Raw genomic sequence first — 142069 nt, 5'->3', positions numbered from 1 at the left:
CTTTGGCGATATTTGCGATATTTGCGGACATTTCGGGGCCCTTCTTGCCTTCATCTTTTTCTACGTCTTGAATCTTGTTACATTTGTTATTCTTGCGATTTTTGCGATATTTGTTACTCAGTCTTTTCTCTTGGCAAGAAAATGTCTTGTTACTTTTGCGATTTTTGCTATTTCTTCTATACTTTTCTAAAAGCCGTTTTCTTTGCGACAATTGCGAAAATAATTTGCTAGCAAATTCTTGCTAACAAGGTCGATCCTGGACATAACAAATTCTTGCTAACAAGGTCGATCCTGGACATAAGTGCATAACTTATGTGGAGGTGCAGAGGAGTGGGTGGGGAGCGAGAAGACTTGGAGCTTTTAAATCATGACAGAATATTTTGGGCGCCCCTCCTCACCTCTCCCGGCGCCCCCCTCAAACGCGGAACACATTTTTGGTGTCCCCCACCCCCCTTACCCCCCCCCCCCCCCCAAAAAAAAAAAAAAAAAAATCAACGTTGGATATATCTTGTCCCCTATTTCTTGGTAGAAAGTAGTTGTTACCGTTTGTTCTGTGTTCACTTATCTAATTTTCATTAAATTGCGCGAAAAATCTGTACTGAGGGAATCCTACAAAAAAAGTCCACTGATCGAATAGGCAATAAATAGAGGAGCAGATACTACAAAAAATATAAGCAAGGTTAATTTTATGATAAAGGAAATATATCGTGTTTGTAGAATCCAATATTTCGAAAGGTTCAGCCTTTCTTCTTCAGGGTATTACAGAAACATCTCAAGCATGTTAAAAGATCCTAGTCAGCCTCCGCCATTTTCGATGCCATCGAAGTTATTGATATTGCATGATGAAATGAAATCTTATTGCTTTACTGTAAGTTGTGTTCCTGAAGTATGTTTCATTATCTTTAGCAGTTTCACAGTGATTTCGTTAATTTCGACATGCTCCGAATAAAATATATAATAGCCAATAGTGTTACCGTCTTTCTTTCCTTCCTTTTTATTGAAAATTGTTTGTAATTAGTTACGTTTTTGGTCTTAGGTTATACGGAGGGGCCTAATGCCAATCTCCTTTCACCTTTTATAGGGTACCGGTGGGTGTACAAATATAACAAAACAGCGTCACGTAACGTAATCTAGGGTGAAAGTGCAATGTTCATAATTCTTATAGCATGCAGCAGAATGGTTCCTTGTATTCTACTTAAGAATTTCTTTCTTTCTTAAAAAAAAGTGGGAAAGCGTATTTGTATCGATAAAAATGTATAACCAATTGTTCAGCCATTGAACCATTTGTGTTCCGTTAAGTGAACACCAATGTTGTAAGTGAAACACGTAACGTTTGTTTCCATTTCACTAAATAAATATAAAGCATTCAAAAAAACTTGTACTGTGTTTCAGTAAAAGCGAACTTGAAGATGCAAGAGTGGTCAAACAGGTAGTATTTTAATAACTGATTGCCTGCCCAATATTTCGGTTGGACAAAACAAACTTTCATCAGAGGATAGAAAAGTTAAGTGAATATGGAAACAAACGGTTACAAAAGGAATGACTGTAAAAAAACAAAAAAATCCAAGCCATAATGGCAAAACATCGACAACAGCAATAAACAAACAAGAAAAGTATATACAAAAAGACACTATAAAAATCGACACTTGGCCGCACGCGTTATCTTGATCACAATCAGCTGTTTACTTATAATAAAATGGAAGGGTTGGTATGTGTGTGTGTGTGGGCGAAGGCCTGACATAAATTGATGACCCTGTCACTTGGCCGTCCAATGGTTAAATAATTTAACACAGTAACAATTGAGACGAGTATGAAAAGCACGAAAACGAAAAATGAATATTAAGTGGAGGGACGGCACCACGTACACCCTTTCATTACTATTGTTAGATCAGCCTTAGCATCTAACCAAGGGGAATCTTGTCAGTCCAGCCAACGAGTTCAATTCAGTAGACACACAATTGTTGTTCAATGGTTTATTGTATTTTAGAAGTTCGCTCTACAGCTCAGCTACAGCATTCTTTACTGAAAAACTTCTCACGTTGCTTTTCTGTTGGCCGGAGTATGATTGACAACCTACTGTCAAACACTCGTCAACTACTAATGTAGGCTAACGTAAGCCTTCCTATGATTGGTTGGTGTTGGAATTTGTTATAGGTACCTTCCCTTTGTTTGATGAGGAAAATGTACCGTTCTTTCAAGGTTTTCGTTATGTTCTTCGAAATGTCGAACCAAAATAAAGCAACGGGAGAAATATATAAATTACAATGAACATTTGTATCGATCAAAATTACACATTGACAATCATGAGTTTGTAATATACTAGGATGAGGTTTCAAGTAGTGTCCAGCGTTGTCGGTTGCAAAACAACAACTTTCCAAGAAGAAAGGAGGTACTACAAGTCCGCGCCTATTTCCATAAATTACAGAGCACATGTTTACAACTTTCAATTACCCGATTAAAAACTGATACAGTACGTGGTTACAGAATAAAAAATATTGACGTTGATAGTCACACTCAAACGGAAAGATTTAAAAATTATTATTATTATTCAAATAAGTAGAATGAAAACTAACATTAGTAACAAAATATCGGCTGATATAAATCCGGTAAACAACACTAAATATCTTAAACGATAAAAACAGAAGGTGGCCATTTCAAGGCAAATTCTAGCGAAAGGTTGACTTAGGGTCAGATACGATGAATTACGGCTTGACCTTATGTAAACAATGACTCGAATATTCCCATAAATGGAGCACATATTGTATCGCTTCCCAACACCCAACAATTAATAAACCCAAGAAAACCAATGATAAAAAAAAATACAAGTGTGAGTTTCTACGTTATTCGTGTTTTAATTCTTTAACACTAAGCACGTTATTGTGAGATTTCTGAAAGCAATGGACTACTGGGGTGAGTACAGATTAAAAGTTTTTCAAGTCTTGCTTTAGCTGAAAGATGAGATATTTAACCTTTTGTTTTTCAGCAGAGTCAGTCATAAACAGCAGATAAATTGTTTAAGGTTTGTTGTAAGGTAATCTGAGATCCAATTTTCGAATAACACTAACTGATAATTTTGGAGATTCGATTCAAATTTCAAAATATTGATCTTGTTTGCAGCTTAGTTCTTAAAGTTTCGTTCCTATTTAATCATCATTAAAGGAACGGAAAATTACCCATATGCACCACTAACCAGAGGATGCAGCAGTTATTTTAGTTATTTCAGTCCACTGTCTTGATCAGTTGCACTCCTTGAAAAACAAAACAGAAAAGATAAAACGAAGCAACAACAACAAGTGCTGTTAGCCGACCAATTCTTGGCAAAGCGATCAGTTCCACTTATGTCCATAAATGCACTTAATCCTGAATTTAGGTATTTATCAGTAAGGTACACCTTTTTGTCGTTTTCTTATGGCTTCATTTTTGACATAATTTTATGTGTTTAGTAAGAATTTAAGGTTGGGGACACCTTCTGATGTGCATGGATCATACAGTTCACGCATCGCACGACCGTGTATTTCTGGACATCATCAGTTTGACTCAATTGTACCATTAACACTACCTTTGTATTTTAATACACTAATAGGAACAAAGAAATGCGAACAATTTACTACTGACTTAAAGAACATTGTGAGCTCCCATCTCCAGACATTGGTTTACATGAACAAAATCAATGCCATCATCAGAGCTCCCCAAAGAGTAGTGGCAGTACCAGCAATAGCAGCAGAAGCAGTGGTGGTAATGGTGGAAGGAGGAGGCGTGGGTGTAGAGCATGAGGCACCGGAAAGACAATTCAAGCTGCAACTTTTAGCCTCACACTTGTGCAGGCACTTTCCCTGAAGGCAGACTTGATGACATTCCTTTACACTTGAGGAGCAGATCATGTTGCAGCCTCCTTTCATACAGGTTTGCTGACATTCGTCTCCATCACACCTCATGACTGTGTTTTTATCGTTTGCCATCTGGTTGCACGTCTTCACTCCAGAAGAGCAGCTTAAGGTGCTGTCTACACTATTAGAAACTTGCACGCATTTGTCTCCCTCACACTGCATGGTGACGTTTTCAACTTTTGCTTCCTGTGTGCAATTCGTAGCATCGCATGCCATGCTTTGGCATGTGCCATTACTGCACACTTGCTGGCAACGTCCGGCCCTTGCAGTCGATGAGCAACTCATGTTACATCTTCCCTCTGAGGAGGAAGCTTGCTCACACACATCTCTGTCACATTTCATTGAAACACTGGCCCGCTTAACTGACACCTGGGTACAGTTACTTCCTCCGACGGGGCAAATCATGCGACATTCTCCCCGAGAACAAGACTGGGTGCAAGCATCCGCCTCACAAGTCATCTCAGCAGCTGAGATTTGCAAACAGGTTGTCACATTGTTTGGACATGTCTGGCTGCTGCAAGTGCCATCGTCACATGACTGAGTGCATTTGTTGGCATCGCAGGTCAGAGACCCACATGTGGCTCTGCATACCTGCATGCAGCTTTCCGAGGCACGGCATTCAAGGGAGTCGCAGTTGCTTGAATCACAAGATTGCACACAAGTGTCATACGGGGTCGTCAGGCCGCATAACATCTTACAAGGTGATTGGCCGCACGAGTTCTGTGTACACGAGCTGTTGTTTGGCTGATAATCACAGTTGGTTTTGTTGGTGGCAGAGTCGACCAATGTCCCAGTAACGGAAAGGAGGGCGATCGCTAACAGCAGAACCATTGTTGAATCTTTGTTGGAGATGAATCTAACAACAATATCAACAAAAAAATAATTAACAACTATTCACCAAAGTGGAGGTGAATAGTGATGGATCGCGGCGAGGCAAATATCCATCACTTTCACCGTCACTGAGGTGAATAATTGTTTTAGTATATACCACACAACACGCAAGCTGAATAGGAAGTGGACGAAAAAATTACTTTTTTTTTGTGACAATACACCGACAAATGGTGGGAAGTTTTAAAATCTCGCGCGCCGCGCGGTAAGCGAGTTCTTATTGTAGGAAGTTTCGTCTCGCTTTCTTGCGGACAAATAAAACTTCTGGAGGCACTTGTTTAGTTGCTACGTGTCTTTTGTTCGATTTTTGTGTGAAATTTATCCCGTTGTTGAAACCATCCTGCAAAACATTAGATGTTTCATTGTTTACATTGTAATTATAGTGCTCGACAGTTTTCGTAAACAATGCATTGTATTTTTATTTTTCGCCTTAGCCTAAGAGGTTTGAAAGATTATATAACTTACTATGTAATGCCATCAAACCAAACTTTGTTGCCATTTTTGTATTTTTTGTAATAGCCGTCTCTTTTATCTAACTGTTTTCCTCTTAGGTGACCGTGGCAAAACGGGAAGCCATCTTCTCTTCGGCTGCTCGGAGGTGAATAGTACTTGGCTAATCACCTCCGAGCTAGCCAATCAGCGCGCGCAAAAAGCACTATTCTTTTGTGTGTTATATACTAATTCCGATTAATAAAAATGTCTTCAGCCTTTCATATATACGTATGACCGGGTTGTTGACCAAACTTGTTCGGTGAAAATGGCTGGATATTGGCCAAGTTCTTTGTTGCGTTTTTACAGTGGACCGAGACGGTGTCGACAACCGCAAAATGCCAGAAAAATAAATAAATTAATAACATTAATTTAATTATAATAAATAAATAAATAAATAAGTAAATAAATAAATAAATAAATAAATGAATAAATAAATAATTAAAAAGAGGCCAATATCTAGCCATCTTGATCGATGGGAAATTTGCTTGGTCAATATAAATGGATTTGTTATTTGGCTTTACTGTCAAGTTAAAGTACAGGCAGAAAATACAATTAAAAATCTAAAGTAAGGACAGAAATTTTGTACAGTATAAGAGTCATTTGTAATGGATTCAGATAAGCATGTTATAATGGAAAACTGGAAATCGTAAATTAACTCGGCAGTTTATAACGGCTCAAAGGATATTAATTGTCTGCGTTATGTAGGCTACTGATCTGAGTTAGATAAGTGCTCGTTTACCAGTAATAAAGTTGAAATCTCAAAGCATTCCCTTATTGAATAGCGTTAGGAAGACGTCTATATAAGCACAAGTACCCCAAGCTCTATGAGAGATATAGGCTGTGACCTTTGCGTGAGTGTTGTAATTTGAGCGTCACGGCGAGCATTGCGTAACGGCAAAATTATAAGGATTCGTAAGGGAAAAAAGTGATTCCTACTTCAATTTAAAAATATCAACAAATTTTCAATAAAAATATCCCTACCTGAACTCCCTTGTCTGTTGTCCTTTCTCCTACGTGGTTTTTGGAGCGATTGAGCGCAATTTCAGTGAGTTTTAGTTCCATGATTTTTTTTCTATATGGGATATATAGAGAGAAAATCAATGGAACTATATTCATTGAAAATTCGTTGGTATTTTTAAATTGAAGTAGGAATCGTGTTTTCTCATACAAATCCTAATAATTTCGCCGTTACGCAATGCCCGCTGTAATGCTCAAATTACAACACTCACCTATATCTCTCATAGAGCTTGGGGTACCTGTGATTTAAGTCGTGACAAGACGTCTTACTGAAGCTATATCAAATTCCGACAGAAAATACAAACACGTTTGCAAAAAGTTCTAACTATTTAAGATATTGGAGCCTCGGTAAATAAGCCATGACCTAAGTATAACGAGAATTATTCACAATTATAGTTTCCCTTATCCTAACCCTAATCCTCACACCGAGGGCCTACCGGTTCGGGCATAATGGCGTGAGCTTCATTTTACAAAACATGATTAGGCCGATAGCAGACTGATATTAATTGTTCACGTTTTTTACAATGTATGTAGCTCACTGATCTGTTTGGTTAGTGCTCGATCGTTTACCAGTAACAAAGTTAAAATGTCAAAGCAGTTCCCTGACAGGACTGTGCCATGTCCTATGAAGATAATTAACTGTGCGAGTGAAGTTTTTGAGTTTGTAAGTGAAATTACATTCCACAAAAGTGACCCAGTCTTAAGTATCACAGAGGTAAAAGCTGTTTTAGTTTTCAAAGTCGTCATGAAGAAATGCTTTTTACAAATGGTGAAGTTGCTAGTTGAAGCAAACAACTGAATAGAGTTATTCAGCGGAAGATGTCATATACCTTACCTTCTTAGAGGAACTGTAGGCGTGAAATAAATGTTTTAAATAACACTTCGGCTCGGGATGATACTTGTGTTTATCGGATGGCTTTCAAAATATTCTCCAATAGCGTTTCTGCATTTTCTACTGACGTCACAACCCAAATTAACAAAGCGCGCTTGCACATTTCATTACACCGGCTCACAGGCAAGTCTCTTTATACAATGTATGTAGTTTTTTTTTATAGTGCTTGGCACTTCTCTCGAATTTAAAAACAATTCCTCTTAGTCGCAACTGTTGCTTGCGTAACATTTATTTATTTATTTATTTATTTTTTTCTTAATCTTTTAGAGCTTTTATGCGCAGTTGAAATATTTGACACTTGAGTTCTGTTTATCTTCTACAGATCACTATTTCTAACCGCACAAACTGAACCAGCCCCTAATTGGGCTTGGTACCGCAGTTTTTAGAGGTCGTTGGAGCCATACTTCATGCCGCACGAGTCTTGTGTACGCGAGCTGTTGTTTGGCTGATAATCACAGTTGGTTTTGTTGGTGGCAGAGTCGACCAATGTCCCAGTAACGGAAACAAGGGCCATAAGTAACAGCAAAGCCATTGTTAAATATTTGTTGGAGATGAATCTAACAACAATATCAACAACAAAAAATGCCGCTTATTAAAAATGTCTTCAGCCTTCTTTATGTATATATTTATAGCCGGGTTATTGACCAAGCTTTTTCGGTCAAGACGGCTGGATATTTTTCAAGTTCTTTGTTGCGTTTTTACAGTGGACCGGGACGGTGTTGAGCTCCGCAAAAATAACCAGAAAAAAAATTAATAAATAAAATTAGTAAAATAAATAAATAATTAAATAATTAATTAATTAAAAAGAGGCCAATATCTAGTCATCTTTATCGATTGGAAACTTATGCTTGGCCAATATAAATGGATTTGTTATTTGGCTTTACTGTCAAGTTTAAAGTACAGGCAAAAAGCAAAATTAAAAAATTTTAGTAAGAACAGAAATTCTGTACAGTATAAGATTCATTTGTAATAGATTTAGATTAGCATGTAATAAAGGAAAACTGGAAGTCGTAACTTTTTAACTCGGCAGTTTATAACGGCTGAAAGGATATTAATTGTCCGCATTATGTAGCCTACTGATCTGAGTTAGATAAGTGCTCGTTTACCAGAAATAAAGTTGAAATCTCAAAGCATTCTCTTATTGAATAGCGTCAGGAAGACGTCTATATAAGCACAGGTACCCCAAGCTCTATGAGAGATATAGGCTGTGACCTTTGCGCGAGTGTTGCAATTTGAGCGTCACGGCGAGCGTTGCGTAACGGCAAAATTATAAGGATTCGTATGGGGAAAAAGCGATTCCTACTTCAATTTAAAAATATCAACAAATTTTCAATAAAAATATCCCTACCTGAACTCCCTTGTCTGTTGTCCTTTCTCCTACGTGGTTTTTGGAGCGATTGAGCGCAATTTCAGTGCGTTTTAGTGCCATGATTTTCTCTCTCTATGGGATATATAGAGAGAAAATAAATGGAACTATATTTGTTGAAAATTCGTTGGTATTTTTAAATTGAAGTAGGAATCGTTTTTTTTCCCATACAAATCCTTATAATTTCGCCGTTACGCAATGCTCGTCCGAAACGCTCAAATTACAACACTCACAGAAAGGTCACGGCCTATATCTCTCATAGAGCTTGGGGTACCTCTGATATAAGTCGTGACAAGACGTCTTCCTGACGCTATATCAAATTCCGGCAGAAAATACACACATGTTTCCACAAAGTTCTAACTATTTAAGATGTGGGAGCCTCGGTAAATAAGCCATGACCTAAGTATAACGAGAATTATTCTCAATTCTAGTTTCCCTTATCCTAATCCTAATCCTCACACCGAAGGCCTACCGGTTCGGGCATAATGGCGTGAGCTTCATTTTACAAAACATGATTAGGCCGATAGCAGGCTGATATTAATTGTTCACATTTGTAAATAGTATCTTTCTCATCTTTTTCAGTATTTTCATTTATCATTTTCATTACTTTTTCCTTTTATTATTATTATTACTATTTTATTTTGTGACTATTCCTGTAAAGTAGCTGGTTAGCTAAGTGTTTAGTCACGTTAATAAACTTACTTACTTACTTTACTTACTTACATTTTATACAATGTATGTAGCTCACTGATCTGTTTGGTTAGTGCTCGATCGTTTAGCAGTAACAATGTTAAAATGTCAAAGCAGTTCCCTTACAGGACTGTGCCATGTCCTATGAAGATAATTGACTGTGCAAGTGAAGCCTTTGAGTTTGTAAGTGTAATTTCATTCCACAAAAGTGACCCAGTCTTAAGTATCACAGAGGTAAAAGCTGGTTTAGTTTTCAAAGTCGTCATGAAGAAATGCTTTTTGCAAATTGTGAAGTTGCTAGTTGAAGCAAACAAGAATAGAGTTATTCAGTGGAAGATGTCATAAACCTTACCTTCCTAGAGGAACTGTAGGCGTGAAATAAATGTTTTAAATAACACTTCGGCTCGGGATGATACTTGTGTTTATCGGATGGCTTTCAAAATATTCTCCAATAGCGTTTCTGCATTTTCTACTGACGTCACAACCCAAATTAACAAAGCGCGCTTACACATTTCATTATACCGGCTCACAGGCAAGTCTCTTTATACAATGTATGTAGTTTTTTTATAGTGCTTGGCACTTCTCTCGCATTTTCAAAACAATTCCTCTTAGTCGCAACTGTTGCTTGCGTAACATTTATTTATTATTTTCTTAATCTTTTAGAGCTTTTATGCGCAGTTGAAATATTTGACACTTGAGTTCTGTTTATCTTCTACAGATCACTATTTCTAACCGCACAAACTGAACCAGCCCCTAATTGGGCTTGGTACCGCAGTTTTTAGAGGTCGTTGGAGCCATACTTCATGCCGCACGAGTCTTGTGTACGCGAGCTGTTGTTTGGCTGATAATCACAGTTGGTTTTGTTGGTGGCAGAGTCGACCAATGTCCCAGTAACGGAAACGAAGGCCATAAGTAACAGCAAAGCCATTGTTAAATATTTGTTGGAGATGAATCTAACATCAATATCAACAAGATGCCCCTCTAATGGCATTACACGGAATGCTTAATGTAGCCCCAATTATTCCCCATTGTATGTTTCGCAGATATTTAAAAAATATCCTCCCTTGGCCATTGAAATAATTGTCTGAATGGTTTTGCAATAACGTCATGACCCCGCTGAACTGGTCTGGCCTCCTCTAGCTCTAATCCTTCGCGTTGGTCATTCGATCTGTTTTTTAAAGCGGATTTTCTTTGCTGTGAACTCTCCCAATTTCCGCCGTTTCAACTGTCGAGTACTACCTAGAAGTTATTATTTCGATTTACTGCTTGAAAAAGGTTGGTTTTCTCTCTGAAAACGGCAGATCCGGAGTCGTAAATTCAGACATGTGGCCGCCATTGAACGAAAACAACTTTTCCAAATGATGATTTGCTTTGACGTCACACAAGTAGAGATGAGTGGGTCACCTCCCTCGTGATATACGCGCAGATAATGGAGTTTGATTGGGCCGCTTTTGTTCAAGACAATCAAAACAATAGATCCCTTCTGGGAGAGGGAAGAATTTAATCTAGTTTTAATGAATAAATCAAATGATAATTTGACGTCACACAGAAGTGATGAGTGGGTCCCCTCTCTCGTGATATGTGCCTGAAAAATAGATTTTGATTGGGCCGCTTCTGTTTAAGACAATCAGAACAAAATATCCTTACTAGGGGAGGACAGAGTTTAATGCATAAATTAATGTGCACATTTGCGACACCGATGAAAAAAAAGATACCCGACCGAAACCTAGACACGTCATGCCCTACGGGCATTCCGTGTAACAACAAGAAATGCCGCTTATTAAAAATGTCTTCAGCCTTCTTTTTGTATATATTTATAGCCGGGTTATTGACCAAGCTTTTTCGGTCAAGACGGCTGGATATTTTTTAAGTTCTTTGTTGCGTTTTTACAGTGGACCGGGACTGTGTTGAGCTTCGCAAAAATAACCAGAAAAAAAATTAATAAATAAAATTAGTAAAATAAATAAATAATTAAATAAATAAATAACTAAAAAGAGGCCAATATCTAGCCATCTTGATCGACTGGAAATATGCATGGTCAATATAAGTGGATTTGTTATTTGGCTTTACTGTCAAGTTTAAAGCACAGGTAGAAAACAAAATTAAAAAAATTTTAATTTTGTTTAATTTTGTTTTCCTTACTTAAAAGTAAGGGCAGAAATTTTGTACAGTATAAGATTCATTTGGTAATGGATTTGGATTAGCATGTAATAAAGGAAAACTGGAAGTCGTAAATTAACTCGGCAGTTTATAACGGCTGAAAGGATATCAATTGTCCGCATTATGTAGCCTACTGAACTGAGTTAGATAAGTGCTCGTTTACCAGAAACAATTTTAAAAATTCAAAGCATTCCCTTATTGAATAGCGTCAGGAAGACGTCTATATAAGTCGTGACTGAAGACTTCTAACTGACGCTATATCAAATTTCCGGCAGAAAATGCAAACAAGTTTCCGCAAAGTTTCAACTACTTAAGATTTTGGTGGCTCGGTAAATAGGCCATGACCTAAGTATTTCGAGAATTATTCAAAATCATAGTTTCCTTTAAACTTTACAAAATCCTTACACTCAAGGCCTACCGGTTCGAGCATAAAGGCGTAAGCTTCATTGAAAAAAAAAAAAAAAAAAAAACACGATTACTGTGGGGTGCGGCCGATAGCAGATTGATATTAATTGTTCGCATCATGTACAATGTATGTAGCTCACTGATTAGTTTGATCAGTACTCGATCGTTCACCAGTAACAAAGTTAAAATCTCAAAGCAGTTTCCTTACAGGACTGTGCCATGTCCTATGAAGATAATTAACTGTGCGAGCAAAGCCTTTGAGTTTGTAAATTGAAATTACATTCCACAAAAGTGACCTGCGGTAAGTCTGAACAGAGGTAAAAGCTGTTTTAGTTTTCAAAGTCCTTATGAAGAAATACTTTTTGCAAATTGTTAAGTTGCTAGTTAAAATAGACAAGAATAGAGTTATTCAGCAAAAGATCTCATAAACCTTACCTTCCTAGAGGAATACACAGGCGTGAGATAAATGTTTTAAATAACACTTCGGCTCGGGATGATAGTTGTGTTTATCGGATAGCTTTCAAAATATTCTCCAATGGCATTTCTGCATTTTCTACTGACGTCACTACCCAAAATAACAAAGCGCACTTGCACTTCTCATTACACTTGCTCAGTCACAGGCAAGTCCCTTCACGCAATGTAGTTTTTTGATAGTGCCTGGCACTTCTCGCGCATTTTCAAAAGAATTCCTTTTACGTAGTCGCAACTGTTGCGTGTGTAACATTCATTAATTTTTATCTTAATCTTTTAGGGCCTTTATCCGCAGTTGAAATATTTGACACTTGCGTTCTGTTTATCTTCTACAGATCACGATTTCTAACCGCACAAACTGACCAGCTCCTAGTTAGGCTTGGTACCGCAGTTGTTAGAGGTCGTTAGATCACAGAGCCATACTTCATGGGCTCCATTCTTGTAATATATAAGTGTGGCTGGCCTCCCGTCGCACATAACGGGAGGAGTTGCGAACAAATCAAATAGAGGCCAAAACTCGTTTATTCACAGGTCAGGTTACAGCACATGCCGTTACAATCCTGATTCCCGAGATAACAATCTGCGTAACAAAAGAATACTCGCTATAACTAATCTTGAAAACTAGTGTGAAAAATAAACCAAAAAATGTTCCGAACAATACTTCTTGAACTGTTCTTACCGTTTAGGCCGTTTAAAAGGACTGCAAACATCCGATGAACTACGATTACTGCGATTACTGTATAAATATCAAACCACATGTGAACAAAAACAAAATGGCGGGTCGCTCGCCTAAGAAAAACAGACGCGGTAGCTAAGCACTTGCGAAACAAACCGCTGACTGCACAGCGCTGCAGTCACATGGCTCCCCTAATTGTTGCCTAACAATTACTTTACTTAGTACTTAGTGTCCACACTAGACAGTTCAACAAACTAAACGTTCATAAAGACAGTCACTTGTGTCTTCTTCACTTGTCAAAGACACCTCATTGAGTAGTTGGCTCCTCGTAGGGGAATCCCTCGGTCTCCCTGCTGCTTATGTCAACTTCCTCTTCGCCTTCGGAGGGTACCAGTAAAACTAGTTTGTGGATTGGTCTATCCAGGAAAGTAGGAGGTTTTTGTCGTCTGCCCAGGTTGTCAAGCCCTCCATCCGCTTTGACGATTTTAACCTTTCTGACAAATCCGTCCTCACTGGGGAAGACTTGAACGACTCGTGCGAGAGGCCATTGATTACGTGGTCCTTCATCCTCCTTAGACAAGACTACATCTCCAACTGATAAGTTCCTTCTGGGATACATCCACTTGTTCCGCCCCTGCAGACTTTGAAGAAACTCGTGGCGCCATCTGAGCCAAAACTGATCGGCGAGATACTGTACTCTGCGCCACCATTTGCGGGAATACAAATCTGCTCTCTGGAACTTTCCCGGCGGCGGAAGTACAACCTTTGGTTTGAAAGTGAGTAGATGGCTGGGTGTAAGTGGTTCGGGTGCCTCTGGGTCATTCAGGTCATTCGTAGAGAGGGGTCTGGAGTTAACAATACATTCCGCCTCAGTTATAAAGGTTCTAAAGGCTTCATCGTTCAACTGGGTTCCGGCATTTAGAAGTAGCGTCTCCAGTGCACTACGAACAGTACGGATTACCCTCTCCCATGTACCACCCATGTGGCTCGCATGTGGCACGTTCATCCGGTAAGGTATCCACTCACAACCATTTTCCACCAAGTACTCTTGTAGTCTGTTCTGATCCATTTTTCTAAGGCAGCTTTCAGCTCATTCTTTGCTCCCACAAAGTTTGTGCCTTGGCCACAGCGGAGCTGTCTGACTGGACCACGACGATTTAAGAAACGGCTCAGCGCGTTGATGAATGAACTGGTGCTTAACGCCTCTGCTGGCCATGCAGGTGAAAATAACACCGTAACGCTTGACTTCACTTCTCTTCTCCTTGATCAGGAATGGTCCACAGAAATCTACAGCACAGTATGAGAAAGGAGCTGAAGGTTCAACTCGATCCAAAGGCAAGTCGGCCATCTTCTGAAATTACAGGGGCCCACGTACTTTTCTGCAGGTAACGCACTTGGAAATACAATTTGACACTGCGGATGATCCACCAATAATCCAGTAGCCTCTCTGACGCAGCTCATTTTGGGTGATACCTCGCCCCATGTCATTCACTTTGGCATGCCAGAATCGAATCAGCAAGTTTGTAACATGGCTTTTACATGGAAGTACCACGGGATGTTTTGTCGCAAAGGGAAGGTTAGCTCGTCTGATGCGGCCACCAACGCGAACGATACTATCTTCATCAAGAAACGGATCCAAACGATACAAGCAACTAGACTTCTTGATGGCTAGATTTCTTTCTCTTGCAAGCTTTCTATCTGTTTCCTCTCCAACTGTCTTAAGTTTCTTTAGGACTTCAATCTCTTCATGGAACTGTTCACGTTGAACAATCTTTAGAACTTCTCCTTCCGCTTCAAGCAGTTCGGTCAAGGTAACTGACACCTTTGGCAAAGGTCTAATGTTCTCACAACCAGTCTGTGTCGTCCACGTCACTTCTCTACTTGCTAATCTGCTCTTCACTCAAAGACGCAAGGCTAGTACTTTAAGCAGACGCTGCCAGCTTGAAATGTGACACAAACGACTCAACATAGATGATTCAGAAGGTTGGGTAGCTGGACTCTCCGCATGAGATGTGAACACGACAGCTTTCTTCACTTCAGGATCAGACTCAGTTACTTGAAATTCTTCTCTCCTCTCAGGCTGAAAAGTCCCATTCTTCCAAAGGAATGGTGGTCCTGCTAACCAATTGTTTCCTTGAAGCAGTTGTGATGCTGTAAGGCCACGCGAGGCATGATCTGCGGGGTTAACTTCAGTACTGACATACAACCAAGAACTCGGTTTCCTGACATCACGAATTTGCTGCACGCGATTTGCCACGTACACGTGGAACCTTTTAGCTTCATTGTTGACATAACCCAGGACAATTCTACTGTCTGTCCAGAAATGTTCTTTAATGTCCGTGTAGGACAATTCTTCGCGAAGAAACTCACTCATTTTCGCTGAAATAGTAGCGGCTGCCAACTCAAGCCTCGGTACAGTAATTTGTTTCAAAGGAGCCACTCGGGCCTTTCCAATGACGAAAGAACAGTGTGCTTTGTCCTCCACATCAATTAGTCTAACATACAAACACTGTCCATATCCCTCAAGACTGGCATCCGAGAAATGGTGTAACTCGCAGGCTTTAACTCGGCCAAAGTTCTCGGGCTTAAAGCAACGTTGAATTTGCAGCTGGTCAAGAGTCAGAACATCCTGACGCCATTTCTCCCACTGACTACGAAGACTCTCTGGAACTGGGCTGTCCCAATCAAGTTTGTCCCGGCACATTTGCTGTAGAACTTGCTTACCCTTCAAGGTGACAGGGGCAACGAAGCCGCTAGGATCGTAAATTGAACTAACTGTGGCCAGAACATCACGTCGCGTAAAGGGAAGATCACGCAATTCGATGCGAAATTGGAAGCTGTCAGTTTCAATACACCATACAACTCCTAAAGCACGTTCCAAAGGCAATGGATAATTCTTCAAATCCAGCTCTTTCAACTCTTTTGCACGGTCTTCCGAAGGAATCACTTCAAGAACGTCTCTTTTGTTTGACGAGATTTTGTGTAGTCTCAGACCGGCTTTGGCACAGATGCCTTGACTTGCTTTCACCAGGGTAATAGCTTGGTCTGCAGTTGGGACTGACGTTAGTCCATCATCTACATAGAAATCTCCTCTTATGAACTCAGCAGCTTCTTCACCATACTCTTTCTCTCCATCATCTGCCGCCCTCTTGAGACCAAAATTTGCGCAGCCAGGTGAGCTAATAGCACCGAAAAGATGAACCTTCATCCTGTATTCAACAGCTTCATTGGCAGGATCCCCATCTTTCCACCACAAAAAAGGCAGGAGATCTCTGTGTTCCTTTGATACCACAAACTGATGAAACATACTTTTTATATCAGTCATAATGGCTACACTTTCCTGTCTGAATCTGCACAAGATCCCTAACAGGGTGTTCATGAGGTCGGGTCCTTACAGCAAGAAATCGTTAAGAGATACTCCATCATGTTGGGCCGAGCAATCGAACGCTTCTCTGATCTGATTGGGTTTCCTCGGGTGATAAACACAGGTGTGGGGGACGTAGTTTACCATGCCATTCTGGATTCCAAGACGGTCTGGAGGCACCTCTTCAGCACATAGAGCAATCACATCTTTCATGAACAAGCGATAATCTTCCAAGAACTTCGGTTGTCTCTTAAATCTTGCTACAAGCTGGCGCCATCTATTCACAGCTAGTTCACGGTTGAAAGGGACAGACAATTTATCTGACTTTAAGGGAAGCGGCATTTCGTAGTGCCCATCAGGTGTCTTAACAATACCATTTTCAAGGATGTTGAGGAACCTCCTATCTTCGGCTGAATAAGGCTTGGTTTTTGCAGAGCACTCTGCAAAGTCTGACTCTAGAACTTTAAGGATGGTCTGTGGGTTGATAACCTCTTTCACTTTTGTTGTGAAGGCAAAGTGTTCATGGACCTCTGTAGCCACTGCCTTGTTGCACGTCACTTCTTTACTATTGCCATCGCTTGCAGCTTTGCACACCTTGCCAATTATGCCCCATCTCATAAGAGATCGCTGGCCATACGGGTCATCTTCATCTCCCACTAGGACTTCTCCCGCTCTAACGTACTTGGACAGTTATTGCCGATCAGTAAAGAGATTTCTACGCTTGGATTGTACGGCATAAGTTCGTCGGCAATAGGGCGAAGATGGTTCCATTTCCGCGCGACGCTGGCTTTAGGAATCTGTGAGCGACTGGCTGGAATAATATCACGCTTGAACATCATGGGTAGCTTCACAGCATGCTCCCTTCTAAAGTCTAACAATTTAACTCCACAGATACGATTGCTTGGTACATGTACGTTTCGCTCTTGCACTGTCGTAGGGAGTAAGTCAATTCGTGGGCCTTGCAAGTTCAACTTCTCGCACAAACTCTGTGACACGAAACTCACATTAGACTGGTCATCCAGCACCGCGTATTGCAAGATTTCCTTACTGGCTTGGTCAACTTGTCTGACCCATACAGGTACAATCATAGCATGATCTGAACTGCCTTCCTGCTCTGGGATGGTACAAACATTTGTACAGTTCGCAATACTTTCTGCCGGAGTTTTCTGAACATGAAGGCATGAGGGGTGATTACCAGAACAGATACGACATTTAAGTCTGTTCCTACAGGAGGCTACTTGGGGCTGACTACTTGAGGCACATCCAAGACAAAGAAATCTTTTAATAAAAGAAGTCCTTCTTTTCCTTGTGCGGCTTTTCTGCAAACTTCTTACACTCATCTAAGTGATGTTGTTCCTTACAAAACAAACAAACGTCAGTCCTTTTCGGGTCACTTTTGGTGGTTTTCTCTTTCTCGCTCAGGGCATTTACATTCATGTCCTGATCTGATACTTGGGTTCCAAAGGAAATGGCCTCTTCTCCCCTCGGTGATTTTCGGAATGGTGTTCGAGGTCTCACCTCCTTGGTTTTGGACAGCTCCTCAATTTCGGGAATGTTTGCTTTCTCTGCACACTCTTTCACAAATGAAGCAAATTCAGAGAAAGTAGGATAAGCACCATCTCCACGAGAGACCCTACACTGTTGAACCATCCCTCTCCACTTATTCTGAATTTGAAAGGGCAACTTAGTTTTAGAGTCTTAACGTTCTCCTTCGCAAAGTCCAAGACAGCCAGACTAGGAGTGGTCTCTCTGGCGGCAATTATCTTTTGCAGGAAGTCAGAAAGATCTCTCAAACCTTCCGCATCTCTTATGCCAATCTTAGGCCAGTTCTCCAGTTTGTTCATAAAGGCTGTTCCAACTATACGTTGCAGTTACCGTACCTTTCCTTTAACAACGACCTTGCAGATTGATAGGCATCCTCAGTTCCAATTAACATATACTGATCAACAACTTGTTTGGGCTTTCCAGAGATATACTGATGCCGAAAATTTAGTTTAGTCTGAGCGTCCATTGGTTTGGAATCAATAAGAGCACTGAAGGAACTGTTCCATATAGGATACTCTAGAGGGTCTCCACTGAACACTGAGATTGAAATTTTAGGCAGTTGACCAGAGATTGCTTGTTGCCTGTTCACTAAATTCTGTTCCACAGTAGCTGCCACCAACTTACTGCTAGTTTCAACCAGCTTATCCATACATCTTTCTAAAACAACAGAGTGCGGTTGAAAGGGCGTGGCATTTGGACTTAATACACTGTACACTCCATGGTTTACAAGTGGAGAACCAGAAGTGGGTTGGGCCCCATTTATCTGAGTTGAAGAATAGATAGGTTCTTGCTGACCAGGAGAGAGATCACTTTTGCTTGTGATTGGAATTGAATTAAGAAATTTATCCATGTCCTTATCCTTATCCGCTGCGGGGACAGAGTTAAGATCTTGACCTTCAAGCACATCTTCTCTCTCTGATGAAAGGCATACATTAAGCCTTGCTTGATTTTGAGCTAGTTCACGTTGTACTCTTAGTTCCTTCAATTTTCTTTCTTGTTCTAATTTGGTCAACTCAGTTTTCTTGTGTTCTAATACCAGTTTACGTTCTCTCTCTATATAAGCCAGTTTAGCTTTTAAAGCAGCTTCCTCCTTTTGTAATTGAATCCTTTCATCTTCAGCATAACTGATGTAACTCAGTTTTGACTTATGACTTTTCCTGGAAACTCCACTTGGTACTTTAGATGTTTCAGAACTAGAATCGTCCAAGTGCTGTTCAACAAAATCCAGGAATTTAATTTCTGACCTTATGTCACAATCAAAATTCTTCCACTCTCTTTCTAGTTGATCAATGATTCTTTCAATACCTTCCATACTCTCGCCTGGTTTCACAAAAACCTTAATCTCTTCTACCATGTCTTGAAACTCAGAGTACATAACCTGAGCTTCGCTGAATTCTTTCTTAAATTCTACAAGTTTAGCTGACTGACCTCGCTTCAACAGAGTACCTTTCATACGCTTGACCAGATCACATTTCTTGGTTCTCAAGTTGCTTGTCTTTTTAAGTCAACTTGGTACAAGTACCCTTTTTCTGTCGGTGTTCGCTTCCTAGACTCTTCGCTTTCTTCTTCCAGTGCCACCTTGGCCTGGTCTTCGGATCTTGCTTCTTTGGAAGTAGACATGACATCCATATCTTCAAACGATTGTTATTGTGGCTGGCCTCCCGTCGCACATGACGGGAGGAGTTGCGAACAAATCAAATAGAGGCCAAAACTCGTTTATTCACAGGTCAGGTTACAGCACATGCCGTTACAATCCTAATTCCCGCAGATAACAATCTGCGTAACAAAAGAATACTCGCTATAACTAATCTTGAAAACTAGTGTGAAAAATAAACCAAAAAGTGTTCCGAACGATACTTCTTGAACTGTTCTTACCGTTTAGGCCGTTTAAAAGGACAGCAAACATCCGATGAACTACGATTACTGCGATTACTGCATAAATATCAAACTACATTTGAACAAAAACAAAATGGCGGGTCGCTCGCCTTAGAAAAACAGACGCGGTAGCTAAGCACTTGCGAAACAAACCGCTGACTGCACAGCGCTGCAGTCATAAAAAGCCTGAGTTTCTCAACTGCTACAAAACTATGACGATCCGTCGTTGATTAGAAAACAAAAATGTCAAATATTTTGCGCTTGAACGATCGCATTTTGTGGCGTGCAGCCGCGCAAGTATAACTTTGGGAAAGGAAAGGTTATTGCTAGTGTAAATTCGCTTAGATTATAGGGAAAAGGAAAAAGCTTGGCCAGATAACAAAAGAAAGCGAAACTGACTTTGGAGTTTCACACTTAGGTTCGAGTGTGGACAGTGCGGATTCATTTCCCTGAACAGCGGCTGGTACAATCGGAGACATCAGTATTTTAAACTTGGTGTCAGCGTTCTAGGAGCTGCCGATTCAGGGATAGTTCATTACTTACGTGGAGGTGCAGAGATGAGGGTTAGAAGCGAGAAGATTAAATTGCGACGAAACATATTGGGCATCCCCTCTCTCGGCGCCCCCATAAACGTGTAGCACTTTTCAGTGACCCCCCACCCCAAAAAATTGACTTTGGAGACATCATGTCCCCTATTTCTTGGTAAAGGTCGTTGTTCCCGTTTCTTCTATGATTACTTATCCATTTTTCTGTACTGAAGCAAACGATTTTGATAAAAAAGGAAACAGCATCCAATACAAGTAACCGAACCACCGCAAAAAAAAAAAAAACATAAACAAAAATAAAACGAGAACAACAACAACAACAAAAATCACCTGATCCTGAAGTTAACTGATCAAATAAGCAATAACTGACGAGCAAATACTACAAAAACCAAAGTTGATTTTATGGTAAGGGAATATATTTTATTTCTAGAATCCAACATTTCGAAAGGCTCAGCCCCAGTCTTCTTCAGGGTAGTGCAGGAACATTTTTATAATCAGGATTTTCCATTGGTGAATGTGCCTTTATCTTCCACTAATTAATAATGACTGAGAACCATTTAGTGAATCACCCACGAGCGCCTGAATCAAGATTTTTGATACTCTACCGGTTAGAGGGGCCGTACCACGGGCCGTGTCACCGTTTTCCTTTCTTTCTTTCTTTCTTTCTTTCTTTCTTTCTTTCTTTCTTTCTTAAAAAAAAAACAACAACAACAACAACAACAACAACAACAAAACAAAAACAAAAAACAAAAGACAAAAAACAAAAACAAAAACAAAAACAAAAACGGGAAAGCATATTTGTATCGATAGAAATGTTAAACCAATGGTTCAGCCTTTGAACCATTTCTGTTCCGTTTAGTTAACACCATTTTGTAAGTGAAACAGGTAACTTTTGGTTTGCATTGCACCGATATAAAACATTTAAATAACTTGTACTGTGTTTCAGTAAAACCGAACCTGAAGGATGCAAGAGTGGTCAAACATCTAGTATTTTAATAACATTGCCCAATTTTTCGGTTGGACAAAAGAAACTTTCATCAGAGGATAGAAAAGCTAAGTGAATATGGAAACAAACGGTTACGATATTTAAAACAAGGTAAGATCATAAAATGATGATGCATGATTGGTCAAAAGGAATGACCGTAAACAAACAAAACAATCCAAGCCATAATGGCAAAACAACAATAACAACAACAACAAACAAGGAAGGAACGTATACACAAATAGAAACAAAACTCGACTCTTGGGCACACGCGTTATCTTTTAGAGATCGCAACCAGCTATTTACTTATAATAAAGTGGAAGGGTTGGTGTGTGTGTGTGTGGGGGAGGCCATCCCTCCCCCCCCCCCCTCCCCGTACCACGTTGTTCTGTAAAGGTAGATATAAACTGCTGACCTTTCACTTGGCCGTCCAATGGTTAAATAATTTTACACAGTAACAATTAAGACGACTATAAAAAGCACGAAAACGGAAAAATGAATTTTAAGTGGAGCAGCGGCACCACGTACACCCTTTTTTCCAGAAGTTGTAGGATTAGTTGTTGCATTAGTACTACTGTTAGTAGGCTTGACTGTGGCGCATGATAAAGGTTTGGAACAATCTTCCAGCTTGCACTTTTCCGCATCACACTTGAAGACGCACTGACTTCCTTCTTTGCAGATTTGATGGCATTCTTTCACACTCTTGGAGCATGTCATGTTGCAGTTGCCATTGCCACCTGCATTGCTACAAATTTGCTTACACACTTCGCCATCACATCGCATATTTACGCTTTTATCATGGTACGCATTCTGAGTGCAGGCCTTCACCCCGAGAGGGCATGTCATGTCACAATCAGCAAACAAACAATTCTGGGTGCAGTTCGTAGCATTACACACCATTGATTCGCAGTTGGCCCAGGAACACTGCTGCTCGCATCTTCCTGGCGTTACACTCGACGAACAAGTCATGTTACACCGCCCACCAATACCACACTGCTGGTCACAAACTCCTCTGTCACATTCCATCAGGGCATTACTACTTGTTAAACCAAATTGACCACATGCATTCCCTCCTGTGCGGCACGTCATGTGGCACTTCTTTGTCCCATACATGTAGCCGCAGACCTGCTCGCAGACATCCGCTTCACAAACCATCCTTCTCGCCGTTCTTTGCTCGCAGTTTTCTACAGTGTTAAGACAATTCATGCTGTTGCAAACTCCAGGATAGCAATACTGATCACATTTCTTCGAATCGCAGGTCATTGATCCACAGCCATGGCTCTCGTAGCAGGACTGATCGCACTTGAGCGAGGCTCGGCATTCGATGGCATCGCATTGGCTATCATAACACAACTGCTTACAGTTGTCATATGGGCTAGTCAGACCACAAAACATCGAGCTGAGTTCGCTTGATCGCCAGATATCCTGTTCACACAAGGTATTGTTTGGCGTCTTATCACAGCTGGTTTTGTTGCTTGCCGAGTCAACTGAGGTCCCAGTAGCGAACAAAACAGCTATCATGAACAGAACCATTATTTCTGCCTGTCAGGGGAGCTGTGAAATGTAAAGAAGAAAAAAACAAATGGCCTCAATCTCACAGGAAATACACTTTTTGTCTTATACAAGAACCCTTAGCTTTTCATAAGAACGTTGAGACTGAGATAAACTAAAATTTAAGAACATACTAAGAGAATTACCCAGGCTGAGAGTCAAGAATATTTTTATTTTGACTATTGAGTACATGTATATGTAAGCCACGCAAAAGAGCCCGTCACAAGCAATTTGGCACCACATTACGACATACGCATTCCTCTTTGATTGGAATTTTGGTCATGTCCCCATAGATTTATTGAAATACTATAACAGATAACTTAAGGGCATCTTAATGACTTTATCAGGTTCAAATTGCCAAAAAAATAAGAATGTTCAGCCTCATCCCCAAAACAAGATGTTCTTACAAAACAACAACAGCAACAACAACAACAATAAATAAATAAATAAATAAATAAATAAATAACAGCATTTATTTAAACACTATTTAAAGTTCAGCAAAGTTGATGTGGTCGTGTACAATCAATAAAATTAAACTTCCTAAACTAATCACAATAAAACTAATATAAGAATTCTACGTATTTACTATGAAAACAATGACAACAAACAAACAAAACAACAAAAACAAAAGAGTGTACCCCAATTAGCTTAGCGCTAGCGCTTCAGCTTAAAGAAGAAGAATTTACTTGTACATGCTCATGTCAATTTTTACAGTTCTTCCAACTGCAAATTAAAGTAAGCATCCAAAAACAAGCCAATCTTCGTATACTCAAACAACCCATCGGGAAGAAAGTACAATGTTACTAGTTTGTGTGACGTGACATTTAAACCGAGAGGAGAGGCTTTGCTGGTGATTCATTTTTATTTGCCACTGTGATGATGTTGTGTATTTGATTTTACAGGACACGTTCGTGGCAAGGTTCATGGGATCGATAGCTCATTTAACGAAAGATCCCCCCCGCACCTCTAAAAACAAATGAAACTAGTTCCAGTGGCACCGATGAGGGTTTTGAAGTGGTATTTAGCCGAAAAAAAGGCGGGTTAGGATAAGATAGGATAACTTCATTTACACACGGTTTTTCCATCAGCTTCTTAATTATCTCTAGTTCTTAGAGACAGTTTTTCATGGCGCTAGTTTTTCATGACGATTTATCACAATTTTTAGACGATTTTCCTAAAGCAAAGATGAGTGAAGCGGTTTTATCGATTGGATTTCCGATGATCGACTGCCGATTCATCAGACCGTGCTGATGCTTTACGGTAACACGATTGTTGCACTGACCACAGCAACAACCTGGCACGGTGGTCATGGCGCTTGCAGGTTGCTACATAGTGTTTACCCGGCGAAACTATTCAACCAAATCAAACGTTTCATCAATTTATCGAACTTAATCGAACGACTGGGTTCGATTGAGGTCGACAATCGAACACAATCGCACTCTCACAAAACAAAACGAAAAAAAAAAAAATTGTAGCAATCGAACCCAATCGAACTTTGATTGAGTTCGATTAGGTGTGGTGGTCGAAGTTGGCATATATTCGATCAAAAATTATTAAAAATGATAACAGTGGTGGATCATAAGATGATGTTTCAGTAAAGCTATATCAATCTATTGTTCGTTTCACCTAATTCTTTGTTGTTCTTGCATGCTAAAAAAGGCTTTTCAAACTGCTTGTCTATTTCGACTGCAGGTTTGCACCGTTCGATTAACTCTCACACATTTTTTTTTCGTTCGATTGTGTTCGATTGCCGAACTCAATCAAACCCAAGCGTGTGATTAGGTTCGATTGAGTTCGATTAAGTTCGATTACCGAACAGTTCGAGTAGTTTCGTCGGGTGTTTACTAATTAATGTCAATAGAAATGACAGATGGACTAATACATCTGACTCGGATTAAAACGGTAGTCTGGAAAATCAGGAATCCGGAATTCCACCAGGATTTCAGTTTAATACACCGGGATTGTTTATTTTATTTTACTTTTTTACAATTTAACTGTGGGTGACTGGTGAAGACACAGGTTCTCTGTACGTCCTTTCCCATTTAATTAATATTTATTGGTATGTTTACAGAGGACAAGAGCAAATTTTCGTCTCTTTGTTGCGAGATCGGATGTTTAGACATAGATTGTCACACAGTCTGGGGCTCGTCTTCGTCAATCCTCGGCTATTTCTTATGAAAAATTCCTGTGGATTCCGGATTCGAGCCTTCCACTTAATTAAGATCTTCAGAGCAGAATTTCTACCGGAAACAAATCAATAAGCTGTACATGCCTGCAGAGTCGCCACCTGCAACAAATTCAGATATAAAAGTACCCTGCCAGCAGGGCGTTTCTGGTATGTATTTTTAGCATGTACGAAGTTGTTCGCGTCTCTGGTAATTCTCGTTAAATGGCTTGTTTTCGCGAAATAACAGAGTGACACGAACGGCTTGGAACATGCTAAAAAAAAAAAAAAACTTGACAGAAAAAACCGCTCTGCTAGCAGGGTAATATAACAGCAATCTGGCAAACAAATATAACACTCTTTCTAATCTTGCAGTTATTTATAATTCATGAGAGCAGAATGACTAAATAGTATGATCAAGACTAATTTTACTGGCCCGGTTTCATTGAAAATGACTTTTCGTTTCAGCGGACAGTGGGCATAAATATGTCAATTGAAACGTGTTGCTGCGGGGAGCTACATATGTTTTTGAATTTTACGTGATGTTCCCGGTTTTCTATCTACCGAAATCGAACCACCGAACGACCAAAAATCGCTTTAGATCGATTTACTCCCGAAATCGAATCAAAGCATATTACTGTACGTTGATCGATTGATTTGATGATCGAACAAATCGTATTTGAAATCAAACTCACAGGCAAGATTCCTGCACAGCTCCATACATAATTTTACATATATTTTTCAACTCAAACTCTGTTTAATATGCTATACTGGTTGTTTTTTAAGGATTTAAAAGTATGGTGAGTAGTGCCGGCATAAAAGTACGGCACGATACATACAGCCGGCCGGGGAATTACTGAGTGCATTGGGCTGTACGGAAATCTTTTTATTGCTACTCTTGACTTCCCAGTCCTAAGACAACAGAAGGAAAACAGCGAAATGGGCTTGAAATTTAGCCATACATACTGTAAGAATACTGAGTAGGCTATTGCATTAAAATTCACGAAATAGGATGCATATTCATTAGACATGTCTCCGCCGAGGCCAACATCGTGGCTTGCAACAAAACATATAAATATTAAATTAAAAGTGCTAAGTCAGTTCGTCCGTTAGTCTGGTTTGAGATTTAAACGGCCCCGATTATGTTAATACCGAGAAAGCGACAACCCGAGCGCCGAAACAACTCCGTATAAAGTTCGATATGTTCATCTAGTATAGCGTCCTACGAATTAAAGTGTGAATGTTGAACGCTCTATTCTGTTTCTGTTCGTGTCTTTTAAGGTCTCCCTTTTTTTCTCAGTTAACATCAAGGTTTCCTTTCTTAAAGTTCTGTATAATCAAATGAGTAGTTTATGGCACGCCACACTATTCCCGGGACTATTGCTCCGTGGTCTGGGTGGATTGAACTGTATTGTAGTATTGTACAACCTTTGTGACCCGGGCTTTGTGAGAGGGACCCACAAAATAATCGTATTTTCGGGATGGCTAGAATGATGTAATCATCGATCGAGAAATGTGCATTGTGATAACCTTTTTATTCAAGGAAGACAAGGAAGGCGATATTCGGTTCAAAGGCAACTTGCACGTACTGAACGCAACATAAATAGCGGTAAAAGCGACGCCAAACATTAACAAGGCTAAGTTCCGTGGCAAATTTCATATGTTGCATCGAGTATAAATTAAATGAAACGGACAGGCTTAGTTTTGACTAAAATAAATTGCCAATACTAGCGATCGAAGCGAAAGTCGCAGTGACCTGACCGAATCATTGTGCTGTCAACACGAGGAGTACGACTTTTAAGTAATTTTCGCAGACTCGATTTTTGCCTTATTTTTGGCTTTCGAAGGCGCGAAAGAGCGGAAGTGGGTTGTTTAAAGTAGCAAAACCAACCTCAGGAATCTTACCTCATTCAAGGAACGCAAACGTGCAGCATGGACGTGCAGACATAAAATAAAACATTCATCGCTCGCTGTAGGGTTTATACAAATTACATCGGATAGCATTGCGTGATAACAGGGGTGTACACAATGGAAATTTATTGTGGGCAACTTGCAAATGCAAATGAAGTTTGGACTGGACTTTGGATTGGACTGTGGAATATTTATACTGACCGAGGGCCTTTGTCGGTACAGACAATACATAAGGAGGTTCCACGAATCAAGCTCAAGCGTACAACTCACTGGCGGATGTTATTAAAATAAGGAATGGGGACGAGGAAATGGGAACTGGAAAAATGAAGCGATTTTCCCGCTCTCTCACGTTTTTCGCTTGATCTATCCCTTACCGAAATAAGAGCCAACTGGTAGTCTAAAATTGGAACAAGAAAGGCTGAACTTTTCTTTTATTTGTTGCCTTCGTTACCTCATTTGCCTACTCACCTGCCTATTACCTTTTCACTTTTCGAAACCTCCAGAGTGAGATCTGGGTATTAGGTTAGTGTCATGAATGTCAACAGTTATTTTGCATATAATTAAAAAAAAATGGTGCAGAATCACCACTAACCTCAACAGCCTCAATATTCTCTAAATTCTCTTTCAGAAGTCATGATCTTTCATTTCCCATTTTTAATTTCCCATTAGTCCACCATCCCATTCCCCAATCCCAAATCTCCATTCCTCCGTTTAGTAACATCCTAACTCAGCGATTGTGCTGCCATAGGGCTTCATAGAAGCGAAGGATTAATTGAAGGATAATTGTTTTATTTAAAGACACTAAGGGCGCGTTTCTTTGGAAAAATCCTAATCCGGATTTTTGAATCCTAAATGATCCAAGATCATGATCCACTAGGATCATGGTGCATCAAAGGAACCGACGAATCCATTCTGAGTAAGTATTCGTCCGGTTCCTTTGATGCACCTTGATCCGAGTGATGTGCCAGCGGCGGCGGAGAGAGGGTGAGTGGATCATTTACGATTCAAAAATCCGGATTAGGATTTTCCCAAAGAAACGCTAGCTAGGGTAACGAGAAAATTTCCTGGCTGTTTCCCTGTTAACATGCCCTCGGATAGTAACTGATAAACAATACCGCTGCCTTTATTTATGGACCAATGATACATACTTCAGTGTTAGGGTCTGTTTTCGTTTCCACGACTCTATAGGTAATATTTGTACTGTAATGCTAAGGGTGTGTGTATGTATACATATGGGAATACTTCAACAAAATTGTTGTTGTACTCCTTTCTTAAAAGAAATTTGTTTGTGTATTCTATCCTTGATTTGTAGCGCAATGTAAAGGATAATATTGATTCACGCGAGTGAGCGAAAACTTTGCCCGGCCCAGGCACTATTAGCCAACGCAGAAGTATTTCCGGCTGTCGCTTCTGCCGGAAATACGTCCGCGTTTCAAAACCGAACAAACTTGTTGTCTCAGAGGGAGGCTCAAGAACATGAAGTCCAGTTTCCGGTCAGCCAATATGTAACTGCGGCGTATAACAGCGAGGTATGCCGGTAGTTTAGTATTAAATGGGATCAAAAAGAGTACAGAGGATACAGAAAGGTAAGAATGACATTTACTTTAAAGTATAATCTACCAATTAAAAGCTTGTTTCTTTAACATAGAGAAAATCAAATTTCTTTTGAAAATAATCGGTCGAGCACTGACGTCTAAAACTTGCGAAAATCAAAGCAATACTAATTGACTATAACGTCAAATCAACAGATTAAATTGTTCCAAACGTTTCAAGTAATAGAACACTTCGTTACAAGCTAAACATGATATTGAAAACAAATCGAGAACAAATCACAGTGGCCTTTTTGTAGGATTTCTTCGGTGGGTTTCGTGATCAAACACACAACTTCACGGTTTGTTGGTGACGGGGTATGTTTTCCTCTCACAAATTGTCACGCTCATTTCCTGTGCGTAATAATTATTCACATTGTTATCCGCATTGCTACATCACTGCGTGTTTATTTCCCATATCGGTTATCGTAAACCGAGCATGGAAGGTAAGTGGGTTTTCTCTTCACTACGGAACCACTTGACAGTAAATTTAGTACTGAAATTCTCTCAATGCGCTGTACCGAAAAATGAAGGTTCTTATCAGCTGTTACAAACACGCCACTATCGAACTCAATCGAATTTAATCGAACGATTGGGTTCGATTAAGTTCGACAATCGAGCACGTATGTTGAGAAATGTACCATGATGACGCCAATAGGAATTAGATAGGGAAGCACGCGCAGTTAAAATGTAAACGTCTACACTAGTGTTACACTTGTAGAGTGACTACTTGTTGTCTATTCATGCTGTGTTTACCAAGGTTTCAATTTACTTCTTGACGAAAGCTTACCCAGAAAACCGTGTCAGTCATTAAAGCTGAATAACTGATAAATAAATGAATGAATAACGCCATTGCTGTAGCTGCAAAACTAATTATGCATAGAAACTGTTCTTTAAGCTGTAACATAGACTTTTCTAACAATTTCTATCCTTTTTGGCCGGTAGAAGTTGGTCTTTATGAAGTTAAATACTTGTTCTAAAAGACCTTTATCGTTTGAGTAAACACGATCGGGTGGCAGCTGACTGAGGTTTGTCAACAGACCCTCTACTCAGGGTGTCCACTGGCTAAGAAGCTTAAAGGGTTGATTGCCGCCTCTCCCTCTCTCTCGACTCATAAAAAACAAAATTTCTCTTTGTCATCTTACTTTTAACGAACGCTGAAGCTCTCGTTGATAAAACTTAATATTGACGGATATAATGAAGGCTACTCAAAGTAATTTAAATAACATCCTTCTCTGAAAGCAATATATCGTGTTAGTCGCTTTATTTTGAAAACAATGCAAGCTTATTTCTCCTTGTTCTAAGTCATTGTTTTCTAATTCCTACTAATTTTATAAACATACAGGCATTCTCAAAAATGGTCTGGACAGTCTTGGTAAATTAAAGCACCTAATTTTACTATCATATTTCCGCATTCTCCTTGTCTGCCCCGTCCCCCTCTCTCCTATCAACATTCTACGATTTTCGGGACTACAATAGATCCTACCAGCATGAAGGTAAAGGAGGGGGAGGGAAGGGTGGGGATTCAGAAGAAGAGCGGTGAACTGTTTACGTTTCCAACAATGTGGCATTATATAGAGAAAATTGGAACTGCTTGTAGATTAACTTGGTTGCAATCTCTATGAACAATGGACCCAAACAGATGGACAGTGGAATTTCATTTAGTTGGGCAGTTGCAGTAGCTGTCGATTGCATTTCAGTTCTACTTTAATGTCACTGAGGAGTCACCTGAGATATGTGTGTGAAACCAGAGCGTCCCCCTGACTTGCAAGTAAACCTTCAGAACGATTGCACGTATTTGCCTTCATGGAGAAAATGGCGAAAAAACTCTTCATCTGGACTTCCAGAGGAAACCGCGAAGAATATTGCCGACGTGGACTTGGAAATTCAACTACTAGAGGAGAATACGCATATACACCAAAAAAGCGACTCACTCTGGTGTACAATCCAATCCTTGAACAATGATGTTTGAGGAGATTCTGAGCCTGCTTCTCTGTCTACAACTTAAATTATTTCACAGCTTCTTAGGTGGCTGCAATGCATACTTTTTCAGCAATGTACAGCATTTTCTTCAAATCGAAGGAACATAAAATGAAAAACTATAGCTTAGACGGGAGGGAGAAGGAGAATTGAAATTGACACAGATTGCGTATGACGAACTTCAGACATTTACATAAGTTTTGTACCTCAATGGCATAATGGCATAGTCTATTCAATGTTTTGTCATACAACAGGTACGTAATGGCGGAAGGAAAGGATCATCACGTGTCTGTGTCTATAAAAGATGTTCACTTCAGCGGTGAGTAATTGAAATAGACGAACATGAGTGAATGGATGGATGAATAACTAAAACAATGACTGCAATGGTTGAATATTAAAATGAATGATCAAATTAATGAAAAAAAAAAATGAGTTGAAAAGGAATTAAAAAATATGAGGAAATGAACGAAGGCCGCGCGGATGAACAGAATACATATGGGTCAATGAAAAAATGAAAAGGACGTTTTACTGATCGAGTAGTTATCTTTTCAATGTATGGACTGACTGAATTATTAGAATCGCAATCGATTTGATTGATAGATTGTTTGAATTTCAGTTGATGAGACAGTTGATGATGGACTAGAGATGCGGCCTGTCAATCAACATCCCCTGCCTAATCGTGGTAAGTAAATGGGAGACTTTTCATGTATCAGAAATGACAGGATCACGAATAAGCTGTTATCAACTGTGACCATGAACGTGACAATTGCCTGAACTCGAAAGCTTGTGTTAGATTGACCACTGTGCACAAATTAATAATACTTTTAATACCAGTCCTTCTTGCTTCTTTCTTAAACAAGCAATGTCATATTTGTATGGATATAAACGTAAAAATAACTGTTCAGTTTTGTTAACAACAACCTTACTAGTGCACAGAAACTAGTATCATTAATCTTTGGCTGCGGACGGCTAGGATGGAAATGGATTACAACTTGAAAAAATTGGCTAATTTAATTTTTTCAAGTTTCTACTGGGTGTTTTGGAAAAATGGCTAAAAACCGATTGTATTTTACTCTTTCTTAGAGAAATCATTTTATATTTCCTTTCCGGTGCTCAAAGAGTAATATATATTAGAAAAGAGGTTCTTAGTCTATATTTGAGTAATTTTGAATAACGTACAGCAAAATCTCTGTGACAGTACCCCTTTAAATAGCACAGTACATGTTTATCTCTAATCTGGCAGCATGGCATCTCGTGAAAGTAAGCGAAGTTTACATCTGTAAGAGTGTGAGGATTCGTACAGGTAGTAACGAGCCAGAATAGGAGAATCTCTGCTGACGCAATAGTGTACATTTTGCTAATTAGTATGTATCAAAAAACATGCTAGGAACAAATGGTAACCAGGGTGAATATTAATGCGATATGCTGAATATACTCGAAGAAATTACCTTTCAAAAACTGAGAAACTTACAAAGAATGAAAGGCTGGGTGGCAAGAGTTGCTCGGCCATGCATTTGTAAACTCTTGATACTTTGAAAGGTCATTTCTCAAAAAGTATTTAAAATATCGTGCTCAAATGTTCGGAGAGAACTAAGTTTGCAAAACTCTTTTATTTGAAGAGTGAACTTATTTATAGTTGGTTTTGTGCTTTATGCTAATTAATGTAGGCTGATAAGGCTAAACATTGCAAAACTCTTTCAATTTATAGAGTGAATGTATTTGCAGTTAGTTTTGTGCTTTATGCTAATGTTCACTGACGAGGCTAAACGTGTAGACAAAGACCCGCCTATATATTTATTTATTTATTTATCTATTTATTTATTAGCTTCGTCCAATAGACATGGCAAGAATGTGATGACATAAAGGAAACTGAAAGTAACAGTAAATACATGGACAGGGATACCGCAACAGCTAAGGCCAGTTACTGCGGACACGGGCTAAAACTTTAAGACGGACGAATTTACATCATGCAAAAAAACTTAGTTATAAATAAGAGATAATACTTAGTAACAGCATGTATTGCAGTTTGGGCAGATAGATTTCCACGTTTTCGGTGTTTCAGGGTCATAATTTACAGAAAGAGCAGTAAAGAAATACTGAAGTAAAGCATTACGAAAAGAGACAAAATCAGAATAGCCACTACTATATACATACGCACATTGTAAAAGAGATTTCTTGAAGTATGGGTCAATAACCAACCCTTTTGCTACTTTTTTTAATACCAGAAACTAGTCTGAAAGAGAAAGACGAATCAAGGAGCCAGAATGATGGGTGAGTGTAAAAAAATATTTGGACAAACTAGTACCTATGGGTGTGTTTTGTAGCAATTTAGCAGTAGGTCCCAAATCTTTGAAGTGCTTAGCTAATCGGTTATCTTATCTGGAGGTATTATCATTCACTTCTTGATTGTTTGTTTTGTTTTTAGGCTTGCTAAAGATAACGAGGGTTTTGATGTCGAGGATGGAGGTGTGCAAAGATTTAATGTTTTTCTAGAGATATTCACTAAAAAGAAAGATTTTGTTATTTGAAGTTGGGTATATGGGGCATGTTTTTAAACTTCTGTGCATTTATTTGAATAGACAAGTGGGACAAGAAAGTAGACTGACATTCGGCTTTTTTTTTTCAGAAATTCTAAACAATGTTATCCATGATTTGTATAAGATTTTATCCTGAAGACTGAAAGAGCTTAGCATGGAACAGCTGATCTTTACTAGACGTAGAGGAGCCCTTCAATTAATTTGCCTTCCTCGTCTGTTGTAGATCCTTATTAATCTAAAATAGCGACCTATCTTAGCTTTCTGACTTTTATGAAAGGTGGCTGCTTTTAATATTTGCACTCGGCCATCTTTTTTTATTTCAGCTGTAACCGGATTTTCTGAGAAACGAGCTGAATCAAAACGACCTGGAGACACGTAAGTAACGGAAAAAAACACGAGTACAATGAAAGAAACGATTGGAACGATTACCTCCAAAGAAAAAAAAGGATTGAGTCTGCTGTGACCAGCAAAACATTTTCAAGAAGTCCTTTCGTCGGTTCAGTTTTGGGCAACAGGGATGACGCATTAGTTAGAGCACTAGCCCCACCCCCCCCCCCCCTCCAACCAATGTGGCCCGTGGGTTGGGTTTGGTGTTGGTTCTCGGCCTTGCTCTGAGAGGTTTTTCTTCTGGTATTCCTGTTTTCTCCCTCTTAAACAAAACAACACTTCCAAATTCCAATTCGATCTGAAGAGTGTCCCCAATTAGTTCGATGTGCGAAATACATCGACACTTCAATGAATTGATTGATTGATTGATTGATTGTTTTATGGTATCTGGTTCGATTACTCCAAATAGATCAAAACACGCCCAAAAATCAGTTTACCTGCGTACCGGTAAAGGTACGAAAGTTCAAACTGCTTTGGTTTCTCAAAACACTAGTAAATAGGGTGGGGGACTCCACCTCTCTAATCAGCTAACACCAACGGAATCGAGTAAAACCTGATCAGCTGGAACTGATTTCTTCCTTGAAACTCAACGTCGCTTTACGATCTTTTGTTTTTTGTTTTGTTTTGTTTTTTTCTAACTGGAGATTATATTCTGAACAAATTGTTAATATCAGTAGCTAAAATCAAGTACCACTGGCTGCAGTGTGTTTCCTTTAATTATGTCTTCATTCAGAATTGTTCTTACTTGCAGAAATGTCATAGATAACAGAGGGTTTCGACTTACTGAACATGGTGAGTGAATGAGTTTGTTTAATAATGGCGCATCGCTTTCCTGTGGAGAATTAGTGTTCGTTAATTTCCGCTAATAATTTTTGCTAACAATAAGACTGCCGGTGGCCTCTAACTAGAGGATGGCGGCAACTCTAAGTCAGCTCTTTGCTTTCTATAACGGGGTTAGTTTCTAAAGAAACTTTGGTGCTACGTCGGTGGGGAGTAGAAATGAATGCTTGGTTGTATCAACAGAGTTGATAACTAAAGGTAAATTGGCCACCGTAAAGAGATTCGAGTGCTGACGTTTAGAGCGATAGCCCTTCGTCACTTCGGATTCGCTCTGACGAAGAGCTAAGCTCGAAACGTCAGCACTCGAATCTCTTTACGGTGGCCAAATTACCTTTAATTATCAACTCTGTTGATGAACCAAACATTTATTTGTTTTCTAGTCGAACAGTTGAAGCTTAGTGTTAATCGCTGAGCGGTTTTCAATTGAGTGTCTTAAAATCAAAGCCAAAGTAACCCTAGCCAATTGCAACAAATGCAAAGAGCGCAATGAACCAATCGGAAATGAAAGCAAATACATGTTACCAGTGCTAAGCGCGGGAAATGCGTGCGAGCGAGGCATGGTCGGTTCTGGTTTTGATTGGTTCCCGCGCCTCGGTTGAGAAAGTGTCGCGTATTACTTTCACCGCCACTCAACTGAATAAGAACTTCGTTGATTACTTTTAGGCAAAGATAAATAACAAACACAACACCGGCTATTAATCCAAAGAACATAATTATATGTTATTCCTTCAAATAAAAACAACGTAGCAAAGGTACAATCTTGATTACTTGTTTGGCAAATACTGACTTAGAAGGCAGTCAGAAACACTTTATTATTGCAGTATACTTTTTGATCATTTAAATGTCTCCTTATTTTACAGTGTTAATTGGGCTACTACATTCTTTTAGACAGGGCAAAAAATGAAGAATTTTTGATGAAAAAGTTACTAACCAAGAAGAACTCTTTCGACACTATTGAGAAGAAAATTACACCCAAGGCTCTTACAAAGTGTGTCTCGAATTCCTTGTTAATGGGAATGAAGGTATTGTATATAATAGATAAACCACGAAGTACAATTTCCTCATTTCTAATTAATCTGTTTCCTTGAAAAAAAGAAGTGATTGTTTAGTTTTTTAATTTGTTCCATAGCTTTGTTATTAACAAAGCAAGCAAACAGAGCAAATAAACTAAAAACAAACCATTTAGAGAAGCAATTATTCCCATACCACGATCTTTATGTGTTGGTGTGGACGAGAAAAAAACGACAAAAAAAAAAACAACAACAACAACAACAACAACAACAACACACAATCAAAAAACAAAACCCTGAAGGTCAGAGCTTGGCATTTTTCAGAACGTCCTTAACTTTCTTCGTGCAAATTTGATTTGAGATTTTTGTTTAACATTTTCTCAGGTAAACCACCAACTTCGTGTCTTGGCAAACAGCAAAGGATCCGAGGGAGAAATGTTTCATAAGCTTGCCAACTCAGTGGAGGATTTTACAACTCGCTTGCTTGATCCTATGCAGTCTGATCAGTTACAGCGAGAGGGGTTTGGCTATTTTATTCTGGACGATATTTTGGACGACGCCATAGACTTAGAACAGAAAAAGGTAATGCTGAAAATAAAATTTTAATTATAAACGTGACGCCAAAACAAAAACGAATATATTTCCGACGATACAGCATACATTACATTTTGTTGCAATTTGTACTTGATCGTTCTTTTAGCCAGACTATCTTTGACAAATTACAAGTATGACAATGTACTGTATTTAGCATGTTACAATAACTATCAAATGATTACCGCGCGCTGATTGGCTCGTAGCTATTGTCTACAAGAGTACAGGCAATACAAATGATGTCAGATGTAGCACGCGTGCTTGCTCAACAGAAAATAAAGCCAATTCCGCTCGTACCTTTTCCATCTTATTGTAAAAAACAAATCGACAGCAGTTTTCTATAGTGTGTACTCTTATAGGCCATAAAATGGTCAAAACTTGGCAGTAAAACATTCAGTCATTTTATGGCCTAAAAGGGTATATACCATAGAAAACTGCCGTCGACTTGTTGATTTTAGAAATATTTTGTGAAAAATGGGATGTTAGTACCCTAAGCTTGAAATTGTGGTATACCTAATAATAATGACATGCGTATTTAATTTTTTTTTTTTTTTTAATTTTCTTGCAGTTTTTTACACATCCAGTTGTTCATTCGGAGATGAATCGCAAATGGCGTGGTCGATTTTTAATGAAGAAAGATTTAAGCAAGTGGACGTGGTTCTTCCTTCATGTATGGTGTCTTTTTGACATGATTTTCGCACCAGTTACGTTTTACGTTGTGTCATACTTAGAAGTGTATTCTATTTTGGCAGGTAAATAATTAATACACTAATATCATAACTTTTATAATCGCATAAAGAAGGTTGAATACGTAATTTCTGAACCCATATTAAGTTGCAACACATAAGAAACATTTCTTTTTTGACAATTTATGTTTTTAAACCACAAGAATTCACACATATAAAAATAGTTAAGATGAGTCCTGTTCTTTCCTCTCCAGGTGATACTTTCCTTGCACCGTCCGGCATGGCATCACTATTTATTTATTCATTTATTTCGAATATTATTTGAGAAATTATTGAATTTTCGAATTTTGCTGATTGCATCTGGCATTAGTAAAGTATTATCCTGAGGCAAATGTTAAAGAATTGGAATTGAAACAATTTTAAAATTATTACCATAAACCTTTGAAACCGTGAGTGCTAGAAATATCTCTATTTTGTGTATTGCGCATGCGTTGCTGCAAACCAGAGACGAGATCATAAACTTGCCCAGTTCCTGTACGGATTTCTTCCAGGACCACAAGGTCAACTCGTTTCGGTGACGTATCCGAGACGAACGAACGGGGAAAGCCTCGCTTTTTCGCTCGGACCACGTGACCCAAAACGGATTGACCGATAAAGACAGAGAGAGGCCTAGGAACTAGACAAAGAATAAACAACAATTGATAGCAAGTCGAAAGACTGAAAACAAAATAAATTGTAAATTTTAGTCTAAATTTACAGTTTGCGTTGCTATTTAGAGCATTGATATCCCTGAATAATAAAGATTGTTGCAACTTGATAACAAACCTTTTAGATTCATAACTCATGGAGAGATATTTAAAGTTAATCTTTTCACATCCATGACAGCACAGTACCTGAAATACTTGAAAACTCCTTACTTCATATTTGTGCGTGACGTGCTGAGCTACCTGGCCCTCCTTGTTCTTCACTATGCCCTCTGCCTTGCGCCTTCAAGCGTAGCGTTCAGCGGATTGGAGTGGAGCATTCTTATCTTCTTCATTGGTCGCAGTCTGGTGGAATTCGGACAGATTCGTCTTACGGTTAAGCGAATAAAGGAAAGAAGAAGGAGTGGGGACGATGAAAGTGATTCAAATGTTCTCCAGAAAGCACTCGGCAGTTACATAAGGTGAATAGATCTTTTAAGGTGGTACTGTCACCTTGGCACCTTGACTATGGCATGCTTCTGGAACCCGAAGACCGCACTCTTGTTGAACAAACGTCTCTGTTGCTATTCGTGTGTTCAAATATTTTCCCGCTCTAGAAACGTCTGAGAAGTTTTAGCTTTGTTTTTGTTTGGTGTTGTTTTAGAAATAAGTTGATCCTAATACTCAAGTGATCCAGTATTTCTTGTTATCTTTGATTGGTTGATCGATTGATCAATTTATTGATCGCTAATTGATTGAATGATTGATTGATTGATCAATTGATTGGTTAATTGACTGATTGATTGATTGATTAGTTGATCGGTCGATTAATTGATTGATTGATTGATCGATCGATTGATTGATCAATTGATTGATTGGTTGATCGATCGGTTAGTTGGTTGGTTGATTGATTGGTTTGGTTGGTTGATTGATAGATTGGTTAATTGGTTGATCGATCGATCGATCGATCAATTGATTGATTAATTGACTAACTGATTGATTCATTGCTCTTATCTGGCTTCTCTTTAGCGATCGCTGGAACAAGATGGACGTGATCAGCGTACTGGTTTACTTGGCAATTTTCATACTGAGACTACTCACGTGGCTAACATCGGAGTCAGTGATAAAAAACCGAGCTATCCTTGTTGCTGGTTATCTATACAGCTTCAATACTTTATGCCTTACCTTCAGAATATTTGGTCACGCGGTGGAAACATTGAAAGGCGTTGGCACGATCCAGATTGCCTTGTTCAACATTCTACACGACGTAATGACAATAGTGTGGCAGTTTACTGCGGCCGTCTTCGCTTTTTCGATTGCAATAACCAAAATATACACGGCAGAAAAATCCTTTCTTGGTAGTGAAAGCCAACACAACCTGTAAGTAATTGCTTTTGTTCTTTTGTCTTGATGCCTTTTAATTGGTACGGACCCCAAGGTTTCATGGCAACCTTGTTTTTAATCTTACAAGTTACAACTGGCCTCAAATAGAGTAAAGATTCCCTTTATCACGGTAAATTTACATTTAAATGTACGTTTGGTGACGAAATCGATTGACACTGCTGAAAAGAGCACCTCAAAGTTGGTAAAATGCCCAGTTTGAGAGTCATTGAGGTCTTTTAAAATAGCGAAGATGTAGTTCTGTAAAAGTTAGAAAATTTTACAGACGTTTGCATGGTGGCAAGTAAAATCCCCCATACAAACTTCTGTAAAACTCTCAGACTTAATTGAACTATATATCCACTGTATTAAAATACATGGGGAGAATGGCGAGTGGTGAGAGCGCTTGCCTCCCACCAGTGCTTGGGTTCGATTCCCGGAGTCGGCGTTATAAGTGGGTTGAATTTATTGTTGGTTCTTCTCCTTGTTCAGAGAGGTTTTTATCCGGGTACTCCGGTTGTCCCTGCTCCTAAAAAAAAAAACAATCTGGATTATTGTCAAGCACTTTATCATGAGCCTCCGGTTCGGGAGATTGCGCAAGCACTCCCCGTGTTATTGGCATTAATTAAATTACTTTACTTGGCCTTTTATCTAATTATACGTGCTTTTCCAAAAGTGTCAAAATTAAACATTACTGATCTGAGAATTTACATGAATCCACATCTGCATTCATATTTATTTAGTCGGTAAAAATCCATAAGACATCATACCAACTATTATACCAAAAAGTAAAATACCAAGTATAATTAATTAATCAGAATTGATTAGCTAAGTAGTGTAACTGATAACATTTTATACTTTCTAGAGAATTACTTTCAACTACATACTTAGGAAGGCTATGCAACGGGTAGTATTCCACGAAAAATTCCTGGCGTTCCTCGCGGCCTACAAATTTTTCCCGCGGAAAGATCGATTGAAGAGATTCAGAAAAAAATTACTGTAAACAACTAAAACATGGAGGAAAAATATCCTGGTTTTGACTTTAATTTTGAATTCCTGGAACCAGACGTCGAACAGGAAAGTTAATTCAATGAGTGGCATGGGATAAATTAGTTATGCAATGCTTTCTCGTGGTATACCGTGAATATTCCACCTGTGACTTGATTTTGCTTTCACTCGTGGGAGTTTCACGGTATAGCACTCGAAAGCATTTCTTAGCTAGAATGTATCGTATGATGTTTTTAAGACGATATCGTGGTTAGTAAACCAACTTGAAGGCAATATGCCAGTTAATTTCACCGACAATTCCTGTATTTCTTACAATAATCCTCATTTCTTGTGACTGGTTTTCAGAGCCTGCAAAACATCCGGCGTATCATGGTAAGTGTCACGAACCTTCAGGCCTGGGTGTAATCATTTAGTTTATTTTGTAAGCTTTACTTCTTCTAGTCTTGTATACCAAATTGTGTCAGGGCTCATTAGTAATCAGATGGCCTTGACTCGCTCATCCTAAATGAACAGTTTCACATTGAATTAATGGTTCGTAGGGGTGTTAAGCAAGAATAAAGTACTAAAAAAATATCCTTAGCCAGTCAATGACACTTTTGAGTACTGCTGAATTCCAGGGAAGCAATAACCTGCGACCAGGCGTCTTTTTTTTCGGATGAGATGAAGGTTCTCGAACCATGAAACCTTTGAGAATTCCAGACAGTTCTTACAGTAAGGAAGCTGTCAATACCTCTTAATGAGCACAGAGGCAAATAGGGAACATCCAATGAAGATCTCAGATAGAACACAACTGAAAAGCTGAAAAGAGAGCTTACTCAAACTAGAGCTTTCATGGTGACCGAGGCTATGGGAACCATTGTTCAAAGTATTTTTAAAGTATTCATTCAAAGTAGGTAACACATCCTAGAATTTCTGAAAGACGTTTGCAGGCTAACCTAGAAGACCTCAGACAACCTTAAATCACAAGACCGGTATGACGGATACAAAGTATTAAGTGTAACTCAACTAAAAGTACCCAACGCCATAACAGTTCTACAAATGTCAATAGCAACAGCGAGATTCAACTTCGTAACAATTCACACTGTTTCCACTCTTTTCAGTTGGTGGGATATTCTCAGTCACCTCGCTTGGTCTCTGCTGGAGGTAGAACAGAACTTCACACTTTTGAACTCTGTCGACACTCCTTCCTCAACTCTTGCCAAGATATTCTACGCTGCGTTTCTCTTCATTGGGGTCATTCTTCTAGTAAATATGCTCATAGCCTTGCTATCCAACACATACAAGCGAGTCGAAGTAAGTGCTTTTTTTTCTATTTGTTATTCTGTGGAAAGGCTAGGTATTTTTTAGGAGCTAAACTGGCATTGGGGTTATTCTTCTCGTAAATATGCTGGTAGCGTTGCTATTTAACACGTGCAAGCGAGTGGCAGTAATTGGAAAGACCAGGTGTCAGGTTCCTGATGAGAACAATGCGTTTTAGAAACACTCAGGAACTATTTGTTCTCTTATGTTTGTAGCTTTGTTTTATTGATTGCATGATTACCGAATATCCGTTTTTTGGCTAGCTGCATAAAGCTTTTTTCATGATTATTTCCTTGACTTGACTTGACTTGAGGTGATGTTCAGCAGGTCATTACAGCTAGTCTCTAATATTAATACCAGCATTTGCTTCTCTCTTTTTAGGACAACTCGTTGAAAGAGTGGTCGTACAAAAAAGCTGTCACCATACAGACTTATGAATCATACAATCCAATACATCCCCCTCTTAATATTATATCAGAGTTCTTCCTGCTACGTTGCTGGAATAAAAACGAGGAACGGAAAAAAAGAAGACAGAGAAGAAGTAGCACCCGACCCCATACAGTGAGGGTCAAGCTGGTAATTGTGAAGATGAATTGATCAATTTTTTTAATTATATTCGTAAAAAATTTAAGTAGCCAATCGAAAATAAAGTTCATATACCCTCGCGTCGCCGTGTAATAACCTCTATGTATTATCACTACATGATAAGTAGGCTGTCAAATGCTTTACAGTGTCTACATAAAGTGTAACTCGCGTGGCACTCATAGAAAGTAAAGTGAAATAATTGAAAGTGTAATGTTGTGATTGCTGGGAAAGGTAAAATTTCTTTCCGAGTGTCCCACAAAGGAAACTGGCTTGTAGAACGTCAAAGGAAAATCTTTGACCTCAGCTTGATTTGAGCACTGAATTAGACCAACCAGCACTCAAACGGACTTAACAACAAGTCAGTCTTACACAATCTTAGAACAGAGAACATATTATGACGAAACCAGTAATTAAAGGAAGTCTGTATTCTGCAACAGCGTTAATTATAGATATGTTTTACTTCATCTTTTCAGTCAAAGACGCTTTTTATACATCTTGAGTCCAAATACTTCGCCAAGCATGGGAATTTGTTTCCAGTGACAGGTAAAAATAAATAAATAATTAAATAAATAAATAAATAAATAAATAAATAAATAACAGACGTACAGATGGACGGAAAGATTGACGTAAAAATGGATGGACAGATAAGAGACTAACAAAAAAGATACAAAATAGCCGATGGCCTTTGCTTTTTATCTTTTTGTACAGATGAAAAGAAACTCGACGAAGTGTTCTCGGAAACAGAGAAAAGCAGACAAATGCTCAGTCAGATTCTCCTTAGGACCATCAACACTCAAAGCTATGATAAACCTTTACGAGTAACTGAGCCACAGGTAAAAAACAATATGTTGCTGCATATATACTGGTCACCTACCACCCAATCGGCCGCAGTTATAGCGGTTGCCACATATACAGTTTGCGGTAAATGAAAATGTCAGATCCTATCACCTCTTTCCGTCTTATGATAAAACTAGGTATCATTCTATGATTATCCCATCTCCGCACCTCTTTCACAGGTCTAGCCTTTGACAAGGGGGAAGGGTGGGAAGGTGGGGAAGGCCTTCCCCGCCTTCGCGGGTGGTGGAAAGGGAGATACCTGACCAAGGCGTTAAAAACCTAGTCCCCTGGGTCTTTGCGATGGCATTTTGTTAGTACAATTAGTTTACAATTAGTCTTTTAGCTTTATATAGTTTTCTGTAAATTACCTTTCTTATAGCCTTTGTAAATATTGCCATCTTATAGCCATCTTATAGCCAATTGCAAATATTGTAGTTTTCGTCTTTTTATTTCATAGTAGTTGTTATGTTAACGCGTTCTTCTTCTTCTTCTTCTTCTTATTATTATTATTTGGATTTTATTGTAACAATAATATAATCTTTATTAACATATACCAAGCAGCTGAAATTGTTATTTACAAGTTAAAAGTTGAGAAAAGACCTATTCCGATTTCGAGACTAATTTTCATGCACAAACTTTTCAAAAGAAAATACAAATGTCATAATAATAATAAAAATAATAAAAAACATCTTAATCGACATATTCCAAACTATTTACAAGTTAAAAGTTCCGATTCCAAAAATGTCTGTAATGCGCATTTGATTATTTTTATAGAAAATACACAATATATTATTATTATTATTATTATTATTATTATTATTATAATTATTATTATTATTATTATTATTATTATTATTATTATCTAAATTTCCAACACTTTTTGTGAACAAAAAGTTAGCATTTAGTTGCAAATAACCGATTTACGCTTGCTTTTCGGTATCATTTCAAAGAAAAAACTCAGTTTTACTTAGTAATCCGTTTCACAATTGTAAATAGGTTTTAATAGTTCCTTTTTTATACTTTTATCTTGTAAATAAGCAATTTTCTTGAAACATGTAAATAAAAAGATTATTATTTTATTATTATTATTATTATTATTATTATTATTATTATTATTATTATTGAAACAAGAAATATTAGTGATAGGAACCGACGTTTCGGTGCATCTTGCGCCATTATCAAGGTACATAATTAATGATAAAAAGCGGTTTGTAAAGGCTAAGTTGAAGCGAATTTGCATAACATAGCGGCAAGCTAATTACTTAAATACTTTCGCACGAAGAGAATCGGACTGCACATTCAATGTTGGTTTAAGCTCTTGAATATACAACATTTCATTGACAAGGCAGTCAAATTTGTTCATGCATTTCTTGAGCACATTGAAGCGTGCTAAGTAATTGTTCGGAACAGCAGTGTTATGTTCTTTGTAGTAATGCTTGCAGATTGATGACGCCTTTTGACGGTGTCCCTCAACGCGCGTGTGAAGGTGGCCCTTTGTATACCCAACATAACCTGCATCACACAGGTCACACTTGAATAAATAAACAACACATTGCTGGGTTACAATGTTGGGCTTGGGCTCACGCAGGCTTAGATCTTGATTAAGCTTACGGCTAGTAAACACGGGTTGAGTGGTCTTTCCCACCTTGCTGCTAAGATCTCTAAGTTGCCGTTTGACAGACACTGCAGCATCCTGATCTTTATAGGGGATAGCTATCCGGATGACGTCATCGGCATGCTGTTTAGACTGGTCCGCTGCGACCTAAGCCTGCGTGAGCCCAAGCCCAACATTGTAACCCAGCAATGTGTTGTTTATTTATTCAAGTGTGACCTGTGTGATGGAGGTTATGTTGGGTATACAAAGGGCCACCTTCACACGCGCGTTGAGGGACACCGTCAAAAGGCGTCATCAATCTGCAAGCATTACTACAAAGAACATAACACTGCTGTTCCGAACAATTTCTTAGCACGCTTCAATGTGCTCAAGAAATGCATGAACAAATTTGACTGCCTTGTCAATGAAATGTTGTATATTCAAGAGCTTAAACCAACATTGAATGTGCAGTCCGATTCTCTTCGTGCGAAAGTATTTAAGTAATTAGCTTGCCGCTATGTTATGCAAATTCGCTTCAACTTAGCCTTTACAAACCGCTTTTTATCATTAATTATGTACCTTGATAATGGCGCAAGATGCACCGAAACGTCGGTTCCTATCACTAATATTTCTTGTTTCATGTATTTCTAAATCATTTCTTTTAAGATTATTATTATTATTATTATTATTATTATTATTATTATTATTATTATTATTATTATTATTATATCCAAAATGGCGGACGGCGACGAAGACCCTAGGACACGCTGCATAATATTCCAGGAGTCGTGGACTATTTTGTCTGTCATTATGACTGCCGGACGGATACTTGATGGATATTTGATCCCGGAAAAATTGTACGGAAGACGATTAAGACAATCATGAGTTACGTGAGAAAATGCTCCCCGATTCGTGGATTATTTCGAAGTGTGTTCAAGAATCTTCTCCGCTCTCTGTCATTTTGAATATTGCAAAGACCGACGGGACCTAGGACGCACATTTGACTTACCATCAAAAATGAAAAGGTCATGTCTGATGTCTCTTAAACATGTACCTCATGAAGCGTATGTTACAAACATCTAAATGTGATCATTTTTTGCTAGGAATGGGATGTAGTTAGAGGAATGAACGTGAATGGCAATGTCTTGACTTGTGAGGGAGTTGAAGACAACAAAACCGCGGCAGATTCGGACCATGTGTACTGCGCAAGATATAGCTATTCATTGAGCCCAGAATGCCCTCATTTTGAGGTAATGATATGAGCCAAAGTGTTTTAGTCATCACAGGCTAGCACTTATCTGAGGTTGCCTACCATTAAGCGACTAGGAATATTTCCCAATGTCAGGTTGCGATTCCAGAGTAGAATACGCGCGGCATTCTTTTAGGCTTTCTAAATTGTATGCAACTACAAATTTGTTTGAACGCCGGAATGGAGAGTTACAACTACTGATATCTTTAAATCCAAATAATGTGTCGCCGCCTTGTAATCCATCACTTGATTAGTACCCGAAAACTCTAATAAACTCTTAAGTATGAAGCCTACGTATTTTTCTCTGTGGGATTACCCCTTTGCACTGTTGGTGCTCTCACACTTTGTGGTTAAGCTGATAATGATGATGATGATGATCATGATGATCATGATGAAATCTTATTATTATTCTAGGTTTTGATTTTAGAAGCTGGAATAATGAGACGGATGGGAATCGGTGTAGTAATGAAAACGTACTGCAAGTCTTTGATGCCAGGATTTCGGCATGGGACCGTAGGATATCATATTGATGATGGAAAGATTTTTGATGGAAGAGAAATGGAGGGCAAAGAGACAAAAGGTATTAAAAAAAAACTCGAACGCATGAAATATAAGTATGATATTACGCACGGTCCTGAAGGATGCAGCAAGTGTTTATTTCTTTAACGTATCGCCATATGTTTTAAAAGTCATCTCCCACCAAAGAAATGTAATAAAGGCTAGGAAAAATCATTAACAGGGGTAAGCATGGCAACAAAACTAAGGAAAATTGAAATATTATGTGCAAGTAATCAAGGAATCAGATATATACAGAATCGATTAACACCCCCTGTCCGGTTATGAAATACACAAGAACGCTTTCAGATTTATTTTAACCATCTGAGGTTGGTGCCCTCTGAAACGTTTGCTGCTCAGTCATTCAATTCACTAATGATTCTAACGAAAAAAGTATAACGGTTTAAATATATGTTTTCAATCCATGAATCGTGTTAAAATGCATACTACAAGGACAGTGAGATTTCCAGTTAGACGTTAGGCATTAACTCCCCATTGCCACTGCCACTGCCACTGCCAATGTCATTGCCATTCCCATTGCCACGTCTATTGTCAATGCCACTGCTACTGCCACTGGCATTATATTGCCATTGCCATTGCCGCTGCCACTACCACTGCCACTGCCACCGCTACTACCACTACCAGTAGCACCACCACTACCACGACGAAGACTACTATTATTATTACTAGTGCATAATGTGAATCGCTAGTTCAGCGTTACCAGCGTTCATCGTTGCCAGAGAAAGCCTGTTGCATACGCTATGTCGCTCTGTGTTGTAGTATCTCGATATGTTTAGGTTGTTAAAAACCCAAGCTTGTATTTTTTAATCAAAATGGTGGATTGCTAAATCGATGATGTTGCAATTCACATGTGATGCTTTACATATCATACAAGTTATATAATCATAGTATAAAATGCTTATCATGATACAAAACGAATTTTTTACACACCTTTTGTGTCTCACAGGCTATGCCATGGCTTTCCGGGGAGATCTTATTCGCTGTACAGTCATGTTCAAAGAGGCGAAGAAAATCAGCAATTCAAAAGTCCGAGTTCCAGTGGTATACATGCTTAACAACAAGAAAATCACCCCAGAAGGACAAGAACATGACATTTTTGCAGAGTATGACCCTAACGGCGAGGGGCTGTTTCCTTACATTGGAATGATGGATAGAGGTTGCAGCGTATTGGCTAAGGTAATGTTATCGTCAATTCTATAAATGCAGTTGCTATAATTTCAAACCGCCGTACCGATAAAGATGGCGACTGTTATATTTACCCATACTTCGTAGCGTACAAAAATCCTTAAAACGCTCATAAACACGCACAGAAAAGTTCCGAAAACTTCAAACCTAGCATACACAATGTTGTTAGTACGGGAAGCAATTTCTCCAAAAAAATTATGGCTTTCCTTTTGCCTATTGGCTGTGTTACAGTTAGTCTTCCAAGGTATTGTGGAAAATGTACAGCCGCCATCTTTTTTTCGTACGGTGGATTGGAATAATTTTAATTGTAATAAGTTGGATGTTCCTGTCTTTGGTTAAGGATACCATACTAAACAATACACAATACAATAACTTGATTTAAAGAGGGAGATGTATAGTGGTTTCCTTACTGGTATTAAATAACAGGTGTCCTACAGCGAAAGTAACCTTCATGGCTTGTATGACACAAGGCTCGGCATACCTACACATATAATGAAAGTAGATCCTTGTAAAACTTACATGTTAACTGACACGAAAAAGTAGTACAAATTTATGAACTTGTTGTTGCAGTTAGTGAGGAATAAAGTCAAGGACAAAACATTTTAATTAAAAAAAATTCAGTTTTTAAATTTTCGTCGGTATGTTCATTTTTGATCCATACATTAGATCGTAAAATACAGCTGCACTCCAACAGAGATTACACTTAACAAATAAGTCAAAAAGTAAAAAAAAAAAAAAATGTCGATTTTAGATGTGTGCGAAGAAAGATGTAGTGTACCCTTGGCAAGATCTGGAAACTAACTTAGCGAGTATTTACCAAGAACATCAAGATCTAAAAGCAAGCCTTGCAGATGTTAGCCAAGAAGTTCAGAAAGTGAGGGATTGCTTGGAAGAGAACAACAGAACTCTAAATGCTGTGTTAGCCAACTACCAAGAAGTTCAGAAAATGAAGGATTGCTTGGAAGAGAACAACAGAACTCTAAAAGCTGTGTTAGCCAACCTGAAAGGCGCCCAAGATACCCCACTGTAATGCTGGACTCGCTAGCACTACTTCATAACGAGAAAATGTTCAAGTGCGACCTGGGTTATAGACACCTTGTAAAGTCAAAGATTTTCTGTAGCCCCGAAAATTGTGGCCATTGCTGTGAGTAAAATACAACACTATTTTTGGGGTTAATTTGGCTCTCCTAAACTACTGCGAAAATAGTTCTAATTTGAGGGCTGAAATACACTCAAGGGCGAAAATGAGCCCCCAGGGTCGGCTGAAATGTTTTTTTTTTTTTATTATGCCGTTTCGCTAGAAATTGTGAATGGCTTAAGAAGAGGTTGCACAAGCCTTTGGCTCACCAAGGGTGAATTGACACTTTTGAGCAGAAAAGAGGTCTTTTTAATCTACATAGTACATAGTTGAATTACTCGTTTGGCCTCAGGGCCAAACGAATAATTCATAGTCATAGTCCACATAATTCACAGTATAGTCCACAGGGTGTCCGTTGTTGTTGGGTGGTATGTTTAGTAGTGTAGTGTAGGTTATTGAACCCTACTTCGGTTGGGGGAGTGGAGGGGGGGCGGGGGGGGGGGGGGGGCGGTGTGGCCATGTTTTCCCTCCCCTCCATTACTTCAAGAGTATCAGGGTTATGACAAGGAAAGTACGAGGTCTATATATTGGAATCTTTACATTCTATTCTTGCCACCAACGCCAACGCTGTGAATGAACGCTTTAGCCTTTCGCTAAGGCTTACTTGCCTTTTGATGCATCCCTCAGGGACCTAGACAAGTCTTCAGAAAATCTTTTTATTATTCATAGACGTCATTTTACTCTGACGAAGGCCGCAGAACGTCTTCCAAAAATTTAGTATTTTTATACTTTTTTAGGTCAGATACAATTATTTTTTTTAAAGAGTCCTATCACGAACACTGATCGCCCAAACAGTTTTGGTGTATAGTATGTTCAAAGCTGTTTTCTTTTGAGGTCCGCAAAGTGGAACAATGGCGTTACATCACTTCGGAATTGCGTCATTTGTTCTGCACTCTAATTAATTTTAATTGATTCTTGTCTCAGGTTGTCTTGAACGTTCTGTATCTGTAATCTTCACGCTATTCATGGAAACCAGTATCTGTGAGTTTGTTGTTGGGGTTAGCATGATTTCAAATAAGGTTTACATACATGCATGCATTTTTAATACCTATCAACTCTTTGTAACTACAAATAAATTATTTACACAATTATAAATTATCTATTTTTTAGTCCTTCGCGTTTCTTCTCTATATATGTATCGGTTCAATTTCTACCCTTTTCTCAAACAAAGAGATCTTCAGATGTGGAGTTTTTTCCATGTTCCTCAATAGTTTGGGGATATGATAGATAGCATGGCAGTGAGGATGCCACCGAGCAATTGAAAAGGTGGAAAGAGTTTACTTGTTACTAGAATGAACGCCGAAAAGCCCCGTCAACTCTATAATGAGAAAAGCAACTAAACCCGGAATTTCGTTTTCGTAATAGCTTTTGCGGGGTGATGTGGTCGCGCTAAAACTTTTGCGTTGTCCCCACGTACACGTTCTTTAATTCAAGATCTCCTATAAACTATGTTCTACTTGTTCTTTCGTCACTGCATCTATCCGTCCGTCCGTCGTTAGTCAGTCGGTCGGTTTGTTGCTCAGTCAGTCAGTCAGTCAGTCAGTCCATCGCTCAGAATGCTGCGACGTATCCGGGACTTTTATGTGTTGCACACCCCAGATTTGAAAGTCAATCAAGGTGCCATACGGTCAGACAATAAAGGAAATGATCCAAAAATGGCCAAGCGCGTACGTTTTGTGTATTTCCGAGCTTACTACGTTTGTTTCGAAGTAGTTAGCTATGGCTTTTGGAGATAAGACATAAATGAAAAGAATGAGACCTTTTCGGCGATTTTATCACGAGTGAAACCGGTCTCAAATTTGGCTTTAAAGTCAGTCAGTCAGTCGGTCAGTCGGTTTGTCAATCAGTCAGTCAGTGAGTCAGTCAAACAGTAAATCAAGCGTTATAGTACATACGCGTTCTATCGTTTGTCCCCTTCCAACTATCTGTCCAACAGCAATACCAATCAGTCATTCTGTCGGTCATTCGGTCGGTCATTTGGTCATTCTGTCAGTCGGTCATTTAGCTAGTCAGTGAGAGGGTCAATCGGTCAATCAATTATATTACACTACCACAAGGCACAGTGTCGTGGAGGTATTTATACCTTTTAAGTAATATGTCAAAAACGAGGGCGAGTGCTTTATCACGGGTTCCAAACACTGAGAAACAGATGAAAGCACGAGGCCGCAGGCCGAGTGCTTTCATCTGTTTCGAGGTATTTGGAACCCGTGATAAAGCACGAAGCCCGAGTTTTTGACATGTCTTCTCAAATGAAACAATAAGAAATTAATCTCATTAAAATGCAAATGTTTGATCTCAGATGAAAAACATGTTTCATCTCAGATGAAAACCTGGTGGTGTTTCATCTGGTGTTTCATTGGGGTATCAAGATTCATCCACCTGACCGAAATGGAGGTCATTTATTGGCTTTTGACTGCATGAATTATTAATGAGTTTGAGAAGTATCGGCTAAAGTTCTACGATATAGCAAGTTTGTGTTATGATCACATTCTAGCGAATAGGCGACGTTGTGTTGTACCTTGACGCATTTGTATCAAGAGCACAGTTTGGGAAAAAGGTAACAATGTTTGTCATACTGTGTTAGATTCTTTCGCGTGCGTGCTTCAATGTAATTTAAGCAGTTTCAATGTGATTTATTATTCTAGAAAGGTGTTATAGCGTCAGTTGTAAGATGTAGAATTGTAGTCAAGGTCTCAAGTATTAAAGTGCCCCTAACCCTTCAATTTGTTTTCTTTTGGTAGATTTCCATATCTGTGAAGAACTCATTTTCGAAAATTCTTTTTAGAAATATTGAATCCTTTTTATTTTACGAGCGCTAAAAGTTACTGAAATTTTTAAATTTTTGCGCACTTTAAGCCCCGCTGGACAAATTTTTGTCTCGTGGGCTCATTAGGAACAAGCCTACGAGAAGCGTCCGATATTTGACACTTTCTTAGCTGTGACGTAAGAAAAGGACACCAGAAGGATTTAGAAGGAATCTTATGCATGCTGATTCCTTTCTCTACATTTCGAGAGTTGCTGCATCCAAAAACCACACATTTTTCAACCATTTTCTCTGTTTACAATTGAAGCATTACCGCGAATCTTCGGATATTTTTGCACGATGTCCTTTTCTTACCTCACGCTCCATATTTGGCCGAGTGGGGGACTAATGCGAATGATAGGTGAAAATATTGACAAGACTGCCTTCACTTCTAGCGCTCGTAAAAAAAAAAAGAAGAATTCAATATTTCTCAAAATTTTTTTCGAAAATGACTTCTTGAAAGATAGGGAAATCTACCAAAAGAAAACAAATTGAAGGGTTAGGGGCACTTTAAAGTCTCTTCTTCCGAGTTTTACAACGTTTCCGGTGCTGCTATAACAATGGTGAGCTTAATGTGATCAAACAGTGTTGTTCTATGTAAATTTGTATTAACAATACACTTGATGCTTTGCATAGAAAACTAGACAACATGACTCAAGAGAAGACAACCCAGCATAACGCGGTGCTTACATTTGTAGCGTGTAAACTTAAGGTAAGGTGTCAGACTTGTCAACCTGTAATCTTGGGACAAAGGGAAAACGAACCTCCATTTAGTGAATGGAAACGTTTTGAACAGTAACGAAATGCCAGAACACAATTTTTGAAGGGAAATAATAATCCCAAATACCTATCCAATTATATTAACATGCAAAAGATTGCAACACATGGCTGAGTTGTATATTAATAGTTTAATAGCTACAACTCCGAGCATTAGCGGTGGAAATTGATATATTGCAAACTAGTGAAACTGGTGAGTAGAGCCTTTTATCTGCAGCAGATGTATTTAAAGAGCTTTTCAAATGTTTTTATCGAGTTTATTCAATTAACCAACATCGTAAGTCTGGTTTATCAATCAATCATTTGAAATCGTTTTTTGATGTTTCTTTCTTTATCTAAAGAGCGTATTTTACAATTATTCCACTCGCGCTTGTTGGATATGAGATGATTTTACCCAACTCGGTGCTTACTGTTTTAATCAAAACAATCAAGAATATTGATAGCTAGATCTTACTAGTTTCCCTTTGCAAAAACAACCAGAAGACAATACAAAATAGTCTCTTTTTCTCGGGCATGGTATAATGGCTCATATATCATGGTCGGTGAGCCAATCAAATCCCTGGAATTGCATTATACAATGATCCAGTTTTTATTAATTCAATAATGTCAATTTAATATAGTGGTTCCTTTTTCTACGCCAGGAAACGGCTGTAAAGACGCGGCCTATGGATGCGCGAAATGGGTCTGCGCATTCAAACCAAACATGGCGCAGAAAAGCTGCCGAAAGACATGCGGACTGTGTTGATTAACCAAAGTAAGTTGAGGAAAGATTGCTCAAGGGTGAGTCTTAAACTTAAGTCTGTAATTGTTAACGGTTATTTTACATTTACTTTGGCTATAACTGAATAACTGGAAAACTGCATACCAGATATATTTAAAGAAGTTGGAAAGAAAGCAATAGAAAGATAAAATCACATAGAAAGGCAAGTTGTCTATTTTTTCTTTTGTTCAGTGACACAATTACGATATTTCAAACCTAAAATGAAGAATAACTCTCTGTTCTTAAAATAATACCTCGACAGAAATAGTAAATCGGTGAGAGAACTAGTCAGATTTGCGGAGCAGATGACCGTTTACTCATTTAATCTTACAAATCAATAATAGTAACAAGAAGAGCTTCTACTTAATGTTACAACTCTTGCTTGACATAATTATATAAATTTCAATTCTTGCAGGACACCTGCATTTGGAAATCGAACCTTGATGTGGTCTTATACAAAGAAGAATTGTAAACACAATAAAACTGTTATAAACTATCACGCGTCCTTATTAAATTGAATTCCAAAACGCGAAAGGTACCCAAAGATTGGTCGCGGAGGGGCAGTTAAGGGTGGAAGGATATTCCCCCTTTGATAACTTCAACTTGGAGGGTAAATAGTACGTCGAAAGATGTTTCCTTTGAGTTCTCAAGGGACAATGATAACGTCATACGACGTGGAAATTACGTCATGATTTCAAACCGGCGGTTACTTGGATATGCCACTTTGTAGTACGGCCGATTTTCCCAAACTTCAGAAAGCTACAAAACAACAATATCCAAAAAGTATTCAAAAGACTAAAATTATATGAAAACTAAAACGCGTGGTATGCCGTCCGAATGACACCAGAGTGACCACCTCGCAGACTCCACTTCTTGATACCACTCGGGAGAAGAAAATCAAGGAGACAACATTTGTCTACAACATCACAGGAGTGGAGTGAATGACTGTGTAACTGGTGGTCAAATTTAATTGTGAAACACTTTTTCCACTCGGCATGTTTCAGCTAGATGAGAGCGAAAATCGATGCTTATGCCATGAATGGAAGTGGATGAAGCTCTGCCAAAAAGAAACCGCTCATTGTGGTCAAACACCTTGGGCGTCTCACTTGTAAGGCGACGCGAGCCATCAAATCGTGCAGATAAGGTAATGAGTTTTAAATACACTGTGTCTACAGATTGTTTACAAGATAATATCTGATAAATAATCCTTCATTACGGACCGACCACTCAGAACGCGATTGAACTTTGAGATAAATTTAAAGCCGCCAGCGGGAAATGTCAACTTGAAGCAGAGCAAAAGGAAAACTTAATCACATACATATGCACAGTACAGGCACAGCCACGTGCATGAGGAGCTCAGCAAATTAGCAGAATATGCCTATTATAGAATAGTGACTGGAGACCCTTAAAGTGACTCAAAGAAAAATCTTTGAAGAGGTCATTCCTGCCACTCGGTGCAACTTGATATGCAAAAAAAGCTTTGTCAGTAAACCTGTAACACCGCCAATTTTCCGTTTCCAACTTCATTCGTCAATCACATCAAACGGAGATGCCTACATTGTAGCTGCCCAATGCGACATTGATAAAATATCAGTCTACAATTCAGGAAGCGGAAGTCAAAATATGCAACCTTGAAGATGTCACGTCATCAATTGTGGCGGGAAAATTTGTGAGCGTGACTAACTGGATCTAACTGCTTCATGGGTTGAACAAGCAAAGTCAAGAGGCGTGTTCAGATCAAAGGTACGATGGCACTATAAGGTGTAGAGAGACGTGCAAGGGCGGGAAATACAAGATGGTTTGTAGCTCACTACCATATTAGCGGTGATGCGATTGAGTTATCGGGAGCGCAAGTATAGTTGGAGGGTTCAAACACCCCGACACTGCAACGAAATATGCGGTTGTGATGGGAACCTAAACAAGTCAGAATTGTCCCGAAGTAAATTTCAGCATAAAATATAAATACACCCAACATGGCATGGGTAGCTGTTTAATTCAACTTTGACGTCTTTTTGTAAGAGGGAAGGAGGGAGGGTATGATCACAGATTAACTTCGACCAGGAGGAAACTATCAATTTGATTGGAAAACACCTCTCAAATTCAATCAGATATGCACGATTGGTGTGTGCGACAAGTATCTGTGTAACTCAAAACTTTGCATTCAAGAGTCTGTCACTGGAAGATGCAGTTTGCACTGGCGCAGGAGGAGAGGGGCAGAGTAGGGAGAATGTGGTATTAATTAATTGTTTGTCAAATACTTGAAAGAACGTTTGCAGTGTAGTGGTGTTCTGGCCGGCATAAAGTCTCTGGCACCTGTCTTATTTCAATAAGTGGTCTGACAATTGAGGCAATTTCCAGAAGCTGGTTGCGTTGTGCGATGCTAAATCGCGAATGTCAGCAAGACAGGACTCTAAAACAAAGTTGTAGCTTTCTGGGATATTTGTTTTACGGAGATTTCTGTTCATTCCACTAATCGGACCCGCAGTGAGGGAGATAATCGTCTTATTCATTGCAAAACACCCAATATATTTTTGTAGATTCGTAAGTCAATGGTCTGTATGTCAGCCTGACCTCTTATTGCATGAGAAGAACAGTGCATTTATTTGAACAAAGTCAAGAGACTGGGGGATGAGACCTTGTAATATCCATCTTTGCGGAGATCTCAGGCACACACTGACATAATTAAATACGGTCAGTTCAATTTTACAAACACAGTTTAAAACCCATAAAAGCAAATGTGGTTTGGCTATTGTGAAATATAAAACGTCATCAGTACATTATATTAAAACTGACAAAGAAATGGAAAAGAAAAAGGTTTTCTAGAAACGATTCCGCAGCTGTTAAGCATGGTGAGCTATTTCAGCAAAAGTACCAATGGATGGAAATGGGGGTCAATGAACGAAAAACTCAGGGATAATCAAAGCCCTCACTTCAGAACAGCCATAGCACACGAAAATCAATCTGTAGCAATCTATATATAGCACCAAATAAGTACCGTTTACAGCTGATCCGTCACCGTATTTGTTTCATGATAATCCCTGAAACAAATTCATGATAGATTAGATCTGCGAAATTAAAGAAGTCGATGTTTTCCCCGAGGCTACTCGTTTGTTTTTTTGCCGCCAACGATCAAAAGATAATGCATTTTTTTTTTTTTAAGGAAAATCAAATTTCCTTTTAATGGACAACTTCTGCTCTTTCTAGGGAAACACATTGTGTAAAACCATTAACTTTATTTTCTGGGTAAATACAATCTGTTTTAGAACAAGAAAGAAAAGTTGTTTTTATTGTGCACCATTTGTTTATCCGTACGGTATGCTACAAAGAAACTTCTAGAAGCTTTTACAACAGATCTCATGCCGAACGAACACGACTACCTCCGAACTTGTTCACGAAATCAACCTGAACATGTCCCGGTAAACTGTTGGACGGGATGATACACTACGCTGAGTAAAGATTGGTACTTAAGAGAATACGGCTTGTAGGTAAGTGCACTTTACATTTCATATGCACAACATCAAGAACTAAAGACATTAACAGGTCATATGCTTTTACCCTAGCCACTTCCCAAACGTCTTTCACAGAATAGAGCAGTGATCACAAAATATAGTTTAATATCACCCCATGCACTTTACTCAGTGCACAGAACTTAAAACTCGAGAGTACATGGTGCGTCCAAGTCCGATTTCGCCTATAAAAGAGTTAACTATGCAGAGACAACCTCAACGATCGATCGGAGTGCAATGTTTTAGAACATTACTGAATGTGAACTAGCGCTTGCCTTCAAATGTTACTTCTGAGATGTATAAAATGCGTGACTGATTGAACTGTTGACGCTGTGCACACGAGATGGGCGCTGGAAGTTGTGGTAACAAACAACGCGCAGTTTTACGTAAGAGTTTTAACACGACTTATTTTTAATTTTTCCGATGACTGTTAGACCTAGTTCTTGTGGTAAGACGAAAGTGTAACCTAGACCAAAATAAAAACAAATTGTAGATCAAACTTTTCTCGCGCCCAATCCAGAAAGAAATCGTCAATAGCAAGCATACATCACATGTAATTAAAGAAATAGCAACGGGTGGGCTATGGACATGTGCAGTACAAGTCATAATTCATACAATTCAATAATCACGGCATTGGTATCCTTTCAGTGTTTCAGTGATAACAAATTAAAGCATCTGGTTTTGATGTAGCTACAGTAAGTTGTTACTAAACCCCCCTCCCCTCCACCCTGACCACCCACATACACACCTGCCCCCAAGTTTATTTTTTGGTTCTAACTTTTACGTAGACTCGGCGACCGATTGATTACTCTTTTCGATATATCAGTTAATTAGCCCTACTAAACTCATTTTAGAGTAAACATTCTATTGAATTTTGTATATGCTAACGGCGCTAGTAAGGCTACTTTTCATGAAAATAACGTTAACTGAGAATAATTTATCGAGGCATGCAAGTTGCTTGATCCTTCGTAAGGCGCAAGGCTTGTTCAATGACGGGCTGGGAAGGCGAACAATAGAATATCAAACAATTTACGAGAGACATAACTATGCTTAGCCATACTTAGTGTAAACGTCAACGAAACCGCGCGTGATCCCGAAAACAATTGTTACGCAACTGACTGAAAACTAATCTTCTAGCCACTTCCGTTCAGCTTCCGTTGGTTAAAGTTGGTGTTATCGTTTTTAGGCTAGACGTTCATTATGCTTCATTTTGCTTATCATAAATCTCATCGCTGTTGGCAGGGCATTGCTTTGGGTAGACTCCTTTTTGCTGGGAAACAAAATAAAGAAACCGCCGGATGGGATTGATAAATGGTGGCCACGGGCATGCCCGCTTATCAGTAATTTAAGTCAACTACTAGAAGGCTGGGAAATTACCCAGACACACAAAGGACTCGCAAGACATTATTCTATCAAAGGAGAAAGGTCATTTGCTATGAATTGGGACGCCACTGTGCACAAACGGCGTGAAAATTCAAGTAAAGTTTGTACTCTTCAATATTCAGGAAATTAAAAGGCGACTTCAACAAATGATGGCCAGCACGATCCATCGGGGGCATTTGTTTTTTCTATCCATGCACCAGATGTCAAATTTTACTTACATTGCGGCCTATTTTATCCTATCTTATCTTCAAAACAAGTCACTCACACGATTTTTTTTTTGCCAACAGCTATGTTTTAGAAGTCTAAAAAAATTCTATTTTTCTATCCACGCGCCAGATGTTACACATACATCGTGACATATCTTACCTTATCTTTGAAACGAAGTGCTTTAAAACACCTTTCGCTTTTGCATTTCTTAAATCGGCAGCTCATTTTCAACAAACGTTTGAAAACATAACTGTAACTTAGACGAATTTCAGGCAAACGCGCGCCCTTGCTCTCAGCAAGAGATTTATAATCTTGTTATCTGTTTAGTTCTCAATTGAGGACACTCTACTGCAAACCACTTTTTGATGATAATCTCTATGAGGTAGGCCTCTGGAATTACAACCCAACAACAACGCACTCCGGTGAAAAGCGAGAGAGGCCTACCTCATAGAGAGAGGTAAAACTTTGTTGCCAGACGGCCTTAACCAGGATGGAAACAGAGAAGAAATCAGCCAATTTTTTTGGAAAACTCACTCAAAACTGATTGAAATTTGTCCTTCCAAGGAAATCACCTAATGATTTCCTCAGATCGAACTCTAAGCCAAGCAATTTCATGTTCGGAGCAAAGTATTTTGACAGTGCCCCTTTAAAGTTAACTGTTTGACAAATAAGTCAGCCTAGCCATTCTTGATAGTTCGTAAACACGGTGGCTTGAGTTTGAAAAGATAAGTAAATTGTTGTTGCTCCAATCAAGATAAGATTATCTCAATTAAGAATATATACTAAATACGGCAAAGCAACTTGACCTTTGCACTTACTCTTAGCATTGATCTTATCTTCCACTGTGTTTTGAAAAGCAATCAACTCAAGATTTAATTTTATATTAGAAATAAAGACATTTCCCGTGTATAATGGTGAAAAAGTCTATCAATGTACACACGTATTTAAATGTACGACTCTTGAGTAATGCGATAGATATATCGTCATACAGAGTCCCATTTGAACTAGTGCTTTCATGCTGAACTTGGTTTTCCTGTTTAAGCACTTAATAAATAAACAAATACTAAGTCACACAGTATTATGAACATTGAAGGACATTTTAAATCTCTTCGATTGTAACATGGACTGGATTGACCCAACTTTGGGGGCGAAACTACACAGTGCCACATAGATTAAAAATAAAATAAATAAATAAATAAATAAATAAAAAAAAAAACGGTACAGAAGGCTGTTGGCAATTACACGCAATGTCAACCCCCCCTTGACCCAGCGAATACAAAACCTCGCCCGCCTCTATTTAAGCCTTTTCCAAAGGTCGGAGACTCGACAGTATACCAGACGAAAACACGCCCAGTTTTACAAACTTGATATCAGCCCTGACATCTACAGACCAAACCACACTTAAATACATGTACAGGGAAATTTCTTTTCCATTACACCAGAGGAGTTTCGTTAAATGTAGACCTTTTGGGGTTATCAACACAGGGGAGTAAGCCTCTTAAAGTAGTCATGTGTCACGATTTATAATCCAGATTATACCAAGAACACTTTAAATAGGTTTCTACGACCACACTTAAGAAACCGGAATTATTCTTGAGAAACATTTCAGATCATAATTCTAACGCTAAAGGCGAATATTGCCCAATCCAAAAGGAGTCAGCAAGACGCTGAAAAACATTTCAGGTCATGGGATTAACTTTGATAGAAAAATAATGAACTATGGAGCACGTAGGAGATAAAGTATTGAAACACTATATTTTTATTCATGTTTTTTTTTCCGGCGTCAGTATCAATTAATGACAAATTTAGAGGGGGAACTTGGCAAAATATCATAAAAATGTGAGACACAGGACCAGGGATTCACTTGGATAGAGACGATCACAGAATTCCCACTGTTATCAGTGTAGCACCGAAGAAATATAAGGTAACGCGCGATAGCCAGTGGTAATCTACGGAAGTTTAAAAGAGTAAGTTGCCTCGAGAAAGTGCAAGGATCTGTGTGATTTATAATCGTTAACATCAGTAATGTATTTTGTAGATATTCCTTTTACCCATGGCCAGCATTTGTTTTGTCCATTTTCTCGTTAGTAATCTCATAAGCTGATTTGAACGGCAATTTGTTTCAGAATTAAGTTATAACATACATTAAAAGTATTCCTTTGTTCAGTACTTCCGAAGTATTTTTATTGTTTAACCTAAGCTTTGTACTATAATCATTAAAGTGCTAGACGATCAGTAGTATCTTTTAACATGGAACTTTTAATCAACAACAGTGCGAAGGGCTAAGTGGATTGCCATATTGCCACTAATTAAGTATATTTGAATTTCAGCTGAAAACCATGCGTCCCGCTGTTGGAGTTTTCCTCACTGTGGTACTTCTAGATCTGCAAGCTGTGAGTTACGGTGGTCTTCGCCCATTCTCACCAATCCAATGCAACTTGATCTACAAAAATGCGTGCCATCAATACCGTGAGACTGGTGATCATCAAATGATATGCCGAGAGAGTCCGCGGTATCGTTTTTGTCAACAAAATTGTAACAGTGCTAGTTGTCACTTACAGTGCCATGTGCCATTCTCGTGTGTGCAACAATGTGTTACTGGCAGATGTGCACATATGCTTTGTAATTCTGAGAACTGCAATCAGACTTGCATACGAGGAAACTGTCAGGCGATGGATTGTGCAGGGAAAACATGTGAACAGACCTGCTACATGGGTGGTTGTAGCATGGTCTGTTCGAACGGCGCCGAACGATGTATTCAAAGATGTGAGGCGGGAAAATGTACCATGCGCTGTCCGCCTGGCGTCAAAATATGTGAACAGGTATGCAAAGGTGGAAAGTGTACGATGATTTGCGAAGCAGATACATGCCTGCCATCGTGCGATGGAGGACATTGTATGTACACTATGAAAGCTGTCATGGATCTAGAAGCAGCGCATCTTGGTCCTCGATACCTTTACTGTAACGCGGACACTGTTACGAATACTTGTGTTCAGAACTGTCCCGAAGGAAACTGCGACATGAAGTATAAATACACCGCACATGGCTCTTTAATTCAAATTTGTCCAGGTGGAAACTGCGAATTTGATTGCAAAGCGCCTCTCAAATGCACGCAGATCTGCACGGGTGGTGCATGTAACAAGTATATATGCAACTCGAGACTTTGCATTCAAGAGTGCGTCGCTGGAAGATGCAACATGGAATGCGAAGCCGAAACATGTCTGCAAATGTGCAGAGGGGGAGGCTGTAGCATGAGTTGCTTGTCAAACGTGAACGAATGTTTGCAGTGGTGCCCAGCTGGGAACTGCATTCTGGGATGCAATGCAAAATACTGTAGACGTTACTGTGATCTAAGAAGTTGTATTATTTCCGAACAATCTTCAAGACTGCAAGGAATCTTGAGAACAGTACGATGTTCGACGGTAACACGAGAATGTTATCAACAATGTCCTCCAAAAAGAAGTTGTGCTTTTCTTGGTTGGGCATATTTTGGAGTTTTCCATTCCAACCACCAAACCTGCAGCCAAGGAGATTGCCGAAAGATGCATTGCATAACGTCAGACAAATGTACACAGACGTGTCATGACGGAGCCTGTGAATCGATGGTTTGCACTGCAAACACCTGCCAGCAATATTGCGGAGGAGCCAACTGCAACATGGAGTGCAATGCCGAAAACTGCACACAATTTTGTCGCGGCGGAGGTTGCAAAATGAAATGTACGGGCAATGTCGAGACATGCAATCAGACATGCAATTCGGAGGTTGCGGACTGTCAAACTATTTGCCTTGCCAAGTCGTGTACTTTAACTTTGCTGTAATTGTTAAACATATATGTATATTTAAAAACTACATTTTGCCATCCATGTCTCACCATTACTTCTTAATCTCATTAAACATTATATCTTCAACCACTGACACCACATTACGTGCATGCGTATGGACACCCAATTAAAAACGGTAATTAACATTTTCACCTGCAGAGTGGTTTGTACATTGTATACGCGCATATGTTATATCTCACAAATACATTTAATTTATTTAGTTTCATTCTACATAAAACATTCATAGTAAGAATTTTTTAGAAAACAATGTGGGAGACCTACCTTACGTTTCCGTTCTATCATAACTACTAGCATCTGTGGAAGTGTTGAAACGTAAAATGAGTAACTGACATTTGAAATTTTCGCTCTCTCGTTTCCTGTTGTCCTGTTCTTGTTAATCAGCTTGAGCTCTGCTTTGAAACAACAGCCGGTTCTTTCATTAGCTTATCGCTTTTCCTTGTCGAATCAGTTCTGGTTTGACAACCTGTTTAAAGCAGCCGCCCAGAGTGACTCGAATGATAGCTCAAACTAAATGAGATTCATCTCCCGAGCCCCGTTAACATGCAAGAGCTGTGACGAAAACACTGAGGAATGTATTTGCTTTTTCTCAAGACAAATCACTGTTAAACTTAGTTAGACAAAGAATGCATTGCACTGTGTTCTTATGCATGATCATAGTTAATAAAACGCAATGGTTGTGAAGCCTGACAAACTTCTTTGTTGTATGTTTTTATTAGCATTTTTGTCCTTGACCATGCACAAACCACAATAGATTTTAAAAGTGTTGGAGCAACTGACCAATAGAAACGTTCCTGTTAAGATATTCAAAGGAAATGTGAACGTTAAAACAAAGCATTGCGCACGGTCGCAGCCCTTCCAACATAAATTGCTGCACCATTGCTGTCATGGCAAGGCTTCAATACCAGTCCCTCAATTAAGTATGACATGATAAAGAAGTCGCATCAACCATTTGCGCTTTGTGTTCATCAGCAAAAACCTCAATGAAAACAATAAGAATACTCGGCCTCTTTATCAGTTTTTCGGTGTTTGTAGACCCTGATAAAACCGGCTGGAACTCAGTAATTATGACAAGAGATCAGCTATACAGTCAACTGTCGCCTTTCGGACACCTCGCTATTGCGGACACCTTTATAAGACGGACAACAGCTAAATCCCCAGCAAAAACTGATAAATTACAGACGTTTGCAATTGACTGAAAATAAATGCCCGCTATTACGGTCTCTCGCTACTAAGGACAACCAGAACATGTAGGCAATACAGATTGATCTGTTCGGATGCTTTACCTGTAAATTTGAGTTGTAGAAATTTTTAGGTAACATAATTTTATTCACCGAATTTATTAGCAGTTGTTTTTTTGAAGAACGTGGAAACTAATCTTTCTTCACATTTTTAACCACATATTTACTTCTTTGGTTTGTATTGCCGCCATGTTAGTGGACAAAACAAAAGAAAATTTGCTCACGTAATTTGCATAAAAATGGCAGTGAACTCCCAGAGGAGAAAAATCTTGTTTTTCCTGTGCACCAACATGGCCGCCATGACGTCACATGCAAACGATCAATAGAAAGGAATTAATTCTCCAATGTTATGGAATTTTTTAAGTTGAGATTTTGCCGAAGAAAACTGTAAACTTTCCTTACTACTAAATCCGAATTTCTGAGGCGCCTTGGCCATCTGAACAGATATCCACCGTGATGGACGGTTGGGTTTCCCTGATTAAACGAGTTCAAAGTAAGTCACTCACGTATTTTTAATTTATTCCTGTAAACAATATGACATGATTTTTGGCAAATTAAACTGTACACTTAATCAAAAATGCTGTGACAAGCTAAGTAACTGATGTTTAAACGCGACATATATTTGATTGTCAGTGCTTTTAGGTTTCTTCCGGCGTTTTGAAAGTACTGCTGACTAGACTAGGTTAAAACTCTAGCTGAACTGATCGGGGTCAGTGTGCCCTTTCTTCTCTGGGAGATCACTTAAGACAGAATCTATTCGAGCACGTGCCTGAGGCTAGATTAAACGCATTGGACAAGAGAGATGGCAACGTTTAATAACACCTCTATGGATGCAAATGAATCAAACAGCCAGCAAAGTCTTGGGGGATTTTCCTTTACCGACTCGGTTGCCGTTCAAATCTGCAAGGTACTTGCCTATTGCGCAGTTTTACTGACAAGTTTGATTGGGAATACACTGCTCATTATTGTCATCTACAAACGCAAGGATTTGAGGAAGACAGTGAATTATTTCATCGTGAATATGGCCCTTTCCGACTTTGTGTTTTCTCTGTCCGGTATACCAGTCGAATTGACCCAGATGTCGTCCAATTCGTTTCATTGGCACGTGAGCGGTATTACAGGATCCATCTTATGCAAAGCGTATAGATTTTTAACAATAACTTCATTGACCGTATCAGTGCAAAGTATTGCCTGGATAACTGTCGACAGGTTTATAGCAGTCATGTTCCCAATGACATCTCGAATCATTTCTCCAAAATACCGTGCCATCGCTATCGCTTCCACTTGGGTTTTGGCACTGGCAGTACGGACTCCATTAACGATGGCGATGAACTTGGAAAAATATAAAAATATGACTTATTGCGGTCTCTGGGACGTTGCCGTAGTTTTTGGCAACATGACGGTTTTCACATCTTACATTGCGGCAACCGAGGTTATATTTATTATTTTCCCATTATTTCTTATCACCATTTTGTACTTCGTTGTTGCAGTGACCCTAAAAAGACGAATCAAGCATTTAGCTCAAATTTCGTCACACATTCAACGGGAAGCGTGCAATGAGAGCGCAAGGGCAGCAAAAATGTCCTTTTGTATGATGTTAGCCTATGGCATATGCTTTATACCGTACATGGCCTACTCCTATGGAATCTATAAGAATTATGCTTTTTCGTGCTCGCTGCATAGAATTTTGTGGTTTTTTGATGTTTTCATGCTTTATTTTTCTTCAACTGTCAATCCAATTGTTTGTTTTTCATTTGTGAGAAAATTTCGCCTTGAAGTAATAGAGATGTGTACTAAGTGCTGTAAGGGAAGTGCTGATAATAATGGCAAATAAGTAAACAGCAGGAAATTGTCGCTCTCAAATCCATAAAAGTTTATTAACGTGAATTATTAGAAATGTGATCGACCAGAACTGATAACAAAGAACCCGCTGCAGTCTGAGTGACTTCTTGTCAACAATGTAAACACAATCATGCTTCTTCAAGGACTATTTAATTATTATAGAGCTTTAGATTTTAGACGCAGTACATAATAAAAATAGCCTTTATATGGCTTGAAAATATGTGTGGATATATCAGACGTTTCCATGTGCCAACTTTTTTTTGCCAACTCTTAGAACGGCTCACAGGATTTACCGGAGCAAGAAACAAACAACCGACAGAAATTATGCACCTTAGCCGCGCTGAAACACTAGAGCTGTGTGCGAAATAAGAAGGTCTAAATTAAAGGGGGAAGTATCATGGGGGTTTTTGATATCTTTTGTTAAAAATGACGAAAAAAGAGCTTCAATCAGCTACCAAATAATTCTAGAATGACGAGAGGAACGAAATTAATTCAATTCTTGAAAAGAACAACTTGTGATCTGTTCAAGCGCATTTTGGAAACAAAAATGTGAGAACTTGAAAAACATTAGCCTAACGTTTTTCAAGTTTCAATCCATACCGGCCTACTCTGTCTCTGGCCAGAGGCACTAATCGACAATTTTATTGTACTGGGGTGATATTTTATAACAAACTAGACAATTATTTCGTTGTTCAGTTCTGCTGACAGACAAACATTTTTGGGTTTTGAAATAACGGCAAATTTGCGTGATACTTCCCCTTTAAAGGAGGCGTGTGCTATCTGGTTTCGAGAGAGTATTCCGAGAGTAGAACTCAAGGAAAGCTGTGTGAGCTTCTAGAAACAGACGGACAAGGCCCAACGACAGACGTCCATGTAGAGCCGTTTCAGCACCAATATCAATATACATGTTCTCGTTACTGTTCTAGTGAGATCTCACTGATTTCTTATGATAGGTACTAGCTGTGGGAGTTTGTTCAAGCATCCGGAGTAAACTATCTTTTGTGATCGTTTGTTCCATTCTCATGCCCCGTACATTTGATTAGTAGCGATATTGTAAGGAGAAATGGGACGATCGTTACTAGCTACTGGTGTGGGCGGGGGGCAGAATCCCTGTCAGCCCCCACCCCCCCCCCCCCCAAAAAAAAACAAAAAACAATAACAACAACAACAACAAATTGCCTTGTGGTTTACTTTGCATTAAAAATTAATTATTTACTTTTCCTCTTAATCTCAGTCAGGAGTTATTGATCATGAACAAGCACAAAAACACACCAGTCAAATATATTGGGCCCATTCGGAAATAAGCACTGAAGATTGATGCGAGGCAAAATAGATTCTGAAGATGAAATTTGATTTCACGACTGCAAAGAATGATTATATTGTTCTTGTCACTGCTTCCAAAATTCGGGAGCTCGCTTTAAAACGTTTGCATTTGTTCCCTAAAAATGTGACTCAAGTGGTCTGTGTATCTTTATTTACCATTTACGAAGTTGAAACAACACCTACACCTTTGTAGAACGAAAAACATGTTTATTTTTATCCGTCCATTGCCAAATATTCGAGATTACAACTCTTAAATTAATGGAATCTTTGCATATACAAATCCACATCTCTTATGGAAGAAACTTCTCATGGTATAGCGGGGGAAAGACGCAAGACAAAATCTTGGGTATTGAGGACTGGTTGGGTGTCTTAAGACACAACGTCTCATACCGTGACCCTGTTAAAGACAGTCACGGGATGAAGTTGCAGTAAGGTAGAACTTTATAACGCCGGTAACATTTTATACAAGTTCTTTTTACCAGCTCTACATCGATACTGGTGTCAGTGGATGCCAGCACATTGCTTTGAAACTGCAAATATGGTTTTGTCTTTTTATCAGGCACAGACGAGTCATACACCTTAGGGGGAGAGGGAAAACTTGCAGTTTTATGGCCAATCATTAGCGATGTAAAAGAATTTTTAACATCACAGCAACTGAAGGATAAGTCATTTCGTTGGCTTGCGCTTTGAACCACTACAGATCAGTTTGAAAATTAGATGCACGGTTCATGTTTTGGAACGGCGTTGCTTAAAGGGGCAGTATCATGGGGTTTTTGACCTTTTTTGTTAAGAATGGTGAAATAAGACCTTCACTTTGCTACAAAATAATTCTAGAACAACGAGAGGAGAGAAATCAACTCAATTCTTGACAGGAACAACTCGTACTCTGTTCTAGCGCATTTTGGAAACGAAAATGCGAGAACTTGAAAAACATTAGCCTAACATTTTTCAAGTTTCAATCCATACCGGCCTATTCTGTCTCTGGCCAGAGGCACTAATCGACAGTTTTTTTTGTGCTGGGGTGATAATTTATAACAAAACTAGACAGTTATTTTTGGTTTCTGTTTGGTTTTGAAATGACATCAAATTTTCGTGATACTTCCCCTTTAAGTGATGTCTTCAAGAAACGTGTGAGTATTTTTAAAACTCCATTCCGTGATATCCAATACACACAACCTGTCATCCACTTGACTACGGAGTTGTGGATTATCCTGCGGATTATCTTCACCCACACGAACATCATTTTCCTTTCATATTAAACTGAATAGCTTCTTCCCTAGTCAACTGTGTTATTTCTTGTTAAATTATTGGAAAATTGCATCTATGGGATTGCAGACGAGAGACAAAATACTCCCCAGTATAGCGGGTTCGATTCAGTTTTCAAGCAAAGGTGAACATTAAATATGAGAAAGAAGAAACGTGTGAGTATATCTTTAAAAGTCCATTCCGTGATAAATCCAATACATACAGCCTGTTATCCACTGATTACGGAGTATTGTATTATCTTGACTCACACGAATATTATTTCCATTTCACGTTAAAATGGCTTATGCCAGAAGAGAATCCCTAATAAAACTTGTTCAATCCATCTTATTTATCGTAAAAGCTGCAAATAAAGGTTAGACTCAGGTCTCTTCATAGCAGAATCGCCTAATTATAGGGACTTCAAAGCAACGACGACGAGGACGAAATTTTGGTACATTTCTCAGTTGTCGTCCTCGGCAAAACAACAACGTGAAATACACAGCCGCCGATTAAGATAAAACTCGAAACATAAAAGATAAATCTTTTTGCTTGGGTGTTGAACAGCTCATCGTATTGCTGAATGGAGTCTTCTTCTCAGTTGATGAAACTTCTAAAACACAAGAATAGAAAAGACGTGGAAAAGGAATACGGATGGTCGAGGTTATGAAGATTATTAGCAAAGGTTCCTTTTTTAGAGCTAAGATTATTTTCTTTTGAGCTGATAGAATGAGGTGTTACCAGTTTTTGTGTCTTTTTATTTACCTTGTATTTTTTAAAAGTTTTTGTTTTATTTTAAAAGTGAGATCGTAGGTTTCTCTGTAATTTTAAGCGTGGAGTACGGATAAGATCTCGGTCACCGATCTCTCCCCCCTCCCCCTCCGTCATTATATTGTTATCTCCAAACGAATCACAGAAAACTGAAGCACCCTGGATTTACAGTTGAAACATCTCGGTCTTGAGCTGCAGTTGCTTTTTTTACAAGAGCCAAGTTCACAGTGTGTCTTTAATTGCTCACGGCAATGATAAAATCATAATTTGAAGTTATAACTTCAAACTGATTCTTGGACCGCACAACAAGAAATAACGTTAACGAGTCTTCTGTGATGCGGGATATTGCAATCATTTTAACCAGCTAAATGTATATACGCAGATTGTATTTGATTTTTGGAGCAGTCGGCGTAATTGGAACTACTAGAACACCCATTCTAACGACAGTTCGCGAGAAAAGGCTATCTTTGAGTTAAAAAGAACCACTCAGTGGAAGGGCAAGCGGTACCTCAGGATCGCCATGAAATCGTTGATAGTGTTCAAGTTCCAAGACATTTGGTTTCTCAAAAAACGGAGAACCTTCGCAATGTGGAAAACTGTTAATTTGCAAGCTTCAAACATCTACAAGGCAGGCAAATCTAACACGCATATGCCTGAATAACACAGGACGAATCAGTTGTCGTTCGAGTATTTGGGACTTACGTAGCTGGTTATCAGTTTAAGTGCCATTGTCTGAGAAAGTGTTCCAGGGGCCAAAACTTGTGGTCAACCGATTTGGCTGAAACTTGGCACAGAAGTTGGTTGCCATGAGATATTTCAAAAGCCCATTTGGCTCACTTCTCTGACTTTAAGTTTTAGAGTTTCAGGGGGGGTCTCATTTTTTGCCCTTTTAGCACAAAAAATCCAGCCTTTCAGGGGTCATTTTGAAAGTGCCATAAAACCCAACTGGTACATTGTGCTGCCAAATGAATTTGACTATGAATATTACTATAATAGAGCTTTCATTTCATGCATGTAACTTTGCCCTCAAGGTATTGGACAGAGAGGAGCCTGGGGCCAGAGTTTGGCCAAAATTAATGTCAAAATTACAACTCAAAATTGTCATTTTTCAAAAAATCAGTGACCTGCCTTCTTGCATAACATCCGTACCTAAACCATTATTTACTTTAGTGACCCAATTATCAAAATCAGTTGAGAAAAATTTGGCTTATCACGGTTTGTTGAATTTTTGTCACAAACACTTCATGCCTCTATAAGGTCATGCAAAATGGAATTTTGAGCATAATTCATGCCATAAACAAACCAAATTGTTGACATGAAGCCCTTATTCTGTATTTTGTCAGTGAAAATGAATTGCTAAAGCCAAATCAGTTTAATTGTTTAGAAATACTCTGATTCTTACCTTACAATTGCTTTTAAAGGCCTTTGATTAGCACAACAAATACCCTGATTTAGCAAAACAAGGGTTAATTTGTACTTTGAAAACCCAGTACCCATCAAACAGCACAATGATGAAGGCCTTACCTCGATATAACGATCTTTCTAAACGATGCTTGAATTTTTCATTGATTAATATTCAGTTGCAAGTCATAATTCTTCTCCGTTGCTCCAAGCATGGAAAGTCTCTATATTTTGTCAGGCCTAATTTTTATTATGATTACAAGATAAAGCTAGCTTAACGAAAACTTTCGTTAGCATATAATCTATGTCTGTTAACAGCCTGAACAGTTTTTGTAGATACCCACCAGTAAAGGAGCATGGCCATGCATACATAGATATATACGTAAAGATATATGAGCTGCAGTTTATAGCAGTGTGGATGTGACCTGTTACTTCAGAGTCCTCTAGAGCGGAGTAAGTGAAACCATCCGTCAAGACGGAATGCACAGTTAGGAGAGCTCGACAGTAAAACAAAAAACTTGTGTTGCTAAAGACAATAACCAAACGAGGCCAGGGCATTGAGATGATGCAAAATAAACTGGCCCGCCATTTTGGACATAGGAGAGAGTGGGGACTGGACCGAGGTTACGTTCTTCCTCCGTTTCGCGGGTATGTTTTATCAGGTGTAAGAAATTCAAGGGTAATTTCACGATGGCACTTTGTTCCTTTGGAGGGGTAAGTGATCAGTGCGGTGCCACGGCATGTGCTCCGCCAGAGCAGGAGTGGTTCCTTTATTATCCTGCGAGAATGATATCACTGAATGGTTGAAGGAAAAGTACAAGGGGGGGGGGGGGGGGGCAAGAAGAAGACCTGGTCGTACCAAAGCAGCAAGTGATTCAAAATATCTGTTAGGGATCATACACGCGCACAAATGGCTTTTATCGCATAACACAAACTAATTCGGCAGATTTCGATATAAGGACTTCTTAACGATGCGAAGCAGTGTCCATATACGGCGCGGGAAAACATTCTGTACGTATGTCATGGTGTCATTAGCAAGTCATAATACCGTCTCAAAATCGAATGTAGTTTCTTTTTATCGTGATTCATTTATTTTTGTAGAAAAAAAATGTTTAATCAATTAATTCAGCTTCAGAATACACCGATAAATCTGAGATAGGTTTTGAACTGGGTATAAGATTCCTAAAATTATACCGCCTCTATTTACATACTAAAATAACTAATTATAAGTATTTAAAAAATGTATCCGAATAATTTTTGTTACCAAGAGAGTTATCCGTGAAACAACACATTTTCTCGCTCAAAATGTCAATTTCATCGAAAAGCTTTGATGCAGCATGTTTGCAAAGATCTTTCAAGTTCTCTTATCTTAGACAAAACTGTCAAATATAGGAAACCGGTAGGGTTTCTCCTCGAATTGTGATTGCGTGATAATGTATGTAATGAATGTAAACAAACAGAGCGAGCAGACGAAAAACAGCCTTCGACTTCAAGTTATTCTTATCGTTGTTTTTGGTCATAGAGATTGTTGCGATAAACTAAATGCACTCTTACCTTTCAAAGTTAGGGTTTTAGTCAACCCCTTTGCCCTTCCTGTAAACAATTTGTTGAATGTTTGTTTCTCTTCGTAGGAATCAAGTAAATTACCTCGGGAAATCTTCAATCAGTCATAAACAAACAATTTGAGACGACAACATCGTAAAATATCGTAGTCTCTCTTCAACAGAAAAGAGTCCACTGGATCGCGATAAAGGCCATTTGTGCGCGTGTATGATCCCCAACAGATATTTTGAATCACCTGCTGCTTTGGTATGACCACTTCTTCCTCCTGCCCCGGACGCACCTGACCCCTTGTACTTTTCCTTCAACCATTCAGTCATATCATTCTCGCAGAATAATAAAGGAACCACTCCTGCTCTGGCGGAGCACATGCCGTGGCACCGCACTGATCACTTACCCCTCCAAAGGAACAAAGTGCCATCGTGAAATTACCCTTGAATTTCTTACACCTGATAAAACATACCCGCGAAACGGAGGAAGAACGTAACCTCGGTCCAGTCCCCACTCTCTCCTATGTCCAAAATGGCGGGCCAGTTTATTTTGCATCATCTCAATGCCCTGGCCTCGTTTGGTTATTGTCTTTAGCAACACAAGTTTTTGTTTTACTGTCGAGCTCTCCTAACTGTGCATTCCTTCTTGACGGATGGTTTCACTGACTCCGCTCTAGAGGACTCTGAGGTAACGGGTCATATCCACACTGCTATAAACTGCAGCTCATATATCTTTACGTATATATCTATGTATGCATGGCCATGCTCCTTTACTGGTGGGTATCTACAAGAACTGTTAAGGCTGTTAACAGACATAGATTATATGCTAACAAAAGTTTTCGTTAAGCTAACTTAATCTTGTCAGCTGTCTTGTAATCATAATAAAAATCAGGCCTGACAAAATATAGAGACTTTCCATGCCTGGAGCAACGGAGAAGAATTATGACTTGCAACTGAATATTAATCAATGAAAAATTCAAGCATCGTTTAGAAAGATCGTTATATCGAGGTAAGGCCTTCATCATTGTGCTGTTTGATGGGTACTGGGTTTTCAAAGTACAAATTAACCCTTGTTTTGCTAAATCAGGGTATTTGTTGTGCTAATCAAAGGCCTTTAAAAGCAATTGTAAGGTAAGAATCAGAGTATTTCTAAACAATTAAACTGATTTGGCTTTAGCAATTCATTTTCACTGACAAAATACAGAATAAGGGCTTCATGTCAACAATTTGGTTTGTTTATGGCATGAATTATGCTCAAAATTCCATTTTGCATGACCTTATAGAGGCATGGAGTGTTTGTGACAAAAATTCAACAAACCCTGATAAGCCAAATTTTCTCAACTGACTTTGATAATTGGGTCACTAAAGTAAATAATGGTTTAGGTACGGATGTTATGCAGGAAGGCAGGTAGATACACTGATTTTTTGAAAAATGGCAATTTTGAGTTGTAATTTTGACATTAATTTTGGCCAAACTCTGGCCCCAGGCTCCTCTCTGTCCAATACCTTGAGGGCAAAGTTACATGCATGAAATGAAAGCTCTATTATAGTAATATTCATAGTCAAATTCATTTGGCAGCACAATGTACCAGTTGGGTTTTATGGCACTTTCAAAATGACCCCTGAAAGGCTGGATTTTTTGTGCTAAAAGGGCAAAAAATGAGACCCCCCCTGAAACTCTAAAACTTAAAGTCAGAGAAGTGAGCCAAATGGGCTTTTGAAATATCTCATGGTAACCAACTTCTGTGCTAAGTTTCAGCCAAATCGGTTGTCCACAAGTTTTGGCCCCTGGAACACTTTCTCAGACAATGACACATAAGGTAATTTCACCAGCACTATGTTGCTCCCCAATTCAGTTTACTTTTCTATTCCCTTGTCAGAAGTCTGATTACAGGATGTACGATCGAATCCGCCAGCCACTGTCAAAGCAGTGAGAACGAAAAGCCAGGAGTTTTAGGGCGCGTTTTTTATTCACAATTCCGGAATGAGAATGGCCAGAATGTAAAATGTGCGCGTTTTCTATTCCGCATTCCTATTCCGGAAAGGACAGAATGCCATTCCATCCATTCTGCTCCCAGGGGCAGAATGAACAAAATGTTGCGAATTAAAATCCAAGATGGCGGACGGCGAGATGAGCGCTGCGGATTCAAATACGTCTCTACCGGAGAAAAAATCAGGTTACACTTTTGGACACAATGAAACATTTGCTTCTAATTTCATTGTACCAAAAGTACGAGGTTTTTTTCGGTGATGTTTCGTACAAGAAAAGGGCAATTTGGCAAATGATTGCCACGACATGAAGAAAAGTGGCTACTCTCCGTCGGCAGTAAACTGCGAGAACAGGTGGAAATGCCTTACATCTTCGTTCCGGGCGTTTTTTTATGCAGACAATCCGAGTTATTCCTAGCATTCCGTACCAACCATTCTTATTCCAGAATTGTGGATAAAATAAACGCGCCCTTAGATTAATGATACTGGTTTTTACTCCAATGACGCCATGCTGAAGCAAATCTCGTTAGGATGAACAATGTTCCAGAAGGCTCACTAATGAACAGGCAAAGAACAAGTAGAACTATGTCAACATTCCGCGCACGCGCGTAAGTCGCGCGGTCCCACTAAGATGTGATATATCGTGACGGCTTACCTGAAGTCAGTGACCACTGGTTGACAAGAAGTCTTGCTTGAATAATTTGATGAAATTTCATATGGCGGACGACTAAAGTTGAAAGAGGCTCGAAGAGAGAAATGTTTTTCGAATCGCCGTGATTTTATAGTAATACACCGTCGATTTTGCAATGCGTCGAATGTGTGGCTGATTATCAAGACGAGACGTCTTATTAATCAAAAGGGATTTGCCAAAGCAAAAACATGCACAAATAGGGCATTTTCACTATGGCGTCATTTTACTACAACTACCAGAATAATTCTGGTTTTTGTTTTTTTGCTGTCCACTGGGATTACAAAATTGGAATTTGAAAAGGAAAACGAAATGAATTCTGGTAGTTGTTGTAAAATGACGCCATCATGAAAATGGCCTATTACAGAGAGATTTAAGGCTCGACGTTTGGGAGTCATCTCTTGATAATGCAGTCAAGTTGACTCCGAAACGTGGAGCCCTAAATCTCTCTGTAAATTTTGAACGTCTTATTGTTCCTATTTACATCGCCAAAGTGTGAGAAGACTAGGAACCGAGAGGCATTTTAGACCATTTAAAATAGAAGGCGACATGGCAAGCTTGTAAACTGAAATGAAAAAGTTCATAACAAACCTTTATAATTTTATAACTGTCTACGCAATGAGTTACAAAATTATCTTTCATTTGAATGTTTTAATTTAATTTTCAAACAAATGAAAAATAAAGGCACCATTCCTTCTAAATCTGGTACTTTTCTCTTTCACCCCTGTTTAGGCCGGACATGAATTTCAAAACCACAATCAAGTTGCTTTCAAATCCTCGCATGTTTATATTGACCGTTAAAATCACCTCTGTCAAAACTCGGATTAAAAATCGCCGGTGTTAATGAGTCCCAACTAAGGTACATTTGCGGAAACGGTATATATGAGCGGTCTGCAAGCTTTAAAGTGAAACAGAAATATTTTGGAATTGAGATATTTTTAACCAAGAATAAAGAGCATTTTGCGACCTTTGATAAATAAACCGCCCGCTGACTTTTTATTGTTTGTGTCATAGCCAATATATCATGATGTATATTACAATCGCTGTGTAAGTTATACTGGCTGTAAATAAAACAAATTGCTTTTATCAGCGAAAATACGTGGATATTTCATAAGTTTCAATTTTTGTTTTGTTTTTGTTTTCTTTTGGTTTAATTTACTTTAGCATCGATCGTTCAATATGCGGGGAAATCTGAATTTTCATTTCTGACTAATTACATTCGCATAAAATATGGACTGCAGCAAGGTTATAAATTGTTAACGCAATTCACAGCGGCTTTGAAAGGAGCGCAATAGGTCTTTTCAATTTGTCAATGGAAATTAAGACGTCAGTTCAACCACTGGCAATAATTGGTCTAACTCGTTGGGAATTTAGTTCAGAAGGGCCTTTTATTTTTCAAAGAGGACATCCAAGCTAATTCAGAGAAAGCAACAAATCAAGGTAACGAAGAACCTCCATACGTTTTTACCCGGTGAGTGAAAAATTACTTTGTTTTTATTTCAGTAATTTTTTTATTTAAATAAAACATCACTGTCATTCCCACCAAAGCTGAATTGAAAATCAAAAATGATTTTCTGACAGTAATTTGACGTGCTTGTCCGCTATGAACCTTCTCACTGGTTCTAGATAATGCTGACTAACTGTATGTGAGCGGAAAATCTCTAGCACTAGCAGTTGGTTTGACCAAATAAAACTGAAAGATTGCGTGTAGCTTGAAAAAGTATATATAATTATATTTCTTGCTGTAATTTGATTTTCATAAGAAAACTAGCATTTGCCGGAGTGACAATGTATAGGTTAGCCTTTATGTCCTTTTATTTAACAATTTGAGCGCGTAGAAAAGTGCCTTTGTAAGTGAATTTATGAAACGTAAACACTTGACAATGTGGCCAGCTTACTCTGATCTGTAGCAAATGGCTTTAAGCCGCGAGATCCCGATTTAGCAAATTCCAATTTTCTTAGCCTTAAAGAAAGATCAACAGCCTTTTCCTACGTCCCATAAAATTAGCTTGCATCACAAATCAGATTCTTCTAAATTTACGCACTAAGGATTTCATCGTTAAAACTAATGTCTTCAAATTTCTAATACGGGTCTTCTTCTTTAATCAGTGGCGAGCAGACAATGCTAGTCGAGAATGTTGCATCGGGTATACCAGTACTCTTAAACAACACAAAGGGTCGTAAATAATGGTACTTGATAAAGCTTAAACGCCATTTGCGGATTTTGCTGCAAATTCCAGTAATGGCTCAGTAATGGCTTTCGTTTCTTAACCTGTCTTAGTATTCTGTTTTAGAAGAAACTATGAATCGTTGTACAAACCAAAATCGTGTGATAAACTTTAAGTGTGAGGGAATATTTTCATACCGGACTTATCTTAAAATGTACACTGATTTCAGTACGAACCAAGCATGTGTATATTAAATTGTATCTAGAAATTTAGAAACCTTTGAGCAGGCAAATAAGACCAGATAGCACCTGCATTTTAAGTAAATACCGTAGTCTTTAATTATTTCTGGGCGCGTTTCTTTCGTATCTGAATTAACAACTTGACCCATTGAGCCATGTAGTGAAATATTTTACGATGAAAAACTAGCTAAAAAGAGATTTATGTTAATTGTGTTTGCAACTGACGGATAAGTAAATTTGCTTTTTGCAGTGAAAGAAATTACATCGGTATCGACCAACAGCAGGATTAAGAATCTGAATAAATTAGACAGCTTATAAATTGCCTAAGAAATAAACTGGCATCTCTAATGTGAGTCCAATAGTCGGAATCTCCTCTAATGAATCGAAAGACACTTTCGGAACCTTTGCTAGGACTTCAACTCATATTTCGGTAAGCAACCTAACACTGGGTAAGCGAGAAATACTGTCTCGTGATTATCGGTAAAAACATCAAAAGGTCGGAGGGTCTACAGGCGAGAAGAGTAATTATTCGATTAACCATTTCACTTCCGGGAGACGGCGCCTGAGGGGAGAAAGAAAAACGAATCTTCCTACAAAAGTCTGCCGAAACAAACAGTGTCTCGCGATAAAGCATTACTCAATAACTTTCATTTGAATCGCCAAATTTTGAAAGCTTTCGGATTTCCGGCTGCATATTCAAACCTAGAACCACCTTAATTGTACAACATAAAAGTATCAGGACAACATGAAATACACTGTGCTTTCAGTCGAATCCGATTACAATTTCGTATTACGATTTCATCCATCAACTAGAAGAATGAAATTGAGAAATTTCAAGTTGTATCGATTTCAACTCAGTAGCTATATCAGCATACATCTTAACCCTTGGTTTTAATGTTTAAAACCGAAATTTAATATAAATATAAACGCAATAATAAATATATTAGTTTTTGTTCTTATTTTCCGTGCCCCGCTCTGTTTTTTTTTTTTTTTTTTTTTTTGATTTGGGGATTCTATATTACTGGGCTTATTGCGGTACTAAGGGTAGATAGGTTCATGTTATTTACTGACCTACTCAATATATATTTACTTCAAGTCAACACTTTGCCTCAGTTGGCTTCTGTACCGGCCAAAGTATATTAATTTTTTGTCAACATTTTATTTTCTATCGGATGATGTACTCCTTGCACAAAACAAAGTCAAGTAAAAACCCTGACTACTGAAACTTCAGTTTGCAGGAAATATTTCAAGATCAGCTAAAGTAATATCGGGAAACACGATTTTGGGACGCCGTTAAGCCCACGAGTTAATTGCGAACGATAATAGAAATTTTCGTTACGTTTGAATTCACACAAACATAAAGACCACGATCAGCGCACACTCAGTTGTTTCTTGCGTTAAAGATCTGTACACATGGCAATATTTTTTGAAACATGGCTCCATGTTTAATTTTTGTTAGGGCTCCTCGACCGCTCTTTTCTTGAGATAACTTCTCAAAATTGTTTGGCCTTACCAAACACCAGCCGATCCAGCTGCTAATAGGCCATTTTTTCAAGTTGTTTTAAGAACTTTTTGTAAAAGTTACTAGTGAAGCTCCTGAAAACCTTTCTTGTGATAATGGACTTTATTTGCATGCGAATGAAAATAACATCTCTACGTAAAAAGCTTTTCGTAGGCTCTCAGTTTCAAATAGAGATTAAAGGCTCCAAGAAATAAGCTTTTGTTCTCACGTGCATTTTGATCTTTTTGTCTTGTCTAGCATTTATTACTTTCTTCATCACAAAAACACAATGGGATGTTGAGTACCTCCATTTTCACAACCTTTATTTACGAGACGGTTATAAAAATCACATCTGCCACTGTAAAACTGAGAAAATCACATGAAAGATATTGTTTCCCTTGCGGTAAGTAAGGATTAATTTTGCTACATAAGTCGGTTGTACTTCTTTTCGTTTCATACATACTGGCGAAAGAAAAAATCAAATTTAACAAAGTTGGTAACAATGCATATTGAGTTTAATTTTTACTCTCGCTACTCGAAATGGGACCCTCTGTAAGAGTTTTTGGGACCCCATAATCGGAGTCCCGACGATTTGCATCGATAAATTGACAATCCCAGGGTGTAAAGAATTTTGAATTTTGTCGGAAAAGGAAATTCAATCAGGATTATCTCAGGGTGATTATCTTGTATCATCTTTTAAGGTTAAGACTGCAATATTTGCACATTTGGACTTTAAAACTGACTGTCATTTAGTATCAACCATGGTATCGGTGTACACAAATGTGGTATAAAAACGACTCTATAGTTAGCAAAGAAATGAATGATTACCGTTAATACCGAAGAGGAGAAACGAAAGTCGGTAGGTCTCGTCTTTTTGCAATCACGAAAGGGCTTATCCCACATCATTCAAAACAACTTCGTCAAGTTTGTCTCTCACTGCAAAGAGTAACAGAATCTGAAGCTCCCAGGGATAACTCTTTAAGTGACTTCGCTAAAAACTTGAAATCAAATCTCGTACTCGTAGTCGTACTAGAATCTAAAGGTCTCTACTGTGTTGTTGCTGAACAAGTATAATTAATGCATTTATGACTTTCATACTACCTAAAAAAAAGTACTCAGGTAGCTTCCAATGCAGGTGTTTACTGGCGGAGCGGGAAAGCCAGCATCTCTTTTACAACTTTCTATTCTCCCCATTCTTCCTCTGCTTAAAACATCCAAGATGGCGGCTGTAGCGCTAAACCCAAATAGCAGCCTGCATTGCAGGCTAATACTAAGGTCGCGTTTGGTTGACCATGTTCCGAAGATAAGCATAAGCAGAATAGCCTTCTTTTACTACCCCGTGATCTTAGTGATGTACTAAGATTTAGTATGGCTCAGGTTATTTCGTAAGCTTCTACATACTTTATTTTGCATGTGGTGTAGCGGTTATCACGTCTGCCTTGAACGCAGGAGACCGGCGTTCGAGTCCTCGCCGGTGAACTATAATTTCATATGGTACGTTATATCTTGCTTTTACACGTTTACTACATTTGTTTCAACACCGGTCAAAAAAGTGCAGACAGTTCTTAATCCCAAAAATATTGAAAACCGGAAAAAAAAATTTTTTTCAACAGACATGATTCCCAAAATAGTAGGAAACATTCTCTCAATCCACAGTTTGTCTATACACCTTTTTAATGAGAACGATTTTTTTAGATTGAGACTGATCATTCTTAATTTTTGTTAAGGATTAATCTGGGGATGGGTGTTCTTAAAATGTGCTCATTTATTGCCATTGCAAAAACAAGGTGTTTAACTTGAAGTTAAGAACCTCAAAGCTAAACATTGTTAACGATATCAAACTGTATTCAAAAGGTGTGATTCGGTGTACGTATTTATTTTTCTCGAGTTGTTTCTTTAAACGAAGGTGTACCCTTTTGCTACGCATTCAATGATATAGTTCTTAAAGTAAATTTTACGGTATGTTCTTAGCCCTGACAAAGCTCCTCGTTCTGCGATCAGTATATTTATTTTTCCTGGTAAGCTCACTGATATTCACTTCTTTTTACAGGTCTTTCTCATGGTAATGATTATATCATGGCTGCGTTATTAGAATTTCAAAACGTTTTGTCAGTATTTATAAAGCAGTCAGTACTTTCCAGGTGTCGAGACGCAAATAAGCAAAAAGATTAATGACATTCAAGAGAAAACAATCTTAAATAGAAGAACGATCCTCGCAGTTTGTACGAGAAAGCCCGAAAGACTTCAGGCTTGAACGGGGTTCGAACCCACGACCTCTGCGATGCCGGTGCAGTGCTCTACCAACTGAGCTTTCAAGCCAACTGGGATCTGGTCATATTGTGAGTTCGTAATATACCCGTGAAGGATGAATAAATAAATGTAAATATATGAAACATATATTTTAACTGCGGATGGCGTAGTGCTCTACCAACTGATAAGCTTTCAAGCCAAGATTCAATAGAAGAATGATGCACCGGCATCGCAGAGGTGATGGGTTCGAACCACGTTCAAGCCTGAATTTTTTCAGGCTTTCTTTTCGCAACTGCTTAAGTTGCGTACTAACTGCGAGGATCGTTCTTCTATTTAATCTTTCATCCGCAGCTAAAATATATGTTTCATACATTCATATTCAGAAATCAATACTTCGTTTTTATTTATTACACCATTGCCTTGAACATTTAGCGTTATTTTACGACGTCGAATTCTCCATTATACGACTGCCTACTTTCTGCATGCAGGGATATGTGATGTTGCAAATAGACCAGTTGGAAGTGCTGAAAGACAGTTACAGCAAGCTCCCTCGTCGGCAGCACTAAGATACGGTAAGCAGTTAATTTTGCTATGGGTAGTCGCCAAAAAATAGCCTTGGGATTTCGGTTATTAAGGCGCTATATTGCATGTATATGTATTAATTATTTTATTCAAAGCGCAACGAAAATACCAAGTCTGACCTTTAAGTAAACCATAAATTAAAATGATGAGCTTCCATACGATCGACGCATTGGACTACTGACCATCCACTGTCTACTTTGCCATCCCATCCAAAATTCTCCTTTGATGCTGGCTACAGAATTTAACGCAAAACTAGATGATATGCAGACCGTGCACCATATTGGTCCAACATTAGTTGCCTTTATTGTATCTAGTTCGCTTATTCTACTGATCGGGCAGCAGACCTTAGCGTCCGGCTTTCCCACTACACTGTTGAGTACATTTTTTTTGTTTGTGTCCCATTCGCGGACCGTCTCAACGAAAAAAAAAAAAAATGGACAGCTTGCCCGCGCTAAAATGCTTGGATTCGTAGAATCATGCGTCCCGAAAGACGAACCGAAGAGATCGTTGAAGAATACTTTCGCCGATGTTTCGTATCCTTACGAAACAAAGTATTCAGACACCTGGAGGTGATTAACGAGTTAAGCTTTTAGGATTGAGATTTGGTCAGTTTAGAAAAGTACTCATCAAATTAAATATAAAAACTTTTTAATGACTGCAATGGTGTTTTACTGAGTAGTTTAGGTCTAGAGGTGATAGGTCCCTCGTCGAATAAGCGATGAAATAAAATAATATAGAATGCACCCTTTTTATGAATCAACCTTTTTAAATAAGATGTTAGCTGAAATTGGCCAAAATTTTAAGATTATGTTTAGGGCATAGTCTTTATTTTGTTTACGCTTATGATCAGTGCTAAATATACGTTAAAGTAAGGATTAGTTAAGCCTTCAATGCTAGGATACATATAGGAACAGTTTAGGCACAGGGCCTTCTTATCGCTACACGTGTATATTTTTTGACATTAGCATATTTTCTGGTGATGTCCGCATTAGCCACCTTAACTTAGGTTTGGCCTACCATACAACCAGGCTTGGATCGCTTTAAGACCATTTTTAGCCTCAAATCGGACAGGAATTAAGAAAATTTAGAACAGGCTCATTCTAATTGTGAGCTTAAATACCAGACACTCATAAAAAAATAATTATACACAACAACGGCGTAACGCCTTCAGTTTTTCAACAGGAATTACCCATCAATCATCCAAAGTGCTTCTAATGAAATCACTGCATTGTCGTAAAGCTTGACATTATGTAGGAGTTTTTGTTAACTATTCAATTTAGCGACTAACGATGAGTGACATTTTCTGTTGGGAATAAAGTTTTGAGATTTCCGATTCAAGCAGGAGAATGTGATCGAGTTTCGACCATCAGTCAAACTCAATATGATCTTTTACCAATTTTAGTATCTTGCCGAGTCACTGGTTAGCATACTATACTGACGTATATTTTCTCTTTAAGAGAAACTTTTGATTAATGGAAAGAGCCATATGCCATGGAAACTTGAAAAGTAATTAAGTTTTGATTGTGGTAAAAAAATGGAAGCATATTCTTACGTACGCTTTACTTTCATTAGGAGTAGTGGAAAAAACGCAAAATTATATAGGAGATTAATTGTAATGAGCGGTGATAACATTTCAGTTCTTTGTAGTAAAAGTATTATAAAAAATATTGTATCAGTGTCGCTAACTTTTCTATCAAAAAGCAATATTAAAAGGTCTTAAGTACTGCAAGTTTGCATTACAAAACTGGAAAAAAATCCGTTCTTTGAAGGATCATGAAAAGTGGAAAAAGTATATAAATGCGATTATTTCTAAACAAGGTTAGATCCGGCAAAACTTGTTTGGATGCTTGCTATGCGGTAGTAAACTAATAAAACGCATCCGCGGTAAAATTCCAATTATGTTGAGAATAGTACTTATTTTGAGCTCAATAAATTAAAATTCGGTACTTTTGGGTAACGTGCATGTATTAAATAAATAGGCGATTCGTAATCATGGGCAATTTTGCGTACCATAATCTGAGAGGAAGGAAGGAGTTTGTTGAGTGAAGTCGTTTTGTAAATGGAGCTCAGTATTCATGAAAATGATAGTTTTGTTTTTGAATGATCATTAGTCCATATATTTTTTCCTACACTGATTCATATGAAAATATTATCTCTTTCCCAATACCTTCGAACACTCGCTTACTATAGCCATTGATTTAACAATTATAAGATTTAGTGTGCCCCACAAGAGAGCGCTCAAATCAAGGTTGAGGACTACAAGTTTCAAGTTTCATTTTGTGAAGGTGTAGAGAACATACGGCACTACTTGAAGGTGCATACAAGTTAATATGTTAAGGGTTTCATATCTAAGTCGAATGCAGTCAACTTTCTCTAAGCTGACATCACTCTTAGATGGAGTGTCACGTGAACCTTTCTAAGGAGGACAGCTAGAGCCGATGAGCGCGAGACGTTGTCATAAAGACTGGAATTATTTGGGCTATACTGAAGGCAACACATATAAGGCTAAATCTAAAGGTAAAGATACTGTCTAAACACCAAATGTATCTTTATGCTTTAATTCTCAAATCACCACTAAATTGTCATACTAGTGTCACCTGTCACCCTACGCCTTGAACCACCGATTAAGACAGGGGGATTTCTTTTATTACCTCGACAGCAATTTATTTTCGTTAAGTTGCTTACCCCTTCTCAATTTTGAACATTATCTCCACTGATTTTTCAAAGTGATTATGTGGTGTTTTCGTTTCTGAAATATCACCTCTCATTCCAAAGATATTCATGTTTTTGTTCAAAAACCGATGACGTCACAAATCGTCTCAGTACAAAAATAAATCGCAAAATCAAGAATATCTCGGGAAACATTGGAGTGATGCTGCTCAAACTCGGCAGCAGTAATGCACCTCAGGTAAGACACAAAATGACGTCTACTGTGCTGTTGCCATGGTAATAAGTTGCTTTTGGGTCTATTTCATGCTCGATTAACGTTCTCATTTTTTGTCTTAATCGGACATCGTTTACTCTCAATGAGTTGGTGAGGAGACGTAAAGTAATATGGGTACTTCGTGCGTTTTAAGTAGGACTGTCTACCTCTCCTTTTGTAGTCGAAAATGGAGTATTTGGTTCATAGCAGAAAGGAAGGGACTGCGGCGGAGAGCCATCAGTTTTTGTACAAAAACTTGAATATCTCTGGACTCTGGAACAAGAGAAGATATTCAAAAAAAAAAAAAAAAAAAAAAAACGCCATTATTGTTCTCTTTGAAAGGCTTTTCAAATGGGCATAAATTATTTTTTACCTCATATTCACTTTAATGAGGAACAAATTGACACAATCACCTCGGGCCCTAAATTGATCACCGGCAGAAGATTGATTCTTCACACTTTGATTAAAGAGGCGTGCCGTTTTTTGCACTTTCCTATTTTCGTGACCCACGCGTCTCTCAATTAACATAATTTTTAATCAACTTTTTCCTAATGGATGGTTATTCTTTTAATTATTGATGTTGACTGGTGAGTCCTAGCCGCAATTATTTTGAAAGGCATACTAAAACAGGCGACAATTGTTCAAAGGCAGTTAGGTTGTCATTTTTGTTTCATCATGATGAATGAATAATGAAGTTAAAAGTTCTTTGATCAAAACGTATTTTTTAGCAAGTTATTTAATTATTTGAAAGATTTTGTACGCCGGGGCCGGACCTATTGAATGTTCTAATAATGAACCTTTTCTTGCTGTGAGTTTTACTATATCTTTCTGGAACACAAAGAATTCATTGCGTATTCAGGCTGATTTCGTTCGTCCAAGGAGAAAGTAGCCTAACCTGGTGGGTCTGCTGTAAGTTGCTGTCGTAAGTGATCCTTGTTGCATTTTGGTAGGTAAGTCATGTTTTCAGCATTTAAAATCGATAACGAACTATCACAACCGCGTAAAGATTTTACGCAGAATAGCCGCCACAAACTCGATTTTGTGGAAAGTCAATATAGGTAATACCAATATGTGCAGTTTTGTGGTGTTTCAGAGGGAAAATTTTATTCTTTTGAAGCCCTTGAATTAGAATTTTAGAGCCAATGGATTAGAATACAAAATATAGCTCAATTTTATGCATCAGCAAGAGCTTTCAGGTAATCAGCGACTTCAAAGTAAGGGGCTGCCTAGGGCCAGTCGATACAAAAGTGATGGTAAAATTTCCTATTTAAACAAGTAATTCCTGTATAAAATGGGCCTGGGGACCGTTAACTACCGGTAACTTTCCGGGCCCGATAAGTATATTTTAAAATGTTTTTCGCCGATTACACAGCGATTACAGACATGGCACTTGGGCAATGTTTTCATAGAATAATAGGGTTTTAAAATTTAGTATTGAAAGCTAACAAAAATTGACTTCCGTTATAAAAAACATTTATCATGATCACCAAACACACTTATCGGGCTCAATGCTCGTTACCGGGACTTTCGAGAAACGGGCCCCTGGCCCGGCCATTCTCGTCTTCACTTGTAATGTAATTCAATTCAATTCAATTCAATTCAATTTTATTCACACCAATTCAACTGAAATACAATATGTTTTTGTGGTAAGAAAAAAACATGCAGAGCATTATATTTAAGTCATTTTACCTTCTAAGAAAGAAGTGCGTAGTGGCAAAAGAAGCAAGGCTTTCGTGATGGCCACTACAAAATTGCAGTTACAAAAATGGCGGGAAGTAGAATTTATAAAAGTGATTGTAGAGCTCTGCTAATTAAATTAGACTTGGGAGAGGAAAATGCATCAGAAAGGGAAAACGTGTAACTGTAATAGTGTAACCTATTTTTTTTTCTACCCGCCTAGATTAGCTTTCGCTATATGTGGGTAGTCTTTGCCTGTAAAATATGGAAAAAAAAAAACTTTTTGATAACGTGAAAAATGAATCAACACTGACAACTAACAACTGACAAACAACAAGCGTCGTTTTCTACGACTTTTACTGATAAAATTGGCTTAGTTTTTCAATAAATCCTGTTTTTAGAATTAGAAACTGATACCTTACGTTGCTGTGACTTTAAGTGTATTTCTTTTAGTCTCATTCTAGTCTAGCCTAGTGGGCCTATACAACCCGAGCTTAAAGCGCGGTTTAGACTAATAGTCGTCCCGTTGATCAATCACAGGATTTCCAATATGTCAATTATCTATAGCTACTGACCTGGATAGGGTGAGACAACGTCGAGTAAAGTTTCTTTGTCTAGGGAAACAAAATAGTTAATACAAAGGCCGATAAAACAATGACCGCGCGATCTAGATCGATTGAAAGTCCGATTGTAAGTCCAGGACGCAAACCACTACATCGCCGCTCTTCCTCTGACGAGATACCGGATTCCAAGGCCCTGAAAGCGACGTTACACGGGTCAAACGTGTAAAATAGCTGAAGAAAAGTCTGTTAAGGTGATTCCTGCGAAATAAAAAAGTTGTCGTGAAAATTTTCTCAAACTTTCTGTGATTGTTAACTACTATGTACTATTTCGAGAAATGAAATAAAAAAGATAGGTCACCATGCCCGCGAAGGAGCTGCGATCCACTCAATTTACCCCATAATCGCTTGCAAAATGTGCTTTCAATAATGAGTTTATTTGATCGGTTATTGCCATGTTTGGTGGTGACAGAAGTTACAAGGATAATTAAGCACAACTTAGAAAAACATTATACATAGAATGCATGAAGCATAGTCGGCAACTAAAGCAAAATATGAAGCTGTATCCACTCAAAACGTGACTATGTTTTCAACGCGCGGGTGCCCTTATTGTGCTAATGAGGCACGAAAATATGTGCAGTAAGAATGCGCAATGCGATACAATCGAATTTTACTTTGAGAACTCAAAGATGGTTAGTTTTTTCTGCCTCTCAGTTTACTGAAGTGACGGAAAATTTCAAGTTCGCGGTTTAAGTTGTGCGCCTTATTTTGATCTGTAGGTATCTAGAAATGAGCCCGGTGGGGCAGCTACAAGCGGAAACGATCGGTAGGCCTGGGTTATTAGTTTTGTGAATTTAAGGGTTGAGCTGAGCAAATGGCACGAGGTTCTAGAGTAGTGACCACTAGGCTAGATTTGAGCTGTGGCTGGTAATAAGGTCGTGAATAGTTTCCTTGACGATGTTTGGGTTTGCCTGAGAGAGATCTTTGTCAACTTTGGCATATAAAGGGATGGCTGAGAGCCGCCGAAAGCCGGCTTCTTGACTGTAGCAGTGGGCTCGGCAAACGTCCACTCACCTCGTCTTTGTCGGCCGTTTTGACAACAGTGTCTTTGTGTGAAAGTGAGAAGTGATCATCGCAGTAAATTTTCCAATTTATGCAATTGGAAATTAGAAGCCGCCTGAAAAAAAATTCAGGCTTCAACGGGATTTTAAATACCTGAATTTTTTTTTCAGACTTCTAATTTCCAATTGCATAAATTGGAAAATTTACTGCAATGATCACTTCTCACTTTCATCTTCATCCGCAGTTCATATATGAATTATTTCATATACTTTACATAGTGTCTTTGTGTGTCCGAAGGTTTTGAAGTATAGCCCATTCTGCTGCGGAGCGGATTAGAGAATTTTGTACTTTGAACCTTTCCGTGCTTCCATACGTTCCCTTATATTTCAAAAACTGTAAATGATCACACCCCAGTTAGAGTCGACTCACAGTTTGTCAGTTCAAGAGTTGGGTCATTAGATCGTTTGACTCACAGTTTGTGTTCAAGTCAGTCAGTCAGTTCTGGGTCTAAAATGACCCTGAAACTGGCACAGGTGTTTTTTTTCATAGCTCCCACTGATTTCATTCAAACCTGTCAAAAACATAAGCACCTTAGAAGCTTACTTAATCAGATAACCAACCTAATAGTTTCAAATGCAATAGCGTATGATGCAAATCTTGCCCTTTCGTTTACAACGCGTCGACTGAAAATGTAGCGGTTAGTTATTTAAAGACAGTTTAGACGGTTTTTAACAAAACCACGTTCTAAGATATTTTTAATTTTGCCAACAATCATATCTAAACATTGTCTGCTGCTGACGGTAACAAGAAGGCTTGCATCCCAGACTAGAAAACTATTTATCTACTTTAAGTAAACCACTTATAAACAGACTGATTGTCTTAAGCCGCGGTCTCTGTTAGACTCTGTTACTCTGTTTAAATAACTGACCCTTTAATGCCAGTACGGCCAAGCGATTTATTGAAATCACTGATTGCCAGTTTTAAATGCATCTCTAGTAATACTAGTCAAGAGAGGCTGAAGAACTGTACTATAGTACGTATAAAATGCGCTTTATGTAAAACGCAACTGATGCACTTGATGTAGCCTGCGAATATAGCCGCTTCTCATCGCTTCCGGCCCCCCGAGGAACGTTTCGCGAGTGACGCCCCTCGGGGGCCAGGGGCGACGAGAGGCGGCTGTATTCGCAGGCTAAATTTGGTGGGAAAGGGAGGCTAGCCGACCGCTTCCGCGAACTGACGTATCGAAATCACTTGCCTTAATTATTTCTCCAGCCTGTAACACATGGCAGTCTGTCTGTGGCATTTCCCTACATCAAGGTAGCACACAAGGCTGCAAACATCAAGAGGAAATTAAATTCATCTTTCAAATCGGCATTATTATTCCACGCGGAATCAAGGAACGCTTATTATTCGACTCATTTTGTTATTGTTGTTTTTCACGTCTCAATGCTTCCAACAATAAAGTAGCTCCACTAGATTCAGTCGATTATTGATTGATTCTCTCTGACGAAGGGCTAACGCTCCAGACGTCAGCTCTCAAATCCCTGGAGGCCTCCTCGTAAATTATTTGTTGTGAATTACTCACCAAATGTTCGTTTTCACTCTCCCATCGACGCATTACCACAGTTGTTTTTAGAAACTAAACCTCTTATCTCGTTAATTTCTCTTGTCGTTTAAAAAAGCCCTCCCATGCAAAAAATGCCTAGCTGTCAGCATTTAAGAGAGTTGCTAGACACTGTCGTTTACATCAGCTTTTAACTCGAATCGTACCGTGTTTAAATTTTATGCGAGGAATGTGACAAAAACACCATTGATGACTCTCTACTGTGACCGCAGCCTTTGTTGTAATCAGAGGTTTTCATTTCTCGCAGTTCGTTGATGATGTATAAATTATTTTCTAACGCTACCCCTAATTTACCATCGTAAAGGGCAGTTACTGTACAGTCTGGACACTTTCACAAGTAACCACGCATTATTTAGCAAAAAAGAGGAGAAATCTATAGTTACCTGACTGGGTTTTAATTTTTTTAATGACGCGTTCACCTTCGTCTTGCAACGCACGTCTCTGAACGGCTGACTAAAAATTGTCACCTCACAATATAGCGTTTATGTAAATTGGTCATCGGTTGAAGATGCATATCTAATTATTGCCCCCGCAGGGTTTTGGCCCAGAGGCCAAAACCCGAGGAGGCACCCTAGGATTCCCCGCGTGTATACATATAAGGAATTCCAAAATGTAAGAAAGTAAGTACTGTAAGTAAATTTGTTTGTATGCGAAAAAAATCTCGATTTGATCAAACTAGGCGCGCAGTGTCGTCTCGGGTAATATTTCAGCAAGCGCGCAAGGTGCTGTCGGGTAGCGTCATCTTGCAACCACGAGCGAGGTCTTCGAGCAGGGTTTGACGATCTTGCGAGCAAGAGTTTGCGTATCCTCGTCCTGTAGCAGCATTTCGAGTTCTTTCTAGCAGTGTTTCAAGGTCTTGCAACCACGAGTTCGCATTTCGCCATCATTTAGTAGCATTTCAACCACGAGTTCGCATTTTGCCATCTTCTAACAGCGTGTCAAGGTCTTGCAACCACGAAGTCACGTTTCGCCATCTTCTGCATCTTTAGCAGCCTTTCAAACCACGAGTTCAAATCTTCGAGCAGCGTTTTAGGGGGAGTATTTTGCAGTTCAGTGATTTATTTGAATTTAAAAGCATTCAACAGCACTGAATAGAATCGCATTTGAACCATCGCGTTTTGCCATCTTCTTGCAGTGTGTCAAGGTCTTGCAACCACGACTTCACACCTTTCGCCATCTTTAGCAGCCTTTCAAACCACGAGTTCACATCTTCGAGCAGCAATTGAAATAGATTTATATTGCCTGATTTATACATAAATATACTGCAGATGATTATATTTTGATAGATTTATACATTGTTGCAAGTTTAGTTATTGTTGTTGTTATGGTTATTATAGTGATTTTTCCCAACAATTACTCAAATTTTTAACGTACAATACATTCCTGTTACACAGAATATTAACTTTACAATTGAAATACATTTATATCAACTGATTTATGGATAATATATTGCAGGTAATTATACATACAATGCGTTGCTGTTTCACAAAACAAAACTGTATGACTGTAATAGATTTCAATGTCAAATTTACAGATAAATATGCTAACCAGTTACATGGATGTTAACTTCAATAAATATTCAAACGTTTCTTTTTTTAAATTCGTATGCACAGTATTTATATCCAGTAAAAACCATATACAGGTGTTAAACAGATCTTCAAAAGCGGGGGCAGCTCTAGTGAAAACTATTACTAGTCTAATGAGCCTTGTAACAGATCACTTACTTGGTTCATCGATATTCTCACTGAGTGTTCCACGTTTTTCTCAATAGAAGAGGTTATGAACACCACAATCTCACTGACGCAGGGCGCCTCACAAATCCAAGACAACGCCAAGCTGGTTAACCTGCCTGCGAGCTGGACCATTCTTATCATGGTAATAATGACCATCGTCCTTTTACTGACAATCATTGGAAACATTGCCGTCATGGTGGTTCAACGCTACTCGAACGCGCTCAACGCTGTCGTAAATTCATATTTCTTGGTATCTCTGTCGGTCGCAGACCTGCTCGTGGCTATTCTCGTAATGCCGTGCGCTTTGGATACTGTTCACACCGGCACGTGGAGATGCGGAGAAACGTGGGGCAAGGTCAACGGATTTGGAAACTTTCTCTTCTGTATTTCTTCCATCATGCATCTAATGATGCTCTCTATTGACCGCTATATGGCAATTGCGCGACCTCTGCTTTACCCAATGGAGATGACAAAGTCACGTGCCCTTAAGCTATGTTTCGTCTTGTGGATGTACTCGGCGGTGTGGGCGTTTTTGCCCTTATTTGGTGTAAGCTCCTACGAATGTTTCATTAGCTACATCGGCGCGTGCAAGGCAAAGGACTGGTCTAAATTTGGTCTGAATTTTGCCTTTGCGATCTCCGTTGTGTCTGGAACGTACGGACTTGCGTTGATTGTAATGGTTTACATTTATCTCAAAATAGCGCGGGTCATTCGAAATCAGCTTCAAAGAATCCAGAATGTCACAGGGTTTAACCAGCAAACGAGCGCCAAAGATATCAAGAGAAAACATGCAAAAGCCACAAAGGCATTGAGCCGAAACAAAGGAGTAGTAACCTTGTTGGTAGTAACATTGGTTTATCTGATATGCTGGTCTCCATTTTGTATCATGCTCTTCATAGAGATTGGAACTGGAGAAAAAGTGAAAGGTCCCTACGGCACTTTAGCTATGCTGGTGGGATTTGCGAACAGCTGTTGCAATCCTGTTATCTATTCAATAAAATACAGGAGATTTAGATCGGCTGTTTTCAGCATGTTAAGCAGAAAGAATTATGTGGGAAGTTTCTCGGTCACTAATGATCGAGCGTCTACACTGATCATCGATGAACACAATTTACCGAGAGGAAATCCGGCGAAAAAGTCAGAATCTACGATATAAAAGGCTGAAAAAGAAAACATTGAGACAAATCCTACCCATCTCCCAGAAAGTTGTCAAGGGCACTGCATCTGTACTGTACTCTCTTTGCTGAGGGTCTCAATTGGAATGTAGTTCTGAGTCCTTTGACTGTTGACGATAAAAAATGTTAGGGCTTTTAATGGTTGGCTACCCTGGGCACCAGAGGTTTTTTCTCGGGCGCGGTGAGAACACTTTTTCGGCTGAAGGCCGAACCCACGAGCGGCAAAGCTTACCCGAACCCGAAACCGCGCATGAAAAGTCTCTGGTACCCAGGGTAACGGTTGGCATTTATAAAGGGGAAATTTTGTCCATGAGTTAAAGTTAATCTCAGCTTTTGTGTTTTTGTAATATTAACAATTGTGTTCTGGAAGAAACACGTTATCGATGTAGTAAAACATTATATGTAGTAATTCATTATCAACGTAGTAAATCATTAATATTTTGAAACCAGAAGTACTTCCAGACGGACGTTAGTTATGATGTCAGTTTACACGCAAATTAATTGGAAAAGAACAGAAGTGAGTAGATTTGGGAGCATGGAAAACTGGTTTACCATTTAAAACGATTCTTTTAAGGCCAGAAGTCCGGGATGATTCGCGAACAGCGGCTTGTAATCGAGCCTTGATAAGTTTACGTTAAACTAAGACGGAAACTAATTCCTTGCTCCCACCCCATACTAAAGCCCGCCGCACACGTGAGGAAAGAGCTGAGCAAAATGCCTCGCGAGGCAGATAGCTCAGCCGTTTCCTCTCGTGTGCGGTGAAGTTTTGGTGAGAATTTCGCCTCGCGAGGCGAAATCTCAAATATCCAACATGTTTGATACGATTTTACGAGTTTAAAACGATTCTTTTAAGGCCAGAAGTCCGGGATGATTCGCGAACAGCGGCTTGTAATCGAGCCTTGATAAGTTTACGTTAAACTAAGACGGAAACTAATTCCTTGCTCCCACCCCATATTAGATGCTGTGTCAGACTAGCCACGAACATTTCACAAGTATTTGACAATTTTTCAATTTCTTTATTGTAAAAGATTATTTTCACTCTTAAATTAGCCTGCGAGCAAGCTCTCTAGGGGGTGGGGGGCGGGAGGGAGAAAGAGGAGAGAGCTTGCAACGATGTCTCAGGAATTTGAATGCCGCCCCCAATACTCCCCGCGGCTCCCTGCTGTCCTAGCTGTCAGAATTTGGCCAATCAGCGCAAACCGGAAACGATAGCAAACGTAAACAAACATGCGAAAGGTACAATATCAGATACTCTTCGAAAGACGGGAATCCTTGCTGACAAAAACTATAGTTTCTCTGAACGAGTATGCCTACCGAGTGCCACAAAAATCAGAAAATTTAGTGAAGGATTTTACTTAATTGTGAGCACACTAAAAGCCGATTAACCAAAAGGTCGAGGTCACAAACGTCGTCCCAAGGGTCAAGCGAATCTTGCCGACTGCAACAACTACTGGACATAAAAAATGTCGAAAGGTTGACACGGTCCGGCCAGGGAAAAAAGAAGCAGTGCAAGGAAATCAGAAGGATCTCAATTTTGCAGCCGGGTCTCCGAGAACGAGGACGCAATTCTCAATATCCACAATGTGGTTTCATGGAACACTCCGACTCGCGTGAAATTTGTGATGTTGTGAACGAGTAGCAAAGCAGACGTGAGAGCGCCAGATCAAAAGGAAATCATTGCGCTTCTAAAGAACGTTGCCCTAAAAAACTGGCAGTTCGCTGCTAACGCCGTACCGAAGCACTCGGAATTGAGTCAGTGCGTAAGCTGAAAGATGTTCATATTTTTTTCGGCTGAGCCAAATACCAAACAAAAGCTTAAAATTTGGCCGACCTTGACTCTCCATCTGAAATATCGGCAATCGAAGCGGCAGGCATCCCCATTCTTCTTGCTTCTGCGATCAAGTAATCGATAATGATACTTTGCAATGGGCAAACAACTAACATTGTTTGATGTTTATAGACTTTAGAGTTTCAATTGCTGCAAAAGGTTGAAATATCAAACTTGTCCCAAATCTCGTAGGTTAAACTGCAAGAACATCGCTATTTTGAAGTAAAGCATTGGCAGCTTGACTTTGCTCGGGTTTTTATTCCAGAGAAAACCTTTGTTATTTGGAGAAATTCTCGCAACCTTCACAAATAGAAACTCCGCCACCATTTTTGTGTTGTCAACACGACGCACGCGAAGGGCAATGACGTAAGCACCAAATTCAATATCCACCAATCAGCATTTTGCGTTGAAAAATTCAACGCAGAAATGAAAATTTCTGAGACATCGTTGCAAGCTCTCTCCTCTTTCTCCCTCCCGCCCCCCACCCCCTAGAGAGCTTGCTCGCAGGCTACTCTTAAATTAACAAAAATTACCGTCTTACCTCGGCACCAGTCTTTAAGATGAAAAACGTCTTAATTTATAATTTCAGTTTTTACGGACTGCTACAGTATTTTCACCTGCAATCTTCTCAGTCCGATCCTGATTTAAGCCCGCCCCACACGTGAGGAAAGAGCTGAGCAAAATGCGAGGCAGATAGCTCAGCCGTTTCCTCTCGTGTGCGGTGAAGTTTTGGTGAGAATTTTGCCTCGCGAGGCGAAATCTCAAATAACCAACATGTTTGATATTTGAGATTTCGCATCGCGAGGCAAAATTCTCACCAAAACTTCACCGCACACAAGAGGAAACGGCGGAGCTATCTGCCTCGCGAGGCATTTTGCTCAGCTTTTTCCTCACGTGTGCGGCGGGCTTTATTTTTCGTATCAAGCCTAGTAGACTGATTGAAGCACCCCGTGTACTCCTCATGAGTTAATAAATCGTTTCGTTTATTTTCCAGTGTACAAAAATGCAAATATATTTTCTTCCTTAATCTTGTTCCAACAGGTTCTCTTCAGTTCTCGGTCATTTTGACTAGCCCCACTGAAGACAACGAAAACTATGAATCACACTTGCTATAGGTAATTGTTACCTATATTGTTGCCTTCTGTCCGTAAAGACGTTTAACCGCTTCGTCTGTTTCTAAACTGCAAGTCTCTTGTCATGAATATTGCCTCAGTGATTACCTTTATCGACTAGCTGACCAGACAGCTCGCCTCCTTAAATGATTTTCAAAAAACATCCTCAATTATCGTTATATAGCATTCTAACGTAGGGCCCAAAGGAAAAATTACCTCAATCACATTTGCAGCGACCAATCATTAAAACCCCAAAACAACTACAGCGCGCAATTTAATTTTTTTGTTCATCTTTATAAAGATGGGAAAGTACGTACCCGGATAACTCTGCATGATAAAATCAAAGTCGAGCTATATTCGCAAAAAAAAAATCAGTCCATAGATGTTCAGATTTCCTTTTCGTTGGTCTGTACAAAAACGCAAACTGTGCTACATTGTGAAAAATATCACGCTTAGCAGAAAATCTGGCCCTTTGTTCATACTGCAAAAAACTTTGAGGACATTCGTTTTCCTACGAACTAGGTAAACGGAATTCAAACTTCCATTCTCCTGTTCGTATTCCCACGGCGTCGAAAAAGGGAATTCGAACGTTTATTTTCATTTTTCGTTTTCCTACGACATTGATAAACGGAGTTGGACTAGTTTCCATTTTTGTTTTTCGTTTGCTTATGACTTTAGAAATGTGTAAAATTAAAGAGTGGCAAGCCTGCACGACTCCCTCGCTCGTGTTTTAGCCTTTTATAATTTAGCTTGCACAAGTATGTCTTTAAAAGCTAAAATGGTTTTTCGTAACTGAAAGCCCGTGCTGCCCCTGCGGGTTTGTAGGATTTGTTGGAGCCTTGTAGTTATAAGTAACATATGAATCTTGGGACACCAACCAGCTGTGACCAAGGCCTTACCTTTTTCGTTCAGCCCCGCGGAAGGTTTGTATTGAAAACCGAAAAATCGGGCAAAAATTCAGTTTTTTTTTGAACAAATACATTTCAGTTATTCCAGCCTTTGTTGTTTATTCTATCAAGCTCGTCACCTCCGCCGTTAAGCCGGAGACTCACCTGGCGATTTTATACGCCGATCTCGGGGATGTGGCAGTTTCAGGAAAAGCCATGTGATAAAATTGCCCAACCTGATGGGTTGACTTTACTGGCGATTCGCAGTGATGACCGTTGAAAATCGCGGGAACGGGCACATTTGGCGAATGCCGGCGAATTTAATCGCCGATATCTGACATGCCAGATATCGGTGACGATTTTCGCCGATCGCGGCGATCGGCGAAAATCGCAATTGCCGCACGGGGCACCTGGCGATTTTCGCCAATCGCCGCGATCGGCGAATAAAATCACCAAGTGTGTCGGCGGCTTTAGGATCAGTTTGCCGTCAGTACTTTGCCTTACCTTCGAGCGACAGCAGGAACTATGTTAACGGTCCCCTTCATAGAGGGGCTGGGCTTGCATTGTATTTTGAACATTTATTTTGTTAAAAAAAAAAGCCGAAATATAAATGCCCTGCAACTGTAGAAATTTGAGTCTCGCTAACTAACCCCCAAAGCGTGAGTCGCCGTTTTATCAAACTCTGAAAGTGCTTCTCCCCTCCTTTCAAAGCCACCTAGCAACACATCCATGTGCATTCACGAAGATGCTTTTCCAAACGTGATAGAAAATTCTTTGTTCTGTCTGTTTGAATTTTTTTTTTTCACTCAAACGAGATTAATTTAATGATAAACTCCTAATCCATTGAAATTGACATTATCATTTAGTTCGAAATGAGGAACGAAGGTAATGATCACTATTTGCGGTAACTAACTACTCCAGTGCCTCTTGGTGCGTGGTTTTGTGCCAAGTATAATTAGCTATCTCCAAAATGTCACAAATCTAGTCGCAATTAGCTGCAATTTATAACTGCGGTTTCCTCAACACAAATCACCAGCTTGACTCGCAGACTGAAGAAAATACTATGTGTTTTAACTCTAGACTTCCTGCTCAAAATGTGGGGTCTTTTCTTAATGTACTTAACTACTACAGTCATCCGCAAATCGGAACTGAGGAAGAGCAGATACTGCATTGGAATGTGTGCTTATATCAGGGTTCTCACGTAACTGCGGAGAGTCAACAAGGGTGTTTTATGGCTGCGCTTGCTGGAATAATCGGGATCGACTGCTATTTAACAAAAGCTCATCTAATCGGGTAGAATAGCCGGAGGGGTGTTTATTGGGAGATGGGTGTTAATTGAACCTCTGATCCCTTGCTTGCAAAATTTAAAGCACTCTTTCAAATGAGCAACTGTCGTTTTCTGTTGTCGCTCTAGCCTGTGACTGATAACGGTTAGATTTGCAGGCAGTTTCCGGAAGCGATTTTTTGAAAACAGGTATAAAACTTTGCAGAGTGCAAGGACCTCATTATAATTAATGAAAAAAATAAGAAGAAGAATTCATTCCAAACAGCTGGATTATTAATTAGTCCATGGTAATCAAACTCCATGCCCTTTTTTAGCTGGATTTTATGTCAAGAACTTGCCGTTGGCTATCGCCAGGCCACAAGATCACAAATTTATTGTGATATATATCTGAGATAGCGAGAAAGGCACTCCAAGAAAAAGAGCCTTCGTAACCTACACCTGACATATCTTGAAGTCATCTTTTAGGCTCTCGCAAGAGTGCTTTGAGACGTACATATACAGAAGTTTTCTGAAGGTCTACAAACAAGGTAAGAGCGCGACCTTTGTCAGATAACGTGCAAATTGCAGGCATAACATGTTGTTGAATTTCAATTTAGCAGTTCGCTATCACTATACAGATTTACAACTTTTGTAGCTCTTGAACCTTCGTTCAGTTATAGGTGACGAGTTTCGGCATCCGATAATACTCGAGCAAAGGAGGCGGAAATGAGCCTTAATTAATACACATTTTTTTTTACATATGTCAAGACAGTTAACAGTATTAGAAGGTAGATTTGCCTAGGAAGTTTAAAGAAATGAAGTCATGATATTTTACTGTTATCGGACTGCGACTCGAATCAAACAATAACCACTGTGTAACGGTGCAACTCCGGCCCGAATGAGAGCAGAATTTGTAGGTAATTAGACACGCACACTGCGTGAATTGCTCAATTCCCCTTTCCTCAATAAGGCTATCTGGCTGATGAAAAGTCTCCTTAGCCAAGCAAATGACATTTAAACTAAAAGAGAGTACAAAAGAGAGATACAGGCTATAAATATTGACCAATATTGAAAACGGAACTGCTGAAGCCACAGTTACTTCAGTCGTAATTTAATGTTTGAAGCCTGGATTTCCAATTGTGGCGAAAGTTAATTATTTGGTCTGCATTCGGGCCAGTCGCCCGCCGGTCTAATTGATAAACCCTAGATTGTATTGGATTCCGTGAACTTAGCGGCGGAGTTCGAGTCTGTTTAAAGTAAATACAGTCAATACTGAACGGTGTGTCGAAACTCTTTTATCTCAGAATCACAGATATAAAATTGAGTTAAAACATAAAAAAGCATGACATTATCTTTGCATCCACAATCCAATTGGCAAGCAACCTCGTTCCCAGGGTCTCTCCTCTTCACGTCCTGGGAACGAGGTTGATCGGCAAGCTTTTTCAAACTGCCAGTTGCGCGCCATGTTGCTCTCAGATGTTAGTAACATATCAGAGTTCCGTCTGTGTGCTTCCATACACACCAAGTAATTTTCTTGATCAAGTGAAATTTTTCGCTAGGAGAGAATTAAGGTTAGTCAGTAGAAATCGCTGAGTGAGACGAGTTTTAACATTGATTCCGCAAATGCAGCCGATAGTGGCCTGATTAGGTCATTGGTTCGAGTTTTCGTTCCTATTTGGGAGAATTTGCGTAGACTTCCGCATGTTACCGTATCTTTATTGGTAAGTAATGAACTTGTAAAGAGAAATTAGATAATGGTCATATAAACTGAATAAAGAGTTTATTCGGAGTAGACAACTTTAACCGGCTCAAATAGGTATATAATTTACTGCTTGTCAGTGATTACGTCAACTTTACCCTACCTTATTCGGTAAGGTATAGGTAAGGGGAAAGGGGGGGGGGGGGGGGGGTTAGAATTTGTACAATCCATGTAACGTTTTAGCCCAAACACCTGAACTGTCTATATCTTTCCCTAAAGGTGTAAATTTTTTTCAGTTTACTAGATAAACAGCTGGGGACTAGCCTGCATGTATTTAGACACTTTGGGCGCTTCCATTTGTGAAAACTGGTAGGCCAGTTCAATCATTTCGCAAACGGAATACACCAATTAGAACGAAAGTTTACATGCCACTCTTTTTTAATTGCTTCAAAATGGTAATGCCAAGGAAATGGGAAAATGTGTTCGTTATGATAGGGGCTTGTTCCCTTCTTTAACGAATTTGTGAAAGGGCAACCAAAATCTTTGTTATATCGAGTTAATGTTTATTTGTTTTAGATAAGAAAGATGCTAAAGCGATGTAAAAAGCGCAATTTTTTATAATGGTTATAGAACATCAGTATGGGAGTATCCTTGGGGGCCGGAAGGCGGTGTTACGGAAACCCTCTAGCTTTGTTGTAACATAGCCATGAAGATAAAACAAAATAAACAAGATACTCAGTGTTTTTTTGCAATTTCAAGTTTTTGCACCAGGAAAGAAACGTAAGAATAAATCTCAAAGGAAACAATAAAGAAAACAAAAAATAACTGAGTGGCATAGCAGTAATCGCTTTGACCCCTTAAATATCGTCTCTTTCGTATTAGTATAAATCTACTAGTGTTCTGTCACGAATGCTGCTCGCTTATTGGCTACGCTACTCACTATCTATTCTGCGGTTAATGTTATAGATAGTGAGCCGGAGTGAGTAGTGCCTTGCGTGACTTATTTATATCATTATTCAATAAAAACGTGAACCTGTCTCCTTGTTAAGTCTGGAACATCTATTAGATTTATACTTAAACAATTAGATTATTCGCTCTCAATTTCTATCGCGTGATAGTGATTCGGGCTTCGCCCGGGTCAAATATCACGCGCTAGAATTTCGAGCCCATAATCTAATTGTTAATTTAATTAGCGCTATCTTTTGTTCAGAAAAATTAGTTTGTTATATGCTTGAAACAACCAAGACTGCAAACTATCGATATGAAGTTATATGACTAGCTGGATCATCCACTGTTATTGATTTTTACAATTGAATTTATAACAATCGATAATGAGTACAAGCCCATTCCTGTCACGGTTATTTTCTTATCGATTATCGATATCAATCGATAGCAATCGGCGATGGATTTCGATTGTTAGCGATTGTATCGATTGATTTCCGATATTGATTTCAATCGATTGACTCTCTGCCGCACTGTGGTGCCGTGTGAATATGATCTGATCGAGGACAATTATCTCTCCCCTCCCTCCCCCCCTCCCCACACATACCACACCTGGGGCTAATGGGTGGAGAAAATGCGGTCGCGCAAAATACTCCCCGGAATTTTGCCTCGGGGTTTTGAAGTGGGGAAGGCGTCGACTCAGCAGTCAAAGTATAATTTGGTGAAAATACGTGGCAAGTTCTTCGTATTGAGAAGTTGGCTTCCGCCTTCCATAAACTCAACAATTTCAAACATTTTTTTTCTCTCTCGATTCCTAAAATACCCACGCAGTGTTAAAACGCTGCTAGAAACCCGATACAAATATTTTTCTTTATAAATCTTGTGTGCTTGCACTGGATGGGCCAATTTTTTTTTTTGCGCGGGGAAAAACTCTCCTTACCCTTGTGTGAGCCCGCCGGAAGACACTCCCCTGGGAGGGGCGCATGGTAAGAGATCAAACCTGGTTTGACATCCGCTACTTCATTATCACGATCGCTGCATGATCATTTGACAGAGTATTGATAACTGTTGTGATGTACTTCGCACTGTGAACTAATCTCGCGTGCTTCAGGGTTTTTTTCTGCCCTAAAAAAGCAAGCTGAGAATCACAAGGTGGGTATTTCATTGAATCACTTATAGCTTACCGTACGCGAAACTTGTTCAGTTTGACTTTCGAACACTTTGTCGAAAGGAATTTCTGTCGGCCGCGTTATGTGTGGTATGATGTGACACGCGCTTCTTTTAGCTGCCTGCTGCATTTCTTTTAATGATGTACCTCATCCGCTCACGATATGCATGGGGAATGGAAGATTTCTCTTCGTGAATACCTAATGAATGCATCAACATCACCGTGATAGCTACAAAGGCCTTCTCTCACAACAGGAGTCGCGATAAAAGAAAGTTACGAATTCTACGAATTTTTCCCGTATCACCTCTTAATGTGTAATGATGGTTCCGCTTTTAACTGATAAAAAAAATGCTGCCTAGATCTGTGGCAGTTGTATTTCTCTAAAACGGCATTTACTGCATCGAAACTTCATAACTGACTGATTCATCATGCATGTTTCAAACATTGTGCTATTAGCCTTGATTTCCCGCTGCTAAAATTCTCCACGTATTTAAAAGCTTGTCAATGAAGATTTACAAATTGTCCATCACATACGTAGCTTGAAACCCACGATACCACACTGCTAAATTGCAACAACATGTATAAATTTTTCCACAATTTGGAAGCAACCTCACGAAAGCGGTGGCGGCCGAGTAGCTAGAAGTATTATTATAAACCGATTAGACAACTGAACAGAAAAGACCTTTGCGTTGAAAAATATTTCTTTGTTTACACAATCGGTGTCTCCAGCCAAAATAAACATGATCCTGTCACAGATCTGTTCACGGATTGACACAGATTTCACCAAATGAATCATTGTTTCGAACGTTTTGCGTAGATGGTTTTAATTTCAGCTTAGTTACACTTTGTGAGCTACTGAAGAAGTAATTATGGTTTACGCAATATTTTTTTCTTAGGCCAATTGACTCCTTTCTCGATCGTTTTAATCTGACTTTGTTTTGAAAGTTTTGTGGGCATTGTTCTTTTGCCTCTGCCAATGACCTTTTGTCCCAAGATTTTTTTTTTCGTGGATTTCACCGGATGGTATCAGTTAATTGGATGGACGACTTGCCTGGCGCTAAAATGTAATGAACCAGTACGATTCAAGTAATATATTGCCGGTAGAAGTTCTTAATTATATCACAACAAGATTTCCGTTTATTCCTGTTCTTTGGCTTCTAGATGATTCGAGAGTCGAGACTTCTATCTTAAATTCTTTCAAAAGATAAACTGATTACACATTTCGGTTATCCCTTGCGGCCTGGGATGAATGACTAGATTTAACATGGGCACCCATCTCGCTATCACGCTATTATCGTGATGTTTCAAGTATTTTGTTGGGGCAGTTTGATCTGTTTGGATTGTTTGGAGTAAACACGAACTTTGAATTCTCAATCTCCGTAGTGCTGTTGGCTTTCCGAATGCCCTAGCTGGCTTCATTTTGTTCTTAGTGTAAGCGGCATTTTTATCCGTCCGTAAAATGTCGCACGTAAGATGGCATTGCATTTCACCAAAGAAAACTCCAGTTTCATTAAGCCCGAATCAGTTCTGAAAGATAATCGCCCAAACTGATCAGTTGTGGACTTGGTGCCGACGTGTCGACCCCCGATTAAGTGACGTGTTTTGCATTATGACTTTTGCCAAAACCGAAAGCACCTCTGTCCGATTTCAATAACACTACAGGAAATGAACTGCTGCCATTAAAACAGCACCACGAGAAACAATTGTTTTCACGCTTGAATTCATTTTCAGTCAGTATTAAACCAATTAAACAACACAAACGTGAAGTCTAAAAGGTTTTAAATACAATTTTTTTTTCAAGTTTGTTTTAGCCGAGGATTCCTCTACTTATTGGGCACATTAATAACTTTCATTTTCAAGATTGTCTGCACTCCATTATAATACAGGACAATTGCCAAAATTCCCCCTTCGTGACTCTCCCTAACTGAGTCTATCAACACGCACTTTTCGTTGAAGCAATGGCGCCGGCGGCCATAGTATCTGCACGTTCGATCATGTTTCGTTTAATCGTAGCCTGCGAACACAGACGTATTTACGGCTGTCGAGTGGTACCCGCTGTCGAGATTCTCTCCGCCGAAAAATAACGTCGTGTCCTTTTTCGTGATGTGTGATAACAACTAGGGTCAAAGATAAAAAAAAAAAAGTAAACTCGGAGAAAACGTTGACGTGTTTTAAATAAGACGTGTGACACTTATAAATACGTAGAATTTCAGTATTACCTTTCAAACAAAAAAAGTATTTCAAACGTGCATATGCTGCTGTTGACAACTTCAAGTATTGTTTTTACACAATCGGTATTTCACACTTCGAACTCGTCAACAGAAATACACAGCGTGATATCCTTTTTCTGCTATGAAAACAAATCGTTTACCGTTCTCTAGTTATGGACTAGGGTTTCAAATGTGTTTTGCAATAAGTTACGTGTCGTTGTCTCGCTTAGGAGAGAAGATTTCGGATTTTGGTCTCACTTTAGGGTGTTCTGGGCAAAACGCTCTTATATTTAGCAGTGAAGGTCTCGTGTAGGGTTGCACGGGAAAAATGTCTCTGTTTTTAAATGGTCTCTTTTAGGGGTAAAAAAAAAAAAAAAAAGAAAGAAAGCTTGGGCCACGCCCAGATTGGTCTCCTTTAGAGGTTTAATTGAAAATTTCCGACAAGCATCCCCTCCCCTTTCAAATGAGATTGTCCCCCCTCCCCCCCCCCCCCGAATCGGCGCCCACTGGCTAACTTGCGATCATACCCTCACTCCCATAATTTTAACGTTCCCATTGATACAAATCCAGTTTGTTGGCTATTCATAGTGACCCTAAAAATAGTTGACCCTTAATCGCCATACCTTCGAATAAGCGTCTTCTTTTAAAATATGAAATAAGTTACCGGGCGCATATTGTAGGAAAATCTATCAATTGCAGGAAAAAACTAAATAGTTGGCCTTTAAAAAAATGCTTGACTGGACTAACATAACAGTCCTTGTTATACTAGAACAATTTTTTCATAATTCCTCCTTATTAATCCGGCGCTTGGTGAGATTTTTTTCATGGAAATTTATTGGAAGATATGATGTCGCCTTTAAAAGTAAACATAAGTCTCGTATCATTTTACTTTGCAAATGACTTTTTGGTACTTCAAAAGGTTAAAAATCTAAGAAACGTACTCGGGAGAGCACTATCCTGAGGTCTAAGGTACATTTAGCGACCAGTGGGAGTCGTGTTTTGCCTGTCACTGCATTATAACATCCGTTGTAAAGGTTGATTCTTTCGAGAGTAATTTTACATAATTCATTTTCATTTTCAAAAGACGAAAACAAAGGGAAAGTGTCTCATAATGGCTAGGTGTTTAATTTCTCAGTTGTGTGGCTGATTAGGTCTCTTGTAGATCCTACGTCAACTGACAGCATTATCGTTCGCGGTCCTTTGCAGTTTTCACGTCTGGTTTATAAAACCCCGAAACAAAATCAAACAGTCATCATCGAGAAACAAAAGGAAATCAACCTCTAAGTCCACTTGTCCATATGTTCTTTGTTCACTTGTTTACCATGTTTTGATTTGTTTACTTATGACGATTTATTTAGCCATAACTGTTTGATTTAGTATCTTGGGTTTTCTCACTACTCAAGTGTTGCCAAGTAATTGTCAGTAGGTAAGATATTGAATGTATAATGACGTTCAATACCGATAACACAGCTGCAGCAGGTGAAAATTTCTATTATTGTCTTAACTTGAATTCATTTAAAAAGACAAAAAGGAGACGTCTCAAATGAACGCGTAAAGCAGAAAATTATATTATAAATATTACGTTTTTCCAACTGAAAACTCGTTCCGCCTAACGCTCCAAACGATGGCAAGCAGTAGCAATGGTGAAGACTACGAAAACACACCGAATCTGAAATCCACGTTTTCAGCAGGGCTAATTGTATTTCTTTCAGCTTTAAACATTTTTCTTTCCATCACTGCATCCCTGGGCAATGCTTTGACCCTACTTGCTCTTCGTAATGTGTCTTCTGTTCATCCACCAACAAAGCTTCTGCTGCGATGCCTGGCAGTGACGGATCTGTGCGTCGGTCTAATTTCACAACCCCTTTTTGCCATCCTTTTGCTGAATTCTGTTACAGAGATAAGCGTGAATGTCTTTTCCTACGCTTTGCAAATAAATCCTGCTTCAAGTTTTATCCTGAGTGGAGTATCCATCTTCACCTCGACCGCCGTAAGTGTGGACAGGCTTCTCGCCCTGGTGTTGGGGCTGAGATACAGAGAAGTATCAACTGTAAGGCGAATGTTTGCAACTATATGTTGTTTCTGGCTGATTTGTGTTTCCGGTGGCTTAATGTACTCCTTTTGGAGTAAACTTGTCGCTTACTGTGCAGTCACAGTTTTTGGAATGCTGTCTCTTTTCATCTCAATTTTCTCTTACAAGAAGATCTTCTTCATACTACGGCAGCGCCATGTTCAAGTTAACGTCCAAAACGAGCATGAGCTAGCTATAGTGAGAAGAGGGATTCCACTGAACCTAGAACGATACAAGAAGACGGTTTCTAGCATAGTGTGGGTGCAGTTGGCCATGGTTGTTTGCTATGTGCCTTTTCTTATCTCAGTTGTATTAAGAGCGATGATTGGATGGCGTGGTACTATGACAGCGGATGTTGTTTGGATATGTGCAACCACGCTACTTTATTCTAACTCATCAGTCAATCCAATTCTTTTTTGCTGGAAGATCAAAGACGTAAGGCGGGCAATGAAGAGCACAATCAGACGATTGTTTTGTTTACAGTACTGTAGTTAAAAAGATTGTCATTCTGGTGTTGAACTTAAAAACGGTAAGTATCATTCGAAACGGCACTGGCCGTCAAGTTCATTGTAACTTTAAATTGTAAATAGAAATAAAGGTGAGCACGTCGAAGTTTCGTTCTCTTGTTTACCCGCACAGTTAAGTGATGCGTTTCTTTCTATGGCAACCGTACTTATGAGATTTGCCAATTTAGATGGTTAGAAGGAACATTGACAATTTTAAAAAGATTGCATAAAACCATAAGTGCATTGAAGTATTGGTGCTCAGACATACCACACATTTTAACGTCCTTGAAAGGTTTCCTTGTTAATCTTTAAAAATACGAAATAAATCATTGAGCTATAAATCAGGTATAAATCACGGTATAAATCATTGAGTTAAAGAGCGATTGGGGAAAAACAAGATTTTAAAAACCATCCTGATCGAAATGAAAGACGACAAAGTTAAGGTAGGATAAACCGTCAGGAAATATTAACTGAAGAAGCGTAAAGCATGCTATGCGAACCGAGAATGCTCAAGGGATTGTCATTGCTTTTGAGTGAATAAAGATAGGGGTGTAGTGGTAAAATACAACCTACAAAGATATTACAAATATTTTGCCCAATCGTCATTTTTGCATATCTTATTGATTGCTGGAAATGGTTTTCCTACCTATACACGTCAGCATTTTCGCGCAGAAATTTTTAACTCTTGTACATGCGCATGAGCGCCTTTATATCGCATGAACGCTTTCGCTCACCGAGAGAAAGCCGCTTGTTAGACAGGCTTGCAACTTGCAACTGTTCATACTAATCGAGAAACTTTGTAAAGTAAAAAAGCAACTCAAATGTTTTCTGTCCACATTGGCATTTTGGCATGTATATTGCGTGGTCCAGCACGTTTTGAAAACGAAACTTCTTCAGTCCAAGATTGGCCTTCGGTCTATAGTTGACCGACTGTTTTCTTAACTACATGCATACATACCGTCTTCTTTTGAATGGGATCATTTTGAAGTATGTTTAAATAATCAGATAATTAGATTATTCCTCTTAATTTTCTTCAAGCGATAATAATTGAAATTTGAGAATCGGCACGGAAGGAAACTATCTCTGAGACCTAAAGCTGATTAAAACTTCTTTAAAAATGTCTCCTTCGGCGATTATACAGACCAAGGTGACCCTTAGACAAATGATCGAAAGCTAAAGACATTGGTAGAAAAGATAAAATAAAAAATACAGCGATTAATTAAACATATATTTGATTATTTTCATTTTCAGGAATTGTTCACAATGGGGTTAGTGTGTGTGCAGCTTCTCATAATTGTTCTCGTCGCCATTTTGAATCAAACCACAGCCGTCATTGATGAGAGACACTGCTTCTTGAGACAGAACAGGACTTGCTACCAGTATTCACTCACAAGAAGGCAGAGCATGACCTGCTCCGTGACTGGAAATATATTCAAGAATTGCCAGCAAATCTGTAATGCGGGAAACTGCAATCTTACCTGCTCCTCACCAAATGCATGCAAACAACAATGCTATGGAAGCCTATGCAAGTCTCTTAAATGCAATGCTAAGAGTTGTAACCAATATTGTATTCGTGGGCGTTGCAACATGATGTGCACTTCTGAGGAATGCACCCAGACGTGCAACGTGGGTGGATGTGAAATGAAGTGTCCTGAAAATGCCAAACGTTGTATTCAGAAATGCACCCGAGGAAACTGCAAAATGCATTGTCCACCAGGAGTGCAATATTGCCAGCAAACATGCGAAATGGGACGATGCACGATGCTCTGTGAGGGTGGAGAATGCGCACGTACATGTCGGAGAAGCAAATGCATTTACAGTGCTAAACCTGAAAATACAACCGCTTTGACTGTCGTATCAACTTGCAATCAGGCAATAGCTCCCAGGCAAAACATTTGCTATCAACACTGCATTAATGGGGATTGTGAAGTCGAGAGTGTTAAAAATTATTCAATGCAGAGTCAGGCATGTTATGGAGGTAACTGCAACCTTAGATGCAATGCAGGAGAAAAGTGCAGCCAGGTTTGCGTCGGACGACAATGCCAGCTGATCACTTGCACGTCGGACATTTGCATTCAAGAATGCATCGCTGGAGGATGCCACATGGAATGCTACTCAAGGATTTGCACTCAGATTTGCAGAGGGAGTAACTGCAAAATGGGCTGTTTATCATCCAGTTCAAAACTCTGTTACCAGACGTGTACTGGAGGAGGTTGTTTGACATCGTGCGAAGGAGAAAACTGCAACCCTAGATGTTTTGGCGGACAATGTAGTCACTCTGTTTACCAGCCCCCTGGTATAACAAGAAAATCATCTTGCGACAACATTGAGGATGAGACTTGCGTTCAAACGTGTCAATCGAAAGTGGGTTGTGCACTGGAAAACAGGCCTTCCAATCCTCTGCAAATATCCAACCAGACTTGCAGCGATGGTTTCTGTCATTTGAGTTGCACGGGTTCTGACATTTGCCACCAGGATTGCTCCGGTAGGAAGTGTTACACGGCATCATGCAATGCAAGGGAGTGTGAGCAGGTTTGCAATGGGGAAGATTGCGGCTTGATGGAGTGTGATGCAGATACGTGCACACAGAAGTGCTTTGGCTGGGGATGTCATCTAAAGTGCCACCCTTCTGTACAGGTCTGTAATCAGATCTGTATTGCTGAGAAAGGAAGGTGCTTTCTCGAGTGTTGGGCCCACCGATGTGTCACGACACTGCTATAACTTTTACATTAAAATCGCCGAAAATTGGAACTTGTATATAATTGTAATTGGAACTTATATATATGTTAAGGATCAGTTAAGCCAGTGAAATTTGTTCAAAGTGCGACCTTTTTCAATAGCTCCTCTTGGTGACTTCAATGATAGATGACTTCTTTGTCGTTGGTATCAAACGAAGAGGAAGAACAATATCCTCTATGAAAGATGGTTTACTGAACGCGCGTACAGGAGCATCTTGTAGCTCTTCGTTGTTCTATCAGTTATTATGCTCTGTTAGAGCTTAGAAAAAAGTGCAACGGCATTACTATCGAACTCATTTAAACAGTAGGACTTAAGAGACATAGTGTATGTATTTGGTGGAGCTTCACGAAGTAGAATATAAGTTTTTATTTAAACCCTAAAGAAGAGAGTCACAAACTACACGCCATGTAATATTCCTCAGTTAACCCCTCGCAGTAGTGCAATAAAACTATCATATAACCTCTCTTCTTACATCTTTGCTAGTTTGGGAATTCTGCACAGAATTTCTTGAATCAAATAACAGTTTCGCAATAAATTATAGTAGAAAGAAGATAGAAAAGGTCACTTACAGTAAATAGGATAAGACTGTTCGGATTTCAATGCCACATGAGATGACCTAATAATGAAAAAAAAATAAATAAAAGAAGAAGGCGAAGAAGAAGAACACTTTTTGTTTTCTGTGTCAACTTTTTACGCAATCAAATACCTTCTATGTCGGTATTAAAAATATCACAGCTTTCTTTGCTTTCTAAAAACTCTAATATATCATCCAGTTCCTACCACAATAGGTTCATAGCTGAACTGGACGAGAAAGAAACTAAATTCGCCCCATTTTAAAGGATCCAAGAGGGACTTGGATTTCGGATTCCGCACCGCGGACACCGGGTTATAATGACTGGATTCCGGATTTCATAGTTGGGCAAGAATCCAGATACCTAATATTTTAATTCTTGTTTTTATTTTTACTTCGGATAGCAGTTCCTGCTTTTAATGTACGAAATTGTGTACCGTATAATTATGATAAAATGGGGTTGACAGTACTGCGGGACTTACGCTGTTTGTCCATTGTGTTGATATGAGACTTTATAGTTTTGCTTTAACAAGCATGTCTTTGAGTGATTTTCCTTTTCTATAAGAGATCAAGGGAGGTTCCTTATATATCTCTCTGAGTGCTGGTTGGTTTTGTATTAAATACTAAATACCATTTGTGCATTAGAATGTTTTCAAACATGCTAGTGATGGCTGAAATTGTGTCAGAAAGGGCGCTTTCTGTTTTTGTGTTAGAGCTTTCTATCTGCGAAGTGAACTTCTGAGAAGATTTTGCCCACTAGACTATCAGGATAACCTCACGAGATCAGGGCGCGTTCTAAAGTTTTTAATGTTCCCCCGAAAGGTAACTTTAGAAGAGTTTTTCCTTAGAATCCCAAGAGCTTCTCCTTTCTCGAATCCTTTTTTTACGCCCGCTAGGTGGCAACTGTTGTAATTTGTGTACTGAAATGTTTCAGTATGTTTGTAATGTGTGCGCACGACGAGAATCTATTCTCGAATCTCTCTTCGTTATAGACTGTTGTGTCCAAGAATGTTGTTCCTAATTGTGAGACTTCAGCGATAAACTTTATAGTTGGATGGTAAGCATCTGCGTGGTCAATGAAATGTTTTTTTTTTCTTCTTTGTTTCCGTCCCACAAGGAAAACACGTCGTCAATGAACCTTTTCCACGTTAGTGTTTTTTTAAGGCACTGCAACTGAGATCTCCTTTTCTATTGATGACATATAGATATTGGCAAAAGCTTCGGCCATGTTCGTGCCTATGGCAGTTCTGTGTGTTCGGAGAAGTGAAGAAAATTCCTCAAGCCATTTTCTGCAGACAAAATTGATTAGCTTTTGTTTACGAGTCCTATATGTTTACGTTTTTTACAAGGGATGATTACCCAATTTTCGGGTACAGAGTAGGCAAGAATTTTTAACGTTGTCTTAAAATTGCCTTCGTCTCTATACAAGCCAAGGTGGTGGCTTTTGACAAATTGTGCTATTTTGCTGAAAGAAAAAAAAAGGCATTGGACTATTTTGATTTTTAGGGAATTGCCTACAATACGGTTCCTGTACAGTTTCCCACCTTCGTCCTCGTTGCCATAGTTCTAAATCGATCCCGAGTTTTTATAACCACAGCTACTTCTTCTTGAGAAGAACAGGATGTGCTATCAGTATTCATTTACAAGAAGACAAAGCATGACCTGCTCCGTGACTGGAAAAAAACACGGAAAAGTGTGCTCATCTAATAGATGAAATACAGAAGCCATGCAATGAGAAGAACCAATCAATAGGATAGTTCAGTTTTAAAAGTGTTGACTCAAGCATCAGTATTTAACTAAAATTAATTAATTGTTTAAGAGAGTAATTTCTCGATATTCCCCAGTTATAGAGCGTATGCAGGTGACGTCATCGCCGTCATGGTGGTGTACCCTCATCAAAAGTTTTCCATTAGTTTATGGCAAACCAACATGGCTGCCACACAATTGGTTCATATGGCATGGTCCATTACAATGCGACGCGCCACCCAAAAACAATGCCATTACAATGCGACGTAGCCACCCACAAAAACTTATTTTACATGTACAAGTTAGCCAATCAGGATACGCGAATTTGATTAACGGTCACGCCTCCTTGCAAAGTTTAACAGGCAAGCGACGCAACAACAAATTAGTGAAAACATGTCGAATTGTATTTTATGAACAAGGAGGAAGATTCCTGATTGGCTAACTTGTAAAAAAAGGTAGGTTGGGTGGCCACGGTAAGGCGCGTCGCACTCAGTAAGATTTTGTTGTACATAGAAGAAATTGGTCTTAGTCATTGGAAACTCGACATTTAGGGAAAACATTATTTCTGCGAGTCGTCCTAGTTACAAATGATTTATTGATACCTCGTCCGCTGCATGCATGTGAAGGCAGAATGTTGGACATTTCGTTTGGAAACTCAAAGGTCGCAAAACTGGCCTTGAGTCACAAAAAAGGCGATTTCTTGCATAATAAGGTTGGAGAAATTCAGAAAATTAAATCAATGATATATATGATTTCTTGGCACGTCTCATATTAACGATACTTAATTGAGTTGATAATTATATTATCTCGGTATTGTAAAATAAATATATATATCTTATTCGATGGTTTTACACTGTACATATAATACGCGCTGAGATTTTGCAAGTTGTGTAGTATTTTTCCGAGTCCCGAAGAGGCGAGGAAAAATACAAGCAATGAGCAAAATGTCCGCGCGTATTATATGTAAAACCATCGAATAATAGATTTATTATCACACTACTAAAAAGATTTTGTTATTTTGGCTTCACTTTTCTGGTAAGATTGTTGAAATACACCACGCTCTGTCCACCAGTATACGGCGTGTGCGAATGACGTAAACAACAGAGAAAGCGACTGAAATGGCTTTTTAAAATTTGATTGGTTCATATTTGCTCTATGGCAAACCGGTCAAACCAGGACACTACAATGTATTGCGGTCTTATATTTTGCGCTTTCTCTTGACCTTATTTGGTGAAATAAAAAAAAATAGTGGAATAATAAGAGGATTAGCCATCGTTATACTCCAATTCCTTCATTTTTCTTCGTTTTCAATATTGTAGCTATGACTCAGTTTGATTTTTTTCTTAGGCCTTCTAACAGCAAACTCACATTTTACAATGACAACACTGCTACAGCAGGTGATAATTTGAATATTCATTTCTGTCTTTCCTTTAAAATAATTTATGAGAACAAAAACAAAGAAGCGCTAATCACGGAAAGCGCAGCGGATGAATCATATCACGCGTTCTATCAACTGAGAACTTTTTGAGCTTAACTCCAAACGATGGCAACCGCCACCGACGGTCAAGACCACTGGGTGCCAGAGTTAACAACAGGGATAGCTATATTTCTCTCATCTTTAAACATTTTTCTTTCCATTACTGCAACCCTGGGCAATGCACTGATTCTAGTTGCTCTTCGTAATGTGTCTTCTGTTCATCCACCAACAAGAGTGTTGTTGCGATGCTTGGCAGTGACGGATCTGTGCGTCGGTCTAATTTCACAACCACTTTTGTCAGCATTATCCTGAATTCTGCGACAAAGATTAACTTGAATAGTTTACTTTCCAGTGTAATGTCCGTTTCAAGTTTTACTCTAAGTGTAGTATCCGTCTGCACACTGATGGCTCTTAGTGTTGACAGACTTTTCGCCCTGCTGTTGGGGCTAAGGTACAGACAAGTTGTAACTTTAAGGCGAGTTTTTGCAGCCATATGCTGTTTCTGGTTGATGGGTATTGCATGTGGTTTTATTTATTCATTTTGGAGCCACCTGTTGGTCTACATCACAGGCGCAGTTATTGGAATACTTTTTTTATGCGTCTCAATCTTCTGTTACACAAAGATCTTCCTCACACTGCGACAACGTCAAACCCAAGTTCAACTTGGAACCGGACATGAGCGAGTGACAGGAGCCGGATTCCACTCAACATAGCACGATACAAGAAGAGCGTTTCTAGTATAGCGTGGGTACAGTTGGCATTGGTTGTTTGGTATGCGCCATTTTATGTCTCAGTTGTAGTAATACAGTTTTCTGGATGGCGTGGTATAACATTGGATTTCATTGGGGCATGTGCAACCACTCTTTTTTATTCAAACTCGTCCCTTAACCCGATTCTGTATTGCTGGAAAATCAAAGATGTGAGACGGACAATGAAGGTTACAGTCAGGAGCTTGTTTTGCTCGCAAAGTTAGACTAAAGTTTACGTAGAACACTTAGCCTGCCTCAGATTTGCCGACATATGATAAATCATGTGGCTAAGAGACCGAACAAACGTTTAACGGACTGCCCTGTATATTTATTGTTAACGCCATCTCTTACACTCATAGCCTAAGCAACAAGAGAAATTTATTATTCTACCTTGTCGTCAGTAGTGACAAGCTTATGAACTCGTTCATCATTCACAATGACAATGAATATGCTACATAGTTATTTAATCGTTTTCTTCTTAAGTACTTACGTTTCGTACAAAAAAAAACATGTTTTAAATTTCATCTCTCCATTTTTTTTAAGTTTCATCACCTGTAAGTATATCACCATATGTGATTCAGTCGTTCTGCTTGCAACATACGGCTTACAATTAACGGTTCATCCATCTACTATCCATCTATTCTTTATTAGTAATATGAGACTAATATGTAAATTTAATTCAGAACATTAAAATTTGCTTTTAAAAGGGCTAAATTAGTGATCTGAGCAGAACCGAACCAACCTGGATTGTAAAACTTTTCTTACTTTACGCGTTTCGTTGGACTTTTACTAACTTTCTCACGAAGTGTTTTACAAGCCGGGTTTACAAGGGATAGTTACATGCTTGTATATGGACACAGAACGTAAATCGTACAACTCAAATACGGATTTATAATAACGTAAATGTAAAAACTGACGTGCCTTTGTTTATGGAAGTATGCATTAATTTTGGTGATTTCCCAAAATTAAAAACTACTTATTAAAGAGACATGTGCGAGTGTTTGTGTTTTCTTTGTTTTGTTTTCTCTTTTTATATGTATATCAAAATTGTACACTAGAATAATTTCTCCATATTACCCCGTTATGGAGGGTATGCACGTGGCGTCATCGTCGCCATGTTGGTGTACCGTGTGTTAGCTTCTAGTCATAAGCACTAAGTGTCCTTTACGTCTCCTCGCCACAGTTACAATCCGTTCTTTTGCGATGTATACGCGTAAAATTGTAACATGTAGGTCTGCCGTGTGACAAAATAAATAATAAATAATGATATAGAAAAAGACCGTTTACTCATTAAAACCCAAGCATGGTTTATTTACAATTGGTGATTTAATGTATTTATTTTTCACAAAGTAAACAGGTACAATGATTTTGGGTTTGACCCTTTGAATAAGAGACGAATAGGCATAATTAGGGTATACTGCCTTAATTTTGCATAGTTTTGACTATTTAGCTATGGACTTTTTTTTTTCGTTCCATTTTTATTTCAATGAAGCACAACACCAGCAATAGAGCTACAGCAGGTGATAATTTGAATATTCATTCTTGTCTTTTCCCTAAAATCAATTTACGAGGACAAAATTGAAGAAGCACTGATCACGCAAAGCGCAGCCGATCAACTTTACCAAGTCCTATCAACGGAGAACTTTTCGGTTTAAAACTCCAAACGATGGCAGCCGGTACCGACGGTCAAGACTACTGGGTGATAGAGTTAACTGCAGGGAAAGCTATATTACTCTCATCTTTAAACATTTTTCTTTCCATTACTGCAACACTGGGCAATGCACTGATTCTACTTGCTCTTCGTAATGTGTCTTCTGTTCATCCACCAACAAAACTGTTGTTGCGATGCCTGGCAGTGACGGATCTGTGGGTCGGTCTAATTTTACAACCGCTTTATGTCAGCATGATCCTGAATTCTGTGACAAAGAAAAACATGAATATTTTACATTACCTTTTCAACGCAACATTTGCCTCGAGTTTCACTCTGAGTGCAGTATCCATCTACACATTGACGGCTCTTAGTGTTGACAGACTTCTCGCCCTGCTGTTGGGGCTGAGATACAGACAAGTTGTAACTTTAAGGCGTGTTTTTGCAGCTATATGTTTTATCTGGTTAATGAGCATTTTATTTGGCTTCAGTTACTCGTTTTGGAGACATCTTGTTGTCTTAACCACAGGCGCAGTTATTGGAATACTTTCTCTATGCATCTCGTTGTTCTGTTACTCGAAGATCTATCTCACACTGCGACAACGTCAAGCCCAAGTTCACTTTCAAAACAGGCATGAGCGAGGGACAGGAAGCATTTCACTCAACATAGCACGATACAAGAAAAGCGTTTCTAGCATAGCGTGGGTGCAGTTGGCATTGGTTGTTTGGTTTGTTCCATTTTATATCGCATGTACTATAATACTGCTTTCTGGATGGCGTGGTCGAACATGGGATTTCGTTGGGGCATGCGTAACCACCCTTATTTATTCCAACTCGTCTCTTAACCCGATTCTCTATTGCTGGAAGATCAAAGATGTGAGACGAGCAATGAAGACCACAGTCAGAAGCTTATTTTGCTTACAAAGTTAGTTAGGGCACTTGGCCTGTCACAACTTTCCACACATTTTTATCAACCATGTGTATAAGTGCCAGAACAAACGTTTGACACACTGACCTTTATATTGATTATAATTTACAAGTCTCCATTTATAAGATAGAACAATAAATTATACCTGTTTTTTCAACCGACGAATTTCTTACCCTAATAATTTTAAAGTAAGTTAATGCTACGAGTTTAAATCAATAAGGAAGCAATTCTAGAATCATGTCGTAAAAGCCACAAATCAGACCAATAAGGTATTATAGCTGTTAGCCGCTAAAGCAATCACTTACACTCATAGCCTAAGGAAGAAGAGATATTTAATTTTCCGCATTGTCGCACTGACGGGCCGATGAACCCATTCATCATGCACGATGTTTTAATTTTATCTGTCAGTGTTTTTTTTTTTTTTTTTTTTAATTTTCATTAGCTGTATTTATATTTTAACCTCATATGTAATTCGGTCGTTCTGACTGCAATTAACTTTTTTTTAATATGAATGTCTAATTTTGGGGATGAGGCTTATTATTACATTATTTTAGAGAAATTTGAGCTTGAAAAGTTCTTAAGATGTCCTTAACACGTAGACGTGAGCAAGACACCTATTATTTGGATCAATTGGACGATATGGACTAAATTTTTTGACATGTATTATTTTATCAGTATTTATACTGCGTGTTTTAAAAACCTTTGATCGTAATAAAAATTTTCTTCGCTGACTCTCATCCTGGGTAATGTTTTAGTATGTTCTTAAAGTTTAGTTAATCAGCCTTAACGTTCTTATAAAAAGGTTCTTAAAAAAGAAAAGTATTTATGGTTTTTAATTAACGATTTATCGATCTATCTATTGTTTATTCGTCATATCAGACTAATGTGTAAATTTAATTCAGAACGTTATGTGTTTTCAAAAAAGGCTAAACTAGTGAGCAGCACCGAACGAACTTCAATTGTTAAAATTTTTATCGTTCTACGCGTTTCGCAAGACTATTAGAGTGTGTTAGAAGTGATAGTTACATGTTTGTATATGTACACAGAACGTAAATCGTACAATACGTTTACGGATTTACGTAAAGGAACAACTCATGACGCATTTAGTTGGGGGAATTACAAAAATTAAAATTAATTGTTTAAAAAAGAGCTGTGTTTGTGTGTGTGCTTTTTCTGTAAATCGTACCCTGGAACAATTTCTCGATATCACCCCGTTATGAAGCGCATGCACGTAACGCCTAACACCAGCAATAGAGCTACAGCAGGTGATAATTTGAATATTCATTATTGTCTTTTCCCTAAAATCAATTTACGAGGACAAAATTGAAGAAGGACTGATCACGCAAAGCGCAGCCGATCAACTATACCAAGTCCTATCAACGGAGAACTTTTCGGTTTAAAACTCCAAACGATGGCAACCGGCACCGACGGTCAAGACTACTGGGTGATAGAGTTAAATGCAGGGATAGCTATATTCCTCTCATCTTTAAACATTTTTCTTTCCATCGCTGCAACACTGGGAAATGCACTGATTCTAGTTGCTCTTCGTAATGTGTCTTCTGTTCATCCACCAACAAAACTGTTGTTGCGATGCCTTGCAGTGACGGATCTGTGGGTCGGTCTAATTTCACAACCGCTTTTTGTCAGCATGATCCTGAATTCTGTGACAAAGATAAACATGCATATTTTATTCTACCTTTTACGTGTAATGGTTGCCACTGGTATTACTCTGAGTGGCGTATCCATCTACACATTGATGGCTCTTAGTGTTGACAGACTTCTCGCCCTGCTGTTGGGTCTGAGATACAGACAAGTTGTAACTTTAAGGCGTGTTTTTGCAGCTGTATGTTTTTTCTGGTTAATGAGCATTTCATGTGGTTTCATTTACTCCTTTTGGAGAAATCTTGTTGTCTACACCACAGGCGCAGTTATTGGAATACTTTCTCTATGCATCTCGTTACTCTCTTACTTGAAGATCTTTCTCACACTGCGACGACGTCAAGGCCAAGTTCAAAATCAAGCCAGGCATGAGCGAACGAGAGGAGGGATACCACCCAATATAGCACGATACAAGAAAAGCGTTTCTAGTATAGCATGGGTGCAGTTGGCATAAGTTGTTTGGTATGTGCCATTTTATATCTCCGTTGTAATAATACTGGTGTCTGGATGGCGTAGTATGACGGTGGATTTCATTGTAGCATGCTCAGGCACTCTTCTTTATTCCAACTCGTCTCTTAACCCGATTCTCTATTGCTGGAAGATCAAAGATGTGAGACGGGCAATGAAGATCACAGTCAGAAGCTTTGTATTGCTTCAGAGCTAGTTAGGCCACTTAGCCTTGCCAGAGATTCGTTTACAGTTTGATCAACCAAGTGCGTAAATGACAGAACAAAAGTTTTCCGCACTGACTTTTATATTTATTACAATTTATAGTTCTTCCCCTTATAAAATAGACCAACAAATGATACGGTTTTTTTAAACTGATGCATATCGTACCCAAGTGATTTTAAATTATGTTAATGCTACCAATTTTAATGGTTTAGGAGCAAGAAAAGAAATTCTAGAATCATGCCGTAAAACCACACTTGAGTGGAATAAGGCATTCTAGCTGTTATCCACTAAGGATATCTCTCACTGTCATAGCCTAAGGAAGAAGAGATATTTAATATTCTCACTGTCCCACGGACAGGCTGATTAATACTTTCATCATGCAACATTAAAATGACTGATATGCTACACAGTCATTTAATCGTTGCCCCCTTAAGAGCTTTTATAGTATATAGTAATCGATGTTTTTAATTTCATCTCTAAATGTTTTTATTTTTATTTTTTTGCATTTTTTAAAGGTTTCACAATCTGTAGGTGGTTATATTATACCACGATATGTAATTCATTTGTTCCGACTACAATATGTGGTTTTCATTTAACGATTTATCGGTCCATCAATCTATCTATCTCCCTATCTGTTCTATATTACAGTAGTCATATTGGACTGTAATATAATATTTAAATTTAATTGAAAACGTTAAATGCCTTTTTAAGAGAGAGGAAGAGCTAAAAAGGCTAAGCTTGTGAGCATGAGGAAAATATTTGAATTGTAAAACTTTTATTATTCTATAAAGGTTTCGTTCGCTAACTTCATCGCTGAGTTGTTTTATAAGTGATATTTACATGCATGTATATGTACACGGAACTAAATTTCTAGTCATAAGCATTAAGAGTCCTTTACGTCTCCTCGCCATAGTTACCATCTTCTTTTGCTTTATATACGCTTAAAATTGTAACATGAATGTTTTGCGTCTGACGAAATAAATAATAGATAATGATATCATTAAAGCCCAAGCATGGTTTGTCATTGGTGATTGAATCTAAGTAGAGCAGTACAATGATTATGGGTATGATCCTTGAAGTAGACGATGGTCAGGCGTGATTAGCTATAGACTCGAAATTCCTTAATTTTGCCTAGTTTTGACAATTTAGTTATCGACTCAGCTTGATTTTGTTTCTTGGGCGTTATAACACCGATGTCAGTCAATTTTACAATGACGCACAAATAGAGTTACAGCAGGTGATAATTTGAATATTTATTATAGTCTTTTCTTTTAATTTATGAGAACAAAATTGAGGAAGCACTGATCACGCAAAGCACAGTCGATAAATCATAACACGTTCTATCAGCTGAGAACTCTTTAAGCTTAAAACTCCAACCGATGGCAGCCGGCACCGACGGTCAAGACAACTGGGTACCAGAGTTAACAGCAGGGATAGCTATATTCCTCTCATCTTTAAACATTTTTCTTGCCATCACTGCAACATTGGGCAACGCACTGATTCTAGTTGCTCTTCGTAATGTGTCTTCTGTTCATCCACCAACAAAAGTGTTGTTGCGATGCCTGGCATTGACGGATCTGTGCGTCGGTTTAATCTCACAACCCCTTTATGTCAGCATGATCTTGAATTCTGTGACAAAGAAAAATATGAATATTTTACATTACCTTTTTAATGCAACGTTTGCCTCGAGTTTCACTTTTAGTGGAGTATCCATCTACACATTGACGGCTCTTAGTGTCGACAGACTTCTCGCCCTGCTGTTGGGTCTGAGATACAGACAAGTTGTGACTTTAAGGCGAGTTTTTGCAGCTATATGCTTTTTCTGGTTAATGAGCACTTCATTTGGCTTTATTTACTCCTTTTGGAGACATCTTGTTGTCTTCACCACAGGCGCAGTTATTGGAATACTTTCTTTATGCATCTCGTTGTTCTCTTACTCGAAGATCTATCTCACACTGCGACAACGTCAAGCCCAAGTTCAATTTCAAGCCCGGCATGATAGAGCGAGAGGAAGCATTTCACTCAACATAGCACGATACAAGAAAAGCGTTTCTAGCATAGCGTGGGTGCAGTTAGCATTGGTTGTTTGGTTTGTTCCATTTTATATCGCATTTTTTGTAATAGTGCTGTCTGGATGGCAGGGTACAACATTGGATTTCCTTGCAGCATCCGCAGCCACTGTTCTTTATTCCAACTCGTCTCTTAACCCTATTCTCTATTGCTTGAAGATCAAAGATGTCAGACGGGCAATGAAGACCACAGTGAGACGCCTGTTTTGCGGCTTACAAAATTTGTTAGGGCACTTGGCCTGCCACAACTTTGCACACATTTTTATCAAGCATGTGCATAAGTGACAGAACAAACGTTTGACGCACTAACATTTATATTTATTATAATATTCCACCTTTGACGTACTGACAGGCCGATGAAATCATTCATCGTGCACAATTACAATGAATATCCTTTTTTAATCAATTGCTCTCTTTGTATCACCATATGTAATTCAGTCGTTCTGACTGCAGAGGCTTAATATTATTATCTTATTATTTTAGGCAATTAGAGCCTGAAAAGTTCTTACACCGGTTACCAATAACACGCGACCTATCGCCTTCAAAAAGACTCCGATAGAGTTGCGTTTTGGTGGACGTCAATCAAAGAAAAGCCGTTAAAATTGTTTTGAATTCAGAGAACATTTCAAGGCAACAGAACGAAGAAATGGACCGTTTTATCCGCTGACGGATGGTAAACTTTATGAAAGTTGATTTCCAAGACAGGTTATCTAAAAAATACGCATTGTTTCGGACGAAGCCGTATTTTTTTTATAAAACATTTGAATTCGCTACACCTGACAATTAAATCAGCGATGCGTGCAAGTGAGCAAATGATCACGTGCAGTGAAAATCGATTTTTTTAATTCAAAAATACCTTTTATTTGCGCTTTATCTGGCTAGAGAATCAATTTAAATAAAGTTTACTATCTCTTAGCGAGGTAAAATTCCTAGTTTCTTGCAGGGTTACCTTGGAATCTTGTCAGAATTCAAAATAATTTCAACGGCTTTTCTTTGATTAACGTCCACCAAAACGCGACTTTATCCGACACTTTTGAATGCCGTAGGTCTCGTGCTATTGGTAACGGCTGTAACACGTGGACGTGACCAAGACACCTATGATTTGGGTCAATTGTACAATATAGACTGAACTTTTAGATGTATTATTTTATCCGTATTTATACTGTTCATTTTAAAAACACTTGTTCGTAATAAAAATGTTCTTAACTGACTCTTAGCCTGGGTAATATTCTTCAGTTCAGTTTATTGTTTTGCCATAAGTTGTACAGGAGCAAGAAAAAAAAAACTAATTATTTAAACACTAATGGCGAAGAAGCCAAAGGGAAGCCACCAGGCTTATAAGGAATGGGCTCCCTCAGCTAAGTAATTAAAACAAAGTATTATCATAGTTACACACGAGACAAAAATCAAAGGCAGAGCTAAAGTAAATCTCAAAATATATTACATAGTCTTATTAATCACAGTTAGGCTAAAAAATGTGAAAAGGAAAAAGAAAAAGCAGAGGTAAATAAATAAATAAATAAATAAACATGTAAATGAATGTCTATGATAAGAGGAATACTTTTTTCTTCTCAAAGACTAGTTAAGTTACTCTCAGCCTCAACGTTCTTATAAAAAAGATTTTTATGAATATATCTAAATAGTGTACATGGTTTTCACCCCGATGATTTATCGATCTATTTATTGTTCATTAGTCATATTAGACTAATATGTAAATTTAAATCAGAACGTTATTATTTTTTTAAAGAGGCTAAACTAGTGAGCAGCACCGAACCAACTTGAATTGCAAAACTTTTAGTATTTTATGCCTTTTGTTAGACAATCGCGAACTTCAACACGGAATTGTTTTACATGTGATTGTTCCATGCTTGTATATATACACAGAATGTAAACCGTTCAACACTTCTAAAGACTATTTACGTAAAGAAAACAACTTTTGAAAACGCCTTATGCATGACGCATTTATTTTGGGTATTTAACGAAATTAAAATTAATAGTTAATAAGTGTTGTGTGTGTGTTTTAATAAAATCGTACACTGAAATAATTTCTCGATATTACTCCGTTATGGTGCGTATACACGTGATGTCATCACCGCCATGTTTGTGTACCGTATATTAGCTTTTGGTCAAAAGCATTAAGAGATCTTTACACCTCCTCGCTACAGTTACCATCTTCTTTTCCTTTTTATACGCGTAAAATTGTAACATGTATGTCGCCGTGACAAAATAGATAATAAATAATCATATAGAAAAAAGACCGTTTACTCATTAAAATCAAAGCATGGTTTATCGTTGGTGATTGAATGTGGTTATTTTTCACTAAGTAAACCAGTAAAGTGATTTTGGGTCTGACCCTAGAAATAGAAGATGGCGAGGCATCATTAAACTCCATTTCCTTAATTTTACCTTGTTTTGACTATTCAGGTATCGACGCAATTTGATTTTGTTTCTTCGGCCTAGTAAAACCAATGTTCCATTTACAATGACGCACAACACCAACCATAGAGCTACAGCAGGTGATAATTTCAATATTCATTATTGTATTTTCTCTCAAATTAATTTATGAGAACAAAATTGAAAAAGCACTGATCACACAAATCTCAGCCGAGATAATTCATGAGCCTATTGACCTATTAAATGGTCGAAAATACATCACGGACAGTGACTTTATATTTATCGATAAACCTCTCCCTTATTAGTATACGGTGTTTTATCAGCTGATAAAACACACCTCATTAGTATGCTGTGTTTTTATCGCTTTATGGGGTCTAAAACCGGCGCCTCGTGGTTTTAAACCCGGTAAAACACTCCTGCTCGTTTTTTAAACATTCACGCTTAAAACTCCAAACGATGGCAGCCGGCACCGACGGTCAAGACAACTGGGTACCAGAATTAACAGCAGGGATAGCTATATTCCTCACATCGTTAAACATTTTTCTTTCCATCACTGCAACACTGGGAAATGCACTGATTCTAGTTGCTCTTCGTAATGTGTCTTCTGTTCATCCACCAACAAAACTGTTGTTGCGATGCCTGGCAGTGACAAATCTGTGCGTCGGGCTAATTACACAACCACTTATTGTCGGCATGATGCTGAATGCTGTGACAAAGATAAACATGAATATTTTATTCTACCTTTACAGTGTAATGATTGCCTCAGATATCATGACTCTGAGTGGAGTATCCATCTTCACATTGACGGCTCTTAGTGTTGACAGACTTTTCGCCCTGCTGTTGGGTCTGAGATACAGACAAGTTGTAACTTTAAGGCGTGTTTTTGCAGCTGTATGTTTCTGAACTCTGGTATTTCTTCTATTAAAGTCCAGCTGAAAGGGACTTTTCTGTTCCAAACCTATAAATATACCAAAGAACTAAAATAATGACAAAAGTGACTCAAAATAACAAACCTTATCATTGATTCTGCAAGCAGTTACATCCTAGCACCGAAGCGGTAGAAATCAATAGAAAGACGGCAATATGGAGGCTCGTTCTGGTCAAAATTAAACAATTTTCAATTTCATCGGTAAACATACAAATTGATATTGCAACACATTTTATGGCCGTATAATGAATTATTTTTAAACACTGTACTATTTTTACAAACTTGCTGATTAATTTTTAGTGCAATAATATGTATTTTTTTTTACATTGTCGTGACATTTTTTCTACCTTCTGTGAATTTTTTTCTGGGTACCCTCTAAATAATATTTTTGTACTCTTTCCAAATAATTTTTTGGATACTGTCTATGAATTATTTTTGGCTACCCTCTGCGAGTTATTTGTTGTTGCTGTCGAATTAATTTTTTGGTTCCGTGATGCATTGCGTGCCGACTGTTGCGCGAGGACTGAGACCTCGTTGCCAGTTTTTCAAGATGGCGGCCACTGTGTCGTTTTGGGGTCGCTTTTTGGAAAAAGCTTGTTAATCAGTTCTTGTTAGCGGTATCACAATATCGAGACGAAACGTTAGCAGAGAGAGTAATGAAAGAGGATCACAACTTTTCATGCACAACTTGAAGGGAGTGGTAAGTCTTTTTCTTGCTTCACAAGATATCGACGGAAGAGTTGAAATAGCAACCTTCTTGGCAACTAGAAGATGCATATACAACTCTAACACTGATGGAAAATGATATTGCTCATGTTTGAGACGCTGAGGACTCTTTACGTGAAAGCATGCATCTTCTGTTAGGCGATACCCAGTCTTTACAGTCTTTACAATGTAAAAAGAAAGACATACTATTGCACTTAAAATTAATCAGCAGGTTTGTAAAAATAACACAGTGTTTAAGAATAGTTCATTATACGGCCATAAAATGTGTTGCAAAACCAGTTTGTATGTTTACCGCTGAAATTGAAAATTGTTTAATTTTGACCAGAACGGGCCTCCATAATTACCACCATGACCACAAATAGGAAGCAGAAACACTTGACGAAGTGAAGAATTCCGAGAGCTCTACTTTTTGAGAAGAAATCTATCCGAGATACTGCAATTCGTGTATTTTACGACGCCAGCCAGGATGCCTATGGCTCGTGTGCGTACCTAAGACGAGCGTTTACAGATGACACAGTAGAATATAGAGTAGAATATAGTCTTATTGCGGGAAAATGCTGTGTTGCCCCTTTTAAGTCACAGTATATCTGCAGACTGGAGCTCATGGGAGCTTTAATAGCTGAGCGATTAACTGAAACATTGGTAGAAGAAATGACGACAAAGGTAGAGAACATAACCTTTTGGAGTGACTCCACCACAGTCCTTCACTGGATCCGCCAGACAAGTTCCACTTACAAAGCATTCTTTGGCAACTGGGTATCTGAGATTCATACAATCATCAGTACTCTGGAGGCCACACTGGGGGGTTGAGTTGTAACCTACTTCTTTTCAAGGTTTCCTCTTCGGCTGTATGGTCTCTACCTAATATGCCTGGGGACTACTTTCAGTAAGGTGATAAAGGAAATTTTAATTTTAGGCTTTCGCCTATTTCTGAAACTCAGTTAAGCTCTGAAGGTTTTTTTTTGAACTAGGTTTTATAAGATAAAAGCAAATAGATGCAGAAAGAGAGATTTTTGGGGACGTTTGAAATTCGTCATTCATTCATTCATTCATTCATTCATTCATTCATTCATTCATTCATTCATTCATTCATTCATTCATTCATTCATTCATTCATTCATTCATTCATTCATTCATTCATTCATTCATTCATTCATTCATTCATTCATTCATTCATTCATTCATTCATTCATTCACTCATTCATTCATTCATTCATTTATCGGCATCCGTGGATCTCGGGAGATCATGGATCTGCGCCGGGGTTAGTGCATCCTCTGCTGTGGCTGTGCAGACCGATGCGGGACTAACAGACTCTGCCACAGGTGGTGCAGGTGAGGGGGTTGTTGGGTGAATATGGAGGCTGGCGATTCTTCCGACGAACGCGTTTCTCCTCCACAGTCTGCCGCTGCTAGCCTTCAGACCTGGCCAAGCCAGCGTGGAGCTCATGCCTCCCTCTGCTTGTGTCAGCCAACAAGTCCTCCTTTGTGTTGACATCGATGTCCAGCGACTCGAGGTGCCTCTTGCAAACATCACGAAAGCGCAGCTTTGGGCGTCCTTGAGCTAGAGAGCCCGCAGCAAGTTGCCCATACAGCAGGTCTTTGGGGACTCGCCTGTCTGACATGCAGCGGACATGCCCGAGCCATTCATTCTTGAAAGCACATCGGTGTTCGTCACATGGTCGGACCATTTGATGTCAAAGATGCACCTTAGGTTCCTTATGTGGAATGTGTTGAGCCGTCTCTCTTGGCCAGAGTAAAGAGAACAGGACTCATTACCATAGCGGAGGGTGCTGAGGACGCATGCCTTGTACACAGCTGCTTTTGTGAGAGTAGTCAACTTTTTGTTTTCCCAAACTCATTTGGTCAGTCTGGCGAAAGTTAAGGCATCTTTGCCAATGTGTATGTTGATCTAAGTGTCCATGGAAAAGTCGTCCCTCACTGTGGAGCCCAGGTAAGTGAACTCATTGACGACATCCAACATGATGCCACTGAGTGAGATGGATGGCGCTACTTCAACATACTGGGCCATCACGTTGGTCTTTTTGATACTGATGGTCATCCCGTAGTCCTGGCTGGAGCGAGAAAAGCTGTCCATGAGTGTCTGGAGTTGCTGTTCTGTGTGAGAGACAAGAGCTGCCTCGTCTGCAAAAAGCATGTCCCTGATCAACGTCTCCCGAATCTTGGTCTTGGCCTTGAGCCGAGAGAGGTTAAAAAGCTTTCCGTCTGAGCGGGTATGGAGGTAGACACCTTCTTAAGAGGTGTCAAGGGCTTGTTTGAGCATGACAGCAAAGAAAATACTGAACAGTGTGGGAGCAAGTACGCATCCCTGCTTCACTCCGTTGCAGATGCTGAAGGGCTCGGAGGAAGCTCCATCGAACTGCACCACACCATTCATGCTTGTGTGAAGCGACTGGAAAATGCTCAATAGTTTGGGGGGGGGGGGGGGGGTGGAGGGGAGGGCATCCGATCTTGGAGAGAATGCAGAAAAGACCGTCGCGGCTCACAAGGTCAAATGCTTTTGTGAGGTCAATGAAAGCAATGTACAGTGGCTGTCACTGTTTTCTCCATTTCCCTTGTAGCTGTCGGAGAGAGACGACCATGTCAGCCGTTGAACGTTCCGCTCTAAATCCACACTGGGACTCAGGGTAGATTCTCTCGGCAAGCTTCTGCAGTATGTTGAGGACCACGCGAGCAAATACCTTGCCAACAATGTTCAGAAGGGAGATCCCCCTGTAGTTGTTACAGTCGCTCCTGTCCCCCTTGTTCTTATAGAGCGTGACAATGTTACAGTCCCTCGTTTCTTGTTGCACTTCACCTTCCTCCCAGCACTGACAGAGTAGTCTGTGCAGTGGGCCCAGGAGGGTGCTTTGGACTCACTTAATAACATCAGGGGGGATGCCGTCATGTCTGAAATACGTATGCAACAAATATAAATTAAGATCCATCCGTCATCTTTTAATAAACAAGGAAAAATTATGACTCTGGAATATTTTATGTTCTTCATTAAATTTTGCATAAACCAAACCTTGGTTCTGCGATGATTTATATTCTCGGGATCGCCTTTTTCATTGTTTAAATATACTAGGTCTTCGAAGCCATTCCCGCCAGACCCAAGCGTAATGCAAGAGTTTGTATAGAGATAAGGAACTGAAATTGAAATCCATTGCTTTATGAGTAATTCACGGAATAAAGTTATTTTTAAACATTGCTTGTTGTCATTTCTTGCTACTATGCGGTTTATCAACGAGATTTGAGCGATTTTACGTTAATTACCCAACAGCGTGTATCTGTTAACACTGCTGTTTATCTGAAGACTGAGCAACCAAGTCGACCTTTTAAATCGAATATAACAAAGGAGATTCCTAAATGTCAGAAATAACAAAGCAATGCTTATTCAAAGGTCTGTAGAAACCATAAATACCACCAAATTACTCACGTTTAATCAGCAACGCGAAAAGCCTTCAAATCAGGTTCGTCGCCAGGAAGAGCGCGGCACACCTGACTTTCGTCGTGCGCAGTGAAGTTTTGAGGTATAATTTTACTTCCGGTCCTGTTTCATGATGTCTGTGTTCCTGTATCTTAATGTCCCTATTTGCGAGATGGGACACCCATCAGTCGCAGTTGTTGTTGTTGTTTCTTTTCATACAACGCACATAGTTTTCGCATCGGTGATTCTAGCTGGGCATCTGCATGCCAAAGGGTTTTTCGACTTTCAAATCCGTAGCCTTTTCTCCGCTATATTAGAACTCCTGGCGTTCGTACTCAACTAGAAGACACATGTAGCTAATAACTTATGCAGGCGCTATGTTTAACCCCCTCCCCCCCCCCCCCCACCCCTTAGTCTTCTTGCCAATACCTTTCGGGTGAAATCGCCCACCAAGAGCAGCGCACTGTGGTCTTATTATTGTTTTTTGTTTTTTTTGGCCCATCATCTTCGGTAGAGCTTCGAATTCCCAATTTTTCGCTCATCATTTGTCAGCTATTTTTTTAAGTCTTGTGCTTTTAAATAAAGAGCCCCCATGAACAATGGCCAATGGCCAATCTCAAAGCGAAGCGAGTTTGTATTTTGTATTTTGGCAATCCGATTCCATCTAATCTGATATTCCTCACGGTCTCAGAGATGAGTCATTAAAAGCTATTTACGTGAGTACCAACATAAAATTGCCGTGTACTGTATTGTGAAACTCTGTCAGTGTCTTTCTTTATCTTGGAGAGCGTGTTACGAGAGATTCCGCGTTTTACTTTAGTACGTTTAGCAAGTGCATTTCATAAGCTTTGCAATTGGAATGGAATACATAATCGGGTAGTAAGAATTGCTTATACGTTTAAAAGGAATATTTAATCAAGTCAGCATGTGGACACGAAAGGGGAACATTCTCAGTTGCATTGACAACTGATTTGATATGTGTTTCATCCCTCGATATTTTACTTGTTTTCGCTTTTGCTGCTTGATATTTAGATGTTTATCTTCTGTAATCTTCGCTTATAATCGTTCACTCTCATTACAAACCAGCATACGGTTTTCAAACAAAGAGCTCTTATTTTAATTTATTCTAGTTCAAAATTCGACTTGTGCACGAGTCCTTAACCTTGGTCCTGTAATCTTACGATTCAGCAGTTCTTTTGATGTAAATTCTTTTCCGTCAATAAAGTTCAATATTCTTTGTTAAGGATGTAGTCCGGAAAAGTACTCTCCTAATAAGGAACCTTTAACAATTAAACGCACGTGAAAATAACATATTCCTGAGTGAGGCTTTCTGTTGTGCCCTCGTGCTATTACAACATACAAGCCACGTAAACAAAAGAAAGTACTTTCCCTCTTTGTACTCTGTAGCTACATAAGCACTAGGCGTACAATTGTAAATCAGTTACATCGGGGTTAATAACGCACTGCTGAATAAACCTATAAAAAAGATTGTCTATTCTCTGCTGTCCGTCGAGTTCCAATTTGGCTAGATCCCTGTACTTAAGAGTTGTGACGAGCTGTCTTGCTAGCGAGCGAGTGCTCTCAAGATAATTCCCCCAGATTATTGTCTTTTTTTGTTGTGAGAAGTTCTCAAAATTGCTAAAACGTTAACAATGCAATTTTTACCAACAAGGGGACCCCGCTGGAAACAGAGGAAAAACACGTTTAAGGCTCAAACGAAAATTGTGTTTTTTTTAAAGTAACCGGACAAGGTGTAATTCACATGCAATATTAAAAGCAAGCCTATTTTGTGAACAATTTGGGTTACGAGGAACTTAGGGAGCCACCCACTTAAACTTAAGTGATTAAAATTAAATGTGGTCTTCATGACGACGTTTGCATGCAGAGTGAAATTACGGAATATATATTATCAGTACGGTCTTCACTAGAAGAGATAATAAAAAACAAAATTGGCCGCTTTGAAAATTTTAATTGTAAGGCTCTATCTGAAACCAATTAGAACGAATAAATGAGGAAACTAATTGGAATAAATAAAAAAAAATGACGTGAAATGCAGGTGCAGCCTTAATTTTCCAGTAAAAGAAGCATTAGTGTTCCGGTGTCTTAACCATAAGCGAGTTGTTAGCTACGGGTTAAACACATACAAAAAAGGTGTCCGTTCTACCAAAGGTACGTTTTTAAATCAATAGAAGTAGTACATAGATATTGACCACTTTTCGCTGAATAGGGTGAGGCTGGTCTGAAATTGGTTATATTTTTCACGAGTAAAATGGAGTTGGAAGGCTTAGCAAAGTCCTACGCACATGTTTGACATTTATATCGGTCTTTGAACCAATTTATCTTCTTCCATGTTTGTAGCGGGTTAACATGATCATTTGGAGAATTTGGATGGTACGCAATCGACAAGAAGGTCGTTTCTGAAATAGCTTAAAAAAACATATTGTGGTCTGAAATTAGGAAAGGGTTTCAAGAAGCGAGCTACCCCAAGTGGCAAGATGTATGTGTTGCCATTATTAATTGTCAGCAAAAGACGTCTGACTGTCTATGTGTCTTAACCATAAGCGAACTGTCATTTACGGCTAAAGAAAATACACGACTTTGGCTGGTTTGTAGCTACAAAACCCTTTTCCATTTTACCGAAAAACTGGTTTTGAAAGAGAGATTTAGCAAAAAATAAAAGGACAAAAAACAATGGAGAAACGCCTGAGGATATTCTGTGCTCATTCGCTTATTCTTGTTTGGCAGCCCAAGGTAGTGAGCTTTTAAAATCGTTGCGCCACAGGTACCAAATAGTCAGGAACCAGAAACAATCATTAAATACAAAAATTACTCACTGTGAAGGTAGAGAAGCACGTGTGGCGCAGTATTATATTCCCCTCCGGGGAAGAGGGCCTGGGTTCAAATCTACGTTGTAACCGAATAAACAATTATTTTCTCATCTAAAAGGGAAGCCATCATCTTTGGCTTGTGGCAATCAGATTCGATCTAATCTAATATTCCTCCGATCTAGAGAGGAGTCATAAAGCTATTTACGTGAGTACCAACATAACATTGCAGTGGACTGTATTGTGGAACTATGTCAGTGTTTTTCTTTATCTTAGAGAGCGTTTGTCAAGTCATACTTCCCTGTGAGGTTCAGGCAAATGACTTGCAGCTTCTATTTTGCATAATTGAGAAATAGTAGTATTTGGAAGCAGCGCCAGGGTCTTAAAACCATCTGGCCGCACGATTTTATTTTATTTTTTTTTATAACCAGAAAGGCATTGCTGTAGGATGTCTCACTATTGGTTTACATACATGTTTTGTGCACTCATTTTTTTTTTCTTTTTACAAGCTGTGAAGGTTGGTTGGGAAAAAGTTGCTGTTTTTACTACTTGAAAGAATTATGTGAAATAACAATAACATTTTAATATAAGGGAGACTTGTGCTTATATAATTATCCACGAATTGTAGTATTTGCCCTTGCACCAATTGTTTTTAATGTTGTATGAAGTTATCAAAATTGGTAAATTTGGCATTTTTTTTTTACGACAAAAAATTCAATTTTTGCCTGGGAAGGGAGGAACAGAGCAAAGGAACAGAGGAAGAAAGCGTTTAAGGCTCAAACGAAACTTGTATTTTTTAAAGTAACCGGACAAAGTGTAATTCACATGCAATATTTGAAGCAAATCTATTTTGTAAACAATTTGGATCATAGGGAGCCACCCACTTAAACTTAAATGATTGAAATTAACTTTGGGCCGCCAATGAAGTATACACGAATTAGCATGGAAAACCCTCAGGCGTTTCTCTAACGTATTCTCTCCTTTTATTTTACGCGAAATCCCTGTTTCAAACCAATTTTTCGGTAAAATGAAACAGGGTTTTGTAGCTCCAAACCAGTTAAAATAGAGTATGTTTTTTAACCGTAAATTACAGTTCGCTTATGGTTAACATACAGAGCCGGACAGTCACGCGTCTTTTACTGACAAACAATAATGGATACACCTGCATCTTGCCACCGGCATTAGAGCTCTTCTTTAAACTCTTTCTTAATTTCAGACCAAAATATATGATTTTCCTTACCTACTTCAGATGCAACCATCTTGCCGATTACATACTATCCAAATTCTCCAAACGATCATGGTAACCCGCTACAAACATAGAGGAACCTAAATTGGTTCAAAAGCCGATATAAATATGTCAAACATGTGAGTAGGACTTCGTTAGGCTTTCCAACTCCATTTTACCTGTGTAAACTAAAATAAATTCCAGACCAGCCTCACCCTACTCAGCAAAAAGTGGTCAAATCTAGTATGCACCACTTAAAACTAAAACGGGTGCCGCGTTCAAAAGTGCAGTAAGATTAAAAAAAAAAAAGACTTACACTTGCTAATCACAAATTTATTGAAGACTTTGTTATAATGGCCTTGTGCATGGTAAGTTTTAATGCATTCTTTCCAATTCACAATGAGGGGTCGATTTTTAGTTACGATCGTATTACGTATTAACAAATAATTTTAAGATAAATAGGCTGACACGGAGCTATTAACCCTAAAGGTTTGTTAAACACTTTAAAACATCTCTTTTAGTGAAGACCTTACCTGAATATATATTTTGCGAAATTTTGCCCTGCATGCAAACGTCGTCTTTAAGTAAACATTTAATTAGCTTTTAAAATCGTTGCACCACGGGTATCAGATAGTCAGGCACCAGAAACAATCATTAAATACAAAAATTACTCATTGTGAAGGTAGAGAAGCACGTGTGGCGCAGTGTTATGCTACATGCCCTCCGGGGAAGAGGGCTCGGGTTCAAATCTATTTTGGAACCGAATAAAAAATTATTCTTTTTTATCTCAAAGCGAAGCCATCATCTTTGGTAGAGCTTTGAATTCCTCATTGTTGCCTCATCGTTTGTCAGTTATCATATTAAGTTTTGTACTCTTAAATAAAAAGCGGCCATGAACAATGACCAATTTTTTTTCATCTTAAAGCGAAGCAAGTTTGTATTAAGCTTCTAAGGTTTTTTGAAGCGCTCTTAAGTAAACAAGCTTGGTTTTTGGCGATCAGATTCCATCTATTTTAATATTCCTCACAGTCTCAGAGAGGAGACATAAAGATACTTACCATGAGTACCAACATTAAATTGCCATGTACTGTATTGTGAAACTATGTCAGTGTTTTTCTTTATCTTGGAGAGCGTTTTTCAAGTCACACTCCCTTGTGAGGTTCATGCAAAGGTTGAAGTTCCTATTTTGTATAATTGAGAAATGCTAGTATTTGGAAGCAGCGCCAGGGTCTTGAAATCATCTGGCTGCACGATTTTATTTTATGATGAGAAGTCTTTGTCTTCTTATAACCAGAAAGGCATTGCTGTAAGATGTCTCAATATTGATTTACAAGCATTTTTGTGCACCCATTTTTCCTTTTTTTGACAAGCTGTGAAGGTTGGTTGGGAAAAAGTTCAAGTGTTTTTTTTTTACTACTAGAAACAATTATGTGAAAATATCAATCATATTTTATTATATGGAAGACTTGTGCTTACATAAATATCCACGAATCGTAGTATTTTGCCTTGCAGCATTTTTTTTTAGTCTTGGGGAAGTTCTCAAAATTGTTAAATTTTGCATTTTTTTTTTTCACCACAAAAAAATTCAATTTGTGCTTACGAAGGGACTCTGCTGGAAACAGAGGAAGAAAGCGTTTAACGCTCAAACGACACTGAATTGAATTTTTTAAAGTAACGGGACAAAGTGTAATTCACATGCAAGATTTGAAGCAAACCTATTCTGTAAACAATTTGGGTTATGAGGTACTTAGGGAGCCACGTACTTAAACTTAAATTATTTAAATTAGATATGACTTAAAGACGACGTTTGCATATAGAGAGAGAAATTTGGCAATATATATAATTAGGAAAGGTCTTCACTAAAAGAGATGTGTTAGACTGTTTAACAATATTTTAAGCTTAATATATCCGAGTCAGCGCTTTTATATTAAAATTAATTCCTAAAACGTAATACGTTCGTAATGAATAACAACGCTCATGGTGAATTGAAAAGAAGATATTAAAACTTTCCATGCATGACGCCCTAAAAACAATGTCTTCTAGCTATAAATTTGTGATAACAAGGATAAGTCTTGTTTAAATTGAAGAGCGCTTTTGACCGCGGAAACCTTTTTAGTTTGAAGCAGTGCATAGGTTCTGACCACTTATTGATGAATAGGATGAGGCTGGTCTGGAATTGATTATTGTTTTCAGGAGTAAAATGGAGTTGGAAGGCCTAACGAAGTCCAGGTTTCGTGTATTTTTAAAGCGGGTTAACATGATCATAAAAGTTGAATGGTATGCAATCGACTGACAAGAAGGTCGTGTCTGAAGCAGGTTAGGAAAAATCACATATTTTGGTTTGAAATTACGCAAGAGTTTCAAGAAGTGCGCTATCCCCGATGGCAAGATGTAGGTGTAGCCATTATTATTTGTCAGTAAAAGACGCCTGACATTCTCTGTCTTAACCATGAGCGAACTGTCATTTACGGCTAAAGAAAATACGCTACTTTCTCTGGTTTGGGACTACAAAACCCGAAAAAATGATTTGAAATAGGAATTTCGCTCAAAATGAAAGGAGAAAATGCGATGGAGAAACACCTGAGGGTGTTCCGTGCTCATTCGCGCATTCTTCTTTGCCGGCGGGCCAAAGTAACTAGCTTTTAAATCGTTGCGCCATGGGTATCAGATAGTCAGGCACCAGAAACAATCATTAAATACAAAAATTACGCACGGTGAAGGTAGAGAAGCATATGTGGCTCTTTTTAATATAAGGAAGACTTGTGCTTATATAAATGTCCACGAATCGTAGTATTTTGCCTTGCAGCAATTTTTTTTTTAAGTGTTGTGAGAAGTTATCAAAATTGTTAAAATACAAAAAAACTGACTCACTGTGAAGGTAGAGAAGCATGTGTGGTAAATTGTTATGCTACATGCCCTCCGGGAAAGAGGGCTTGGGTTCAAATGTAACTTGGAACCGAATAAAAAATAATTTTTTGGTGTTCGCTTTTTAAAGGCAACCGCTCCAAAGGCTCCAAATATTACCTACTACAATAAAAACATACAAATGATTAAAATGTTTTCAAAACAAATATTCCTCACCCAATTTTAGGGGAAAGGGAAATCAACTAAATACAAGGAAACTTGCAAGATGCAGGTGTACTCTTTATTTTTCAGTAAAACGATAGTAACTTTTCACTATCTTTACTATCAGCGAGCTGTTAGTAACAGGTAGGAAATAAACTGTTCTCTCAGCTGGTGAAAAGATACATTCCAAAATTGGAACTTCTCATCACAGCCAAAATGTCTGAAATACAGTTTACTAAGCTGACATTATTTTTATTGCCTATATAGAGAATATTTCCATCGCTTAAGATATTTGTCGTAAAAGGGCTAGCCATATTTTATACCTGCATGTGGATATGCCTGTACGAACTTCTAGCTACTGCCACACTTTTGGTGTTTGCTTTGCTATTCAAAATTGTTATGAATATTTATAGCCATCGTTGAAACTTTGGTAGACAGCTATGAATGTTTTAGTTCAGCACGGGCACTAAGTGACTTAAAAAAACACCCGAAGACTTAAAAAAATGGAAGGAAGTCCGAAAGAGAGAAACGCTAAGATGCTTCAAAAATATGAATGTTACGATGGAACCCGTGCCGTTTTAGTTAAATGACCCATGTTTTGTTCCCAAATAAATCGACGGTACCACTTTAAGGTAAATTAACAAACGATTCAGTATGCAGGTTTCATAAAGTTCGTAACGGACACGTTTGTAGTGAGTACACTCTACACTTATAAAGTTAGCAGAGTGCGAAATGACCAGGGTTATGCCTTCTACAACAAAAATTGTCCGAAGTGCATATTGTTACTTTTATTTAGCGTTGTTATGTTTAAGCTTCACGCATGCCACTTGGGTATAACTTATTCTGTTATTTTTGAACTATTATGTCAGCATGTTTGGAACAAATCACCTAAATAATTAAGGACGGTGCCTACTTTTGTTACTACGCATACCTTCTGTGTATCTCGAGATGCTCGGGTTTCCTGTGGGTGGTGCCTACTAAAACAGGGATATTTTTGCGCAGTTTAAAACTATGCAGAGGAAGCAGAACTAATCAAGTGCTATTGGTAACCAAAAAGAAAATTTGGGGTAGCCATGCATTTTTCAGAGAACATGCATAAACCTCCAATTTGGGAAAAAAAACCCCATATATTGCTTTGTATTTGGATGTTTTTTTGAGAATAATCGCTGCTTAATTATCTCTAAAAAGTGCGTGGTTACCCTCAATTTTCTTTTGGATTTCAATAACCCTTGCTAAGATCTGCTTTCCACGCATAGCCATAAACCGCACAAAAATACTTATTTATTGGTAGTCACCGTCCTTAGGGTATTTACCTTTTCTTCTTTGTAGGTTTTCCATTCTTTGCCAAGCAATATCAATGTTGTGATAATCAGTGTTTGTAAAGGATGGATGAATGGTTTCTAAAAGCCCTTATTTTACATGTTTCCTTATGGTGGATAAGAGGAGGTAAGTTTGAAACCGCTTTTCTTGTGGGATAAAATTAACGTAAACATGGCATAACCATTAAATTATTGTACGTAAATTAGTAAACACAGAGAATACGCAGATTTATTGAACTACCGCGGATAGTACAAAAAATGAAACCTAGGGAGAGAAGGATGGGTAAAGCTAGCAAAGAGAGACGCAATTGACCTTTGAGCAACGCTGTCACACTATATAACCGAACGAAGAAACTTGAAAAGATTAAAACGACGCAAGGGGATGTGTCTCTTATTAACTGTTTTGACAAAGCCGAACCACTAAATTAAAAGACTGGCTAAGACCTCAAAGTGCCCCTGGGACGAAAATTTCATTTTCCATCTTTTTGCATTTTCGTGTAGAGTATGACCTTCTCACTCATGTTACCAAATTTCAATCCTTTACGGCGATTGGAAGTATTATTTTTTTTTAGCTTTTTATTCGAGATTTCACGGCCGCCATTACTTGGCCTTGTTCCGGAAGTTAAGTCTCAAATTACAGGAAGTGACGTCATTGGCTCAACTCGAAAAATTCCACATGGCTAATTTTCATATGGTTTCTACTTCATAAACTGTATTCTGCTGTTGCGAACTTAGTAACAGCTTTGTTCCAAGAAATCTGGACCAAGGGCACCGACTAGTGAGGAGTCGCTTCAGTTGTAACAGGAAAAGAAGGCTAGGTGGTGGTTCAACAATGAACTAAAGCATTTAGTGAAAATTAACATCACGATGTCTTCAGCCGGTAGACAGGAATTTGAAGTCCGCGAGCCTGCACGCATCGTAAATGCCTCATCGAATGCGTATGGAGCGGTAATGTATTAAAGATATGAGAACAGTGATGGAACTGTTTCGGTCTACCTATACTAGTGGCTTCTAAGTCAAGAGTAGCCCCCCTTACAGCCACAAGTATTTTTCATTTAGAGCAGATAGGCGCAATTCTAGGATTAAGACAAATGTATCTATATCGAAGGCATTGCAGATTGTAACTCGCGAAATCACGTTTTGGTTGGAAAGGATGAACATGTTATGTTAGATACATCGCCGAAGCAGGATATTTAAGCCGTTTGCTGTAAAAAATAATTGGAGAAATACAGTCTCACACAAGTTCCCAACAGTGGAGGCTTTCAGCTGATCGTCTCACAATAGGCTAATCAATAGAGGAGTTTGCTAACAAGGACTCCCGGTAGGAAAGACCTTTCTATTTGGAGAGCAAAAATCTTAATGGGCAGTAGATAGAATCATGAAACAGCAACGAAAGAGGTCGTGAATCAAGCACGCCTACAAGCTGACTGCAACTTAGAGGGACAACGATGTTGGCTATCCAAAACAATGCTACTTAGCGGCTTGAAACGAACACTTTTCTACCTGGATTGGACTCATCAGAACACTAGCCTGGGTTTATAGTTTCGTAAACAATTGTCCGAGTTACCTCGAGAGAAACGCATTACAAGTAATGAAGACAGCAGAAGCGGAATCATTTGGAGAAGAGTACTCTAAATTGACCAGTGATAAAACACTTCCAGGTGGTAGCAAGTTACTCGCCCTGAAACCAAGAATTGATTAAGATGGATTTATGAGATCTGGTTGTTCTGTCACACTTTGTAATAACCATCGCACTTTGTAATACCTGTCGCACTTTGTAATAAAACTGTCACACTTTGTAATACCTGTCGCACTTTGTAATAACACTTGTCACACTTTGTAATAAAATAGCTATCACACTTTGTAATAACAAGTTGTCGCACTTTGTAATAAGCTTTTAAATTACTTTTGAATACGACGTTCGGTGGAAAATAAGTGAATTAACTAATCACCCAGGGTACAAATACGTTCTTCTTTTATATTTTACTTTGCACACTAAACTGAGGGGATGAAAAAGAAACGCGTTCTCCTCCGCGCTTAGGGTCAGATACATTATGCCGGCATAATTTTGAGCATAATACTATGGATGGAGCATCAAGCATAATGCCGGGATAATAGGTCTTTTTTTCTGCAAAAATATTAAAATGCAATGAAAAACCATAAAAATTATCTCGTGAATCCATTTCTCATGAAATCAGTTTAAAGCTGCACGGCTTGTCAGTCCTCGCCATATAACTCAGCTGCGCCATGTAGCAAATGATGTAGATGTCCTCACGTCTATCGCCTTCCTGAATGATGCTGCCATGATTGCAAACATGAAGAATGAGCTTCCAAGATACCTTGCAAGAGCCGACGGCATAGCTGATGGCGTTGATTCTATCAGATGGTGGAAAGAAAATGAAGCCGAGCTCCCATTCTGGTCTGCAGCAGCTGAGCTTATCCTATTGATGCAGCCTTCATCTGCATCGTCCGAGAGAGTATTTTCTATTCTTACGACGGCATTTGGTCACTTGCAGGACCTCGCCCTGCAAGACTACATAGAATGCTCGCTTATGCTTCAGTTCAATAAGCGATAGAAACATTCGCGATGGCTAGGTTCATTGAACTTGAACTGAAAAAGATGTAGAAAAGATATGTAAATAAGATATTTCTTTTGCTAACATGTTGTAAGACTAACAAGTTGTAAGGCATGAGCTTTCTAATATTTGTGCTTTTCACTTGGAGAGACCAAGAGATCGTTTTATTATACAGTTGTTGTTAAAACACGTTGAATACAATAAAAATCAGGTGAGCATAATGCTATATTTTTCGAGCATAATTTCGGGCATAATACTAGGTTTTTGGGGGTGACGCTCAAAAGCATAATACTCAAATTTTCGAGCATAATGTATCTGACCCTATCCGCGCTTCTCGCAATTGTTATTTGTCTTGATGTATCGTGACAGGAACACTTTCTCATCACGAGTAATGACTTTTAAAAATCGGTTTTGTTAAGCCACTCCATTTGACTCGGTACTAGTCTAATTTACCGTGCAAATGACCCTATTGCATGTTTAATTTGTAAATGATAGCTTAATTCAGGTGTTAGAGAGGGAGAAACTGGAAAGTTACCTGTGATGATGCTCAGGACAGAAGGAGAGATCTGGTGTTCTCTTGCAAATCCTGGGCATGAAGTTTTTCTCTGCTCTCTACCAAGTGGTTAAAGACATGCTAGTCTAACTACTATGCGTGACCCACACCTCAAAATGACCTAATCGATCTAGGGCACGAGGCATTTTTACATCTCACACAATGGTTTCGACGAATGCTCGAAGGGAAAGGCTGTCACATTGCATCCATTCCACCCAAGTGGATCTTTTTGAAGGTTCTGGTCAGTATTCAGTTTAAGAGCTAAGCATACCTTGATCTGTGGACCACCCTTCTAACAAAGAAACCCGACAAAGATGATCTCAAAGATGGACTCCACTTGCTTGAAATCGTATTGGTTCTTTCTATCTTCGCTGCTCAGCTGGGAAAGGGCATAATCAGCCCAAAATAGAATAAAAAATGATTCACATTCCTCCCGTGGTAGAGAAACCCTTGAAGATCTCATAGGAATTTCACTGGAGGATCCATCAGTTCTGGATTTTGATCCAGAGGCAGCAGTGAAAAAATTAGTTTCTTCATCAAAAAGGCCACGAGGACCATTCCTCCAATCTTGAGGATATAATGCATCAGATATTCAGAATATAGATAGAATCTATCCAGTCTTTTATTTCTTCGCCCACACCTCACTGCAACTCCCATCTACTAATACCCCAGCACACACCAAGCGAAGAACAATACAACTATAAATTCGATTATTTACCGTGCTTGCATCTACTACGCAGACCTATCGACCATTTACACTGCGTAGCGTGTATATTTCGAAGAACTGTGGGATTTTGTCTTGTAATGGTGTCCAAGCTATCTCGACTTTTATCCACGATTGTAGCACCTATTTAAAATCTTGTGACTACCCCCCCCCCCCCCCCCAAAAAAAAAAAAACCCTCATATAGAAAAAGCAGCGAGTCATTTGAAGCCTCCGTCTCCCTTACTAACACTTGGACTCAACCCTCTCGCGCATCTTTTTATTTTTACCTGGAGTTATTTCCCCTCTGTTCAGTTATTACACTCCATCGTTGCTAAACAAGCTATGTGATCTCCAAAATAATAATTGCGAGAAGCGTGGAGTAGAACGTGTTAGTCCCCTCAGTTAAGTATGTACAGTAAAATATCAAGGAAGAACGTATTTGTGCCCTGGGGGATAAGTTAAGTCATATATTTTCTACCAAATATCCTATTCACAGGAAATTTGAAAGCTTATTACAAAGTGCGACAACTTGTTATTACAAAGTGCGGCAGCTTCATTTTTTACAAAGTGCGACAATTTGTTATTACAAAGTGCGACAGCTATTTTATTACAAAGTGTGACAAGTGTTATTACAAAGTGCGACAGGTATTGCAAAGTGTGACAGTTTTATTACAAAGTGCGACAGGTATTACAAAGTGTGACAGTTTTATTACAAAGTGCGACAGGTATAACAAAGTGTGACAGTTTTATTACAAAGTGCGACAGGTATTACAAAGTGTGACAGTTTTATTACAAAGTGCGACAGAACACTGGTCCTCGTCTGGAGGAGGGTTGTCCAATACACCTAAACTGAGTTCGATGGGCGACGTAGAAAGTGGTTTCGAACGCGGACACTTTTAGAATACATGGATCTATAAGTTACTACCACTTCCTTTAGAAGAAGAATTCGTTTGTTTCCAATTAGCAGGAGACAGATTTTTTTTATGAAATTATTGATATGGTTAGAGTAAGCTTTGTATGGTTGAACAGGAGTACCTAACGAGGCATTGAAAACTCATTTTAGGCTATTCAGAGTACTTTTAGATCTCTAGAAATGTATCTTATTTAATTGGCGCTATGAAATTTGTACCTGTTGATCATCCTAGGGAACGTTAGTCTTTTCAAAATTAATAGGGCTTCAGTATTACTTTGTTGATAATGGAATTTGAAGTGCGAAAAGTGAGAATTTTGCTCATTCCTCCCTCTTTCATGCTGATGTTATTGTTCGGATTTGTGATTTGTTTCTTTGTATCATGATCAATATGAATAAGAATGATATCATATGTGTCGTTAAAAGAGTAAGTTTAATTTGATAATAGGAACATTTCAGTTAAAATACATAGTTGTCATGATAGAAGCCAAAACTAATCTTTGAAAACTTCAGATATACTGACTTATACCTGTTCCTTTTCATTTTGGGTTTTTTAAATCTGTTATGTTCATTTAATTGAGGAAACTGGACAACTTCCGATATAGAATTGTTTGGATGAAAGTAAGCTTATTTTTTACAAACCCTTCTTAAGAGGAAAATGTTACAGAATTTTTCATTCGCGAAATCAGTACTACGCTGGCAAGGAAACTATGAAATCTTTTATATTTTTCGGCAGTAAAGTCCAGTCTAGATCATGTTTTATGCAGTCCTTCAATTTCTTTTTTAATTGTGTAAGTTGATTTGTAGGCATGGCTGGTGCATGTTCCGCAAACTTCGGAAAGGAGTGAATTGAAAAGCAACTAACTGCTACATTTAATGGCGGGTATAAACAATGGCACTATAAGTTTAATGCGCGTTTTGGGCATTAATGTTACAATGCGATTTAATAAAGGGTTATTGATAATAAGGACATGATATTCTTTTGTTTTCATTTTCTCTTAGGCGTAGTTATAGTCTGATAAAAGTGCCGTCTACTCTTGAAACCGATGAAGATGTGACGCTAATCTAGTGAGATAATTGATGATATTGCAACTGATCAAACGAGAAGCGAGCCATTTGTGGATTTTTTTTTTTTTTTTTTTTGACAACTTGATTTGAATTTGTCAAGCGATAAAGCGAAGGAAAATTAGCCGCACTCGGCATGAGCGAAATGCGTGGTGTTTCGCCTCATGGCTTAAAGAACGACTAATGTTAAATGTGTAGCGCGCTTGTTTCGCGCCTCATGGCTTAAAGAACGACTCATGCGTGTTACATGTGTAGCGCTCTTGTTTCGCGTCATGGCTGAGAGATATTTTCTGTCTCGCACGAACTGACTTCCGGGGAGTCCGATTGATTCTTTCCAAGGCGAACTGTCTCCATCGGATACGATCGAGTCTGTTTGCTAACTTTTCAACCCCCCTCGCTCCTGTTAATCCCTTAATTCCGGTACCACTGATCAAGCGCCTTGCACCCATCGGATTCAATCCGCCTGCGAGTGAAGACAACCCGACTGAGGTCGAGTGTATTGGACATATATGTTCTAGAGAATGCTGAGTATTTACCACATGACGTTAAGTACCCTGTTATCTTACCGAGAAAGAACTGGGTAACCAAGCTCATTATGAGACATTATCACGGAAAAAGAAATCACACCTTAAACATCGGTAATGTTGTCCTCTCGCTTTTGGCTAATGCAGAGGCGAAAAGAAATCCGGGATTGTGAGGCTTAGTGCTATGAATACCGTAAGAGAAAAGCCAAACTGTCGCAACAAATCACGGCGCCTCTCACAAGAATTCAGTAGGCTTTAAACTCCACTTCTTCCGTTCGCTCGTACGCCTGTAGATTTGAAGGGCCTTTCATAACTGTCCAGGGCAGAGGAGAACCAATAGCTAAGGTATAATTTTGTCCGTTTACATGTATAACCACCAGAGCTGTACATTTGGAAATGGCAATTGCACTGGACAACGATTCCTTCCTTAACGCATTTTAGAGGACAGCGAATCGTAGCGGATTGCCGAAAGAAATGAATTCAGATAATTCTGATAAACGACCTTTAACATATCAGTCAGCGAATCCTGAAGATAATGTTCCGTTAACACCAAAACATTTTCCAAATGGACAAGTCGGTGGACAGTTCGCGCCTGAATCTGTAGTCGAAACGGAATTAAGTTCTTAAAGGCGACGTAGACGCGTTTAAGAGTTAGTCCGATACTTTTTTTATACTTTTTTTTACCAGGTGTACAATACAATGTTAAACAAAACTACAATAAAAGATTTACACAAGTTTCTTACAATAAGCTTACTTACAACATCACTTTACAGTAGTGACATAAATCAGTGTCAGTTATATTACTAAATATAACTTGTAGTATTACTTTAAGAGAAGAGAGATCCTCGCAGTTATTTAAGCAACCTATACAGTTCCGAAACGAAAGCCTGAAAAAAAAAAAAAAAAAAAAAAAAGAAAAAACTGAAAAACATTCAGGCTTAAACGGGATTCGAACCCATGACTTCTGCGATGACGGTGCATTGCTCTACCAACTGAGCTATGAAACCAACTGGGAACCGCTCAAATTATGA

General features: G+C 38.8%; 12 protein-coding genes and 1 pseudogene across 18 annotated transcripts; 9 read left to right on the top strand and 4 right to left on the bottom strand.

Annotated features, from left to right (window-relative positions):
- Positions 1–1958: 1958 nt before the first annotated feature.
- Positions 1959–9619, bottom strand: LOC146482291 (uncharacterized). The gene is made up of 2 exons (XM_085107159.1): positions 9585–9619; positions 1959–4743 (listed from the first exon to the last, which is right to left on the bottom strand). The coding sequence occupies exon 2, from the start codon at positions 4716–4718 to the stop codon at positions 3654–3656; it is 1065 nt and encodes a 354-aa protein (XP_084963285.1). The 5' UTR covers positions 4719–4743; positions 9585–9619; the 3' UTR covers positions 1959–3653.
- A 3632-nt stretch (positions 9620–13251) lies between these two features.
- On the bottom strand, positions 13252–14013 carry LOC146482290 (uncharacterized). The gene has a single exon (XM_085107138.1). It carries the CDS (start codon positions 14011–14013, stop codon positions 13252–13254), a length of 762 nt encoding a protein of 253 aa, XP_084963264.1.
- A 288-nt stretch (positions 14014–14301) lies between these two features.
- Positions 14302–16269, bottom strand: LOC146482289 (uncharacterized). The gene is made up of 2 exons (XM_085107137.1): positions 14866–16269; positions 14302–14766 (listed from the first exon to the last, which is right to left on the bottom strand). Exons 1-2 carry the CDS (start codon positions 16267–16269, stop codon positions 14302–14304), a joined length of 1869 nt encoding a protein of 622 aa, XP_084963263.1.
- Positions 16270–20667: 4398 nt separating this feature from the next.
- Positions 20668–27010, bottom strand: LOC146482288 (uncharacterized). Its single transcript, XM_085107105.1, has 2 exons — positions 26876–27010; positions 20668–22809 (listed from the first exon to the last, which is right to left on the bottom strand). Exon 2 carries the CDS (start codon positions 22786–22788, stop codon positions 21703–21705), a length of 1086 nt encoding a protein of 361 aa, XP_084963231.1. The 5' UTR covers positions 22789–22809; positions 26876–27010; the 3' UTR covers positions 20668–21702.
- A 1336-nt stretch (positions 27011–28346) lies between these two features.
- LOC146482287 (uncharacterized) lies at positions 28347–48414 on the top strand. 2 transcript variants are annotated; one of them, XM_085107158.1, is made up of 21 exons: positions 28347–28467; positions 30705–30769; positions 31079–31132; positions 32676–32721; positions 32876–32916; positions 33311–33362; positions 34126–34166; positions 35103–35236; positions 35609–35806; positions 36384–36567; positions 37387–37666; positions 38214–38564; positions 39918–39944; positions 40673–40865; positions 41253–41447; positions 41930–41999; positions 42165–42289; positions 44991–45137; positions 45551–45716; positions 46659–46888; positions 47649–48414. In XM_085107158.1, exons 2-21 carry the CDS (start codon positions 30712–30714, stop codon positions 47925–47927), a joined length of 2871 nt encoding a protein of 956 aa, XP_084963284.1. In that variant the 5' UTR covers positions 28347–28467; positions 30705–30711; the 3' UTR covers positions 47928–48414. The 2 variants fall into 2 exon arrangements, with proteins under 2 accessions (XP_084963284.1, XP_084963283.1); XM_085107157.1 differs by having other exon boundaries at positions 31067–31132.
- A 3801-nt stretch (positions 48415–52215) lies between these two features.
- On the top strand, positions 52216–62212 carry LOC146482286 (uncharacterized). Of its 5 annotated transcripts, none has more exons than XR_014864102.1 (2): positions 52216–52369; positions 52791–52869. XR_014864102.1 is itself a non-coding variant. In XM_085107102.1 (2 exons), exon 2 carries the CDS (start codon positions 59811–59813, stop codon positions 61287–61289), a length of 1479 nt encoding a protein of 492 aa, XP_084963228.1. In that variant the 5' UTR covers positions 52216–52369; positions 59802–59810; the 3' UTR covers positions 61290–62212. The 5 variants fall into 5 exon arrangements, 4 of the variants coding, with proteins under 4 accessions (XP_084963228.1, XP_084963227.1, XP_084963229.1 ...); XM_085107102.1 differs by lacking the exon at positions 52791–52869 and adding an exon at positions 59802–62212; XM_085107101.1 differs by lacking the exons at positions 52216–52369; positions 52791–52869 and adding exons at positions 55771–55860; positions 59802–62212.
- A 1146-nt stretch (positions 62213–63358) lies between these two features.
- On the top strand, positions 63359–64566 carry LOC146482285 (neuromedin-U receptor 2-like). The gene has a single exon (XM_085107099.1). The coding sequence runs from the start codon at positions 63378–63380 to the stop codon at positions 64383–64385; it is 1008 nt and encodes a 335-aa protein (XP_084963225.1). The 5' UTR covers positions 63359–63377; the 3' UTR covers positions 64386–64566.
- A 10138-nt stretch (positions 64567–74704) lies between these two features.
- Positions 74705–91490, top strand: LOC146482284 (trace amine-associated receptor 5-like). The gene is made up of 3 exons (XM_085107098.1): positions 74705–74828; positions 80004–80087; positions 89715–91490. The coding sequence occupies exon 3, from the start codon at positions 89723–89725 to the stop codon at positions 90830–90832; it is 1110 nt and encodes a 369-aa protein (XP_084963224.1). The 5' UTR covers positions 74705–74828; positions 80004–80087; positions 89715–89722; the 3' UTR covers positions 90833–91490.
- Positions 91491–96353: 4863 nt separating this feature from the next.
- On the top strand, positions 96354–107941 carry LOC146482282 (uncharacterized). 2 transcript variants are annotated; one of them, XM_085107155.1, is made up of 2 exons: positions 96354–96490; positions 105790–107354. In XM_085107155.1, exon 2 carries the CDS (start codon positions 105802–105804, stop codon positions 107257–107259), a length of 1458 nt encoding a protein of 485 aa, XP_084963281.1. In that variant the 5' UTR covers positions 96354–96490; positions 105790–105801; the 3' UTR covers positions 107260–107354. The 2 variants fall into 2 exon arrangements, with proteins under 2 accessions (XP_084963281.1, XP_084963280.1); XM_085107154.1 differs by lacking the exon at positions 96354–96490 and adding an exon at positions 99596–99735 and having other exon boundaries at positions 105790–107941.
- On the top strand, positions 102458–105765 carry LOC146482283 (adenosine receptor A3-like). The gene has a single exon (XM_085107156.1). The coding sequence runs from the start codon at positions 103586–103588 to the stop codon at positions 104525–104527; it is 942 nt and encodes a 313-aa protein (XP_084963282.1). The 5' UTR covers positions 102458–103585; the 3' UTR covers positions 104528–105765.
- A 3456-nt stretch (positions 107942–111397) lies between the features above and the next one.
- Positions 111398–113114, top strand: LOC146482281 (melanocortin receptor 5-like; annotated as a pseudogene).
- A 4669-nt stretch (positions 113115–117783) lies between these two features.
- Positions 117784–119081, top strand: LOC146482280 (beta-1 adrenergic receptor-like). The gene has a single exon (XM_085107136.1). The coding sequence runs from the start codon at positions 118107–118109 to the stop codon at positions 119079–119081; it is 975 nt and encodes a 324-aa protein (XP_084963262.1). The 5' UTR covers positions 117784–118106.
- Positions 119082–121646: 2565 nt separating this feature from the next.
- On the top strand, positions 121647–122093 carry LOC146482279 (olfactory receptor 4D2-like). The gene has a single exon (XM_085107135.1). It carries the CDS (start codon positions 121647–121649, stop codon positions 122091–122093), a length of 447 nt encoding a protein of 148 aa, XP_084963261.1.
- Positions 122094–142069: the final 19976 nt, after the last annotated feature.

The sequence above is a fragment of the Pavona decussata genome, unplaced genomic scaffold, assembly GCF_977016875.1.
Source record: "Pavona decussata unplaced genomic scaffold, jaPavDecu1.1 SCAFFOLD_46, whole genome shotgun sequence".
Classification (NCBI taxonomy): Eukaryota; Metazoa; Cnidaria; class Anthozoa; order Scleractinia; family Agariciidae; genus Pavona; species Pavona decussata.
This window is presented reverse-complemented; position numbering and strand designations above follow the sequence as displayed.

Bases quoted from the DNA above. Each gene is read 5' to 3' on its own strand.
- LOC146482288 (XM_085107105.1), bottom strand. From the start codon at position 22,788: ATGGTTCTGTTCATGATAGCTGTTTTGTTCGCTACTGGGACCTCAGTT.
- LOC146482284 (XM_085107098.1), top strand. From the start codon at position 89,723: ATGAACACCACAATCTCACTGACGCAGGGCGCCTCACAAATCCAAGAC.
- LOC146482286 (XM_085107102.1), top strand. From the start codon at position 59,811: ATGCGTCCCGCTGTTGGAGTTTTCCTCACTGTGGTACTTCTAGATCTG.
- LOC146482287 (XM_085107157.1), top strand. From the start codon at position 30,712: ATGGCGGAAGGAAAGGATCATCACGTGTCTGTGTCTATAAAAGATGTT. The intron at 32,722-32,875 runs GTGAGTGTAAAA...TTTTGTTTTTAG, and splicing joins TCAAGGAGCCAGAATGATGG to GCTTGCTAAAGATAACGAGG. The intron at 41,448-41,929 runs GTAATTGTGAAG...TCATCTTTTCAG, and splicing joins ATACAGTGAGGGTCAAGCTG to TCAAAGACGCTTTTTATACA.
- LOC146482283 (XM_085107156.1), top strand. From the start codon at position 103,586: ATGGCAAGCAGTAGCAATGGTGAAGACTACGAAAACACACCGAATCTG.
- LOC146482291 (XM_085107159.1), bottom strand. From the start codon at position 4,718: ATGGTTCTGCTGTTAGCGATCGCCCTCCTTTCCGTTACTGGGACATTG.
- LOC146482289 (XM_085107137.1), bottom strand. From the start codon at position 16,269: ATGACTGATATAAAAAGTATGTTTCATCAGTTTGTGGTATCAAAGGAA. The intron at 14,767-14,865 runs GTACTAGCCTTG...CCTTTGCCAAAG, and splicing joins GCTGGCAGCGTCTGCTTAAA to GTGTCAGTTACCTTGACCGA.
- LOC146482285 (XM_085107099.1), top strand. From the start codon at position 63,378: ATGGATGCAAATGAATCAAACAGCCAGCAAAGTCTTGGGGGATTTTCC.
- LOC146482279 (XM_085107135.1), top strand. From the start codon at position 121,647: ATGGCAGCCGGCACCGACGGTCAAGACAACTGGGTACCAGAATTAACA.
- LOC146482290 (XM_085107138.1), bottom strand. From the start codon at position 14,013: ATGGATCAGAACAGACTACAAGAGTACTTGGTGGAAAATGGTTGTGAG.
- LOC146482280 (XM_085107136.1), top strand. From the start codon at position 118,107: ATGGCAGCCGGCACCGACGGTCAAGACAACTGGGTACCAGAGTTAACA.
- LOC146482282 (XM_085107154.1), top strand. From the start codon at position 105,802: ATGGGGTTAGTGTGTGTGCAGCTTCTCATAATTGTTCTCGTCGCCATT.